Source organism: Trichosurus vulpecula, chromosome 2, assembly GCF_011100635.1.
Source record: "Trichosurus vulpecula isolate mTriVul1 chromosome 2, mTriVul1.pri, whole genome shotgun sequence".
Lineage (NCBI taxonomy): Eukaryota > Metazoa > Chordata > Mammalia > Diprotodontia > Phalangeridae > Trichosurus > Trichosurus vulpecula.
In genome coordinates, this window is record NC_050574.1 from 6,098,150 (window position 1) to 6,242,328 (window position 144,179).

At 41.8% G+C, this 144,179-nt stretch overlaps 2 protein-coding genes across 2 annotated transcripts; both read right to left on the reverse strand.

The window, feature by feature from the left end:
- Positions 1–2,479: 2,479 nt before the first annotated feature.
- LOC118839832 (zinc finger protein 665-like) lies at positions 2,480–31,807 on the reverse strand. Its single transcript, XM_036747344.1, has 5 exons — positions 31,691–31,807; positions 28,977–29,133; positions 22,970–23,096; positions 21,933–22,028; positions 2,480–7,792 (listed from the first exon to the last, which is right to left on the reverse strand). The coding sequence occupies exons 2-5, from the start codon at positions 29,007–29,009 to the stop codon at positions 4,926–4,928; spliced, it is 3,123 nt and encodes a 1,040-aa protein (XP_036603239.1). The 5' UTR covers positions 29,010–29,133; positions 31,691–31,807; the 3' UTR covers positions 2,480–4,925.
- An 18,316-nt stretch (positions 31,808–50,123) lies between these two features.
- LOC118836165 (zinc finger protein 665-like) lies at positions 50,124–120,652 on the reverse strand. The gene is made up of 9 exons (XM_036743528.1): positions 120,534–120,652; positions 118,749–118,774; positions 112,896–112,947; positions 110,533–110,602; positions 107,748–107,874; positions 103,053–103,132; positions 101,690–102,158; positions 50,717–51,388; positions 50,124–50,581 (listed from the first exon to the last, which is right to left on the reverse strand). Exons 1-9 carry the CDS (start codon positions 120,650–120,652, stop codon positions 50,124–50,126), a joined length of 2,073 nt encoding a protein of 690 aa, XP_036599423.1.
- Positions 120,653–144,179: the final 23,527 nt, after the last annotated feature.

A 144,179-nucleotide genomic window follows, 5' to 3' on the forward strand; every position in this document is an offset into this window, starting at 1 on the left:
GGGAGCTCTGGAATTTGACTGTAATATTCCTGGAAGTTTTTGTTTTGGAATCTCTTTCAAGAGGTGATTGGTGGATTCTTTCAATTTCTATTTTACCCTCTGGTTCTAGAATATCACAGCAGTTTTCAGTGATTTGTTCTTGAAAGATGATGTCTACAGTTTTTTCTTTTGATCATGGCTTTCAGGTAGTCCAGTAACTCATCTCTCCTCAATCTATTTTCCAAGTTAAGTTGTTTTTCCAAAGAGTATTTCACATTTTCCCATTATTTTCATTAATTTGATTTTGTTTTATTGCTTCTTATTGTTTCATGGAGTCATCCACTTCCACCTGCCCAAGTCTAATTTTTAAAGATTTTCTTCTGTAAGCTTTTGTATCTCCTTTTCCATCCGGCCAATTTCACTTTTTAAAGAGCTCTTCTGTGAATTTTTTTATGTCTTTCATTGGATGACTGCGCTTAAGGCATTCTTCTCTTCATTAGATTTTTGTGCCTCTTTTACCACACGGTGTGTTCTGTTCTTTGTTATTTTCCTCAGTATTTTTTTTGCACCTCTTTTACCAAGCTGTTGACTATTTTTTATGATTTTCTTGCATCACTATCATTTCTCTGACCAATTTTTCCTCTACCTCCTGTGGAATTTTTAAAAATCCTTTTTAAACTCTTCCAGGAATTTTTTCTTTTGGCCTGAGATCAATTCACATTATTCTTTGATGTAGCAGCTTTGACTTTGTTGTCTTCTTTTGAGTTTGTTTTCGTCTTCCCTTTCACCATAGTAACTTTCTGTGGTCAGGATCTTTTTTTGTTGTTTCCTCATTTCCCCATTTGTTTTGAGGTGTTAAAGCTGCTTGGAGAATTTGGGAGAACTCAGGGTAGGAGCTTAGGAATTTTGATGGCACATCAAATGAATAAACAACAAACATTAAAAAAGAGAAAAGGAGCTCCAGATGAATCCCAAAATTACCTACTCTACAAATGTGAGCCTAAGTATAAATGAAAAAAAACATGGATGTGCAATAAGAAAGGGGGATTCAAAACATACCTAGAAAGAAAAACTAGACCAAGATAAATTATTTGCTTTTCAAACCACTAAGGCAATAGAAGTATACCACACAGAACAACCAAAGACAACAAAAACAACAAAAGAGTAATGATTAAGAGGATTGTTTCTTAATTACATGTGGAGAAAAAGATAAAAGCAAAAGTCAGAAAGAGGTGATAGTGGAAAAAACAGGCTTGAAAGATCATAGATTAATCTTCATACCACCCTCCAGATACTGGTATTTTTTGTGAGACTAAATTACAGAATGGGAAGAGGCTTTAAAAAAAAAGAAAAAAAATTCATAGGAGTATATGATGTACCTTAATCAAGTTAAAGGCTAATAATGAAAGGAAATTTAATCCTGTAGTCTTCCAGGAATCAAAAACCACAGAATAGGTGAAGAGAAGGGAAGCATTGAAAATGAGAAAAAGGAGGAAATCTTGTTTCAATATTTGGATAACTGCAACTATGAAATAAAGCAATATCTTGTAGTGGGAGATTTGGAACTCAAAATGGCTATTCTCTTCAGGGATTTGCTGCTTACAGAGGTCACTGTCTGAGGGGAAGGGAAATCAGAATCTAGCAACTGATACCCAGAAAAGTAGAAGGGTATGGACCCAGATGTCAAAGCAAATGGGAAAAATGAACACAAGGAGGGAAATAGTTAATAATGAGCTGAATAATCAGAGCATAGAAAGATCCCTACAATGGGATGGTATCCTATTAACTACAAGAATCTGTATTTCTGAGAATGAAGAGCAACAGAAAAAGGGAGCCCAAGGACACTATCCTGAAGGCAATAGCAGAATCTCTTTGTAAGAGGAAAGCCAAAATAAATGCTTCAAAATTATTGCCACAAGGAATACAGAGAATAAAGGATTGACTCAGTGTAAACATCATGAATCCAAAAATAAAAGGGTAGTCAAAAACAAAAGAGAAATAAAAGAAATAGAGGGAGACCCTTTTAAAGAAAAGGAACAGAAAATGAAATGAAAAAGTAAAATAACTTCAAGAGGAAGAAAGGGGAATTGCTTTAACAATTGGTGAAAATGAGAGAAAGAAAACCATCTATATTTGACTATTTCGATATTCACAAATGTGAAATAAAATGAATATTTTGTATACACCATGAAAGAGAGGAAGGATTGTACATGAAACAAGTTCTAATATGCATAGTTTGACTTTCTTCCTGGGTAATAAAAAAAATTCAAGATGGCACGTTAAAAACTTTTCATTGCTTCTGTTCTATTTCATGTATTATTACAATCCATCAATTTCCTTCATTATTATTTTGGGATTAAGAGGGTGACAGGAGGGAAATTCTATTCCTAGTCCACCTCCCACTAGCTTCTCCTCCCCAAAACTGAAAAAAAAAAAAAAAGCAACAAAATATTTGTAGTGAAAGCACATGGTCAAGGAAGAGAAATTGCCACACTCCCCATTTCACAAAATATACCTTTTATTGTATATCTTGTATCCATCACCTCTTGGTTAGGAGGCAAGCTGCAGAGATCCTAATAATTTTCTGGCATAGTGGTTGATAATTTCAATAAGAGGTGTGACATTGCCAAGTTGTTGGCCTTCCTGTTGTTACTGTTATCAATTACTTCCTGTAGTCTGCATTAGTCCACGCTAATTTCCTGGTTTTCAGTGAAATTGCCTGTTTTGTGGCATAGTACTCCGTAACATTCATTATTTCTTCAGCTGTTGTCCTATTATGGAAATATCATATCTTACTTTCCAGTTCTTTGACATAACAAAAGGAGCTGGTATCAGTAATTTTGTATACTTGGTTCCTTTTCCTTTAAGGAAATGTACCCTCTGGTAGTATCACTGAGTCAGAGTATACTCAATATTATGATCCTGTGTATGTGGGGGGGGGGGGGGAGCGGGGAAGAACTTAGCTTTATTAGCAGCATAATAATGTGATTATTTTCTCACAGCTCTTTCAACTCTTCTAATTTTTTTCTTTGTCAAATGCCTGGGGGTGAGGTGGAGCCTGAGAATTCATTTAATTGCATTTACCTAATTATTGATTTGGAGAATTCTTGCTGAAGTTTGTTTCAATTATATTCATTTTCTCCCCCAATAATCTGCCCCTCTCTCAGGTGAAAAAAAAAACACATAGCTCTTATCACAAATACACAATCAAGAAAAGCAAATTCCCTGTATCTATGATTCACATTTTATCAGTCTGAAAATCTAATTACTTGTGATCTGCATTATATAGAATTTTTTTTCACAGAAAGTGATAATTTGCAATTCTCCCTTTCAAAACTGCCTGCACAATTTTTTGTCCATGTCTACTGCATCCTTTCTTTATACTCTTGTATATAACCAGCATCTCTTCTTTATATATCTTATACAAGAAGCCCTTGTGAGGGAAACCTGCTATGAATGTTTCCCAGTTAATAGCTTATCTTTAAATTTTAGATGTTTCTAATGTGAAGAAAATTTCCCATTTTATTTTCTATGTTCCTCACTATTCCATGAAGATGAACTCTTCCACTATCCAAAACAGTATCTCTTCATGTATTCACTGGGACCTAATCTTGGTTGATAGTGTGAGAGACTGATACATATCTATTTTCTGCCAGACTAATTTCCAGTGTTTCCAGCATTTTATGATGGTTATTAAGTACTGGCCCTACATTTGAGGTCTTTGGATTGATTAAAGACAAAGGTTACTGTACCCACTTTCTTCTGCATATTACACATCTGATCAGTTTCTCAAGATCCCTATTTTTTAGTAGAATCCAAGTCAGGATTTGAACTTATTTTCCCTGATTCTAAACCCAGCGCCCTATCCATTACAGGTAGTGCCTTCCTCTACTTTGTTCTGAATATCAATTTGAATTTAAAGAAAAATCAGTAAATTGTCCGTGTTTTAGTTTCCTTACTTCACTATAAGCCTTAGGATCCAAAGAATGATTATCACAAAAAAAAAATAGTATTTCCATAGTGATTTAATACTTGCAAAGTATTTAACAAATTTCAAACCTGGGAAATAGGTGCTCTTATTGGCCCCATTCTACAGACAGAAAAAACTCAGGCAGGAACAGGTTTACATGACTTGCCTAGGAACATCCATCCAGTTAGTGCCAGAGACCGAAACTGCATTATTTTCAGGTCTTGTGGCTCCAACCACAGCATTTCATCCACTGAACCACCTAGCTACTTACCACATTACAGAAACAGATGTCCAACAGTTACCAAAATACTTTTATGAGGAATTTTTGTGGCCAGGAACAAAAGCACCAATTAAATGGAGAATGGCTGAAGAAATTATAGCATGTAAATGCCATGAATTTTGAGAAGTAATGACAAACATTAGGATTTCAGAGAAAAATTCATTATAGTGTTTTAGGCAGTGTGAAATCTGGGCTATTTAACGAGGTCTCTTTTGTTGAGAGGTCTAATGAAGTCTGTGCTATACCTAGAGACCTTCCCTTATTAAAAAGATCCAAGTTGTATCTCCAGAATAATTTATCCAATGGTCAAGTATGGGCTCTAGTTAAGCCCTTCCCACAAGTATTGGTTTTATATGCCATCATTCCAGCATCAATATTGTTGCCTACTGGTAACACTCCTCAGAGGAAAACACATTCCCTCTCTGCACACTGTTAAGGCTGCTCTCCATGGAATCCTCTAATATAAAGTAAAAGAGGCACTGTGCCTGAACTGAATCCTTTTGGAGCTGCTCATAAGAATTAATTTTCTAATACTGAACAAGTTCTGAACTCCATTTAACACCTTCCTTTATTAGTAAGTGATAATGTTTTTATATGATATTAATTTTCTGATGAGAAATAAGAAGTGAAGGCTTCAACACACTGATTATGTTCCTAAGATTTCTCTCCACTGTGAATTCTCCTAAGTTAAATAAACTAAGAGTGGTAACTAAAAGCTCTCTCATGTATATGACATGCATTAGGTTTCTCTCCAGTGTGGATCCTCTGATGTGCAGCAAGATTGGAGCTCTGTGTGAAAGTCTTTCCACATTGATTACATTCAAAAGGTTTTTCTCCAGTGTGGATTCTCTGATGTGTGACAAAATTGGCCCTTTGTGTAAAAGCCTTTCCACATTGATTACATTCAAAAGGTTTCTCTCCAGTGTGGATTCGCTGATGTACAGGAAGATAGCTCTTTGTGAAAGCCTTTCCACACTGTTCACATTCATAAGATTTCTCTCCAGTGTGGATTCTCTGATGTTTAGCAAGATTGCCCCTCACTCTGAAAGCCTTTCCACATTGATTACATTTGAAAGGTTTCTCTCTAATATGGGTTCGCTGATGTACAGCAAGATAGCTCTTTCTGAAAGTCTTTCCACACTGATTACATTCAAAAGGTTTCTCTGAACTGTGGATTCTCTGATGTGCAGCAAGATTGCCCTTCAATGAGAAAGCTTTTCCACACTGATTACATCCAAAAGGTTTCTCTCTGGTGTGGATTCTCTGATGTGTGACAAAATTAGCCCTCTGTGTAAAAGCCTTTCCACACTGATTGCATATAAAAGGTTTCTCTCCAGTGTGGATTCTCTGATGTACAGCAAGATAGCTCTTTGTGAAAGCCTTTCCGCATTGTTCACATTCATAAGATTTCTCTACAGTATGGACTCTCTGATGGGCAGCAAGTTGGCAGTTCTTTTTGAAAGTCTTTCCACATTGATTACATTCAAAATGTTTCTCTGCAGTATGTGTTCTCTGATGTGCAGAAAGATTGCCCTTCAATGAGAAAGCTTTTCCACACTGATTACATTCATAAGGCTTCTCTCCAGTGTGGATTCTCTGATGTGCAGCAAGACTGGAGCTCTGTGTGAAAGTCTTTCCACACTGATTACATCCAAAAGGTTTCTCTCTGGTGTGGATTCTCTGATGTGCAACAAGATTGCCCTTCAACAAAAAAGCTCTCCCACATTGATTACATTCAAAAGGTTTCTCTCCAGTGTGGATTCGCTGATGTACAGCAAGATAGCTCTTTGTGAAAGCCTTTCCACATTGTTCACATTCATGAGATTTCTCTACAGTATGGATTCTCTGATGGGCAGCAAGCTGGAAATTCTTTTGGAAAGTCTTTCCACACTGATTACATTCAAAAGATTTCTCTGAACTGTGGATTCTTTGATGTGCAGCAAGATTGCCCTTCAATGAGAAAGCTTTTCCACACTTATTACATTCAAAAGGTTTCTCCCTGGTGTGGATTCTCTGATGTGTGACAAAATTGGCTCTCTGTGTAAAAGACTTTCCACATTGGTTACATTCAAAAGGTTTCTCTCCAGTGTGGATTCTCTGATGTACAGCAAGATAGCTCTTTGTGAAAGCCTTTCCACATTGTTCACATTCATAAGATTTCTCTACAGTATGGACTCTCTGATGGGCAGCAAGTTGGCAGTTCTTTTGGAAAGTCTTTCCACATTGATTACATTCATAAGGTTTCTCCTCAGTGTGGACACTCTGATGTACAGCAAGATGGGAGTTCCCTGAGAAAGCCTTTCCGTGTTGATTACATTCATAGGGTTTCTCCTCAGTGTGGACATTCTGATGTGAAGCAAGACTGCTCCTCACTCTGAAAGCCTTTCCAAATTGATTACATTCAAAATATTTTTCTTCAGTATGGATTCTTTTGTGTCTGGCAAGACTAGAGCTCTTTGTGAAAACCTTTCCACACTGATCACATTCATAAAGTTTCTCTCCAGTATGGATTCTTTGGTGTCTGGCAAGAATGGAATTCTTTGTGAAAACCTTTCCACACTGATCACATTCATAATGTTTCTCTTCAGTGTGGATTCTCTGATGTCTACGAATATTCGAGCTATATCTGAAAGTCTTTCCACATTGATTACATTCAAAAGGTCTCTCTCCAGTGTGGATTCTCTGATGTGTAGCAAAATGGGACCTCTGAGTAAAAGCCTTTCCACATTGATTACATTCAAAAGGTTTCTCTCCAGTGTGGATTCTCTGATGTGCAGTAAGACTGGAGCTTTTTCTGAAAGCCTTTTTACATTGATTACATTCAAAAGGTTTCTCCCCAGTGTGGATTCTCTGATGGCCAATAAGGAGTGATTTGTAGCAGAAACCCTTTCCACATTCATTACATTTGTAAATCTCTCCAGTATGAATATTCTGATGTTTAATAAGATCTGAGTTCCAATCAAACGCCCTCCCACACTGATTACATACATATGTTCTCATTCCAGTATGAAATCTAGGATGGTAAGGAAGAGATGAGTGATGAGATAAGGTTGTTTCACATTCATTATATTTATCGGACTCCTTCATAGTGTGAAGTTTCTGATGAATCACAAGGTTAGAGTTTTGCTTGAAGACCTTTCCACCTTTATTACTTACATAAAGCATTTCTCCACTATTTTTCTGACACCTAATGACATCAGAACTCCAGCTAATGGCCATTTCCTGTTGATTACCTTGATACATTTGCATTTCAGGAGACTTCTTGTGGGGCTGAAAAGGCTCTACTTGTTCAGGAAAGCATTTGCTATATTCACTATCCTGAAGATAGTCATTCACTGAGGTCATCTTCTTACAGTTATTTAGGACGGAAGACTGTCTGACTTTCTTTCCAATTTCATCAACTTCACAGTGACTCTTAGGATTTTTATCCACTTTCATATTAGAGTTGTAGATTTCTCTCAAATTGAAGTCACATGGACCATAATTCATGAATCTTTGCTGGCCAGATTCTTCCATAAAAATTCTGAGTTTTGTATTTCTCTCATTCACTTCAAACTTGGTCTCTACAGCAGAAAAACAAACAATCACATACAATGAAAGACATACATAAATTTATGTTCTTTCCCCTGGTGGCAGAAAATAAACTGATCTCTATGCTATTTCCCCAGTCCAAAAGAAGAGTTTCCAAACTTAAACAGGCAGACTCAATCTTTGGAATGCCTTTTAATCACATCCCCAGATGGTTTATTTTGGAAACAGCTACACATACAATAATACTGGATCCTCACAACAAACCTGTGACATAGGCAGGCCCAGCATTCTCGTTCCCTTTTGTAATTCAGGCTAAGAGCTCATAATGACTGAGTTACCTGGCCACTATCCTCACAGCCAAGACTAAAATTCAAACCTTGTGACTGTGCTCTTTCCAGTCTTTGATGGCCTTTCTCCATTTCACTTTCTATCTTTTCTTCCAGTGACTGCTGTTGCTTATACTTATAATTTTGTCAGTCTCAGGTAATCTCCCTGCTATTTTGTACTGACCAGTTTGGATGCACTATCACATGGTCATTCTTGGTAAATTTCATATACTAAGTTGAGAAAGAGGTTTATTCTTCTTGACTATCACATAGTAATTTTGAGTGTTATATCCAACTTTTCTTTTATATTCAAGTCGAGATGCCATTTGCTGCACATATACTAAATATTAATATAAAATTATTATCATATAAAATGTTTCATACAGTATTATGAACCCAGTTTTCTGTCAGAAAGTAAATAACATGATTCACTATTGGTCATCTGGTACCATGGCCCATTTAGTGGTTCATACAACCTTTGGAAACTAATGATGATTTCCAAAGGGTTTTAGGTAAAAATTCTTTCACGGTACTTTATTTAGTAAAGAATTGCTCAGTTTTATTACCAATATATTTCCCCCCTGCGACAGAGAGTAAGTACATGTTTGACACGTAATAGTTTTCTTTGTGCGGTGATTCTAAATCATCATGAGGAAACAAAAAATGGTGTTCACGTACTGATTCCATCAGACTCTGATCACTGCTAAGTGCAACATATTGTTTTGGTTTCTCGCCCTGCCCTCAAATGGTGTTCTCATTGGCATATACAAGTGCAAATTAATTCCCAGTGGATGATCACAGGTATGCACATAATCTCAATTGCTTTCTTTTCACTGCATCAGAATATCTATCTCAGTCCAAGGTTACCTCGTAATGTTATCTAATCAGTGTTGTAATCATCAAGAAGTTACAAATGTTTGCAGTCTTCCAGTACAGATGGCAAGGTTTTTGAAAAATATGATCAGCAGTCATACACATTACAAGCCATCTTGAATCATCGTGGACCATCACACACATTTTACAGAAACATTCCTTCCATTGCCTCTCATCTCAGTGTGAAGGCTACTTTATGATTTGAACTTATCTTCTGCTCATGGTGCTGTACTTCTATCTACCAAATTTTCAAAGGAACTGGTTGGCAACCCAGGTCAGTCTTTCCATAGAGTTCCTGTGAATGTGTGGCCAGTGTGCCAGTGGTAGCAGGAAGAAAGTAAGTTCTGAATACTTCTTTCTTTACAAAGGTTGTTTGACATAGAAAAATGGCTTATCAAACAAAGCAATACTTGCAACTGAACTTCAAGTACATTTACCATTTAACACATTACTTGTCATTAGCCAATAGAAAAATCAATCTTTTATATAATACGTAACTATTCATTTTCTAGACTGATCTAAAGCCTAAAAAAAATCAATTTCCATCTCTCAACAAGAGAGCTTGTAAAATTCCCCAACCATTTTATTTATCATCCATGTGTGAGGAAACATTTTCATTGCAGTTTGGGTAATAAGTAGACTATTCCACAGACCATCCCCTCTCAGCCTGCCACCCCCACAGCTTTGTGGTCTCTTGGCTAGAGTTGCTTTCAATGCCTCCTTTCATAGCCACAGCAACTTCACTGCCTAGGGCAGAGGACACCTAGTGCAAGTGCCCTTCAGTCCTGCTGTCTCTAGGGAGTTGAATTTACATAATGCAACTTACATAAAGTGAGAACTGCTTGTACAACTGTTACCACATCAGACAGAGTGATGGGCCTAGCAGCCTGCAAGAGCCAAGTTAAAATCCTATCTCAGAAACTTACCAACACTATGTCCCTGGGAATTCACTTAACCTGATGTGATATCAAGTTGGGACCTTTTTTTACTATTTTAGAATGATAAATTAATTAAATGTCTTTGATTGAGCCTCACTAGGTGCAAAGCCCCAGGCCCAAACCCCTACCTACTAGGTACTAAGCCTACGTGGGTGTGAAACCCTCAGGGTCCTAAGGAGAGTTGTTAAGACCAGAGCCAATGGTAGGAGCCTAAGTTCTGTTCTGTCAGATGACAGTCTGATGATGGCTAAAGAGAGTATAAAAAGAGAGAACAGAACTATTTGCTCAGGCTCTCACTCTTGGAGGAGTGGCATGGGACTCTGGGCAGCCGCTGTAAGAGCCTCCTGGCTCACCCAGACGTTGATGGTTTCTTGGTAACTATGACTTGTATTTGGTCTGTTTATAATATATGTTTGTAATTTGTTTATATTTGCTCTGAAGTTCAGGGTGCTGGCTTTTTCCCCTGAACTAAGTAAATGATATCTGTATGTTGGATTGAAATAAGATTGTTAACTCCTTAACGCTAATTTCCTTAGTAAAGGAGATCAAAAGAACCTGTGCTGGCAGTGTTCTTATTGGGCTTGTGTTGGTCTTTCACCCCCTCAGCAACTATTAGCTGAATTGTTGCAACTCCTGACTGCCTGTTTCCTCACTGTAAAAATGGAGATAATAGCAGTATCTACCTCCCAGCACTGTTGTGAAAATCAAATGAGATTATTGCTGTAAATCACTTAGCCCAGTAACAGGCACACAGCAAGCAAACAGAAATGCTAGTTAGAGCTATAGTCATTATTAAATTAATTTCATGTATTAGATTATGTTCAACATTTGCAAAGTTGTAACTTATTTCATTAAAAATGCTCTTCTTATTCAACATTTGTAAGATAAATTTGAAGGGAAGTCTTGTAGTTAACAGTAAGCATGGGGTCTTACTGGATTTTAAAAAAAAAATTGTTACAGAAAGCCCCACAGTAGATTTTCATAATTTTAAGTAGAATAAAATGTTACATTTTATAACAACACAGGGGAGTGAAAGTAATTATTTGGATCTCTGTGGGGTAAAAGTCATCCAAGTTATTATAGTAAGCTCTTCATGTAGAAATTAAAAATATTACAATGTATAGAATATAAATGACTGGGGTCAGGGACGGGAGCTTCACAACAAACTATTTTTGTTCTTGAAACAAGTTTTAAAAATAAAAGGTTTTGGTAGCTAGTGCTCTGGAGTCATGCCTGTTCATTGCATTTATGTGTGTTGCTACAGCATAAACTTTTCTTGTTCTGCTCTTCTCTCTACATTGGTTGAGATAACTCATTACAGGTTTCTCTGACACTATGCCTTTCATCACTTCTTATGGGGTCTGCAAGTGTGGTCCCTTGACTGAATGTTTGTCAACTTGTCACTTGAAGACCAAAAGGGCCACATGTGGCCTTGAGGCAGAAGCCTCCCCAGCCTTGGTCTAGCGCTTATGATTGGGTCAAAGAGCATACAGTAGAGTGAGCTGGAGCCATGGTTCTGAAAGGTATTACAGAATGTCATCCTTTCACTTTAATACTTTGTGAATCTTTTTGTCAAGGGTGTTTGTTTCTTTTACACAAGATGGTGTGGTGTTCTAATGCATTGTAATGACAGTTTAGGTTGGAAGATCTTTCCACCCATTAATAGGTCCATGTGACCTGCTTACATCACAGAAAGCCTAAGTCACATGTGGCAGGAGGAGCTTGCTGACAGAAAAAGGAAAGTGTGTTACAGGAAATGCGGAGAGAGCAATTAGAGTGGGGGACAGAAGACGTGTCCTAACAGTGCTGTGAGTGATTGTTGATGGCAAGATCCCAGCAGGGAGCAGCAAGGTTATAGGATGGCTTGGTTCCCTGCTGTGATGGCCTGTTTTAGATTGCTTATTGTTATAATAAAGTGGACTTACTGGTTCTGGAATTAGCGTGCTGTTTGGATGGATCGGACATATTGGTTTTGGGACCTGGTTCTCTGGTGTCTGAATAAATGGTTTATTTCTACCTTCTATATGGAGAGTCTCTTATATTTTACAATACAAAAGCACATAAGTATAATTTCAATTATTGTCTAAACTGTGATTACTGCTTTGCTAATGCAACTAGGAGGATGGGACTGCAAGGTATAAAATCTCTATTTGGAGGTAGAAGGGCTTTAGAGGAAGAAATGGTTGTCCCAGGATGGGATGAGGTACCTTATTCCTCCCTAGCAATAGAATGAGCTAAAGGAACAGGTCTGAGTGAAAACTGGGAACAGAAGCTACAAAAGGGAGAACCTAGAGATTTAGGGAGATGTTTGCAAGAAATTAAACTTAAGCCAGGGAGATGTGGCCAGAGTGGCCTTTGTTTTGAGTGACTCAGTTTATCTCATTGAGCCTTGCTGGGTGCTGGGTCTGCAGCTTCTCTCCCGGGGCAGGAAGCCCAGAGACCCATGCCGGGGGGCAGAGAACTTTCTGTGTGATGATTCATGGGAGTGGCTGAGGGGAGGTATTGACTCCAGAGCCACGCCCTATTGGGTGTTAACCTAGTTTACACCAGGGGGAGGGGCCAATTCAAGAACCAATCAGCCCTGGTCATTCAGACGGTGCTTGATGATGTCAAAAACTCTATTAAGAGGGGAGAAGACGGCTTGAAGATTCCTTTTTCCTTTTCCGGTTGGCGCAGCAGCGGTGGCAAGCGTGACTCTGGGCCAGCCCGAGCTCTTGGGCTGAACCTAGATGTTGGTAACTATGAATTGCATTGGGTCTGTCTGTTGATATTTGTAATTTGTTTGTATTTTGTTCTGAAGTTCAGGGTTCTGGTTTTGTTTTCCCCCGAACTAAATGAATGTTCTGAACTTCAGGGTGCTGGATTTTTCCCCTGAAGTAAGTGAATGAATCTGTATTTGGTCTGTCTGTTGATGCTTGTCTGTATGCTCCCCTAAACTAACTGAATGCTGAATTAAAGTAAGCTGGTCAACCCCTTCACCGTGCTTTCCTTGTTTAAGCAGATAAAAACCTGTGCTTTCCCGGCGTGCCAGCAGCCTCCTGGGTGCATCTTACGCCCCCACAGAAGCTGCTAGCTGGATTGTTAAAACAGGAGATAATTGCCAATAGCACTCTCTAAGACAGGCTGGATTTTATTCACAGAATACTGTATTATATGTGAAAGAATGGACAGATTGTTAAGAGGGAGAACACAGATGTTACCTAGAATGAGAATATTTCTTTACCGCAGCAAGATAGGGAATCTCAGGTGGCAGAAGAACTGATTATTGTTCAGGAATTGATTGATTTTGCTGTTAATGTGGCTAAAAAAAGAGGAAGCCAAGGTCAAAAGTGCATTTGAGTTCAGCCCAGGTCAAATCTAGCTGCCAGTCTGGTTGCCATGGTGATGGGAAGAGAGTCAGGAGAGAACGATACAATATTAGGAGCTGAGGCATGAAATGACACTTTGTGGCATGATGCTCCTGGGCCAGAGAATACTATCAGACCAGGGTCCTCAGACACCATATACAGCAAAGGAGACAAGAAAAACAAGAAAATAATACAGTATTCAGAGATGTTTTGGAGGAAATCGCAGCTATCTTTAGAAGGTTTACTCAAGGAATGGGAGAATCATTAATATTTTGTATTGTGAGAATCAGTGATGAAGGGGCCACAGGAGTACCTGTGGACAATGTGTTTTGTATAAAATTTATAAGTATTAGTCAGAATTCTTTTGTACAGCAAATTTTTAGGGATTATCATTTGCATGGCATAACAGGATGATTAGTCTGTTAGCTTCAGCAGCTGAAGGATGTAACCAAGAATATCCCACTGATTCTATGTGGCCTGGTGCAGATAGGCCCAGGTATTCACTTAGGAATGTATAAGAAAGTTGAAGGAGGAAGTAATGAAGACTGCTATTATGATGGGAAATGCAGATGCATACTATGATATTCTGCTGGGAGTCTCTCATGGAAATTTAATAGTTAAAACAGTTCCTCCTGATTATAAAGACCTAATTCCAACTCTGTTAATTGGGGAGGTAGGGTACCCTCTTTCAAAGGTGCTAGATAAGATTTCACAGGTAAGTGACTTAGGAGACTAGGGAAAAGATAAATTTCCGAGAGAGAGAGAGAGAGAAGTGAATAGCCAGCAGATTCAATGTCAGAATATAGTGACAAGAAAGGCAATGTTTACTGCTCTATTGACAGGAGGGGTAGATTTTGAAAGAATAGATAGTATTCCAACTAATGAGCTATACAAAATGTACCACGATAAGGGGCTTAATAACAAACAGAAAAGAAAAGCAAAAACTGCCCCTACAAATCCTACAGATCTTGAACCCTTGTATCCAAGTGAGTCATACCTCCAGGGAGACGAGGAAATAGGCCCAGCCCCAGCTCAGATTAAAGAAATACACAGACTGGATTGCAGACCTCATATTAATCTGATTATATACTGGAAAAATGGATCAAATACTATAACTGAGGGAACTGATCAACACTGGGGCAGAGGCCACCTTGATTTATGGAAATCCTGACAAGTTCAGGCATGGAATGCCTATTACCATCACGGGACTAGAAGGGGCTGAAATATCGGCCAGACAAGTCAAACTAATGATGAAAATTGTACAATTGCCTAAGAAAGAATACACCGTGATCATTGTACCCATTCCTGAATACATCATTGAAATAGATATATTGAAAGGTATGACTCTGAATTTATCTGAGGGGAGATACCAATTTGCAGTAAGAAAGATAGGAATTAATACAGTTTTAGTGGGAAAAATAAAAATGGACTCAATCGCTTTACCTAAACCTTCTAAAGTAATTACTATGAAGCAGTATCATGTGCCAGGTGGGCAAGATGAAATTGCCAGTACTGTAAAGGAATATGTTGAGGCAGGAGTGTTAGTCCCTACAACCACCTGTCAAAAATCAGTATGGCCAGTACAAAAATCAGATGGGACATGGAGAATGACAGTGGATTAGACAATTGAATAAAGTGATTTCTCCCTTGTATGCTGCTGTTCCAAATACCGTTACCTCAATAGAAAGGATCCAGAAATATGATGGGACTTAGTACACAGTTACTGATTCGGTCAATGCTTTCTTTATGATCCCAACAGACTCTATTAAAAATGGGACCAAGTAAGTTGCATTAATGCAGCAGGGCCGACAGTATACTTTTACCCAATTGCCACAAGGATATCTGCATAGCTCAACTATTTGTCACAGGATTGTGGCTGAACATTTGAATGAATTAAAGTTACCTGGTGTTCACAGCTTGCCCACTACATAGATGATATTATGATACAGGGAGAAAATGTAAAAGAAGTGGGGAAGAGTTTAAAAAGCAAAGAATAGGAAATTAATCCTGCAAAGATTCAAGGACCAGCTCAAACTGTAAAGTTTTTGGGTATACAGTGGAATAAAGGACTGCAAGAAATTCTCCCACAAGCCCAATAAAAGATTCAATATTTTCCTATCCCTACCAATAAGAGGCCCAAAAGTTTATAAGACTGTTTGGATGTTGCAGACATCACATTCAGCATGTGGGATAGGTTTTGAAACCCTTATATGCTATACAATTGGCTCTGGATTTATGGCCTATGAAAAGTGGCCCAGTGGAGTTACAAGTGAATGTACAAGATAAATAGGCGAACAGGAGTTTATGGCAAAAACAACAAAGCTGAAACGTACCTTTAGGATTTTGGTTCAGGAAATTTCTTTCATCTGGAATTCAACATACACCTTTGAAAAGCAGTTGTTAGTTGCATATTGGGCTTTGGTAGAGACTGAACAACTAACTCTGGGCCATGAAGTGATATTAAGGCCTAGAATCCCAATTATGAGTTGGATAATGAGTACTCCAGCTTGCCACAGAATTGGACATGTGCAAGAGCCTAGCATAATTAAAGGAAAATGGTATATTCAAAATAGGTCAAAAACAGGTAAAAGTGGAGTTTCTGCTCTACTTGAATCTATAACAAGCATAGACATTGAGTTAAATGATAAACCCCCAAACCAAGGCAACAGTTGGTACAGTCCTTGGTGAAATGGAATAATGGATATCCTGGACTAACTGAAGAAGAGAAGAAACATGCATGGTTTACTGATGGGACAGCAAAATACTGGGGCCATAAAAGACAATGGAAAGCAGTAGCCTATAACCCATGTACTAAGCAAACTTTGCAAAGTACTGGGATAGATGGCAGTAGTCAATATGCTGAACTTATGGCAGTATATCAAGCTATCAAAGCAGAATAAGGAGGACAGTATCATATATTCACTGATCCATGGGCAGTAGCTAATGGGTTAGCTACATGGATGGCCATGTGGAAAAATCAAAATTGGGAAATTCATGGTAAACAAGTTTGGGGCAAAGAATTATGGGAAGATGCATGGGACATGTCTTTGGTTACTAATTTGTCAATTTTTCATGTAGAACCTCACGTGACCCTCACTATGCCAGAACGTGAGTACAATGCACATGCTGATCAACTACTACTCAACATATTTTCCCTACTCCGACACGAACTGATGATCTGGTACTAGAAAATGGGTCCACCAAACTGCCAGCCATTTAGGGGTCCAGGCAATGCACTGGTGGGCACAAGATCGAAGTATCTCTCATTCACTGTCAAAACAAGTAGCAGAGGAATGTTACATATGCCAATTGGAAAAGGAACGAACTGTTCCTTGGGTAGTAACTGGAGAGATAACGAGGGGGAAAGTTCCAGCCCATATTTGGCAGATGGATTATACTGGACCACTACCCCAAGATAAAAGATATAAATTTATATGTGCCTGTGTTGACACTCATTCAAGTGTACTAGTGGCTTGTCCTTTTAAGAATGAAATTCAGACAAACACCTGTAAAACTCTAGATATCATAAGTCTATATTATAGAACCCCAATGCAGATTCAAAGTGACAATGGGTCACATTTCAAAGGTAATGAGATGAGATATTGTGTATTGAACAATATAGAGTGGATATATCCTATTCTATATTATCTACAAGCATCTCGGTTGATAGAAAGAATGAATGGATTACTGCAAGAACAGTTAAGAAAGATAAGTTCTAATAATTCGTATCAACATTGGAAAGATTATTTTTTCAATGCTTTATGTAATTTGAATAGACCAGTAGGAGAAAGTAAACCTCTAGCCAGAATGATGACCCCAAATCTGCAAATCAGAAAATAGCAAATACATTAGATCCAAAATATTGGGTATTGGACCGTGAAGGAAGATGTCCCAGTACCACATCCTGGAGTAACTGGTTTGGCAGGATATGATTTACTTTGTTTAGAGGACTTTTGGTTGGATAGAAAAGAGATAAGAAAAATCTGTACTTGGATATGTATTAGAATGCATAAGACTCATTTTGGATGGATATCACCTAAATCAAGATTAGCTGCTCAAGGAATACATGTATTGGCTGGAATGATAGATTCTAATCATCAAGGAGAGCTTATTGTGACATTTCAGAATTTGGGTAAAGAACCCATGCAGTTTTGTAAAAATGATACAACAGTTCAAGTGATTATTCTTCTTTGTGAAACAATACCCCTTGTGAAAACTGACCCTCCTTCCAAAATAATTATCAGAGGAAAAGAAAGGTTTGGTTCAACTGACAGAATAAAATTGGGAGCTAAATTAGGGGCAAAACGGAAGCTGGACGATGTTGCAAAGACTGTAGAAATTATAGCATGGGGAAAAGATAGTACTCTAACTGTTGTTTATCCAGGAGAAAATGATTACCAAATTGTATACTTGACTTACATATTCCATCTTGAATGAAGCTATAATTGTTTCCTTGTTTCTTTTTGGCTTTTGTCTGTTAAATTTGTTTGCTAGATTTGTTTTCTGCAGGCTTAGTACCACCCACCTGCAGATGCCTGATCACTTAAGCCTGATGTCACCCCTGGACTGGTCCATGACTATGATATGTCACTCCTGGACCTGGTGTCAACTGAGTTCCAGATGGCAGCCTGCTAAAAAACTAACCTTCAAATGAGACTTCTGACCTCCTGGAGCAGGGACAGCTCTATGTCCAATTTCAGCAGGAAAAGCTACAGAGGATGAGACTTTCACCTCTTATCCCAAGATTTTGAGCCCCATTTGTTCAAAGGAGTAATGATATTGTTTTATATGCTTATCTTATGTTATCTCTGTTATATTGTTATAAAGTTCTGCTGACACCAGTTATCCCAAAACTCCTACTGACTGCCTCATTGACCAACATAATGGATAAGAAAGTTCTTGGGGCTGAATGTAATGACAATTTAGATTTGAAGACCTTTCCACCCATTAATAGGCCCATGTGACCTGTTTACGTCACAGGAAGCCTAAGTCACATGTGGTGGGAGGAGCTTGTTGAGAGGAAAAGGAAAGTTTATCACAGGAAATGTGGAGAGAGAAGTTAGAGCTGGGGGACAGAACAGACATGTCTGCGAGCGATTGTTGGTGGCAAGGTCCCAGCAGGGGGCAGGAAGGTTATAGGTTGGCTTAGCTCCTTGCTGTGATGTCGTGTTTTAGATTCTTTGCTGTTATGATAAAGAGGACTTACTGGTACTGGAATCTGTTTGCTGCTTGGAAGGTTTTGGGACCTGGTTCTCTGGTGTCTGAATAAATGGTTTACTTCTACCTTCTATATGAAGAGTCTCTTATATTTTGCGATACAGAACCACTTAGGCATAATTACAATTAGCATCTATATTGTGATTACTGCCTTGCTAATACATGCATTCTGCTGCTACCCTCCTGTTACAGGTGAAATTATCCTTCATTTTATTATGAGAATTAATTAGGTTTCCTCCAGGACATCCTCTGATTTTTCCTCTTTGCCCCTGCCTCAACTCTTAGAAACAAAAAGTATGTTGGGGAAGGGAATGGGATCAACAGCAGTAACTGATCACAGAAATGGCATGATCCCCACTCCTCATCCCACCCTGTCTTTCATCCAACCCAATCCCAGATGACTGGCCAGGACTCTATCTTAATCTTAAAAGTTTCTTATCCATTTATGTCCCCTATTTGAAGCTTCTTCTATGGTGCAAAGTTATTTTCTACCATGAGGCAGCCAGGTGGCACAATGGACAGTGCACCATGCCTGGAGTCAGAAAGACTTCAGTTCAAATCCAGACTCACAATTTCTAGCTATCAGTTTCCTTATCTGTAAAAGGAGGACAAAAACAGAACCTACTTTCCATGGTTTTTGTGAAGCTCAAATACTTGTAAATAACTTGGCACTATAAAAATGTTGGAAATCAGCATTATTAGTGGGACTTTGACTATTTCCTCAGCAACTCTACTCTCCTTCCTTCTTAAACTGCTATTCTTCTCTTTCCTTGTATTCACTTAATTCCCTCCTGAACTTGATTCGTTTCCACTGCAAAACAGTCTCTTTTGACTCAACTAAGAGTGAGGCTCACGATCTGTAGCTTCTTCTCAAACCATCTTCATGTCTGTATACTAGACAGTGACCTCCTGGACAGCAGACTATCCTTTTCCTACCTTTGTACCCCAGGGTTACACTGGGCCTGTAACATAGCATACATTCATCAACATACACTGACTGACTGGGCCCACGGTTGATATCAGGTCATGATCACCACCTCATTCCCTGGATGCTGTTCTTGTTCATAGTCTTCAAATGCAAGTTTTCGCTTTAGCCCACTTTCTTATTCCTTATCACCTACAAGGAATTACCTTTGTCTGGTTCTAAACCTGATGGATCCTGACCAGACCAAATGCTGGCAATCACAAAGGCTTCTAAGGTCCTGGAGGGTCTGCTTCTGTGAGATGTCTGGGAGTTGCTACTTCCCAACTGCCTTACTTTAGGGTAGTCACCTCCATATCTTGCCATTTATTTTCTGAGAATAGAGACAAAGATTGGGCCATAGAGAACAGGAACCTTGGGTTGATGACTTGGGCAAACCTAAGCCTTTGATTACTACTTCCAGTAAGGCAGTGGCCTCCATTGCTACCTACATGGAGCTGCATGAAGACAGAGAAAATCATGAAACTGGGCTGTCTATATCCACTCCAAATTCAGGTTCCATGATCTCAGCTGGGTCCTCACTGCCCAGGCAGTCCTTTGAGATGTACCTGTCTCCCTTTCCTACTACCAGCAGCAGCTTTTCCAGATCTGTCCATTTCTCCACTATTCTCTCATTTGATTTACTTCCCCCAATACTCTCAGCTGAACATTTGGTTCATTATTTTATTTTAAAAATTGGAAACTTAGCAAAAGATCTCTTAACTCCTCATCTCACATAAATGAGATGTCTTCTTTTTCTTACATTGTCCTGGTCTTCCATGAAGAAATGGCCATTACGGTACCAAGGCAACCCCATTACATGCATAAATGATCCCAGTCTATCCTATCTTCCAGCCAGCATATTCCTTCCTGTATTATCCCAATTATTTCAGAAAGTTTCAATCTCTCTTTTTACTGGCTTCTTCCCTACTTCCATAAATAAAACAATGTTTCCTTGATCCTGAAAAAATGCCTCACATGGTCCATTCATTCCCATTAGATACCGACCTGCATCCTTCCTTCCTTTCATGGCTACATACCTAGAGAGGGCCATCTACAATTAGTGTTTCACACTCCTTTTGTCTTCTTCTCTTCAAAACTCTCTGCACTCCAGGTTTCAACACTGCTCAACTGAAACTGCCCTCTAAAAAGTTACCAATAATCTTCTAATTGCTAAATCCAATGGGTTTTTTTTTCCTCAATCTTCATCTCTCTTGACCTCTCTGCAGCCTTTAACACAGTCAATTATTCTCTTTTCCTCTCCAGGTTTTGGTGACAATACTTTCTCCTGATTCCCCTCCTACAAGGTCCAAAACTAAACTTGTCACCTTTCCCCAACCCTCTCTGTCTTCTTACTTTCTTATTGCTATCCAGGGCACTACCCTTCAATGATCCAGGCTCATAATCTAAGGATCACCCACTCATCATCATCTCTCACACTCATATCCACCCATATTCAACATGATAGAAAGTCATATTGATTCTGCCTTTGTAAGATCTCCCCCATACATCCCCTTGTCTCCCAGCATTGCCACTTTCTTGGTTCAGTCAGCAATCACCTCACACCTGAGATATTACAGCAATCTTTGGGTTGGCTTCAATGCATCAATTCTCTCCCCTCTACACTCAATTCATCTTCCAAAAAGCATGTCTGATCATGTCACTTCCAACTTCATAAACTGCCTTGACTCCCTATCCCCAGGATCAAATACAGAATCTTCTGCTTGGCTGTCAAAATCTTCTATCATCTGCCCCTCTCCTACATCCCTAGTCTTCTTTCAACTTATTCCCCCCTCCACATGTCCAACAACCAGTGGTTCAGGCCTCCTCTTTGTTCCTTGACCAGGACACTCCAAATCCTGACTCCGTGTTTTCTCTGGCTGCCACTCATTTTTGCTCTGGCTTCCCTGACATCCCACCTAAAACCCTTCACGCTATAATAAGTCTTCTCCAGTCCTTTTTGCTATAGTGGCTTCCCTCTCTTGATCAGCTCCAGTCTATCTCAGATGTAGCGGGTCTGTACAGAGTTGTTTGCATTTTGTCTTGCCACTAGACTGGGAAGTCCTTGAGAGTAGGGCTTGTTTCCTGCCTTTCTTTGTATTCTTGGTGCTTAACACAGGGTCTGGTACACAGTAGGTGCTTAGTACTTATTCACTTAAATAAAACCTAGGAAAGAGTTCATATTGAATTAGACACCCTCAGCCCTTATTGGATGCTTTCAGGAGAGTTCTATGCCCAAAGCTCCAAACAATGACTTCTTAGAGGATTACAGACTTATCACTGGAAGGGAACTGAAAGGCCAAGGAATCTGAGCCCCTCTGCTGCATTATAGAAGAGGAAACTGGGGCTCACAGGTTCAGTTACTTGCCCAGGATCCCACTGCTGAAATGTGCCTAAAAACAAATTCCAAGTCAGGTCTACCTGCTCCCAAGCACAGCACTCCCTTTGTTACAACACAATGATGCATTTTGTGATACCAGCCCTCATATACTCACTTTCATCTCACTCACCTGGCCAGGACTTCCTTAGGCCTTTTTGCTCTAGCATCCCTGGAGCTTCCCCTTGATGAAAAGGGGAGATAAGATCTTTTCTAAGAACTGGAAGACCTGGAAATATAGAATAAAAAAGAGTTAAGAATAGAGAGAAATATATAATTTAGTCCTCTTTAGGGAAAGGAGATGTGCAAGCAAGGACCACAAGGCTCCCAGAACACCTCAAGGATGGTTCCCATGGTATTGAACATTGGGATCTTGGGAGGGGGCACAGATCATGCAGCTTTTTTGGAATCAGAAAATTCCACCTTTATTCACCTTCTTCACAGAAGGATGGACATATTCCATAGCTTCCATTGCCTAGAAATTAGAGGTAGCTCTTACTACAGTGTTAAGAAGTCTGAACCTAAAGTTAAAAAGAAGAGTCCAAACCAGCCTCAGCCACATGGCAGCTGTGTGCTCCTGGAAGGTTATGTAACCTTTGTTTGCCTCAGTTCTATGAACTATGAAATGGGGATTAAAACAGTTCCAAACTCATAGGGCTATTGTGAGGATCAAATGATAATAACCAGTCAGGATTAGGAGCAAGGAGCTACAGACTGATGCCTGTTAATGAGAAGACTGTTCTAAAGTCTAGACCCATCCCAAAGCAGAAGGGGTTGCCTTGAAAGGCAGAGGGTTCCCTTCACGCCCATCATCAAGGAAAAGCTGAATGAGTCATCTTCAGAGACAAAATTCATATCCAATTAGAAGACAGCCTAGATAACCTTTGAGATTAGTTCCAAGTCTAAGATTCTGTAACCCTAGTTTGAGTTTTGTCCTCAAGCTCCCCCAAATAATAAAGAGTCAATTTCAGGAGCAACAAAGGAAAGTCCCAGCCTGCATTAATGTGATTTAAAGACCTTTCATAGGAAAACCAGGCACTAGGAAGACCCTGGACAGACCACCACTTCTGCCTTTTGAGTAACTAATAAAGGTCATACCCTGCAAAACAGGTAAGGAATGAAGACATTCCTTTGATGGCAGATTCAGTTACCTGAGGAAATGCTCCTTACCCAGGGACAGCAGGTTCTGGACATTCTCCAGCATGACCTTCTTGTACAGCTCTTTCTGAGAATGGTCCAAGAGGCCCCACTCCTCCTGGGTGAAGTCTACAGCCACATCCTGGAATGTCACCAACTCCTAAACCATCAAAAGTCATGCAATTTGGAGCTGAAAGAGACTTCAGAATTCATATAGCCCAACCCTCATCAACCTACAGGAGGAAATGGAAGCACAGAAGGGATGTGCCCAAAACTCCTATCATCTTCATGAGTGTCAGAGCCAACACTTGAAACCAGTCAATAACAGCCCAATAAAATGTTTAGAAAAGCATTTTCTATTTTAAGTGAGAATTATGTTGGATTAATAAAAGCTGGAAAAATGAATGTCTTAATACGAAATGCTTCTCCCTATGGAATCAGGGAGAAGGTATGTGCTCTGTCAGTGAGATATGAGAATCTGTGGAGAAAGAAAGGAGGTGGCATGAAATTCCTCATCAGAAATGTTGTAAGTGATATGCTAAGAAAATTCTATGAAGGGTTTATGAGAAGCTGACAAGTACTATGTACTTTAGGGGGAAAAAAACATTACCAGTTATCACTGTTACTCAACAGGAAAGGAAAAAGGAATTATCTACTTAATTTCTTATAAGGCAGAAATAAAGTCTTATCTAGACAAAACCATGAAGAAGTTTCTTGAGAGATATTACTCACAATCTGGACTAAACTGAGTGGTACTGGGACTGTTTCTGGCCAAGTGAAGAATTATCTATAGTTATATTCAGGGCTAAGGATGACACTCGGCCACAGCCAAAACATCTGTCTTTGCTTTATGATTTATTTCACTTACTAAGGGAACATATTTATTCATTTTTAATATTTAGATATATAGGAAGAAGAGTAACTATGATAAAGAAAGAGAGCTTGTTCATTTATTAAAAATGTATTACCTCACTAACTGGGGTTAGAGATTAAACTAGTTTGTAACACACTGACAGCATATTTATGAAAAATAAATTATCTAAACATACCCCTAGAACTCCAGATCATTGGGGATCACAAGTCAAGAGAATGAGTTAAGAGGTAGACTTTTAAATAATACACAAGAGAGAGGCCACATCTACTCTGAAACATGAAATGGATTAGCTAGTTTTCCCACCCGCTACATGTTTGGTCAGTGCACTTGGTATCTGATGCTCTTCCGTTTCTAGGAGAATATGATTCTCTTTTTTCAGAAGTTCTATTTTTTTTCTGATTAATTTATTTTTAGTTTTCAACATTCATTTCCACAATATTTTAAGTTAAAAATTCTCTCCCCATCTTTCCCCTACCCTCCACCCCAAGATATCATGCATTCTGATTATGCCTTTCTCCTGTCTGCCCTCCCTTCTATTACTGCACACCCCTCCTTCCCGGCCCCCATCCTCTTGCTTTCTTGTAGGTCAAGATAGATTTCTATACCCCACTGCCTATATATCTTATTTCCCAGTTGCATGTAAAAACAATTTTTTAACATTTGTTTTTTGGGCTTTGAGTTCCAAATTCTCTCCCTTCTACCCTCCCCACCCACCACTGAGAAGGCAAGCAATTCAATATAGGTTATACATGTGTCATCATGCAAAACACTTCCATAGTAGTCACACTGTGAAAGGCTTAACTATATTTCCCTCTATCCTATCCTGTCCCCCATTCATTCAATTTTCTTTGACTTGTCCCTTTTCAAAAGTGTTTGCTTCTGACTGCCCACTCCCCCAATCTGCCCTCCCTTCTATCATCCCCCACCCCATCCCTTCCCCTCTACTTCCCTCTAGCGCAAGGCTGTCCAAAATGCAGCCTACAGTGTGATTTATGAGGCAGGCCTACAAGCATGAAATTTACATAAATGCTTTAGTAAAGAAAGCCCAGCTACCATAGAGCTGTCACTAAAATGGCAAATCAAAATACAATGCCTATTGTTTCAATAAAAACCTAAGGTTGGACAGCCCTGCTCTAGGTTAAGATACTCAATTGAGTGTGTATCTTATTCCCTCCTTAAGACAAATCCGATGAGAGTAAGGTTCACACACTTTCACGTCCCCCTCTTCCCTTCCATTATAACAGCTTTTCCTTGCCTCTTTTATGTGAGATAATTTATCCCATTCTATCTCTCACTTTCTCCCCTTCCCAATATATTCCTCTCTCACCCCTTAATTTTTTTTTAAGATATGATCCCTTCATATTCAACTCACCCCATACCTTCTGTCTATATATGAATAACCCCTTCAACTACCCTAATATGGAGAAAGGTCTCATGAGTTACAAATATCTTTCCACATAGGAATGCAAACAGTTCAACTTTAATAAGTCCCTTATGATTTCTCTTTACTGTTTACCTTTTCATGCTTCTCTTGATTCTTTTATTGGAAAGTCGAATTTTCTATTCAGCTTTGGCCTTTTCATCAAGAATGCTTGAAAGTACTCTACTTCATTGAATGTCCATTTTTCCCCTTAAGTACTATACTCAGTTTTGCTGGGTAGGTGATTTTTGGTTCTAATCCTAGCTCCTTTGACCTCCAGAATATTATATTCCAAGCCCTTCAATCCCTTAATGTAGAAGCTGCTAGATCTTATGTTATCCTGATTGTGTTTCAACAATACTCAAATTGTTTCTTTCTGGCTGCCTGCAATATCTTCTCCTTGACCTGGGTACTCTGGAATTTGGCTACAATATTCCTAGGAGTTTCCCTTTTGGATCATTTTTGAGAGGCAATCAGTGGATTTTTTTCAATTTCTATTTTACCATGTGTTTCTAGAATATCAGGGAAGTTTTCCTTGATAATTTCTTGAAAGATGACGTCTAAGCTGTTTTTTTGATCATGGCTTTCAGGCAATCCAATAATTTTTAAATTATCTCTCCTGGATCTATTTTCCAGGTCAGTGGTTTTTCCAATGAGATATTTCACACTGTCTTCTATTTTTTCCTCCTTTTGGTTCTTTTTTAATAACATCTTGATTTCTCATAAAGTCATTAGCTTCCATTTGCTCCATTCTAATTTTTGAGGAAATATTTTCTTAGGGAGCTTTTGGACCTCCTTTTCCATTTGGCCAATTCTGTTTTTTAAGGCATTCTCCTTCTCAGCGGCTTTTCGGGGTTCATTCTTCTCCTCAAAGGCTTTTTGGAGTTCTTTTGCCATTTGAGTTAGTCTATTTTTTGAGGTGTTATTTTCTTCCGTATTTTTTGGGTCTCCGCTAGCAAGTTGTTTACTTGTTTTTCATGATTTTCTTGTATCACTCTCATTTTTTCTTCCCTATTTTTCCTCTACTTCTCCTAATTTTCCAAATCCTTTTTGAGCTCTTCCATGGACTTAGACCAATTCATATTTTTCTTGGAGGCTTTTGATGTAGGATCTTTGACTTTATCTTCTTCTGGCTGATCTTGTCACCAAAGTAAAATTCTATAGCCTGAGTTTTTTAATTCTGTCTGCTTATTTCCCCAGCCAATTACTTGACTTTTGAGCTCTTTGTCAAGGTATGACTCTGCTTCTACAGTGGAAAAGTGCTCTGTCCCAAGCTTCAGGGGTTTTGCACTATTTTCTGAGCTACTTCTAGGTACCTGTAAATTTTCAGTTCTTCTGAGGTGGTATGATCCAAGGAGAGGTGTTTACTCTTCTACTGGCCTGTGCTCTGCTCTGTGAGTGACCTCAAACACTTTTTTCTGCCTTGGAACTTCCAGGAGGCCTCCCTCTCCACAGTCCCGACAAGCTCTGCCACACCGGCACTCCTCTCCCCGGGACTGCTACCCAGATCCAAGCAGGGCAAAGCAAGAGAATCCTGCCTCATTGCCAGCAGAGATCTCTGCACTCTTGCTCTGATCAGCCCCTACTGGTGCTGCTGCCTCTGCCTCAACTTCCACTGCCCCAGGGTTGGGGCCTGACCACGTCCTTCTCTCACCCAGGTCCAAGTTTTCCCACTAACCTGCTAAGTTGCCATTGGCATTTATGGGTTGCAAGGTCTAGAAACCACCACAGCAGAGTGAATCAGTGCCTGAGGACTGCTCTGCCAGGTCTGTTTCAGCTAAATCTATGCTGGAAAGACCAACGATGGGCTGAGCTCTAATCCCAGCCAGGTGCAATAGACCCTTCCTGTCAATCTTCCAGGCTGTTTGGGGCTAGACACTTATTTCGCTCTGTCATTTTGTGGGTTCTGTAGATTTAGAATTCTGTTCAGTCATTTTTTACAGGTGTTTGGAGGGATCTGGGGGAAGAGCTCGAGAAAGCCCCTGCTTTTACTCCACCATCTTGGCTCTGCCCCCTGGTTCTATTGTTTTGTAGCAATTCTGTTTCATGTGAATAAAAATCTTTTACTTTTTCATCATTTTGATTCCTTATTTAAAACATGAGTTCTATTCTATTTGTTATGTGTATTTCAGTTTTCAATTCCCTTATTTCTTTTGAGCTTCTGAATGATTTATAATCTTTTCACAATTTCTGAGATTGCCAAGAATTTACAAAACATTACTTTTCACTGAGCCCTCTCCTGAGGTCACAATTCTTCATTGCACTACATTTACTCACTATAGGAAGATACTCCTTTAACTGACTGATAATTAATCTCTAATTGAATCTCTAACTTGCTCCCAACAGAAATAACCCTCTTCCATTCTCTATCCTCCCACATTCATCCTTCACCAACATGGGGTGAGGTCATGAACTCCAAAAGCTTTCATTTAAGGACATATATTTCTCACCTGGTCCCACTACCCTGGGACTTCTGGATCAGTCTTCTATAATCACTACGATGATCTTGCTACAGGTAATCAGACTTGGTAGTAAATCTCATCACTATCCTGTGTGTCTCTGATTAGAGGGTGAGGCCAAGAAGTGCAAACCTCACTGCAAGGAGAGGGCCCAGCTCCCATATCCCCCCATGTCTCACCTCACTACACTGATCCTTCTAACTTCACCATGAGTCAGTATCTGGTGTCTTCTGCCTCCTTCCCCTTATCAACTTCCTTTTGTATATTGCCTCTCCCCAATAAAGTATAAGCTCACTCAGGGCAGGAACCATCTTTCTTTTTTTGTACATACCTGGGAACACAGTAGGAGCTTAATAAACGCCTACTGGGGGAAGCTAGGTGGCGCAGTGAGTAGAAAACCGGCCCTGGAGTTAGAAGAACCTGAGTTCAAATCCGGCCTCAGACACTTGACACATTTACTAGCTGTGTGACCTTGGGCAAGTCATTTAAGCCCAACTGCCACTCCCCCCCCCAAAAAAAACTGTAAAAAAAAAAATAAATGCCTACTAACCACTGACTACTAAAACACTCTGAGCATCTTGCTTCTAGTTTTACTTTAAAAGCCCTCCCTGAACTAAACATCACCTACTTTTTCAGTCTTCTGACACCTTACTTCCCAGTACCTACTCTTGAATCCAATGACACCGGTCTCCTTGTTATGCCAAGAAGAAATTCCATCTCTAACTCTGGGCACTTTCTCTGGCTCTCCAAAGATGGCTGGAATTCTCTGCTTCCTCATTTCCACCTCCTCGGGTCCTTCAAGTCTCAACTAAAATCTTCTCTTCGACAAGAAGCCTTTCCCAAAGCCTCTTCTTTCTGGTGCCTTCATTCTATTCATTCTATCCCACTGACCTGTCTATAGCTTGTCTGTATATATTTGTGGGCCTGTTGTCTTCCCCAATAGACTGTGAGCTTCTGGAGGGCAGACACTGCTGCTTGTCTTTTTTTGCACACCCACCACAAAGCACAGGGCCCAGCACACAGGAGGGATTTCATAAGCGTTTACAGAATCTTGTACAGCAATTGGGCAGCAATTGGTGGGGGGTGGTTAATGCCACTGATACACTTCAAAACAGAGAAGAAGAGAGCAGGGCAGTGTGGTTACTACTGTATTCAATTTTGTATCAATTTTTGTAAAGAAATGACCATAAGTAAAAGAGACGGCCAGCCTCAAAGACAATCCTCCATGTTCATAGAATTGGCCACGTTGGCTGATGCTGGTCAGGTCTGGGGATGGGCTGCACTCACCTGGGCTGGGGGTCTCTGGGTCCCAGAGGCCATTTTCTCTGCCTCCAGGCTCCCTGCTTGGGCCAGGCCTTGATCCTCCACAGGCTGGGCTGGGAAGAAGACAAGGATCACGGAGGGGTAGATGTCTTTCCTTTCTCTTCCTAGGCAGGAGGCTGGCCTACAAGGATTTATAGAGAGTGAGGTCTTCAGAAGATAGATACGAACAGAAAAAAAAGGACGCAGTAGGTAGGGCCAGGCTAGAACAGGCCTGCACAAGATACAGCCCACAGGCTGCCTGCAGCCTACCAAAGGATTTTGGGCTGCCCTCGAAAAATGCAGGATTGCCACTGAGCACTCTCTCCTCTTTGTCACAGGACCTGAGGCAATCAACCATTGCCAGTCTGGCTTTAGTGTAACCTATCTGTGCGCTGAAGTTTAGCCTATTTTAATTTTGGCTCCCATCTATTGCCAAGTTGGGGAGGTCTAGACTAGGAGGTCTCAAAAAAAGACTACTTTCCACCCTCCATAACTCCTTCTCCTATGTCCAACTCCCTTCCCTCATCCTCTTACAGAAACCCAAGATGCAGAAAGGGCTTGGGATCCCAGAAGGGATGAAACCCGTGAGAGCCTCAGTGACTGCTAAGCCAGAGCTCTCCCTCCATGTGAAGTTAAGGGTGAGATACGAAAGGCACTTAATGGCCACCCAAAAGTAAAGGTGTGGATAGGAGCCCAGGACCTTTGGGATGTGACCAGGGAGCTGGGAGGGAAGCCTGCTCCTACAGTACCCAGAGGGCACTCGCCAAGAGGTCTAACAAAGAAACTGAGTCCCAGTCAGCAGGGGCTGGGGGCAGGAAGGGCTCCTGGCTAAGATTTACCTGGGACCTGCTATATTAGGAAGGCAGAATTTATGATTTCAGAGAATCTCATATGTGCCTAAAAGGTCCGGAACCGCAGGATATAAGGAATTCTCTAGGCAGAAGGCAGGAGAACTAAAGCATGTATTTACACTCCACAATAACAAGCCCACAAACCAGGGTCCCCATTTTGATATTTTCATCAAAAGCTTCCAGGCCCAATAAGTCCGCCTCACAAGGGTAACCAGGAGGCCACAGAGAAGCGAGATGGTATAAGGCAAAATCATATACATGCTTCCCCTCTACGGTAAGAAGATTACCCACTAGCCTCCAGTCAGCTCTGCTACCAGCAGCTCAGCTTCGGCTGTAGGCGCCTCTGGCTCCAACCGGAAAAGGAAAGGAGGATCTTCAAGCTGTCCTCTCCCCCTTATAGAGTTTTTGACATCATCAAGCGCCGCCTGAACGACCAGGGCCGATTGGTTCTTGATTTGGCCCCTCCCCCAGCGTAGACCACGTTAACACACTTCCCCTCAGCCAGCGCCACAACTCATCACACAGGAAGCTCTGGTCCTGCCCCGGAAGAGCAAGCCCCAGCGTCCAGGGAAGCTCAACGAGGCAAGCTGAGTCATTCAAAGAAAACAAAGTCCATTCTGGCTACACCTGCACATACAGAGCTGGCTTCCAGAAGGCAGAGATCTCATGTCCAAGGAAAGAGAGAGATCTCAGCTCCAAAGGAAGGAGGGTGAGGGAGCGGGAGAGGGATGTCATGTCCAAGGGAAGGCAGAGTAATCCCCACTCCCAGGAAAGAAAGCTAAGGCCTCTCCCGTCCAAGGGCTCTGGTGTTGAGCCAGCCTGCTCTGGATGGGTCCTCCTACTGCTAAGAGCTACACCCTGCTCCACTTTAGAAGGCATGTGCCTTGAGGACAGAGGGTGACACAGCAGATAAAGTGCCAGGCCAGGAGTGAGGAAGAACCACATTTCCAAATTCAAGTCTGGCTTTAGACCTTTACTAGCTGTGACCCTGGGCAAGTCACTTCACTTTTGCCTCAGTTTCCTCATCTGTAAAATGAGCTGGAGACAGAAATGACAAATCATTCCAGTATCTTTGCCCAGAAAACCCTCAAATGGGGGTCAGAGAGAGCTAGACACGCCTGAAAAACAACTCAAAAACAAACCAAAGTGAGGAGAGTCCATTTCTTTTTCCTGGCCTATGCATCCTTAGTGCTTGGCACAGTGACTGGCACACAGTAGGCACTTCATAAATGCTCAGACTGAGGTCAAAGCCACTCCCTTCGGCCCTCTGGAGGTCAGCAGCCATGTCAAAGTGACTGTATTTCTCTGCCAGTACAAAAGCCTCTCCCCAGGGTCCCTCAGAAAAGGCGTCCTAATGACGTCATCCTGAGCCCTCCCCCTCTCCCAGACTGCAGTGGGGGCCCTGGGGACCCCTCCCCCAGGGGCCACACTGGACAAGCCTGAGGCCCCGGCCCAAGGTCTTCTGACTCCAGCAGGACTTCAGGGCCCTGGGACACCCCAGGACAACACGGGGGGGTGGGGGGCTGCTCCCCCTCCTCTTACGATAAAGAAAGCTGGGGCTGGGGGAGGGGCGGGAAGGGGCTCCCCAAGGAGTGGAATCACCCCAAACGCCCGCCCTGTCCCACCCCAGAAGCAGCTGCTGCGAGGAAGGGGCTCCCCGGAATCCTCGCCCCTCCCCCCAGGCGCACGGGGCGGCCCGGGGCCCAAGGGAGAAGCCCACGCAAACGGGGAGCTCCCCCCGCTGCGGACCCAGCCCCTCCCCCCCACCGCAGCACACGCACTCACGCGCGTGCCATGCCCCCCACTTACGAGCACCCGCCCGCCCGCAGCCCCTCAGCCGGCACTTACACTCAAGCCCCTCCCCAGGGCACACACCCTCAGTCTCTTGCACACGCACCCGCACACTACGCGCCGTGCCCAGGCCTGCCGGGCTCTCGCGCTCACTAACCCGACCTCCGTCCGCGGATGTCTTCCGGCTAGCCCCGGGTGGAGTAGGAGGAGGGGCACCCTCGCTGCGCTGGGAGCTGGAGCCGCGCCTGCGCACTCACTCCCACCGCACCTCCCCCGCCACGTTGGGAGCCCGACCCGCGCCTGCGCACTCACTCCCTCCGCGCCCGGCTCTCTCCCCGCACTCACTGGGCTGCGGGCACCGAACAAAGAGCCGAAGCGACCACAGGGAACCTCTGGAAAAGCTGCGCCTGCGCACCCCAAGAGTCTCAGCAAGCCCTGGGGCTCTGCGAGGTGGTGTTGGGCCGTGGGATGAGGGGCTGAGACTGGGGCCGGGGGACAGCATTGTGTTCCCCCCCATTCTGCTTCCCGTTCTGGGCGGTCCTTATTTAGAGTGTAAGCGCCTGGAGGGGAGAGCCCGTCCTTCTGGGTTTGACTCCCCAGGCCAGTGCATGGCACACAGTAGGTGCCTAATAAGTGCTTCTTGCTCCATTGATCCCCCAAACAACAGTGAGAGGCGCTGCCGTTATTCCATTCTTAAAGATAAGGAAACTGAGGCAGAGGCTAGCAGCTGACCGGCAGAATGCGTAGGATCAGTTCTTTCCTTCTGGGCCCTTGGGAAAATACTCCAGCGACCCCTTTGGGGGAGCAGGGGGACCCTCCCTCCAGGAGGGGAAAACCTGTCCCTACTTGGAGGAGTGTGGTGACTCATGGGACCGAATCAGGGCCTGGAACCTCCAAGATCTGTGTTCAAATGTGGCCTCAGACACACCCTGTGCTCCCTTATTCTGGCTCTCCTGCCCTGACGATTGTCACAACAGGCTCAAATAAGACAATATGTCTGGGGCTCCCTGCCCCCAGCAGACGCTGCATGACCAGCCCCAAGCTCCTTTCCAGGCTTCTCACACCCTCCTCGCTCCTCCTCCTCCTCCTGTCTGACCCAGGAACACTGGCCTCCTGCCTGAGCCTTGACCAAGACCCTTAATCCTCTGACCCTGTGGACGACCTTCACATCTCAGCTAAAATCCCGCCTTCTGAAAACAAGCTTTTTCTGATCCCCAGAACTGCCCAAGCCTTCCCTCCCAGGATGCCCCCATCCATATACTGTACAGGGCTTGTTTGGACTCAGCTGGTGGTGCATTGTCTCCCCATTAGACTGAGCTCCTGGAGCTTAGGGACTGTCATTTTTTCAACCTTCATTTGCATTCCCCAATAGGTGGGGCTCTGCCCAAAGGAAGGTACCTTTCCGTGGCTGAAGGCTGCCTCCTGGATTTGGGGTTTACTGGCTGGATTTCTTTCTCAAAAACCAAGCCTTAAACCCAGTTCACTCTGGAGCTCATAGATTGGACAATAGGTCCCTGCCCTCCCAGCACAGAGTGAATGTAAATACCAAATAGTAACTGCTTCTCTTTTGGCCAGGAACCCTGAGGGTCTTCCTCTCCCAGCTTCATTTTTTTTTTTTGAGTTTTTAATTAAAGGGGCAATCCCTTGACTAACTTAGTGAATAGGCCTTACCACACTCAAAGTGAGAACCTGAAGGGACCTTAGCGGGAAAGGGCCAGGGTCTCCCATTTGTAAGGACAAGCAAAGTGGGACTTTTTACTGTTTTTTTCTTTTGGAGTGAGTCTCAGCACTAAGACAATCAGGTGCCTTTGATTCAGTCTTGCCTTTGTTTATAGGAAGGGCCACACCCTTTTGTTAAATAGGTCAGGAGAGGTGTGAAGCCCTGGGTGGGTGCCCCCCCCAACCTGATGAAAAAGGTTATATATACTCTGATGGCAGCCCTTAATCTGGAACTCTCGGAACTGTGGGAGGAGAGATTTTGCTTTGGGGGCTCACTCCCTGGAAGAGTGTTGTATGATTTGACCAGAAGAGACTCCAAGTAGCCATTGGAGCCCACCCTCCCACACACACACTTTGAATAACCAACATGTTGGTGCTTCTCTCTCTGATAACTATGAATGTAATGTCTTAGACAGACAACTAGAAGCCTGCCTGCTGATTTGTGTTATTTTACTCTGTTTATATAATTTCCGCTTGTAATTTCTGTTTTCGTTTTCTCTGAAGTTCAGGGTGCTAACTTTTTCCCTTGAACTAAGTGAATGATGTATATATGTTTAATTAAAGTGAGATTGTTAACCCCTTAAAGTTGCTTTCCTTTTAGAAGCAGATCAAAGAACTTGTGCTAGCAGCCCTCCTGTGTGCTGGTGTTATTGGTCTTATACAGCCAAAGTAGCAGCAAGTAGTGTTGTTGTGCTATACCATTGCATCCTGGGTCATCTCCAGTCATCCTGATGAACATCCACCCACTGGATCCAGATGGCTCTGGAGGAGAAAGTGAGGCTGGTGACCTTGCAGAGCCCTCCTTCACTCAAATCAAAGTCTACTGCAAGTCTTGTAATCATTTCCCTGATGTCATGGTCTTCTTTGGGATTGAAGGACAAACAAAACAACAATTGATTGGATGTAAGAAATGGTAAATGGGAGGGACTCAGGGAGACCTGGGAAGGCTTGTGTGGCCCGAGGCAGGAGGAAATGAGCAGAACCAGGAGGACAATTTCTGCTCTGCTGACAGCACTGCAAAGGACAACCTACATCTAACAGGATAAAGCTTCCTTGGCTCTCTTGGATTCCAGGTTTGCTGATGCTGGTCAGGTCTGTGGATGCGCTGCACTCACCTGGCATGAGGGTCTCTGGGTGCCAGGGGCCATTCCCTCTGATTCTAGGCTTTGGGTTCTGCAAGCTGACCTGGGGAGGGAGAAGAATCTCAGAGTGGGGGAGACGGTGTCTTTGCCTTGTCTTCCTAGGGTGGATGCATACCTGCCAGGAATGTCAGAGCCTGAGCTCTCAGAAGGATTACAAAGGCCCTACTCTGCCCTCAGGGGAGAGACTCCACCTTAGGAGGAGGGCAGCAGGGAGGGTCAGGCTTGGAAATGATCTTGGTCTGAGCAGGAAGAAGACTTGCCACCCTCTCTAACTCCTTCCCTTTGACCTCATGCCCCTCCCCCATCCTCCTACAGGGAGGCAGAAGGGGCTTGGGATTCCAGATGGGATGAGATCAATCAGACCCTCAATGACTCCAGACCCAGAGGGGTCTGCCCCCAAGTGATACTATGGGTGAGATATGTGGGTCAGGCAACTGGGACCCAATGGTACAACTGGAGATGGCACCCTAAGACCCTTGGGATGTGACAGGGAGTTTGGACAAGTAGCAGGGGCCAGCCCCAGAGCAATTCCCACCCTCTGCCTCCCAGCTCTGACTCACTCCAACTTCCTGCTCTACCCCTTCTCCACCAATACACAAGCTCCTCCCACCACAGGCTCATGTGACTTAGACAGGTCACATGGGACTATTAATGGACAAGAAAGATCTTCCCATTCCCATTAACATAACACATCCTTACAGGCAGCCAGTGTTCCCTCTACTTGCTGGGGCCTTTTTGGTGGGGCTGGGACCTTTCCCATAAGTTCCCCTGTAAGTCCTGCTTCAGGGATGGGTGGGCCAAAAGCTTATTGGATTGTAACTCAGATGGCCATGTGGGCAGGCCTCCTTGACAATGAGGCAGTCAAATGGTCACCCTTGGTACCATGTGCCTTCCCTCAGAGGGCACCATGACCTTCAGACCTAGCACCTGGAGGCAACACTAGCAGTGCCCATGGAGGGTCATCCTCTCTCAGACCATGTGCCCTGGTCTGTGGCTCATGAATCTAAGGGGCAGAGTGGAGGGAGGGCTCCCTGTGGCTGAAGCCTGTGGTTCAGGCCCTGGCCCTCACTCTCCAGGGAGGGAAGGGAACCCTGCCCATTGTTAAACCTCAAAATTTGGTTGAAGGAAACAACAGAGCTAGGTGATAGAAAAATCCATGTTGTTTATTATTTTCCCTTAAAGCATAGTGGGGCTAGCTTACTTGTACGTACAAGGAGTCAGAGTATAAACTCTGGCTGCCTGAACAAAGCAATGAGAAAACTTATATACGTTATTTTAGCAGAGCTAGCAAGCCTGTAAGACCTCATTTTTATGACCCGCATGTATGTTTAACCATGATACAAGAAGAGGATTTTCCTTAATGGAATAGATTGTAAATACAACAAATTAGATAGTTGTCAAAGTGTCAATTGGATTTGCAACCCCAGGATCTCTGTGTTTAATTGGCCATTAACATTCCACAACATAGTATATGCCCATAAAATATTAAGATAAGGAAAAGTCACATAATTCAAGATAGTGTCTGAGGTCAAGGTTTTCACCCTTAATGGCCATGGACAGAGCAAGAAATGCTCCATCTGGATTTGTTGATACAAGATAGAGATATCTCTGAGCTTACTCAGAGAACAAAGAGACTGTTAGGATCAGGCTTTTCTTCTGGTTAAGTAGGTCAGGCCCTGAGTCTTATTGAAATTACAAAAATGATATAAAATAGTATAATATTTTCCACACCATTAAGGTATGACTTCCAGAAGACCTAGTCATAGGCCCTGTCAATACTAATGGATCTAAAAGGAGTTCCCTACCTCTGAGGCATGGCCTGAGACCCTCTACCCATGAGTTCAAGTCTTGAATCAGTGCCAAGCTTCTGAGGATGATCAGGGCACCTGTCTGGTTTTGACCACAGACATCTAAGAGGGGGATGAGTATAGGGTTCCCTCTCACTGAAACAGTGACCCAGCCCAGACGTCTGCCAGCACCCCTAAGGCTCAGCTTTGGTCAGTGGCTCAGGAACCAAAGGGAAGTACCTGGGGTCTACCTTGGCTTATTACTAATCCAGCTGGTTCCGTCTGTTGTGTAGAAAATAACAGCGAGATGAGACCTGGGTTCAAGGTAAATTTAAGTGTGGATTTATTGCTCAAGCGTGCGACTACCTGGAGTATACACTCAAATCAGGCAGCCCCAAACTGAGGGACTACAAGGCTTATAAAGGCCAAAACCACAATTACACAATTAGGGAGGGTCGCTAGCAGAAGCAATGATGTACAGAAGCAGAGATCAGCCATTGGTTGGATCCATAAGCTTAGAGCTAATTTGGGAATATGGAGCAAGGATACAGGGGTGTGACAATCTTGTGACAAGGGGGTCCCTCTTAGGTTGTGATCAGTTTCCCATAACGGAGTGGGGGTACAGGGTGGAATTTCCCAGAAAGTAACCCCTACTTGATTGGCTATGGTCTGAGTGGAGGGACCTAGCTTGGTCAGCAGAATAGTTGCACCATAACCCAGGGCGTGGGGCTATTTGGTAACAGGGGGGTTTCTCCTTAAGATAAACTTATATGCTACCCTGCAACTGATCCTTGCACATAATGCTGATGTAGAGAGAATATACAGAATGCTGAATTAGGAGAAAGGGGGGGTCAGGGGACTAGCCTTGGGCAATCTCACCAGAACTATGCCTTAAGCTGTTTCAAGCCGTTGCAGGGTGTAGGGCAGAGACAAAGACAAGAATATAAAGGGGATTAATGGTGGGCTTCAATTTCGGTGCTACAGTCAGATTCTGTCAGGAAGGGGCAGGTCCAGGAGTCATTATAGGAAGCTTGATTAGTGCATGGCACAGCACTGCCACTTGGTGGGTAGGCTGCTTTGGTCTGCAGGGAGGTGGGGCGCAGCAGCAGCAAAACCTAAATGGAGAAAGGGAAAGAGTTGGGGCAGAGGGTTATGGCAGTTAGATGAGCCCTGTAGGACAAAGGAGAGGCCCTCTGGGCATCAGATGAGAGGGGCAGACCATCCAACAATCACCCACCCAAAATTTGAGGGTGTGTTCATAGTTTTTCTGGAATGATGCCCTCATGATATGGACACATAAGTTGTTGGGTGAAACCCTAATGATGTGGACAGAGAAGGCATTCTTGCTCAACCCTGAAGAGAAGATGGGAGACTCCCTTCTGTCTCCAAAGGGGCACGGCATTCCCTCCAGATATCTGAATTGAGCTAGGTCTTATCTTTAGATTCAGGGTAGGTGAAGTACTTGCCCAATGTTCTAACCTTAGACCATCTTGACAGTGACATCCTTATGCCCAGGGAAAAGCAGGACACTTTATCCAAATGCATTGTCAGGGGAGGCCAAGACACAGAAGACTGCAGCAAGTCAGCTGGCAAAATGCCACAACAAATTAAAATTATCACAAGTGAGTTGAAATATGGGCCTCAAGTGCCAAATTGGAGTTGGAGAAACAAAGGTCCACATGGCAAAATGTTTCCACTACATGGACTCAAACTGGTTTCAGTCTTTCCCATGAGTTCTAAAAAGGCAGGTCCAGCAGCTGTAATTCAAGCAAGCAAACAAGGATGTAGCAAATGCTAGTTGACTTCTTGACCAACTGTGTACCAGGCACTAAGCTAGGACCTGGTGGTGCAATATTGTGAATATGGTTAATGAGAAGGCTGGTGGTATCCTTGAAGGCCACTAGGGGGCACAGTGGACACAGCGGTGTCTCTGGAGTCAGGAAGACTCATCATTCTGAGTTCAAATCTAGCTGCAGACACTCAGCTATGTGACCCTGGCCAAGTCACTTCACCCTGTTTGCCTCAGTTCCTCGTCTGTGAAATGAGCTAGAGAAGGAAATGGCAAACCAATCCAGTATCTGTGCCAAGAAAACCCCAAATGAGGTCATGAAGAGTCAACTGAACAACAACAAACCCTGATAAAAGTGGGAAGGTTTAAAACAGGAGTCATTCAAATCATGGAGGGGACATGGGAAAAGTGAGATATTAATGTACTATTGTTGGAGATGTAAATCGATGAAACCATTCTATAGAGAACTGTGGAACTGTGCCCAAAGAGCTATAAAACCAAGCACACCATTTGACCTAGCTAGGTCTATATCCCAAAAGAGATAAAAGACAAAAAAGAAAATGACATATGTGTACAAAAAAATTCATAGCAGCTCTTTTCTGGGAGTAAAGAATTAGAAATTGAGGGGATGCCCATCAGTTGGGGAATGAGTGAATAAATTGTGGTATTTAATTATGATGGAATACTATTGTCCTATAAGAGATGAGGAGGAGAATGCTCTCAGAAAAACCTGGAAAGCCTTGCATGAACTGATGCAATGTGAAATAAATTGGGTACGAAACAACAGCAACATTGTAAGATGATCAGCTGTGAATGACTTACCCATTCTCAGTAATACAGTGATCCATGACAATTTTGAAGGAATTAGGATGAAAAATGCCGTCCATCCCCAGAGAAAGAACTGATGGTACCTTCTCTCTGATGCACCCCCTAGCTGCCCCTAACAGTCAAGCAGGTCTGGGCCCAGGCTGTAGAGAAGAAAGCGGGGCCTGAAGTGGGAAGGGAATGGCTGAGAGAACCAAGAGAGATGTAGGATGGACATATCCTTGTGGGGAAGAAGATGAGTGTAGCAGGAGCAGAGCCGAAAGAGCAGAGATTCTGCTGAGAATAGTTGGAGTCTCAGAGCAGGCCAAGGGAGGGAGGGAGAGAGGTGGTGGAGCAGTGGGAGAGGGGAGCTCAGAGATGACCACCCTGGTGGAATTGTCTCCCTGGGGAGAAGTTTGGAAGCCTGGGAAGGGAAGGGAGGGGAGTGGAAAAAAGAAGGCATTCCACCAGACTGAGGGGAGGGCAAGGCAGGACTCCTGGATTTGGGAGGGCCCACCCTGAATAGGCTTGCTGGAAGCAAAAGCCCTAGGATTTGAGATCTCTCTGCTTTCTTCTCTTGGACCTGAGATCTCTCTGCCTTCTGGGAGCCAGCTGTGCACATGCAGGTGCCAGGTAGGTCTGAACAAGGGCCCATCCCTGCACCCTGCTTTTGCTGGCTTCCCTTTCCATTGGGCCTCTTCTTCCTCCTCTGACCTCTTGGTGTAAGGTATGATTGAATTTTCTTTCCACAGAGATTATATGAACATATGATCTGAAGCCATACTGGTGATTAATTGTAGGAAATTGATTTTAGAAGCAGTAGAGGATGTTGACCACCTGAAAATCAACAAATCTAAAAGGCAGACTCCTTTTTTTGTTCTAAGAAGGCCGTTTCCTGTATCTCAGAAAGAACTGCCAGGTCAGGTGTCATTCACAAAAGGATGAGACCCATTAAACCTGATGGGGGCCTTAGGTAATGAGACCTTTATTAACATCCTCTGTTAAAATCTCCAATCACGCTTTTGTCAGTTCTCTTCAGCAAATGAGAGGGATCTTTTCTCATGCAATCTGAGGCAGACAAAAGGGGAGGAGACTAGAAGCATTTTAGGCCTTTCCTTTATTTAAGCATAAGGAAAAATGAAGATGAGAAGGGAGGGGGGTATTGCAATGTGGGAATGAGGAGATGTAATCAAGGGGTGGAGTTTGGTGAAAGCTGGCCAATGAGGATCAGGGCACAAAATTCAAATCAGGATGAGTTATAAAAGAGATTTTGTAACTAGCTTAAGAGGGCTTGTGCCAGCTAAGAGGCCAAGTCACTCTGTCAAATAATGACATGAAATCAAAATCTTTTTTTTCTAAATTCACTCATGGCCAGATAAAATTCTTGGTATTTCTAACCTTGATGACTGTCCTCCAGGCTTGCCAAGAGCAGGCCTCCCTCCAAGTCCTGGCTCTGGGGGTTGTCCCTGCTACTTGTCCAGGCTCCCTCCCACAGCCCAAAGGTCCTAGGATGGCATCCCATTTTATCATTGGGTCACAGTGACCTGACTTACATATCTCACCCATAGTATCACTTGAGGGCAGACCCCTTTGGGTCTGGGGTCATTGAGGGTCTGACTGGTCTCATTCCATCTAGGATCCCAAGCCCTTTCTGCCTTCCATATCTCTGCAGGAGGATGGGGGAAGGGCATGAGGTCAAAGGAAAGGAGTTAGAGAGGGTGGCACATCCTCTTCCTACTCAGATCAAGCTCTCTTCCAAGCCTGACCCTCCCTGCTGCCCTCCTCTTGAAGTGGAGTCTCTCCTCTGAGGGCAGAGCAGGGCCTTTGTAACCATTCAGAGAGCTCATGCTCTGTTATTCCAGGCAGGTCAGCATCCACCTAGGAAGAGAAGGAAAAGACAATGTCTCTCCCTCTCTAAGTTTCTTCTCCCTTCCTAGGTCAGCTTGCAGAGACCAAAGACTGTAGAACCAGAGGGAATGGTCCCTGGCACCCAGAGAACCTCATCCCAGGTGAGTGCAGTCCATCCACAAACCTGACCAGCATCAGCAAACCTGGAATCCAAGAGAGCCAAGGAAGCTGATGGGGTGCTTGGGTGCTTGTGCTTGGACCCTAATTCTAACAACCTTTGCATGGCTGCCTGTGTCTGAACCCCAATTCTAAAACCACATCCAGTTCTAAAATCACATTTCTCCATAGCTTCAAAATGCTGTCTCTCTAGTTTCTCTCTAGTTCAAGGGCAGCATGCCCTAGAAGAATACTTATCTCTACTCCTTTCACAGTAGGCAGCTGTGCCTACCTACAGACTGACTCCCTGTGTATTGCTAATTGGCTGTGCAGTGGGACATAACAGTATTTACTGCCTACTGACCTTACTGATATATATCCTAGACATAGTCAAATGTATACCCCCTTACATTAATCTTTTCTAACAAGACATTTCATGGAATCAACCTGGATATTCTCAGTCAGCCCTGATGATTAGTTGACTTAGTGACAGTTCACCCTCAAAACCATACCTCCTCCTATCCCCCCTTGGGCTATTTCCCAGTGAACTCTGGGTAATATGCCTGCACAGTAGATACTAAATGTGCATTTTCCTTTAAGAACTGACCACTCCTTAACCACCCCCTAATCCCACCCCAAAACATCTAATTGACATGTTTCACCCCCAAATCTCGTATAAAAACTTTTCCTGCATCCCTGTTAGGTTGCAGGTTCCCTAAGAACTCTTGCCTGCTGTAAAGTATAACAATAAACTTTTGGCAACTTGACTTAAAAATTGCTTGGGTCCGTGAATTCATTCCAGGCCACCTTGCCCTGAGAACTTTAGTTTTGGGATTCCTGAATCCCTGGGTTTTTCACCCACAACAGAAGCTTTATCCTGTTAGATGTAGGGTGTCCTTTCCACCACTGTCAGGAGAGCAAAAATTGTCTCCTCATTTCCTCCTGCCCCAGGCCACACAAGCCTTCCCAGGTCTCTCTGAATCCCTCTCATTTCCCATTTATTAAGTCAAGTCAATAAGCATTTAGAAAGTGGCTTCTCTGTGCCTAGCACAATGCTTACCTACTGGGGATGCAAAGGAAGTTTTACAAAATAATAGTCCCTGCCCTCCAGGAGCTCACAGTCCAATGGGGAGAAAACATCTTATGTGCTATGTCCAAACAAGCTCTCTCCAGTATGGATGGGAGGCACCCTGAGAGGGAAGGTTCTCGTAGTGTCAGGGTCAAAGAAATGCTTGTTTTCACTTGAGATGTTACCTGAGATACAAAGGAAGCCAGGAGGCCCAGGTTCCGGGAGAGGATATTCCAAGCATGAGAGACAGCCATTGGGAAGGCACAAGGTCAGGGGATAGATGGTCTTGGCCAAAGATTAGCCAGGAGGCCAGTGGGCCTGGGTCAGAGGGAAGAAAAGGACCAAGGTGTAAGAAGACCAGAAAGGGTTAAGAGGCTGGTCATGGTATCTGCTATGTGCCAAGCACCACATAAAATTGAATCCTGTTGTAAGAATTGTCAGGGTCAGTTAGGGACAGCCAGAATAAGGGAGCCCAGGTTACCGACAGACAGTAAATTGTGCTTCATTTGTCCACTCAAGAGTGTGACACACTTCAGGAGTGGGTGATGGACATGTGTGTCTCACAGTTCCACAGAGGACACAGAGACACTCTCCTCCTGAGCTATAGGACCCATCCTTTGGGTAGGATCCCTGAGGTCATGCTTACAAAGAAGTTTTGGGTAAGATCAGGTTAGGGGACACAGAGAGGAAATGGTACATTTTTAGGAAAAGGGAAAAAAATGAATTTGGTGGTAGAGTTAGAAAAGTCGGGTACAAAGGTCTTTAGCATAGCTACTAATGCCAGTCCAAAGAAAACACTATCTGCTTGATTAGGCAGGTAGTTAATCAGCATTTGTTAAGCCCTTTGTGCCTTCTTAGATAGAAAATCAGCAGAGTATGTCATTCCTATAAGTTTTCTCACAGAGATTGGGGGAAGTGAGTTACGGAAGGGGACACTGAGTACATTGATATAAGAACAGCCAATAAAACATCCAATGGATTCAGTCATGTTTCCTAAAAAATTCACATTGAAAAACCATTGTCCACTTGCTCTATCAAAGAGTCAGTGATAAGAACTGGATGTGAATGCCAGAGGTGTGAGTGCTTCCTAGAGTTAGAGGAAGAAAGAGATGGGGAAGGGATGGCATCATGATGGCCAGAGAGCAGCAGTCAGGGGATAAAGGTTGGGCTGGTTGAGAGGCCTCCCCAGTCAGGAGAGCAGGACCTCTGGGTCAGCAACAGAGGGCTGAATGAAGCAGGAATCATGGCATGAAAGTCCCATCAAAGGCTACTTCTCTTCTTTGAAGGCTAGTCACTTAGAGTACAAGTAGGCCATCTGACTTCTCTGACCTCCTGGCTCAGACCTAACTGGCACCTGTAACCCCAGCAGTGGATTTCTAGGAGACAGCTATCTCAACTCAAAGGGTTGGTTGCTCTAACCAGTGGGACTAGCAGGAGGAGGAGTTCAAGGCAGAGCTTGCCTAGAAAGGTAGGCCATGCGCAAAACAGAAGAGGCCCCATGTGCCTTAATGGGCCAAGCTCTTTCTGGGAAGGTCCAAAGGTCCTCTCTGCCTGTGTCCTGAGGTCCCAGGATCATCCTCTTTGTCCCTTCAACGCTCAGGGTCAGAAAGTCAGGCCCCTGCCTTCCTCTCTGCTGCTATTCCTGGTCTCCATCACCTGCAATGCTGTGGCCATGGGAATGACCCCTTTTCTGTCTTGGCCTTCTCCTAGTCCACCAACTTCCACCCCAAGGCTCAAATTCTACCTGGGCTAAAATGCAAAAGATTAGCTTCCCCTGAGAGCCCCTCCTCCCTCATCTGTCCATTAACTCTCATTCTCCCTTCTGCTTCTGAGTAGAAAGACTGCCCCAATAACAGTCAGGCAGTAGACCAACTCAAAGGAGTGGGCCCTATATGGTGACATTTTGGTTGCAAGTGCAACTACTTTTGTCCTAAACTAGATTATAATGCGGTCTCATTTAATGTCACATGTGTTCTCCTCTTGGGATGCTTATGATGATTAGCCCTTTATACGTGGATTATACCTTAATGAAAAATACTCTTAAAATCTGCCATTAAGGCAGTTCATTTAGAAAAATATAAAGATCAGAATTAAGAGCATCATTGAATCAAAACAACTCTGTCCTGGTACCTGAATGCAATCAGTCTACAGTGTCAAATCAATAAATGGATAAAGTGATTTTTCTAGATATGAAAATTCAGAACTGCTTTCAACTGAATTGATTTTATTTGATCCACAATAAGTTTATATTATTTATATTATTATGAATCTAATTATGTTTTGTTGTTGTGATTTTTGTTAATTTGAAAAAAAATACTTCCAAATGGACAAAGGAGACTGTAAATTCTTTCTCTCTGGGCAGGTCTTTGAGGACTCAGTAGGTAGATGCCTTGGGACTTTCTTTTGAGCAAGGTCATGAAATCTTACCAGCCTTGGGATGAAGTTGCCTAAAGAAGGTAAAGAAGTGGTTTGGGAAAATTATAAAATTCCTCCTGAAATATCGCATGACGTTTACATGTTTGAGACGATCAGTCACAACACACCATATCTTGATTCAGAATGGGATCCCTTCCTTGAATACAGCTGATATTGTCAGATGTAGGAATGCAGAAAATAAGAGAGTGGCTCCAGTTCCCATGATTTGGGGGACTGACTCATGGTAAGTCAACAAGCCTTGATTATGTGCCAGCCACTCTGCTAAGTGCTGGGGGTACCAAGCAAAGTTAACAGCCCCTCTCCCCAAGGAGCTCACTTTCCAATGGCTTTAGTCAAGTCAACAAGTCAATGAGGTTTTATTAAGTATCTACTCTCGTCCAGGCAACTCATAGGCTCTTGGGATTCCAAGAATAGAAAAAGAAAACAGGAGATAATTTGTAAATAACTACAACATACATACATACACACACATACATACATACATATACATACATACATATCTACTTCCATGATCAGAAGCTAGGAGGTGCAGTGGATAGAGTTCTGGCCCTGGATTCAGGAAAAGCTGTGTTCACATCTGACCTTAGACACTTCCTGGAGAGCTGGTCTCAGTTTTCTCTACTGTAAAATGGTGCCAGTAGGACCTACGTAACAGAGTTAGTGTGAGGATCAGATGACATAATGTTTGTAAAGCGCTTGTGCCTGTCACACAGTAGGCGCATTGTATAAGGTAAATTTCAAGAAATCAAAGACAGAAAGTGAACCAAGAAGGGCTTTTTGCAGAAGATGGATGGTCAAGAATATTGAATGGAGTAGATGTTAGTTAGGAGGAGGAATAAGAAAAGACTGTCCGACTTGGTGATTAAAGCAAGAATACTAACTTGGGAGGGAGCACTTTCAGGAAGTGGCGGAGCACTAGGCTTGGAATCAGGAGGACTCATCTTCGTGAGTTCAGATTTGGCTTCAGACCCTTATTAGCTGTGTGATCTTGAGACACAAGTCACCTAACTCTGTTTACCTCAGTTCATCCTGTCTAAAATGACCAAAAGCAGGAAATGGGAAACCACTCCTGGATCTTTGCTCAGAAAACCTGAAATGGGATCTAGAAGAGTCTGACACAACTGAAACAACTGAATAATAACAAAGGAATGAATGAAAGAAGAAAGTAGAAATTTCAACCAGATGTTTTGAGGAGGTTGACTGAGAAAATGAGGTGAGATAGAATGATTGTTCAAAAGATGGTGAGGGTTTAGGGAAGGTTTTCTTAAAGATGGGCATGTTTGAAGTCAGTAGGAAAGGTACTAGCTGATAGAGAAAGATTAAAAATATGAGAGAACTGGGTGTGGGCAATGATTGAGTGTGCTAACTGATGGGGAGGATAGGTTGTAGCTGGGGATCAAATGTAAATATACATGGTTGGCCACTGCAAAAAGAAGGCTCCCACTTTCTTAGAGAATGGAGGAAAGAAGACACTGTAAGATCATACGAAGAGGTTCGGAGAAGGAGAGAATGCAAGCAGTTATTCACTTTATACTTATTAAGTGACTCTTATGTGCCAGGCACTGTGCTTAGTAGGCACCATGCAGAAAGGCTAATAGCAGTGTCTGCCCCCATGGAGCTCACAATTGGATGTCGTTTGTAGAATGAAGGCAGTAGAGTGAAGAGAACCTGGAAAACAGAAGGTGGGATTTTTGTTGGGACTTGAAGGGCTTCAGGAGGCCCAAATGAAGAGACAGAGGATTCCAGCCATTGTGGAGAGACAGAGAAAGTGTCAAGAGCCTAGAGATAGAGTGTGTTCTTCCTGGTATATAAAGGAAGTCAGTATCATTGGATCAGGGGAGGTAGCAGGAAATAAGGTGGAAGAAGACTGCAGAAGTAAGTGATGTCTATTTCACGATGGGCCTTTAAAGCAAAATAAAAAGCAAGATACTCAAATAAAAGTGTTTGGATAGTCAGTCATCAATAAGTGTTCATTGAAGACCTTCTTTATGCTAAGGCATGGGGATTAAAATAGAAAAGAAAAAAGACTGTCCTGTCCCCACAGAGTTTACACTTTCAAGGGGAAGACAACATACAAAAAGAAGATATTTGGGGGCAGCAAGGTGGCAAAGTGAATAGAACACCGGCCCTGGAGTCAGGAGGACCTGAGTTCAAATGTGGCCTCAAGACACTTGACACACTAGCTGTGTGACCCTGGGCAAGTCGCTTAACCCCAGTTGCCCTCCCTTCCCCCCTCCAAAACAAAACAAAAAACAAACAAAAAAATAAAATAAAAAAAGAAGAGACTTGGGGTTAAAGACTCTAGACCCTGGGACAGCTTGGCAAAGTCAGTGAGAAGTTCCAAAGTAGTGCGGCCAGGTACAAAATATGGAGATGTGTGAGCTGACCTTCTTCTTATGTGGAACGTTTGAGTACATGAGCTCATCGATGGCGGGAAAGAGAGAATATGGGAGGATGGAGAAGGAAAGAGTTATGGAAGTGCTTCTGTTAAGAGCAAGTTAGGGAATCAACAGATGAATTATCAATGAACGAAAGTGTGGTCTTCCTAAAGTGATTGTTCATATTATGAATAAATATAATGCAATATAGAATCATGACTCACAATACCAAATGAAAAGGAAAATTTTGTAAATTCTTGGGAATCTAAAAAAATCAGGAACAGTCTACTAAATTCTTTAATTGCTCAAAAATTCAGTAATAGAAATAAAGGAAGCTAAAAGCAAAGTATAGATTATAAATAGAAGATAAATAAGATGTTTTCAAGAATGGTATAGGCCAGTGACTCTGAGGGCCCAGCCCCGCCCACCTAGATAATCAGTAGGCCTTTCACCGTCATTCTCATACCCACCCCAAACCCCTATTACACCTGGGCCAGTCTAGGCTATTTACCACTATTAATCCCATCCAATTTTTTTCACTGTTCCTTTTCTGTCTGTAAGTATCAATCTTTAATCCCCATTTAGGGGCCCATTCACTGGGAATCCAGCCCTCTTCTATACCCATTACAGTAAGTCTGCTGCTTGGATTGAAAGAAGTGCTTGAAATCTTTCTAGGCAGACTTGTCCTGTACACGGACGTTCAGGGCTCCCAGCAACCCTAAACCACATCATACATACATATACATGTATGTATTCCTTATTTTGGCTTCATTTTCGTCTCCAATTCACCTAAGGTTGATAAAAACCAACTGCAGTACCCCACACTCCAGCTCAGTAATTGATTCAACCATTGTGCCCCTCCCTGCCCACCACTCCACACTGCAAGGTAAGGCACAGGAGGGCAGGGACTACCTTGAATTTTGAGGGGATGCTAATGTATTGAGGAATGGCTGAAGAAGTTGTGGTATAGGAATGTAATGGAATACTACTGTTCCATAATAAATGATGAGCAGGCAGATTTCAGAAAGACCTGGAAGGACTTGCATGAACTGATGCTGAATAAAGTAAGCAGAACTGGGAGATCATTGTATACAGTAATAGCAGCATGGTACACTGACCAGCTTTGTTAGACTTAGCTGTTCTCAGCAATGCAATGATCCAAGACAATTTCGAAGGAGTCCTGATGGAAAATGCTGTCCACATCCAGAGAAAGAAGTAGGGATTAAAAATTCCATGTTCAATGGGCTACTTCAGGGTACTTCAGGTTCTTGCTCTGGGACTCATCCCTCATAGAGCTGTCTTTCTTGCCCATACCCACCATCGTAACCTGATGTCTGGGGTGCCCAATAATGGGGGGGGGGGAAGACAACCCAAAAGGCACCACCCCTTGCAAAGCCAGCTTTACACATTCTGGAGCATTTGTCAACAATGAGGGAAGCAATCATCCTCCAGGGTGACTAGATTTGCAACCAAAGCTAGTTGGAAGTATGGAGAACTATTTCCTCAGCTATAAAATAGAAACAGTGGTACCCAAGAAAATAAATGTAACAGTAGTTATAAAAGGCTAAAATATTATATGTAGGGTTTTCATTATGATACTGATAAAACAGATCTGAAGGCCCAAGTACAGCACAACAATTTATTGTTAATAGGGGGCTGAACTTAAATGGTTACTGGCATTTAAAGCATATACAGGAGTCTCCCATGTCCTCAATCCCATTATGGGTTGACGAAGTTTTCTCCTATCATATTAATACCCACTTAAAAAAATATAAATAGCAATTGTTTCTGTCTTGGCCAGAAATCCTGAGGATCTTCCTCATGCAGGACACTGTTTGTGTTGTTTTGTTTTAATTTTTAATTTTTGCTAGGTAAATAGGCCATTCTCTGCCTCAATTCTTATTAAGCCTTAAATCACAGAATGGGCCTTGCCTCAGTCAAACAGAGACTTGCAAAAGGCCTTAGCTTGAAATGGGAAAAGTCCCCAATGCATCCTGGGCCATCTTCAGTTCTTCTGATCTACATTTTGCCACTGGACGCAGATGACTCAGGAGAAATCGAGGGTGGTGATTTGGCACAGCCCTGCCTCACTTAAACCCAATAGACTTGCATGTCATGGCATCACCTCCCAGATACCATATATGATTACTAAAATGTCAAGGGAGATAGGGTGACTGATTTTCTTTGTAACAGCTTTTATTTTTATTTTTAGTTTACAACATTCAGTTCCATAGGTTTTTGGGTTCTGAAATTTCTCCCCTTTCCTCTCCCACCTTACTCCCCCAAGACAGCATGTAATCCAATGTAGGTTCTATATTCACCTTCACAATGAACTTATTTACATAATAGTCCAGTTGTAAAGAATTATAACCAAAAATGAATTCTAGTGAACTGTTTTTCTCTTCTCTTATAACTGAAAAAAACCTCTTAAGGCAGGTTACCTTTGATCTGGAGGCTGTTAGACCTTAAATGTATCTATTATAGAATGAGACAAAACATTTGAAAAATAATGAAGCATATTTAGTTTTAATGCAGAAACTAATAATAACAGTAAGTGACTAACTGTGGGGAGAAAAGCATAGCAAAATCCTTTGAAGAAATCTTTGTCTGTGAGGTTCCTTTGGACTTCTGACAACCTGTGAACGGACCTCCCCAGCCCTGCTGACAATGTTTGGTGACTCTGTAAGGCTGCAGTCTGAGGCACTAGGACCCTGCTAACCAAAGTAAGGAAACTTATGGGTTAAACTTTAAATAATGAGTGATAAGAATAACCCGGCATTATTTAGAAAATAATCAATTATTTTAATAATTAGCACATAGGAAAGTTACATTTTTGAACCAGCTATTCACTGGGTATACACTAGTGCTCACTGTATTCATGTAAGATTCCAAAATATACTGATTGTCCTCCTTATCCAACATTCCACCAGCTTTCCACTCCATCATTTCCTGTGCTAGTTGTTCCCTTCTACTTATTCAGTGAATTAAAGATTTTTAATTTCTGTTGGCAAGCTGTCCTTTGAAGCCCACCAAATGTACTCCCCCTTCCTCTAGCCCACCTACAGACCAGACCAAGTCTGGAATTCTAAAACCTATCAAAAACTTATTTGAATATAATTGAGAACACATGTGCATGTGCTGAATTTTGCCACCAACAGTTGTTGAATATTGAATGTAAGGAAAAGTTAATGAATACTGCATGAATTTGAACCACCACTGCTAAGGATTATTGGCACATGAACACAGTAACTTATGTCCTGGCCTCACATACAAGGAATGAAGTTCCTAGAGGTTCTCCCCAGTGTGAATTACGTGATGTAAACGAGGATGGAGGTGAGTTTGAAAGCCTTTCTACATTGATTTTATCCATAAGGCTTCTCTCGGCCATGGAGTTTCTGATGTTTAGCAAGATTGGAGCTCTGTGTGAAAGTCTTTCCACATTCATTGCATTCATAGGGTTTCTCTCCAGTGTGGATTCTCTGATGTTTAGCAAGAGTGGAGTTCTGTGTGAAAGTCTTTCCACATTGATTACATTCATAGGGTTTCTCTCCAGTGTGGATTCTCTGATGTGCAGTAAGATGGGAGCTTTCTGTGAAAGCCTTTCCACACTGATTACATCCATAAGGCTTCTCCCTAGTGTGGATTCTCTGATGTGAAGCAAGATTGCCCCTTTGTGTGAAAGCCTTTCCACAATGATTACATTCAAAAGGTTTCTCTCCAGTGTGGATTTTTTGATGTGCAACTAGATAGGACCTCTGTTTGAAAGCCTTTCCACACTGATTACATACATAAGGTTTCTCTCCAGTGTGGATTTTCTGATGTTTATCACGACTGGAGCTCATTCTGAAAGTCTTTCCACATTGATTGCATTCATAAGGTCTCTCTCCAGTGTGAATTCTCTGAGCTACCCAGTGCTTATATTCATCAGGCTCCTTTCTAATGGGAATTTGCTGATGTACAACAAGAGTGGAGTTCTGTGTGAAAGTCTTTCCACACTGATTACATTGATAAGGCTTCTCTCCATGGTGGATTTTCTGATGTGTGGTAAGATTGCACCTGTGTGTGAAAGCCTTTCCACACTGATTACATACATAAGGTTTCTCTCCAGTGTGGATTCTCTGATGTGCAGCAAGATGGGAGCTGTCTGTGAAAGCCTTTCCACACTGATTACATCCATAAGCCTTTTCCCTAGTGTGGATTTTCTGATGTGCAGCAAGATTGCCCCTTTGTATGAAAGGCTTTCCACACTGATTACATTCATAAGGCCTCTCCCCAGTGTGGATTTTCTGATGTGTAGTAAGGTTGCTCCTGTGTGTGAAAGCCTTTCCACATTGATTACATACATAAGGTTTCTCTCCAGTGTGGATTCTCTGATGTGCAGTAAGATGGGAGCTTTCTGTGAAAGCCTTTCCACACTGATTACATCCATAAGGCTTCTCCCTAGTGTGGATTCTCTGATGTGAAGCAAGATTGCCCCTTTGTGTGAAAGCCTTTCCACAATGATTACATTCAAAAGGTTTCTCTCCAGTGTGGATTTTTTGATGTGCAACTAGATAGGACCTCTGTTTGAAAGCCTTTCCACACTGATTACATACATAAGGTTTCTCTCCAGTGTGGATTTTCTGATGTTTATCACGACTGGAGCTCATTCTGAAAGTCTTTCCACATTGATTGCATTCATAAGGTCTCTCTCCAGTGTGAATTCTCTGAGCTACCCAGTGCTTATATTCATCAGGCTCCTTTCTAATGGGAATTCGCTGATGAGTAATGAACTTAGAGTTGTGACTCATGGCCTTCCCACCTTTATTACTTACACAAAGCATTTCTCCAGTATCACCTTTCTGATGTTTCTTGATGTCTGAACTCCAGCTCACAGCCATCTCCCACTGATTACCTGGACACATTTGAATTCCAGGAGCCTTCTCCAGGGACTGAAAAAACTCTACATGTTCAGTAAAGCATTTCCTATATTCAATATCTGGAGGACAGTCATTTCCTGATGTCATTTTCTTACCTTCATTTGGGATAGAAGACTGTCTGAATCTCTTTCTAATTTCATCCAATTCACAGTCACTCTCTGGGTTTTTATCTACTTTGAGAATAAAGTCATGAATTTCTCTAAAACTGAAGTCCCAGGGAGCATCACTCATGAATCTTTGCCAGTCACATTCTTCTAGCTTTCTAGGCATCTCATTTACTTCATACTTGGTCTCTCCATCTGAAGAGAAAAAAACAAACAAATATATAGAGAGAAAATGATATACACACATCAAAATATGTAATAGCGATGGTTACTGAATGCAGCTCATGACCTCATCGACATCCTAAAGGTAATAAAACTTCATGGATGTACTCTTGGAGCAAACAATGGCATTAAATAGACTGTGTCACTGTAAGGAGAAGAGACAGAATGGATATGAGAGTGACAAATGAGTTGTGTACCACACAGTGCTGGACTCACAAGAGACTAAACATTCATATTCAACAAAATCTGCAGCCTCAAGTCAAGTGACCAGAAGAAATAACGTGAACAGGTCTCCATGGGAGAACAATTTGTTGCTAACTTGGAGAGAAGGCTGAGCCAAAACAGGTTTTCAATATTCCAGCAGGAAATGAGTGACTGGCTTTTAAAGATTAACTCATCTGGACCAGAAGACTCATAAATATCTAAACCTGTTTCTATGAAAATCATGGGGAAATTCAGAAGATACTAAATAAAAAATGAAAACTCAACAGGGGGACCAATAGGTTACTTCATCCACCCTGAAGAAAGCCATATTTAACTCCACCAAATCCAAAGCATTTTATGATGCCCTGAAGAGGCTGTAGGATTTGTCCTTCATTCTCAAAGAGGACCAGGGCTTCAGGAAGATGATGCCATGACTTGCTTTTAAGTTGGATTTAAGTGAAAGAGAGGAGCGCAAAATCACCAACCTCACTTTCTCCTCCACAGCCCTCCGGGTTCAGTGGTCAGATATAGATCAGGATAACTGGAGATGGCCCAGGAGGCAGTGAGACACCTTGGCCTTTTAAAGCTAAGGTCTTTCCCACTTCTCACTTTCACTGAGGCAATGGCAATTCAGTGATTAGGCTCTTTTAAGAAGTGGGTCAAAGGATGGCCCCTTTAATAAAAAAGAAAAATCAATCTTTGATATGGGAAGACCCTCAGAGTCACTGGCCTAAGGAGAAACAATTGTCATCTACATTCATTCTGAGCCAGCAGGACCATCCTCCCACCCCACATTGGGTTTGAGGTTGTGTGGTTGTGGTTTCTCCTTTGCTCTCCGGAAGAACCATGACATTAGGAAGATGATGTGATGACTTGCGATTGAATTGGATATAAGAGAGGGAAGGCTATACCAAGTCACCAGCCTAATTTTCTCTTCCCAGCCCCTGAAAACTATTTATGAGCCAAGGAACTATCCACCTAGGGAGCATCTCAGTGCTAATAGAGCCACATTGATTAGTGATAAGAACATGATCCTGGAGAGCTGGGCTGAACACTTCCATAGTATTCTCAGGAGACCATTCTCAACCCCTGCTGCAGCTCCTGTCCATTTACTGCAGGTTGTACTCAATCCCTCTCAAGCCATTCACCCATTGATGGGCATCCCCACAAGTTAGTCCTTGCTACCAAAAGGAGATCTACTACAAGTATTTTCAAACATTTTTTTTCTGTTTTCCTTAATCATCTTGCAAAGCAGACCTAAGAATAGTATGACAGGATCAAGGGGTAGGCACCTCTTAATTCTTTGGGCATAATTACAGGTTGTTCTGGAAAACTGATGGATCAGGTCACAGTTCCACCAATAGTGAATTAGTGTCCCAGATTTTTCATATCCCCTCCAACATTTGTCCCTTTCCCCTTCTATCATTGTAGCAGGAATAAGATGATATCTCAAGGTAGTTTTAATTACTATTTCTGTAAGAAGTAATGATTTTAAGAATTTTCTTGTATGATTGATTCATTCATCAGAATATAGTTTTCATTTATTCATCAGAAACTGCCTGCTCCTAGCTTTTGACCAGTTATGGTTGGGAAATGACTTATATTCTTTCACATTTGACCAAGTTCTTTAATTATTTGAGATATAAGACATTTGTCTGAGATACTGTCTGTAATCACTCCCCCCGAATTTTCTGCTTCCCTTCTGATCTTGGCTACACTGCTTTCATTTCTCCAAAACCTTTGTAATTTAATGTAATTGAAAATCATTCATTTTGTGCCTCACCGTGCTATCTTTTGTTTATGCATAAATTATTCACCTCTGCATAAGTCTGATTGGCAATATGTTCCATCATGCTCTTCTAATTTCCTATGATGTCTCCTTTTTATTTTGGTCATGTATCCATTTGGACCTTATTTTGGTAAATGGAGTATATTAGTCTCTGTCCAATTTCTGATAGACTACTGCCCAGCTTTCCCCACAATTTTCACCAAATCAGGAATTCTTACCACAAAAACTTGTCAACATTTTCCAAACCCAGTTATTCTGTTCTACTCATCTACCTTTCTATCTCTTAGCTCTCTCCAGATTGCTTTTTTATTATCATTAGTTTTCTTTTCATTTTCTCTATTTCATTTTTAATTCATGGAATAAAATAAGCATTCCCATAACACGGTGTAATTAAAAAAGATGATTGCACATGAAATACCAAATCAATTGCGACTCAACAATTTCCTATTCATTTTAAGTAGATGATAAAGTTATCATGTAAATTTCTTTTTTTCCCTTTCCTCCTCCCTTTGCCATAGAGATGGCTACCATCAGATACAAATATGTGTGTGTGCGCAAAATCATTCCAAATATACTTCTATTTATCTGTTGTTTCTCTAGAGCCTGAAAGCATCTACCCTTGTATGTCCTTTCTATTTTGGGGTGTTTATAATACTCAAAATGGCTTATTCAACTCAACTTTGTTGTTAAAAATATTTCTCTGGGGCAGCAAAACAGAGCAGTGAGTAGAGTGTCAGCCCTGGAGTCAGCAAGACCTGAGTTAAAATCTGGCCTCAAACACTTGACACACTTACTAGCTGTGTGATCTTGGGCCCTGCCTTCGCCTTTCCAAAAATAAAGAAATACATAAAAATTTAAAAAAATAAAAATAAAAATATTTTGCTGTTACTGTATATAACATTCTCTTGGTGCTGCTCCTTTCCCTCTTCATTATTTTGTGCAAGTTTATCCATGTTTTCTTTTTTTTTCAAATCATTAATCTCATTATTCTCAGCAGTACTTCATCATAATCACGGATTCCAACTTGTTCAGTCATTTCTTAATTGAAGGTTATCCAGTTCTTTGACACCATAAAAAGAGCTGCTAGAAATATTTTAGAATACACAGGATTTTTGGCTTTTTCCCTAATCATCCTTGGAGGTACACCTACTGGTGGTATTGCTGAATCAAGAAGTATTGGTTGTTTAATAAGTTTTTAGGCATAATTCCATATTTCTCTCCAAAATGGGTGGATTAGTTCACAATTCCACCAAAATGCATTAGTTTCTCAACCTTTTCCACATCCCCTCCAACATTTGTCTCATTCCCTTTCAATAATTGTAACCAGTCTGATAGGTGTAAAATGATATCTCAAGACTGTTTTGATTTGTATTTCTCTACTCAATAAAACTTTGGATTATTTTATTTTCATATGACTATGAATTGTTTGGATTTCTCCAGTGGAAACCTACCTGTCCATACACTTTGACCATTTCTCAATTGGAGAATGACTCAAATTGTCACAGATTTTACAAAGATCTTTGTAAGTTTATATATTTGAGACCTGAGAACTTTATGTGAGATATTGCAAAGAAAATCACCCCTTCCCCTCAAATTTCTATTTTCCTTCTTATCTTACATACATTTCTTTTGTTTAAAAAAAAAACCCTTTTTTTAATTTAATGTAATCAAAATTATCCATCTCACACCTCATTTTCTTCTATGTATCTTGTTTATTCATAAATTGCTCACCTGTCCATAGGTCTCTTAAGGAAGGGGCACACTTTAAGACCTAGATCAAGGGCTGTGTGTGTCCTCAAGGCCACAGATTCCACATACCTCATCTAGACTTATTTTAAATAGAGTACCCTTTAGTATCTCTTCTTTCAGGGTTTCCTGGGTCACATATAAGAATGCTGGTGATTTATGTGACTTTACATTATATCCTGCTACTTTACTAAAACAATTGTTTCAATAAACTTCTTAGTTGAGTCTTTGGGATTTTCCATGGATATCGTCATATCATCCACAAAAAGAGATGTTTTTATTACCTCATTCCCTAGCTTGATTGCTTCTACTCTTTTTTTCCTCTTATTGCTATTCTAGGATTTCCCATACAATACTGTATAATATTGGTGACAACGGCCATTTTTGCTGGCCATCGGATCTTACTGGGAAGGTTGCTCACTTCTCCCCATTACAACTAACTCTTGCTGACAGTTTTTAGGTAAGTCGCTTTTTATCAATTTAAGGAAAAATCCATTTTCCCTTTATTTTCAGGTGTTCTCAATAGAAATGAGTATTCTATTTTATCCAAAGCTTATTGTTCAGCTACTGATGTAGTCATATGATTTTGGTTATTTTTTGTTATTGACCTAGTAGATCATGTCTATAATTTTCCTTAGGCTAAACCATCCATGCATTCCTGGTATAAATCCCAACTGGTCACAATGTACCATCTTTGCAACACATTGTTGGAATCTCCTACCTAGTATTTTATTTAGGATTTTGGCATCCATAGACATTAATTAAACTAGTCTATGATGTTCTCTTTTTTATTTTTCCTAATTTCAATATCAGCATCATATTTGTTTCATAAAAGGACTTTGGTACTTCCCCTTCTTTGTCTATTTTTTTCCCAATCACTCATTTAGTACTGGAATTGGCTGACCTTTACATGTTTGGTAGAATTCCCCTTCAAATCCATCTGGTCCTGCTGCTTTATTCTTAGGAAGCTCATTTGTGGCCAGTTCAGTTTCTTTTTTTAAGACAAGATGATTTCAGTATTCTATGGGTTTTTTTTTCCTGTAATCCCCTGAGAATAATGTTCCAGCACTACCTGCCCTCCACTCCCATCTGCTTCCTCTGTCTCACTTCTTCCTTTCAGGACTTATTAGCATGTAATAACCTCTCCATTTCACTCTCCCTATCCAATTTTATTTTTTAGAATCAACCCATCATACTCAGCTCAGCTTAAGCTTTTCTTTCAAACTACCCCAGTAATGATGATATTCTTAAGGGCACTGATAACATCTTCCTTTATAAAAAGTAAACAGTTTGACCTCATTGAGCCCCTTATAACTGGTCTTTAATTTTTACCTTATATTTCTCCTGGATCATCCATGTCCAATTTGCCATTGAATCCTGCTCTTTTTCTCATAAATACCTGAATATCTTTCAGTTCATTAAACGTCCTTTTTTTTTCCATTCAGGATTATGCTCAGCTTTGCTGAGTGACTTCTTTTTGTTCAAACACAGCTCCCTTGCTCTATGAAATATAATGTCCCAAGCCCTATAGTCCTTTAATGTAGAAACTGCTAGGTCTTGTGTTATCTGATTCTAGCTCTACAGTATTTACATCTTTTTCTTGTTGCTTCTAGTATTTCCTATTTAATTTGGGAGCTTTGAAGTTTGGCTATAATGTTACTGTAAGTTTTCATTTTGTTGTCACTTTCAGGGCCAATTTTGTGTCTAGACCCTTAATTGGATCATACCTTTCAGGTAGTATAACAACTCTAACTTGTGTCTCCTTGATCTATTCTCTATATCATTTGTTTTTCTAATGATTCTTTTCACATTCACTTCTACGTTTTCATTCTTTTAGTGTTTAATATTTCTTAGTGTCTTATCATGTTCCAGCTTCATCTCACCCAATTCTATATTTTAAGAAGTTATTTTCCTTCTTAAGTTTTTGGACCTGTTTTTCTAATTAGTTGACTTTCTTTACATAATTTTCTTGATTTCCTGGACTGCTATTGTTTTTCCCCCTAATTTTTCTCAGTCCCTCATTTAATTTTTGAAATCCTTTTTAAGTTCTTCCAAGAACTCTTTTTGGGCCTGTGTCCACTTGAAATTTCTCTTTGAAGTAGGAGTGTTTTTTTTTTTAACTCCAGTTTCTTCCTCTGAAAAGGAACCCAGATCTTTATCTCCAGCCAACAGAATGATGTAAGTCATTTAACTTGAAAATGCTGAAAGCCAAGACCAAAGTGGACAGCAGATTGTGCTGTCATGTCAGCTTCTAAGGCTGAGATGGGACAGAGTATGAATCAATTCTGGGCTGCTTGTACAAACTTTGGCCTGGCAATGAACACCAAGAAAAGAGAGGAAATGGTCCTTACCTAGGGACTTCAGATTCTGGATATTCTCTACCATGACCTCCTTGTACAGCTCTTTCTGAGAATGGTCCAAGAGGCTCCACTCCTCCTCAGTGAAGTCTACAACCACATCCTTGAATGTCACCAACTCCTAAACCATCAAAAACATATGATTTAGAGCTGAGAGACTCCAGATTTGATCCAGTTCAACCTTCATCAACTTAGAAGAGGAAACTGAAGCCCAGAGAAGGGATTTGCCTAAAACTCATATAACCTTTATGAGTGTCAGAACCAGCACTTGAAACAGTCATTAAGAAACCAATGGATTATGGAGGAAAGCATTTTACATTTGAAGTGAGAATCATGTTGTAGTAACAAAAGCTGGAAAAATGTCCTACTATTACATGCTCCCTGAATAGAATTAGGGAAAGTGAATAAAATTAAGGAAAGCATATGTGTTCTGTCAGTGGGATCAAAGGTTCTGTAGAGAAAGAGACAAGGTCATCTGAAATTCCTCCTCACCAGAAGAGTCATCAGTGACATATTGAGAAAATTCAAAGAAGACATTGTGAAAAGCTGGTAAGTTCGGGGCATTCAGCAGTGATACTGATGAAAGAACAAAGAAAAAGGAAAGATCTAGTAAATTTCCTTAGGGTTGGAAATAAAGTCTTAATTAGATGAAAGTATGAAAAGGATTCTAAAAAGACATCATTCACAATGTGGCCTCAGCTGAGTGGAATGAGCCTGTTTCCAGCCAAGTGAAGAGTTCTCTATTCTTATACTGAGGGGTTCAGATGACACTGGCTATGATGTGTCATGGGCAAAAGCACCTGTGACCCTTGCTTTGTGATTGCTTGCAGTTGTTCAAGGAATATATTCATTCATTGTATTATTTAATCATAGAGAAACGAAAGTAAACGTGAGGAATGGAGGGTTCCTTGATTCAGTACAAATGTAATGTTTTGTGAGCTGGGGTTGGAGATTGAGCTAATGCATAAGAGCTAGAACTCAAGAACACTGGTGATCAGGAATGAAGAGGCAGACTGATGGATATCATAAAAGAGAGGGGGGACATGTGTAATCCTTTGATACTTGGGAGGGCTCATCTATTTATCCAACCTGCTACATGTAGAACACATGTTCAGCCAATGCACTTGGCATTCAATGCTCTTGTGTTTCATTTTCTTCCATCTCCAGAAGAAGGATGAGTCACTTTTTCAGTTTTTTTTTTATTTTAGAGCAATTCTCTTTCAAAGTGTCTTTTCACTTTGTCATTTAGATTCTATTTAAAATATCTCATTTATGTTATATTTATAATTTCAATTTTACTTTTAGCTTCCTTTATTTCTATTATCAAATCTCTCAGCAAATAAAGAATTTATTAGACTTTTCTTGATTATTTTTGGTTCCCAATTATTTCCAAAATTTTCCTTTTGACTTGGTGTTGAGTCATGACCCTTCACTGCACTGAATTTACTCATAGCACTGATGCTCTAATGGCTGTTCTTATATCCATGTGCTGAGTGTCCCCTTCAGTACCTTCCTTCCCCCATCTCTTTGAGAAAACTCATAGACTTACTTCCTGTGCAGTTTTTTGTCTTAGAAGGCACAAAGGGCTTAGCAAATGGTGATTAACTACCTGAGTAATCAAGCAGACAGTGTTTTCTTTGGACTGGCATAAGTAGTTATGCTAAAGGCCTTTGTACCAGGCTTTTCCAACCCTACCTCTAAATTCACATTTTTTTTCCTTTTCCTAACAATATTTCTCTTCTTCTCTGTATCTCCTGATCTAATCTTACCCAAAACTTCTTCCTAAGCTTGCTTATGCTAATCCTAGCCAAAGGATGGGTCCAATACCCCAGGGGGAGAGTGTCTCTGTGTCCTCTGTGGAACGGTGAGAGTTTACTTACACATGTCCATCACCTTCTCCTGGAGCATCAGGCTCTTGAGGGGATAAATGAAGCACAGTTCACTGTCTGGCTGTATCCTGCACTCCCTTATTCTGGCTATCCCCAGCTGACCCTGACAATTCTCACAACAGGATTAAAGGAAACAATATCTATGTGCTTCACATAGAAGACACCATATCTTAACCCTTTTCAGTCTTAACCTCTTACCCTTTCCAGTCTTCTTACACCTTGGTTCTTTTCTTCCCTCTGACCCAGGGACCCTGTCCTCCTGGCTGATCCTTGACCAAGACCCTCCATCCCCTGACCCTGTGCTTTCCCAATGGCTGTTTCTCATGCTTGGAATGTCCTCCCCCTGCACCGGGGCCTTCTGGCTTCCTTTGTATCTCAGGTAACACCTGAAAATGAGCTTTTCCTGGTCCCTGACACTGACAGAGCCTTGCCTCCCAGTTTGCCTCCCATCCATACTGTATAGAGCTTGTTTAGAGACAGCTGCAGACTGACATGTTCTCTCCCCATTGGAGTGTAAGCCATGGAGGGTAGGGACTGTTTTTTCTCAACCTTCCTTTGCACCCCCAGTAGGTTAGCAGAGTGCTTGGCACAGAAGCCACTTTCTAAATGCTTATTGACTTGACCTAAGAAATGGGGAATGAGAGGAACTCAGAGAGACCTGGGAAGGCTTGTGTGGCCTGAAGGAGAAGCAGAACCAGGAGGACAATTTCCGCTCTGCTGAGAGCACTGCAAAGGAATACCTACATCTAACAGGACAAAGTTTCCTTGGCTTTCTTGGACTCCAGGTTTGCTGATGATGGTCAGGACTGTGGATGGACTGTACTCACCTGGGATAAGGGTCTCTGGGTGCCAGGGGCCATTTCCTCTGGTTCTAGGCCTTGGGCTCTACAAGCTGACTTGGGGAGAGGGAAGAATCTCAGAATGGAAGAGACGTTGTCTTTACCTCCTCTTCCTAGGGTGGATGCTGACCTGTCAGCAATGACAGAGGGTGAGATCTCAAGAGGATTACAAAGGCCCTGGGGTTAGCCTTCAGGGCTAACCTTCAGGACTCCACCTCAGGAGGAGGGTAGCAGGGAGGATTACCATTGGAAGTGAGCTTGGTCTGTAAAGGAAGAGGACTTGCCACCCTCTCTGTTTCCCTTGGACCTCATGCTCCTCTCCCATCCTTCTAGAGGGAGCCAAGAGGCAGAAGGGACTTCAGATCCCATATGGGATGACACCAATCACAGGCTCAATGACCCCAGATGCAGAGCTCTGCCTGCACCTCATACTTTGGGTGAGATATGTAGATCAGATCACTGGGACCCAATGATAAAACTGGGGATGGCACCATAAGACCTTTAGGATGTGACAGGGAGCCTGGACAAGTAGCAGGGGCAACCCCCAGAGCCAGGACTTGGAGGGAAGCCTGCTCTTGGCAAGCCTGGAGGACAGTTAACAAGAGGTTAGTGGGGGAATTCGAGGTCCAATGGAAAGGGCAGACAGCAGAAGTGGGGGTGTGGGGAGGGGCCCTTTTTCAGACCTACCTGGCAGCTGCATCTGCAGAGCTTGCTCCCAGAAAGCAGAGAGGTCAGCACTGAGGGAAGAAGGCAGAGAGGTCACAGATCCTAGGGCTTTTACTTCCAGGTAGCTTATTCTGGGTGGGCCCTCCCTATCTCAGGAGCCCTGGCCTCCCTCCCATCCTCTCCCCTCCCCTTCCCACCCAGGCTTCCAATCTTCCCCCCAGGGACACAACCCACTAAGCTAGTCATCTCTGAGCTCCCCTCCCCACCTGCTCCACCCCTCTCTCCCTCCCTCCCTTACCCAGCTCTGAGACTTCAGCCCTACTCGGTAGAATCTCCTGGTCTCCCAGCTCTCCCCCTGCTGCCCCTTCTTCCCCACAAGGATATGCCCATCCTATATCCATCTAGTTTCTCCCACCCAGTCCCCTCCCCTGATTCCCTCCTCCCTCAGGCCCCTTTTTTTGCAACCTGGGCCCAGACCTGCCCATCCCCACCGAACTCTCCTCCAAACTGAAGACATTTGCCACCTTGGTCCATCTCCATTCTTGACCTTCCATACCCCAATGCAAACACTGAGGTGATGTTTCCCCCTTTCTAGATTTTATGTCCTTGTTCCTATTTTCTATGAGATGTTCTCTCACTGGAAGACATCAGGATCCTAATGAGGAGCTGAGGCCAGGACAGCAGGAGACCTGGTCCCAGGGCATATGTTAGAGCTGACATTATAACTTTTCTCTACTGATAAAAACCTTCACATTTGCCTCTATGACAAGGGGTTTGGCTGGTACCTGATTAAGCAACTGAAACCCATCCCTGGGAGGTCCCACTATTTCCCTTTTCACCCTCAAAACCCAGGTTCTAATGGGAAGGGGAGAGGTGCAGAAAGCAGGAAGTGTTGGTCCTGGGACACAAAGATGTCAGGAAATTAGGAGGGAGGCCACAGAAGGACTGGGGTGAGACTGCTGGTGGGGGGTGAGGGGGGTGGCGGGGAGTGCCATAATCCAGCAATGAATGATCCTTAATGATCCCTCTGGCATTTTTTTTTTCTTTTACAAAAGACAGTTCCCATTCTTCAGGACCTTTTCTAGTTCCAGGGAGTGGTGGGCAGGGAGGGGCTATATGGCTGTGCTTGGGAATAGATTGATACTCAAAAACCTGGTACTGCAGCAGAGTAGGTATTAATCTTGGTATCTGTTAGCTGAATTGGAAAGGAGAGGGAAAGTTTGGGGATGAAAATGAAGGCACAAGAAGGAAGAGAGACAGAGAAAAATATAGAAATATAAACTGTATAGCCCTCCCCAAACTTTTTGGAAATCTCCCCACTCCCCCCAGAAAGGCCTAAGATGAGGATGAGAAAGAAAGCCTAGAAACTGCCTCAGATCTCATAGATTAAGATATAATTGTGGTGTGGGTGTGGTTGAATGTACTTACATTAAAACACTCAGGCACTCTTCCAACACAACCAAGAAGTACCCTTTGAATGAACTGCGCTTCAGTCATAAATTGAGTTTCTAATTGGTTTGCACTGTTACAGATCCCTTCTCTATTGGTTTCTTTCTTTGGATTTCCAACTTGGCCAGAATTATTAACCCAAGAAGGACACCACATCCTCTGAAGCTTTGAGACTTTGCACACAAACTGTGACACTCCCTTGACCCCGCCCCCCCTTTGGCTAATCAAATTATGCATCAGAAAAAAAAGGTCAGTGGCTAGAACACAAAATCCAGACAATGCTAATGGCATATAGTCTGCTTTACATAAAACAAATTAACACAGGCAATAAGCCTCAGGACACACAATCTTTTCCCACTGGTCTGAGCTCCCTTCTCACAGGACATCACAGTCAGCTGATCAAAGCTGGGACAAGGACCTCTGGCACATGCACAGATAACCTGAGGAGCAGAATGGCTTGGATTCAGGTCACAGTTGTGTGGGACAAGTGAAGACCTCTCATAAAAGGGAACAAATTAAATAAATAGAAATAAGTAGGATAGTGAGTCCCATTTCTCTACTTAGATATTTTCCCCTCCACAAGCCTAGCTAGTGACCATAAGGCCCCCGAGGTTAAGAACAGGTCCTGTGTATTTACCTAATGGCGAGAGGCCCGAAAGAAAGAAGGGTTGAGGTGAATAAGTCAGCAACCATAAAATTCTCTGAGGATAAGGATAAGACACAGGATACTCATCCCCTGTACATTGACCCCAAGATAAGAGAACCTCCGTTTGGGGAAGAATGGATGAAAAGCCGAAAAGCCAGGTGCAATATAGATGTGCAAGATTAGTTAGGTATAAGAATGATAGGAGGCAAGGTGTAAGGATACTGGGGATATCCGCCATAGCCACAGATGTGAAGATGAGGTAACTAACAACTAATTCCTGCCTGTCACCGATAACCGAACTGTTTGTTTAATCGTCATTGTCATTGTTATTAAGACAGATTTACTACCTTGAGATTGATAGTAGAATGAAACAAGAATGATGGGAAGTTTATGACTGTCACCTGCTTGTAAAAAAATAACCATACTGTTTGTTCCTTGCCATTGTCCCTGGGTAGATTTATCGCGTCTAGATTGTACCCTCAAAGCTTACGTCTGCAAGCTGAGAGGAAGGAGGTTGGGAGGGGGAATTGCGGTTAGGGACCTATATAAACACCCCAATTTTCTGTGTCCAGTGCGCTCTGACACTGAGAGGACCCCCAGTCCTCTCGATGTCCGGGTTGCCCTTTCCTGCAGGATCGTAATAAATTTTCCTTTCTACTTTCACCTTGAGATGCCTCTGTTGTTAATTTTTGGATTCGTAAAATCCATCCCACACACAGTCAAAGTGTGTGTGTGTGTGTGTGTGTGTGTGTGTGTGTGTGTGTGTGTGTGTGTGTGTGTTGGGGGAGGGGCAGTGAGGACAGGTACGGTTTTCTGCCTCTCCCAGGATCTCTATTTCTTTTTCTGGCTGGACACTTGAAGTTGGTAAACAGTGCCATGGAGCAAGGACTGGTCCAACACACTTGCATGGCATCCTTACATACAGCTAGTGCTGCCTCTCCTTGTTGGGAGCTTTTTGGTGGGGCTGAGATAACACATTCCTGTTTGACCTTTCCCATAACCTCCACTGTAGGTCTGCTTCAGGGATGACTCACCCTCTGAGGTCTGCTCCAGGTCTAATAATTCTGATTCTATGGCAGTAATAACGCATGTTTTGGTTGGGTCACTCAGTGGTCTGACTCTTCATGACCCCACGGACACAGTTCATGGGATTTTCTCAGCAAAGATACTGGAGTAGTTTGTCATTTTCTTCTCCAGGGTGGCCCCATTTTACAGATTGGAAAAGAGGCAAACAGGATGAAGTGACTTGTCCAGGATCACACAGCTAGGTAGTATCTGAGGCTGGATTTGAACTCAGGTCTTCCTGACTCAAGGGCTAACACTGTTTACACTACACAACCTAGCTGCCCCTGACAGCCAAGCATTTTAAGGATCATTGCACAGAGTCATCAGAGAGAAGAAAGAAGCTACCCCAGATGGCAATCCTTAGAACTTTTGGAGCATTTCTCAGGTAATTCAGACTAGACCACAACTGCCCTCCATGTTTTCTGGTGGGAGTTTCTCAAACTCTCACGTGTCCAGTGGGAAGACTTTCTCATCTCTATCAATAGAGTAGATCCCCAATTAGGATAAGCCAGGTCAAGTTCTGTCCCCTCCAACCTCATTTAAACCAGGCACACTATTGCACAGAATTCCTAGGAATATTTGTCTGATGAGAATGGGGGAGGGGGGTGCTAAAGAAACTTCTATGAACTGGGTTCATTTCCTTGCTCTGCAGAAGCTCCTGATTACAACCAATATAAGGGTCTAGAAAGTTCTGTCCATCTTGGCCATTAAAACTTCACAAATGGTTCCCCTCCCACCTTCCCAGTCTGCTTCCTACTCCCCCAAAACCCCCTGCCACGCATCCAGCAAGAGTGGCTGATTTCTGCTGCTCATTCATCACCCTCCTCTCCCTGTTCTGGGGAAAATGGAAGCTTTTTGAGGGCAGGGACTTTTGGGCTTTTTGCAGTGTGTGTGTGTGTGTGTGTGTGTGTGTGTGTGTGTGTTTATGAGAGAGACAGAGACAGAGAGTTATCATCTGGGTCTGACACCCTGTGGCAGTCTGGGAAAGATTGTAAAGCAAATGCTTATAAATCCTAGCTGTGTGACTCTATACAAGTCACTAGACCTGTTTCTCTCAATTATAAAGTGGGCAGAATAATGGCACCTCCCTCCAAAGGCTCCTCTGAGGACTCCTTTGGCCAACTGCTTGGCAGTGCCAGGCACATGGTGTGATATAAATGCCAGCTTTCATTTTTTTTATTTCTCTCCAGGGGTTTCTTAGAACCTCTGGGCTGAGGAATTCCCCAACACCAGACACTGCTTCTCATTTGCACCCCAGGGCACTGTTTGGAACACACAGATGAGGAAACTGAGTCTAAGAGATCAAGTGACCTGACACAGCTGATGGGTATCTAAGGCAGGGTTTGAACTCACATCTAGCTACCTGAGGGCAGCACTACCCACTGCACGACCCAGCTGCTTCCCTTCATGGAGATGACTGAGAGTTAGCTACAAAAAAGCAGGCCCAGAACTGAGGGACAGTCATCCCCTGGGGGACCGAGGTGGGCAGACCAGAGGAAGGACTTTAAGAGGTAGCCACAGATTCCTGGCTCTGGGGACCCCAGACCCTGCCCACTGGGCACTTAGAAGTTGACAGTCATTTCAGATGCTGTGAACCCCCAATAAGATCCAAAGCCTGAACTAGTCAATCAGACTGCTTTGCTTTGCTCCCAAAATGCCTTTTCCTGTGTCAGCAATTTCAAAGACCAGATAAGGTTCATAAGGAGTGTTCTTCCTGTGGGTAACCACTAAATGATAGGCTACAATACAGGGACTTCTCTTATCTTGAAATCCTAGAGGCATATGCTTATGCTGGAGAAATGAGGCAGTCTTGGGATCCTAATTTCTAACTGACACTACTTTGTCCAGTGTGTTGTCTTATTGGATTTAAGTCTTATTCAGCTAGGAATCTTCCTTTCACACTATATGGAGGCCATAAATTGGAGTTGAGATTGTTCTAAAGCAAATTTAAACCTTCTCATTCTTTTATCAGTCAGAAATTTCCTATGATTCCATGATCATGTGTCTCCTACCTTTGGGGAATAAATAAGATAAATATATACCGCCTAGCCTGTTTGCCTCTTTTGACCACTTTCAAGTCCACAAAGTAAAGCTGAGCTGGGGCAGAGAGGGGTCACAGCCCCAAGGCTCCTAGGTTCTTGGATGAAGGAGGAACCTTAGAGATCACCAACTTCCATGCCCCCTCAGCCAATAAGGCTGAACAGGCCAATCCATCAATAAGCATCTATTAGTGGTGCAGTGGACCCAGTGCTTGCTCTGGAGTCAGGAAGACCTAAGTTCATATTGCAACCTCTGACACTAGCTGCATGACCCTGGGCAAGTCACTTAACTCTATTTGCCTCTGTTACCTCATCTGTAAAAAGGACCTGGAGGAAATGGCAATTCACTCTAGTATTTTTTCCAAGAAGACTCAAAAGAAGGACCAACGAGTCAGATATGACTGAAAACCTTTAAACCTGCAACAAAATAAGCATCTATTATGTGCCATGCACTGTGCTAAGGCCAACACAGTTCTTGGAACAGTCTTTGAAAATGGGCCAGTGCTAGAGGGAGAGAAGGAGGGTATTTTATGTTTGTTCATTTAGAGATTCTAGGAGAGAATGACTAGGAGGCCAGAGCCTGACCCAGAAAGTAGGGCAGAGCACAGAGGAGTGGGGAATGAAAAACCCCCACAGGAATCTAATGAGCCTGGGGAAATTGGAGCAGAGGAGAAAGTTGGTGGTTGCATGAGGATTCATTCAGTTCCCCAAAGTGTGTTTGAAGGATTCTCCCAATTGAGCTTGGGCCCCAGCATGGGCTGGGGTGCTGTCCAAGGTAGGAGAGCAGCAGGGAACCAAGAAACTGAGGGACAGAGATGGTTTCACAGGCTGGAGTCCACTATTCAAGTGGCCAACTCTCCAAGGACCGTGGGTGGAGCCAGGAGGGGCCTCAGAGCTGTAGGCTCTCATTTTGCCTGAAGGAACAAGGCTCAGAGTAGTCAATGACTTGCCCAGGATCACAGGGGCATTAAAGAACAGCCTGGATTCCAGCCTGGGTCACAGAGTTACACTAGTAGGGAATTCTAAGATCATTTTGTGACCTCCTTCCTACTCTCACCTCACATGAGTGTTTTTTTTTCCTAAGCTGATCTCCAGATCACAGGAATGCACATGTATCTGAAATCAGAAAAGGGCTTAGTTCAAGGTCACCACGTCCAGTCCCCTCATTTTACAGAGGAGAACACTGAGGGTCAGGGACTTGGCAGCCAATGTTAAGTGGGGAGGGCCTGGAGTCAGTTAGACCTGAGAGAATCTTCCCTCTGACATGCCCTAGCTAAGACTCTGGAAAAGTCACTGCACCTCTCAGTCACTGTCTAGAGTCTGGTGGTGGGACCTGGTATTAACCTGAGAGTTTGTTTAAAGGAGGTAAACAGAGCTAGGTGATAGAAAATTTCATGTTACTTATTCATTTATTCCCTTAAGCCAGCTGATACATACATGCATGTATGGAGCTAGACAAATTCTGACTGCTCAACAAAAGAATGGGAAAGCTTAAATATATTTTAGAACAGTCACAATTCAGCATACCTGCGTTACTCAATTTTATGATCCCCGTGTATGTGTAATGTTAAACCTGAAAATTTGGTTGAAGGAAACAACAGAGCTAGGTGATTGAAAAATCCATGTTGTTTATTATTTTCCCTTAAAGCATAGCGGAGCTAGCTTACTTGTACGTACAAGGAGTCAGAGCATAGGCATTGGCTGCTGAACAAAGGAATGAGAAAACTTATATACGTTATTTTAGCAGAGCTAGCAAGCCTGTATTACCTCACATTAATAGCCCCCATGTATGTTTAACCATGATACAAGAAGAGGATTTTCCTTAATTGAATAGAGTTGTAAAGGATGTTGACAAAAGTCAGTCGAAACTACAACCCAGCGTCTCTGTGTCTCATTACATTCCATAACATAGTATATACCTGTAGAATATTAAGCAAGGTAATCTCTCTTGGGGTTAGGGTAATGTCCTTAATGATCCGGCCTTGTTGACAGAGGTAAGGGCATTGCCTGAGCAAACTTTTAGAGAGAACAAAGAAGCCCAGGTCCTGGATCTTCACTATAGATATGCATGCCTTCAGCTGCTTCCAACCCTTAATTCCATTCTCCTGGTTCTTGGACTCTGACCTCATCTTGCCCCCCCTTAGACTCCTCCTCAAGACCCTCCCTGAACCCTTCCTCTAGTCACCCTGGACCACCCCTCAATCCCTCCTACTAGCTTTGTGTATATAATCTCCATCTTGCCTCCATGAAGGTGCTCAGATTCAATCTAGCTCAGTAGTTTGAATCTGGCCAGCTTGTGAAAACAGGTGTCACAAATGGTGGGATTTCTTAAGACAGCCCATTATGGTTGTAAGAAATGGGAGGAGGAGTTTTGTTTCCACAGAACTAAAGGTGTGGAGACCAGGCCTCAAGGTCGGTCAGGTGAGAGGTCAGAGGCTTGTACGCATGTGCATACTTTTTGAGAAGGCAATCTAGGGAATTAGAGAGGCCAAAACCACTTGAACCTGTTCAAGCTTATCTAGGGTCTGGTCTTGGTCAAGAATCCAGGCCTACTGATTTGCAGATGTTAAAGAGGGAAAGTAGGAGAAGTAAAAGAATATAGTTTAATCCTAAACTAAGACAAGGAAAATCTAGTTAACTTCACTTTTGCTTCTGTATCCTTATTATCCTATTTATACAAACTGCATAACCTAGGAAAACTATGTAAAAAACAAAGACTGTAAACTAACCATGACTCTAGCAGGAGTGGAGGAATGGTTACCCCTGCTCCTGCAGCTGTACCAGTGTGAGTGTTCCCGTGAGCACTACACCTGCTCTCTCAGGGAGTATGATAAAATGCCTTCCTCTGCCCACTCTGGTCCTGAGTTCTTTGGGTGAGAATGGGCAAATCACATGGATTTTCCTAGGGCCAAGTGAAGGGAAGCAACAGGCAGCGGAAGCTCGCCAGGCTTACTCCTGGATCTTGTCTTGGGGTGTCCTGTGATCCCCACTGCGGTGTTAAGAGGGCTACCACTCTGGATTCCCTTGGGGAACCTTGTGGTCTGCACGGCCTTCTTAAGGGGACATCACTTGGGACTTCCAGCCCTGTCTCGGGAGCCTTGTGATCTTACCGCAGTCCTAAGGGGCCATCACTTGGGTCTTCCTTAGGTTCTGACCCCTAGGAGGCCCTGTGATCCCCACAGATTAAGGGATGCCTACCACTTGGTCTTCCTCTGGGAGTCCTGTGGTCTGTACAGCCTTCCCTAGGGATTATCACAGGGTTCTTCCTCAGGACTTTGGCCCTGCCTAGGAATTCCAGTGATCCCCAAAACCACGTTTCTCACATGGTGAATTCCTAATAAACTTTCTCTTTTCTATTGGCTGAGAAGGCTTGAGAATTCTTTCGGCCGGACCCGGTGTGTAGGTAGTTTGGGGTCTCGAGTACCCCTAGAAATCTATGGTTCCCCTAACAATCATCATTTTTACCATTAACCTCTTCACCATTACCCAGCCAGGGTTAGTTAAATGACCTTGGTTCAGTGCTATTGTCCCTGTCCAAATAATGCACAGATGCCACCAAGCAAAAACTCCTCCTTCCTTTTTGCTGGGGAATCTGATCTCAGTTTCAGTTCACCCCCCTCAGATCACAACTCCCCAGAGATCTTAGTTATCCTTCTCTCCTTAAGAGGAGACAAAGACCTGCAGCCTGCCTAATATCCCTCCTCATTCTAGTCCAGCCTCAAAGTCATTTTCCTAAAGCGCAGGTCTGACCATGTCAACCCCCTCTCCCACTCAATAAACTCTAGTGGCTCCCTATTGCTTCCAGAAGCAAATACAAAGTGCTCTGCTTGGCATCCAAAGCCCTGCCTAATTTAGCCCTCTGCTGCCTTTCCAGCCTTCTCACACCTTTCTCCCCCACATGTACTCTTCAGTCTGGTGACACTGGTCTCCTGCAGGTTTCACTCACAAGACCCTCCAGCTCTCAGACCCTACAGCTTTCAGCTCCCAGTATTTTCTCTGGCCTTCCCCCAAGCCTGGGACACTCTCCCTCCTCTACTCTAACCACTCATCTTTCTGGCTCCCTTTAAGTCCCAGCTAAAATCCCCCCTTTTACAGGAAGTTTTTCCAATCCTTCTTCATTCCACTGGCTTGTTATTTCCTATTTATCCTCTAAATATCTCACCTTATAAGCATTTAAATGTTGTCTGCCCCATGTGACTGTGAGTTGCCTGAGGGCAGGGGCTGTCCTTTGTCTCTTTTTGTATCCCTGGTGGCACATTGTTATAGGTCAGTCCAGTTTGATCTCCCTTCCCCTGTGGACCACAGCTCTCCAATATTGTCCACCCGGTTTTCTTGGCAACTATTGTGGGGTAGTTTGCCATTTCCTTCTCCAATGGATTAAGGCCAAGAGAGTTAAGTGACATACCTAGGGTAACACGGCTAGTAAGGATGGGGAAGGACAGAGATGGCCAAGAGCTTCAAGTAAGAACAAGTTAGGGATTCCAGAGATGAATTATTAATAAAGCAAAGCATAGTCTTCCTCTAGTGATGGTTCATCCTATGAATAAATCCAATGCTATGAAGGATCATGACTCAGAACACCAAGTGAAAAGGGAAATTTTGTAAATTCTTGGGAATCCTAAAAAATCAGGCAAAGTCTAATACATTCTTTCATTGCTCAGAAGTTCAACAATAGAAAAATGAAAACTAAAACAAAATACAAATAAATAAAATACAGATTACAAATAGAAGATAAATCAGATATCATCAAAGTGACAAAAGAGTGAAAAGAGCTTTTTACCTACATGAAAGTGAGTTGCTCTAAAATAATAGAACTTCTAAAAAAGTGAATCCTGTCATTGTGCCAGAAATGGAAGAAGATGAATTGGAAGGGCATTGAATGCCAGGTGCATTGGCTGAACATGTATTCTCCATGTACCACACTGGAGAAATAGATGAGCCTGCCCAAGTATGAAAGGCTTTACAGAGGGCACCATTCTCTTGTATCATATCCATCCCTCTGCCTCTTGACACCTGATTGCCAAAGTTCTCAAGTTCTATCTGAATATTGAAATAATTTAATTTGTTCATAAAGTGTCTCCTTTCTCTTCTGATAATCCCCTGAGAATAAGGTTCTAGCACTACCAGCCCTCCACCCCCACCTGCTTCCTCTGTATCACTTCTGCCTTTCAGGATTCACTTGGATGTGATAATTCCTCCATTTTACCTCTCCTTACCCAATTTTATTTTTTTGGATCCCCATCATACTCAAGTCAGCCCAAGCTTTCCCTTCAAACTACCCAAGTAATGATGACATTCTTAAGAGGACTGATTACATTTTCACATATTAAAAGTGAACAGTTTGACCAATTGAGTCCTTTATAACTGGTCTTACTAGTTTTAAACCTTGTTTCTCCTGGATCTTCTATGGCCAATTTTCCACTGGCTTCTGGACTTTTTGTCAGAAATACCTGAATGTCCTTCAATTCATTTTATATGTCCATTTTTTTTACACTCAGGATTATACTCAGTTTTGCTAGGTAAGTTATTTTTGGTCAAACACCAGTTCCCTTGCTCTATGAAATATAATGTCCCAAGACCTGATATCTTTTCATATAGAAGCTGCTAAATCTTGGGTTCTCCTGTTTGTAGCTTCACAGTATTAAAATTACTTTTCTTTTCCTGTTGCTTCTAGTATGTTCTCCTCAACCTGGGAGCTTTGAAACTTGGCTATGAGACTCCTATAAGTTTTCATCTTGGTATCTCTTTCAGGGAGTGAACAGTCATTTTTTTTCTATTTGTACTTTACCCTCTTTCAGCCATTTGACATTCCTCTTTAAGATGGAAATGGCTTTCTTAACCTCACCTTCTTCCCCTGAGAATGAGCCCAGATTGTCTCAATCCCAACAGTAGATACCTATGGTTGGGTTCTTCTTTTTTTTTTTGTATTTTAAGCCACTTATTTTTATCAGGTTCTAGTCTTGAGGTGTGGGGAATGATACCCAGGGCAGCAGGGCCTTCTTAATATTATTTTCAGAGCTGTGTCTGAAGGCCCAACCTTGACCATTTCCTCTCTAACCCTGAGTCATGGCCAGGGCCCCCAGCCATACTATCAGAGCAAATGTTGCTATTCCCTCCAGTCTGCAATGGTAAACCTCAACTCACTCCTGTACCCAAGAACTATAACCAGGGACTCTGTTCTCCTACACATGCCTACAGTTAGCAAGGTACCCACCCCTCTACTACAGAACACACTAGCCCATTCCTGCTCAGTCATAGCCTGGGTCGATGGCTGGTCAGTACAACTGGGCCTGGTGTCCAGTCACTCCCAAAGGTCCTTCAATCCTGCCCCTCAGTTGTCTGATTCCAGACCACCCACACTATCACTGAGGTGAAACCTCTTGAAGCTGAGGCCAACCCAGCTGCCCCAGAGCTTGCTGCTTCTTGATTTAGCAGAGTCTGTCTCTACATGTTTGCATTTCAGTTGGTCCAAATCTCTGTCCTGGGAGGTCAGATTCTTCCCAAGGTCCTGTCAGGTTGTCATAAGAGGATAACTTCTGGATTTTTCACCATTTCTGCTGCTCAAAATTCACTTTGAGGCAACTTCTTTCTTTTGGGGGGAGATTCTTGGGGAGCCAAGCACTTCCTATCTTGTTCTTCCATCTTCCCAGAATCCCCTCTCATTCTTTTTAGCATGATATGTTCAATGACCTTGTCAGACATCTAGTCCAAGGAGGAATATGTCATTTGGGTCAGCTACCTGACTGATGGCAAATTATTTCACTTCAAAAGGCTACAAGCCAAGGCTAAAATGGATAGAGAGTTGGTACAGGAAGATGACTGTGCACTCAATGAAGCTTCTGAGGGTGAGATACAACAGATTGATTCTCTGCTGCTTCTACTACTTTTGGCCTAATAATTAACACCAAGGAAAGGAAGGAATTGGTCCTTACCCAGGGACAGCAGGTTCTGGACATTCTCCAGCATGACCTCCTTGTAAAGCTCTTCCTAACAATGGTCCAAGAGGCACCACTCCTCTTCAGTGAAGTCTACAACCACATCCTTGAATGTCACCAACTCCTAAAACCATCAAAAGTCACAAGATTTAGGCTGGAAGAGACTCCAGAATTCATTGAGTCCACCCCTCATCAACTAAGAAGAGAAACTGTAGCCCAGAGAAGGGATTTGTCTAAAACTCATATAACTTTGTGAGTGTCAGAGCCAACACTTGAAACTAGTCATTAAGAGCTCACTGGAATATGGAGAAAAGCATTTTGCATTTGAATGAGAATCATGTTGAAGTTATAAAAGCTGAAAAAATCTTTTATTATACAACGCTTGTCCCAATGGAATTAGGGAGACTTTATGTGCTCCATCAGCAAGGTACAAGAATCTGTCCAGGAGAAAGAAGGTGTTTCAACAATCTGGCTATCAGCTTCTGTGGGGGTGTAAGATCCACCCACAGCCAGCACCCAGAAAGCTGCCGGCACGCTGGGAAAGCACAGGTTCTTTTGATCTGCCTTAATAAGGAAAGCAAAGTTAAAGGGGTTGACAAGTTTACTTTAATTCAGCACACAGACAGCATTCACTTAGTTCAGGGGAAAAAGCCAGCACCCTAAACTTCAGAACAAAATACAAACAAATTACAAACATCAACAGACAGACCCAATACAATTCATAGTTACCAACATCTAGGTTCAGCCTGGGAGCTCAGAACAAGGGCTGGCCCAGAGTCACGCACCACCACTGCTTTGGCAAAGAGCTCCAAGGAACAAACAAACAACCCCTGGTTTTTATATCTTTTTCACACGCGACTCACCCACGTGACCTAGAATCGTCACAGAGAGGCAGACTTAAACCCACGTGGTCTAAAAGCCTCTGCTTTCCCAGACATGTAAACTAGGCCCTCCAAGGAGTTAGCCCCACCTTGGGCCCCACCTTAGTTGCCAATCCACACCCACTAAGGTTTTACACCTAATAGGGGTTTGGGCCTGGGGCTTAGCACCTAGTAAGACTCAATCAAAGACATTGAATTAATCAAAGGAAACAAAGGCCAAACTCTTCAAGGGCACTTGTTGAACTAAGTGCTAAGGAGCCCATTTTGATTACCAACACAGAAGGCCATGTAAAATTCCTCTCCACCAGTACATTTAATATTTAATTAGAGAGAAATAAGAGTAACTGTGGGGGAAGGAAGGTTCCATCGTTCAGTAAAATGTAATATTTGATCAACTGGGGTCAGAGATTAAGCAAATACATAAAAATTGACAGTTTATTTAAGAAAAATAACTTGTGTAAAGACAGTGCTAGAACTCTTTAACATTGGGGATAAGGAGTCAAGAGGCATATGGTATAATAGAGGATAACATACAAGAGAGTGGCCCCACCTGCAAATCCTGTGATACTTTGGGTGGGTCATCTATTTTTCTAGCCTCCTACATATAGAACACATGTTTAGCCAATGCACTCAGTATTTCTTGAGACATCTTATTTATCTTCTGTTTATACTCTATATTCTACTTTTAGCTTCCTTTATTTCTACTATTGAACTTTTGAGCAATTAAAGATTTATTAGACTTTTCCTGATTTTTTTAGTTTCCTAAGAATTTACAAAATTATACTTTTCACTTGGTGTTCTGAGTCATGATCTTTCTTTGTATTCAGTTTATTCACAGGATGAACAATCAGAAGAGGAAAGCCATGCTTTTATTCATTGATAATTCATCTATTCAATCCTTAACTTTTTATCAGAAGCACTTCTACTTCTCTTTCCTTCTCCATCCTCCCACATTCTCTCTTCCCCACCATGCAGTGAGCTCATGTACTCTAACCCTGTATATAAGAAGAGTGTCATCTTACACATCTCAATATTTGCATCTGGCTGCCCTACTTTGGAACTTCTCACTGACTTTGCAACCATGTCCCAAAGTCTGCTGTCTTTTCCCCCAATCTCTTCCTTTGGTTGGTTGTCCTCACCTTGAAAGTGTGAATTCCATGAGGACTGGAGAGTCTTTCTTCTTTTCTATTTGAATCTCCACACCTTAACACAGTACCTGGCACAGAGAAGGTGCTTTTAATAAATGCTTACTGACACTGTCACTGCAGTATAGTTTTTTTTTTTTTTTTTTTGCTTTAAAAGCCCATCATGACCTAGACATCCACAATTTTTTCAGTGTTTTCGTACCTTACTTCCTGCCAAGTTCTTTTCAATCTCCTTGATACACCAGGAAGAAGATGCTCCACCTCTAGGATGTTAAGCATTTTCTCTGGCTCTCCACAATGGCTGGAATTCTCTGCCTTCTCATTTAGGCCTCCTGGATCCCTTCAACTGTCAACTAAAAGCCCACCTTCTACAGGAAGCCTTTGGCAGCTCCTCTTCATTCTGGTGCCCTGCTTTTAATCATATCCCACTGACCTGTGTTTAGCATGTTTGTATCTATTTGTATTCTTCCCATCACCTTCCTTAGACTGTGAGCTCCCTGGGGGCACACACTGCCTCTTTTTGCATGGTGCCTACTAAGCACAGTGTCTGGCATATAGTAGGCATGTAATAAGTGTAGAGTGAATAACTGCTTGCAATTTCTCCTCAGAACCTCTTCATGTGAACTTACAGTGCCTTCTTTCCTCCATTTTCTAAGCAAATAGAAGCCTGGTTTTTGCAAAGGCCAACCAGATACATCACCATTAGATCCCTGCCCCATCCTATCCTCCCCACCAGTTAGCACAGTCATTCCCTACACTGAGTTCCCTCACATTTTTAACCTTTCTCTATCAGCTGGTCCCTTTCCTACTGACTTCAAACATGTCCATCTCCCCCTTCTTTAAGGAAACCTTCCCTAAACCCTCACCACCCTTTGAACAATCATTCTATCCCACCTCCTTTTCTCAGCCAAACTCCTTGAACATCTGGCTGAACTTTCTACTTTCCTCTCTTACTCATTCTTAGTTGTTATTCAGTTGTTTCAGTTGTGTCTGACTCTTCTAGATCCCATCTGAGGTTTTCTGAGCAAAGATCCAGGAGTGGTTTCCCATTTCCTGCTTATGCTAATTTTAAACATGATGAACTGAGGCAAACAGAGTTGAGTGACTTAAGTGACTCAGGAGCTAACAGCTAGTAAGTGTATGATGCCAGACTTGAACTCATGAAGATGAGTCTTTCTGATTCCAAGCCTAGTGCCCTACCACTGGGCCATCTTGCTGTCACCCCCTCACTCCTTTATCCTTTACAACTTGGCTTTAATCTTTCTTTTCCTGAAATTGCTCTCTCCCAAGTTAGCATTGAGGCTTTAATTGCCAAATCTGATGGTTTTTTCTCAGTCCCCTTCCTAACTGACCTAAACACCATGCAATATCCTTGACCATCCATCTTCTACAAGGAGCCCATCTTGCTCCACTTTCTGTCTTTGATTTCTTGAAATTTACCTTACACAATGTGCATACGATGTGCCAGGCACAAGCACTTTTCAAAAATTATCTCATCTGATCCTTACACTAACTCTGTTATGTAGGTTCTACCGCCACCATTATACAGTAGAGAAAACTGAGACCAGCTCTCCAGGAAGTGTCTGAGGTCAGATGTGAACTCAGCTTTTCCTGAATCCAGGTCCAGATCTCAATCCATTGTAACTCCTAACTTGTGATCACGGAAGTAGATATGTATGTATGTATGTATGTATGCAAGTTAATAGTTATTTGCAAATTGTTCCCTGCTTTCCTTTTTCATTCTTGGAACTCCAAGAGCCTATTAGTTGCTTGGATCACATGAGGTGCTTAATAAAAGCCTAGTGACTTGTTGACCTGACTCAAGCCATTGGAAAGTGAGCTCCTCGGGGAATCTTGCTTTGTACCTCCAGCACTTAGCAGAGTGGCTGGCACATAATCAATGCTTGCTGACTTACCATGAGTGAGTCCCCCAAATCATGGGGCCTGGAGCCATTCTCTTATTTTTTGCATTCCAACATCTGACATAACACCTGTATTCAAGGATGGGGTCACATTCTGAATCAAAGTTGGAGTCTGTTGAGACTGATGATCTCAAACATGTAAACACCATGTGATAATTGAGGGGGAATCCTGTAATTTTTCTAAATGACTTCACTGCTTTCTTAGGCAACTTCATCCCAAGGCTGGTAAGATTTCATGACCTTGCTCAAATGAAAGTCCCAAGGCATCTACCTGCTGAGTGCCAAAAGACCTGCCCAGATACAGAGGATTTACAGGCTCCTTTGTCCATTTGGAATTACTTTTACAAATTAACAAAAATCACAACAACAAAACAAAATTAGACTCATAATAACATAACCTTATTGTTCAAAGAAAATCAATTCAGTTGAAAGTATTTGTTAATTTCTTGCCTAGAAAATTACATTATCCATTTATTGATTTGACACTCTAGACTGATTGCATCCAGATACCAGGACAGAGTCATTTTCACCCAATGACGCTCTTAATTCTCTTCATAATTTCTAAACAAACTGTTTCAATTTTAAGAGTATTTTTCATTCACATACAATCCACCTGTAAAGGGTTAAACATCACAAGCATCCCAAGAGGAGGACACATGTGATATTAAATGAGACCATATTATAATCTAGTTTAGGACAAAAGGAGTTCCATTTGCAACCAAAATGTCACCATATAGGGCCCACTCCTTTGAGTTGGTCTACTGCCTGACTGTTATTGGGGCAGTCTTTCTACTCAGAAGCAGAAGGGAGAATGAGAGTTAAGGAGGAGTTTAATGGGACTGGGGTGAGATCATACTCCAGGAATCAAGAAAATGGATTAAGGGTGGGAAGTAGCTGAAGGCTACCTGGAGATAACAGACCATGTAGAACTAAGCTAGTTTAAGGGTAACAGATTTGACAAGATCAAGGGCCATCTCTGATGGCCAATAAGAAGTGATCTGTATTTTATAAAATTGAATTTTGAAAACAAAAACAAATGAAAAAACAAAATAAAGTGGGGGAAAATAAGGGATTTGTAGCAGAGGACCTTCCCACATTTGTGACTTCCCAGTATAAATCCTCTGAGCTGCATCGAGATCTGAGTTCTAACCAAAGGCCTTCCCAGACAGAACACATGTATATCTTTTCATTCCAGGGTGAAATTGGGCTGGCAAGGAAGAGATGAGTGATGGGATGAGGCTGTGTCCCATTCATTATATTCCTCAGACTCCTTTCTGATGGGTAAAGAGCTTAGTGTTCCTGACTCAAGGCCTTCCCACCTTTATTCCTTACACAAAGCATTTCTCCAGTATCACTTCTCTGATGTCTAATGAGATCTGAACTCCAGCTCAAAGCCATTTCCCATTGATTACCTGGAGATATTTGCATTTGAGGAGGCTTCCCCTGGGACTGAAGAAGCTCTACAAGTTCAATAGGTCATTTCCTATATTCACTATCATGAACACAGTCATTTCCCAAGGTCATTTTCTTACACTGATTTAGCACAGAACACTGTCTGAATGTCTTTCCAATTTCATCCAATTCACAGTCACTCTATGGATTTTTATCTACTTTGATAATAAAGTCGTGACTTTCTCTCAAACTGAAGTCCCAGGGAGCATCACCCATGAATCTTTGCTGGTCACATTCTTCCACAAAAGTGCCCAGCTTTCTAGTCATCTCATTTACTTCAAACTTGGTGTCTCCATCTGAAGAAAACAATCATGATAGGTGTAAAATGATATACCAAGTGTGTTTTAATCTGCATTTCTCTCCTCAATAATGATTTAGAGTATTTTTTTCATATGACTATAAACTGTTCAGATTTCTCCAGTGGAAAACTGCCTGTCCATATCCTTTGACCATTCCTCAGTCAGGGAATGACTCACATTCTTATAGATTTTACAAAGATCTTTGTCTATTTTACAAAATTGAGATATGAGAACTTTACCTGAGAAACTGTACATAAAAAATAATCCCGATCCCCACTGGCCACACACACACATACTTTTCTGCTTTCCTTCTGATCTTGGTTACACTGCCTTTATTATTACAAAACTTTCAATTTTAGCGTAATCCAAATTATCCACTTCACACCTCCCTCTCTTTCTTATCTCTTATTTATTCATGAATTGTTTTCTCGTCCATAAGTGCAACAGCCACTATGTTCCATGTCCTTCAAATTGTCTTGTAATAGCTCTCGTCTAGGTCACATATCCATTTTGACTTTGTCTTCATAAAGTGCAAAATATTTGTCTATGCTGAATTTCTGCCATACTTATTTCCAGTTTTCCAAAATAATTATTTCTTTTTTGTTGTTTATTTGTATTTTGTTTTGTTTTGGTTTTTTGGGGGAGGGGGAAAGGCAGGACAGTTGAGGTTAAGCGACTTGCCCAAGGTCACACAGCTAGTAACTGTGTCAAGTGCCTGAGGCTGGATTTGAACTCAGGTCCACCTGACTCCTTGGCCAGTGCTCTACTCACTGTGCTACCTAGCTGCTGCTCTTACTATCTCTTCTTGAATGATTTTGTTGGTGATATGTAGAAATACTGACAATTTATGTGAATTTGAATTCATTATATCCTTCTACTTTGCTAAAGTTGTTGCTTCAACTAACTTTCTCATTGAGTCTTTTGGATTTTCCAAAGATATCATCCACAAGAAGAGATATTTTTGTTATCTGCTTCCCTAGTCTGATTCCTTCTATTTCTTTTCCTTCTTTTACTGCTAATCTAGAATTTCCGATACAACATCAAGTAGTACTGGTGACAGTGGCCATCCCCGCTGACCATCAGATCTTACTGGGAATGTTGCCAGCTTAGCCCCTTTACAGGTAACTCTTGCTGACACTTTATGGAAGTACTTTTTATCAATTTAAGGAAAAATCCGTTTTCCCTATACTTTCAAGTGTTTCTTTTTTTTTTTTTTTTGAGATTTTTTATTTTTAGTGGAATATTTATAGTGGCTCTTTTTGTAGTAGCAAAGAATTGGAAATCAAGGGGATGCCCATCAATTGAGGAATGGCTAAACAAATTGTAGTAGATGAAGGTAATGGAATACTATTGTGCTATAAGAAATGAGGAGCAGATGGACTTCATAAGAACCTGGACTGACTTATATGAACTGATGCTGAGTGAGGCGAGGAGAACCAGGAGAACATTGCACACAATTACAAACACATTGTGAGATGACTAACTTTGACAGACTTGGCTCTTCTCAGCAATGCAAGGTTCTAAGACAACTCCAAAAGACCCATGATGGGAAAAGCTGTTCACAACCAGAGAAAGAATTCTGGAGTCTGAATGCAGATTGAAGCAAACTATTTGCTCTTTTCTTTCCCTGTTTCTTATTTCTCATGGTTCATTCCACTGGTTATAATTCTTCTTTACAACATGAGTAATGTGAAAATATGTTTAATGTGAAGGTATATGTAGAATCTATGTTGGATTGCATGTGCTGTTGGGGGGAAGCTGAGGGGGAGAGAAAATTTGAAACTCAAAAGCTTGTGGAACTGAACGTTGTAAACTAAAAATAAATAAACTTAAAAGAAAAAATGTATTTTCTTTTAAAAACAGCAAAGAAAAGGTGCTTTTCATGGAAAAAAAGTTCTTTTTGAAGTGTGTGTTTTTTTTAACTTTACTTTCTGCCTCTGAGTAGGATCCCATATTTTTATCTCCAGCTACCTGATTTGACGGTAAATTATTTTACTTGAAAAGGCTGAAAGCCAAGACTAAAGTGGCCGGAAAGTTGGTGCAGGTAGATGAGTTAGGTACTCAATGAAGCTTGTGAGCCTGAGATGAAACAGAATATGGATCCATTCTCTGCAACTTGTGTTAATTCTGGCCTGACCATTGACACCAAGCAAAGAGAGAAAATGGTCCTTATCAAAAGACAGCAGATTCTGGATATTCTCCAGCATGACCTCCTTTTACGGCTCTTTCTGACATTGGTCCAAGAGGCACTAATCCTCCTTAGTGAAGTCCACAATCACATCCTTGAATGTTACCAACTCTTAAACCATCAAAAGTCACATGATTTAGAGCTGAAAGACTCCAGCATTCATCTAGACCAACTCACATGAACTTAGAAGAGGAAACTGAGGAACAGAAAGGGGATTTGCCTAAAAGTCATACAATCTTTAAGAGTGTTAGAGCCAGCACTTGAAGCTAGTCATTAAGAGCACAATGGACTATTGAGAAAAAACATTTTATATTTGAAGTGAAAAACATGTTGGAGTAATGAAAACTGGAAAAATTTCTTACTCTAAAATGATTTTCAAAGTGGAATTAGGGAGAAGGTATGTGTTCTGTCAGTGAGGTATAAGAATCTGTGGAGAAAGAAAGTGATGTGAAATTCCTTTCCACCAGAAGTGTCCTAAATGATGAATTAAGAAAGTTCTACAAAGAATTTCTGAGAACCTGGTGAGTACTGTGTATTCTTTTTTTAGGGGGGAGGAGAATTGAACAGTGATCATTGAGGAAAGAACAAAGAAAATGGAGAGATCTAGTAAATTTCCTAAAACTCTGAAATAAAGTCTTAAGTAGATGAAAGTATCAGAAGAATTCAAAAGAGGTATTAATCACAATCTGGCCTCCAATAAGTGGTATGAGACTGCTTCCAGGCAAGAGAAAAAATTTTCTCAATCTTATACTGAGGTGTTGAGATGACACTGGGTGTGTGTCCTGGTCAGAAACATCTACTGTCATTGCTTTATGATTGCTTACCATTGTTCATGGAATATATTCATTCACTCATATTTAACCATAGAGAACAAAGGCATTTCAGTGGGGAAGGGAGGGTTCCTTCATTCAGTAAAAGTGTAATGTTTCATGAACTGCGGTTGGAGATTGCTTAATGCATGAGAAAGACACTGACATTATTTATAAAAAAAAAATTATGTCAACATGCTGCTAGAACTCTAGAACATTGAGGATCAGGAATCAAGAAAATGAGTCAAGAGGCAGACTGATGGATATCATACAAGAGAGTGGTGACATCTGTAAATCCTTTGATAGTTGGGAGGGCTCATCTATTTATTTAACCTGCTGTATGCAGAAAATTTTTGAGTCAATGCTTTTGGCATTTGGTGCTCTTTCATTTGATTTTCTTCTACTTCTAGCAGAATGATATGACTCATTTTTTTCAGAAGTTCAATTATTTTAGAACAGTTCTCTTTTATGTAGATAAAAATCTCTTCACTGTTTTGTCATTTTCTTCTTCATTTAAAACATCTGATTTATATACCATTTGTAATCTGTATTTTACTTTGACTTCCTTTTTGTATAGAACTTCTGAGCAATTAAAAATTTATTAGATTTTTCCTGATTTTTTTAAATTCCCAAGAATTTACAAAAATTCCCTTGTCTCTTTGTGTTCTGAATCATGATTCGTTCATTGCATCATAGTATGAACAACCACTATAGGAAGGGCGTGCTTTTCTTCATTTCTAATTAATCTCTTGAATCCCTAACTAGTTCTTATCAGAAGCTCTTCCACATCTCTTCCCTTCTCCATCCTCCCACATTGGGAATCTTGTCTTTGCAAAGACCAACCAACCACCTATATGGCCATTTGATCCTACCCCATCCTAATCCTCCCCAACAGCTTGCACTCAATCGTTCTCCACACATAGTTCCCTCACATTTTTAACCTTTCTCTCTAAGATGGTCCCTCTCCTACTGACTTTAAACAACCATCTCCCCCAGATTCAAGGAAACCTTCCCTAATCCCTACCACCATTGAGCAATCATTCTTTCTCACCTTCTTTTCTCAGCCAAACTCCTTAAAACACCTGGATGAACTTTCAACTTTCTTCTCTCACTCACTCCTTAGTTCTTAATGAGTTTTTTTTCACAAAGTGTCTGACTCATCTAGTCCCGATTTGAGTTTTTTTGGGGAAAGATACTGCAGTGGTTTGCCATTTCCTGCTTATTTTAGAGATGATTAACTGAGGCAAACAGACTTAAATGCCTTAAGTGACTCAGGATCACACAGCCAGTTAAGTGTCTGAGACCAGATTTGAACTTATGAAGATTAGTCTTCCTGATTCCAAGCCCAATGCACTGGGGACCCTTGCTGCGCCCCACTCCTTAAGAGTTTGCACCTTGGCTTTCATCCTTCTATTCCTGAAAGTGCTCTGTAGAGTCACCATCGATGCTTTAATTGGCTAATCTGGTGATCTTTTCTCAGTCCTGACCCTAAATGACCCCTCAGCTTCATTCAACATGCTTGACCTTGATGTTCTTCATCTTCTACAAGAAGCCTTTCTTGGGCCACTTTCTCTTTTTGATTTCCTGAAATTTACCTTATACGAGGTGCCAAGCACAAGGACTTTACAAGCATGACCTCATCTGAGCCTCACACTAACTCTGTTAGGTGGGTCCTACTGCCACCTTTTTACAATAGGGAAAACTGAGACCAACTCCCTAGGAAGTGTCTAAGGCCATATTTGAGCATAGGTTGTCCTAAACCCAGGAACAGAACTCTACCCACTGTACCTCTTAGCTTCTGGTATTCAAAGTATGTAGGTGTGTGTGTGTGTGTGTATGTGTGTGTGTATATATATATATATATGTATGTATGTATGTATGTATGTATGTATGTATGTAAGCATGTTTTTACTTCTTTGCCAATTCTCTCCTGTTTTCCTTTTCCATTCCCAAAAGCCTAAGTGTTGCTTGGGCCATACTAGATGCCTAATGAAAGCTCATTGATATGTTGATGCGACTAAAGCCATTGGAAAGTGAGCTCCTTGGGGGGAGGGGCTGCTCACCTTGCTTTGGACCCCCAATATTTAGGCACAGTGCCAGGCACACAATTAATGCTTCCTGAATTACCACCAGTGAGTCCTCAGATCATGAGCATTGGAACCATTCTCTTCTTTTCTGCATTCCAAGACGGGCAGTATCAGTATTATTCAAGGAATTGATCCCATTTAGAATCAAGGCTGGCAGCTGTCCAGAGTAACTTGGCTCAAATGTATAAATGCCATAGAGGATTTTCCAGGTGGCATTCTATGCTTTTCCTAAACCACTTCAAAGACTTTATTGGATTGCTTGGGCCCTTGTGGCCAGCAAATTCCCTCTAGACAGAGGAAGTTCTATTTAGGAAAGACATCCTGGCAAGGAAAAAGAAAAATCAGTCAGGGCAAAACAAAGTAAATTAAGATTGAAAATAGGGGACGCCATAAAGGAAGTATGTGGCTTTCATCAGTGCAGAGGAAGAATATCATGAGATGGACAGGCAGCCCCTTCTTTGGGGTCCCTGTCTATTCCCCTTATTTTGCAAACTTGCCAGATCCCCAGAAACCATCTGGTGGGCAAGGTCATCAGCCCCAGAAGAAAAAGAATTTGTTTGGTTTATGGAATTCCTTAACAACGAGCTTGGCTTACTGAGAAAAGGCAAGCCTTTGTATGGTAAGTGAAATCTCTTCTGTATATAAGTCATGGTAAATTTTTATTGCTTATTACAACTCCATAAAAGTAAAAACAATTGTATCTAGCCCTAAGCTGTGCTTGGTGAGACTTGCCATTTGAGGTGAAAGCCCTTGGGACTGCAACTAATTTTGAGTTTGAATTTAGAGACAGTTGTCTTCATTAAATCAGTATCTGAGAGTAATGCCACAAGCTACTGAGAGGGAATGTTGATTGTGTTACAGGTGGAGGTTGGCTTCTGGAAAGAGCCAAGAGGACATTCTTAGCCTCAGTCTAAGATGGGACCCTCCTGACTCAGTTTCCCCATTGTCTTCCTTTGAAAAGGAATGTTTCCCACCTGGCTATTCCTGAATCTGGCTATGAGATGGAATTAAAGTGACTTATCTGAATTCAAACAGAGCTAAGGATGTTTTATCCTGTCAGGTCTGGCATGTCCCTGCTTTTTCCTTTTATAGCAAATTTCAGTAATTAGAGCAAGTGGTCAGTAAAAGATATGGGTAAAATGCAGGTATTTTGCTGTTTTCAATCTGAATGTTTAGTCATTCCATATTCAAACAATTGGGTAAATTAGTAAATGGGCTTGTCATCTGCCTGCCTGCAGAGTCAAGGGAAAAGAAATTTGTGAAACAAAGGGACAGGGATAATGTGTTTTTTTTCTGTTTGTCAAATCTTTATTGGGTAAGTGGGGAAGATTGGCAGGGTCCAGTCTGGTCCTTCTTGGCAGAAGCCTTCCTCGTGGCAGCTTGGATGTTGCTGAGCTCCTCTCTCTTCCTCTTGGCCCAGAGGTGGGTGCCCACCCTTTATTTGATTAACTTAAGGGCTCCATTACTCTTGGAGATCTTTAACAATCCCATAGCCAGCCTCTCATAAGGGCCAAATCCACACACCTCCCAGATCATATATCCCACAAACTTGGCCTGTTTGGTCAAGCACCCATGGCAGCAGCAGCGTGGCCACTTGAAAACGTTGTTGGTAACTTTGTGGCCCTTGTTGAGGCACAGGGCCATGGGGTATGGAACGGCCATGGCTGTGGCACTTCTATAGCCCCTATGGCAGCACAAGGGAGGGGAGCGCATTCAAACACAATGTTAATCATTATCCCATACACTAAGGCAGGAACAATGAAATGTGTGTTAGATCTGAGCTAGTCAGCCTAAAATTATGTTCCTTTCTACAGCTAAATAATTTAGTGAAGGGGTACTTGGCCTACTCATGTGCCTGTTACTAGATATATGTGATAGATATACTAGATATCTGGGGCCCTGCATATTCAACTTGCCTGTCAGATTTGTGTCTCCCAGAATACAGGCCAATTCACCTACAGTTGGCAGCAAAAAGTGGATACCAGATACCCATACTCACCCATCATCCCCTGGATGTGACCTTAGTTCCAGTCAACCTCCTCCTCAGGACCTATCCAGGCAGGGACAGCTCTACACCCCTTTTCAGCCTGAAGAAGCTACAGAATCTGAGATCTTTGTCCCTTTTCCCAAATGAGTTTGGTCCCCAGCTCTTTGAGGGTGGAATAATGGAACCCACGTTACAGGTAGACAATAAACTGGCTCATTTGTCCACTTGAGAGTATGACACAGTACAAGAGTGCGTAAGAGACATGTGTGTCTCACAGTTCCACAGAGGACACAGAGACACTCTCCTCCTGAGCTACATGAACCAACCATTGGGTAAGATCCTTTCTAGGGAGGCTTACAAAGAAGTTTTTGGTAAGATCAAGTATGGAGACAGAGAGAGGAAAAGGTACATTTTTAGCAAAAGGAAAAACAAAATGTGAATTTAGAGTTAGGTCTTTTAGAAAAGTCTTACAACAGTCTGAAGAAAACTATCTGTTTTATTAGACAGGTAGTTAATCATCATTTGCTAAGCCCTTTGTGCCTCCTTAGACAAAATAACTGGAGAGGAAGTAAGCCTACGAGTTTTCTCAAAGAGATGGGGGAAGGGACACTGTTGCTATACGGAAGCTTCAATGACAAGCGTTGGGGGATCTGAGTGCCAGTGGTGTGAGTGTGCTCCCCAAGATGGCCATAGGGGATAAGAGTTGGACTGGTTGAGAGTTCTCTCCAATAAGGAGAGCAGGGCCTCTGGCAGGGCTCTAGAGAGCTGAGTGAAGCAGGAGTCATCACATGATGGTGACATCAAAGACCACTTCTTCTTAGAAGGCTAGTCAGTTACAATGCAGGTGGGCCATCTGACCGCTCTGCCCTCCTGGCTCAGACCTGCCAGGGAACTTCAAGCCTAGCACTGGATTTCTAGGTGACAATTATCTCAAAATGAAAAGGGCTGCTTCTCATGAAAAGGTAAACAGGAAAGAGAAATCATAAGGGACTTATTAAAGTTGAAATGTCTACATTCCTACATGGAAAGGTGATATTTGTAACTCATGAGACTTCTCTCAGAATTAGGTTAGTTGAAGGGAATATACACATGTATAGACAGAAGGCACTGGGTGAGTGGAATATGAAGAGATGATATCTAAAAAATAAAATTAATGGGTGAGAGAGGAATGTACTGGGAGAAAGAGAAAGGAAGAGGTAGAATGGGGTAAATTATCTCATATAAAAGAGGTATTGGAGCGAAAGGTGGGATAGGTGAGAGTGAATGAGTGAGCCTTACTCTCTTCAGATTTGGCTTCAGGAGGACTCAATTAAATGTGGAAATCTATCTTTCCCTACAGGAAAATAGGGGGGAGGGGATAAGAGAGAAGGAGTGGGTGATAGAAGGGAGGGCAGACTGGCAAAGGAGTGATCAGAATGCATGTCATCTTGGGGTTGGATGAGGGAAGAGAGGGGGTGAAAATTTGGAACTCAATAGCCTCTGGAAATGAATGTTGAAAACTAAAAATAAATTAATTAAAATTAAAAAAAAATTAAACGTCTCCCTTCATCCCAAAAAAGAAAAAGACTGCTTCTTTCAGCCATGGGGTCTGCCAGGAAAAGGAGAAATTGCCTAGTAAAGTAGGTCATATAGAAAGCAGAAGAAACCTCATGAGTCTCAATGGGTCCAGCCCTTTTTGGGAGGGTCCAAGAAGCTCTCTCTGCCTGGGTCCTGGAGCCCCAGGATCATCGTCTTCATTCACATTCATGACCAGAAACCCCATGACCCCTCTTCTGGTTTGACCTTCGCCTAGTACACCAATTTCTTTCCCAGGAATCAAAATCTACCTTGGCCAAAAGGCAAAAGACTGTTCCCCCTCAGAGTGCCTCTTCCCTCATCTGTCCATCCCCTCCCACTCTATCTCCTTCATCCTATTGTAGGACTCAGACCCTTCTCCTGAGTAGAAAGACTGCCACAACGAACCTTTGGCCGTAGACTAACCCAAAGGAGTGAACCCTATATTTTGAGATCCTGGCAGCAAATGCTTCAGGAAAATTGAGATTTTTTATGGCACCATTTGTAGCAGTAAATCCAGGTTCAATAGCACTGAGTTTGTTCTAAACTAGCTTATAATTGGGTCTGATTTAAAGTCCCCTGTGTTCTCCTATTAGGATGATTGTGATGTTTGACCCTCTATATGTGGATCATACCTCAAAGATAAATACTTTCAAATTTTGCCATTGAGGCGATATTTAGAAATTATAAAGAGAAGAATTAAGAGCATCTTTGGATCAAATGACTCTGTCCTGGTATCTGAATGCAATCAGTCTAGAGTATCAAGCTGGTGAATGAATAGAGTGACTTTTTGTGAGATAATTCAGAAGTGCATCCAGCTGAATTGATGTCATTTGATTGGCAAGCAGTTTATTCTACTTCTAATGCTTCTTCTATTGTGATAGGGTATGAGGTAAAAATATTTAGAAACTTATGGATGCAGTTGGGTATATTTTGCTTTAAAATCAATTAAAATAATAATAACTTTCATTTTGGGAAAAGGAGACTGCAAATTCTCTTTATCTGGGAAGTTCTTTAAGGACTCAGCAGGTAGGGACCTTGGGGCTTTCTTCTGAGCAAGGCCATAAAATCTTATCAGCCTTGGAAAGATGCTGCCTAAAGAATGTTATGAAGTGGTTTAGGAAAAGTATGACATTCCACTTGAAGATCATGCTTGGCTTGTACATGTTTGAACAAAATTGGAAGCCAGGAGGTACAGTGGGTAGAGTTCTTGGCCTGGAGAATGGAAAACCTGGAGAGTTAGTGGCAGCTAGACCTACATAAATATTAGTGTTAGGATCAGATAAGATAATATTTGTAAAGTGCTTGTGCCTGGCACATAGTAGGCGTTTAAGAAATGTTTTGTTTCCTTTTATTTTTATCAAGGCAATTGAATTTAAGTGACTTGCCCAGCATCACACAGCTAGTAAGTTTCAAGTGTCTGAGGCCAGATTTGAACACAGGTCCTGCAGACTCCAAGGATGATGCTCTCTTCACTGCACCACCTACCTGCCCCTCTTTGTTTCCTATGTACAAAGTATGTACAAGGTATATTTCAGGAAATCAAAGGGAGAAAGTGAACTAAGAAAGTCTTCTTGCAGAAGAAGGGTGATCATGACTATTGAATGATGCAGAGAGGTCAGTTAGGATGAGGTCAGAGAAAAGACCAACACATGGACAATTAAAGAGTTCAATGATACATTGGAGACAGCACTTTCAGGAGAGGGAAGAGGAAAGCCAGTTTGTAAATTATTAAGGAGTAAGTGGGGGCCAGAAAAGTGGCCCAATGGAGAGAGCCCTGGGCATGGAGTCAGGAAGACTCATCTTCATAATTCCAAATCTGGCCACAGACGCTCACTAGCTGTGAGATCCCGAGCAAGTTATTTGACTTTGTTGGCCTCAGTTTCCTCATCTGTAAAACAAGTTGGAAAAGGAAATGGCAAACCACTGCAGTGTCTTTGTCAGGAAAACCTCAAACGGGATCTCAAAGAGTCACACACAAATGAAAATGGAGGAAGGAAGCCTCTAAGATTACATGAAGAGGTTTTGAGAAGGGGAGAATGTAAACAGTTTTTCAGTGAAGAGTCGTTAAATGCCTGCTATGTCTGCTCTCAGGGAGCTCACTGTCTGATGGGGGTGACAGCAACCACAGAAATATGTACACACAAGCTATACAATGTTGTGCCAGATATAATTAAAAGAAGAAAGGTATTAGAATGAAGAGGAGGTGAGAAAAGCTTCCTGTAGTATAGCAGGGAAGGACCCCAGGAGGCCTAAATGAGGAAGCAGAGGATTCCAGCCATTCTGCGGAGCCAGAGAAAATGCCCTTGGCCTTGAGATGGAGTGACTCCTTCCTGGCATAGCAAGGATGCCACTGTCATTGGATTAAAGAGTAGGTAACAGGAAGTAAGGCATAATAAGACTGAAAAAGGAGGAGATGTGTGGATCATGGTGAGCTGTTAAAGCAAAATTAAAAGCAACATCCTCAGAGCAGAGTGTTTGGGGTGATCAGCCTTCAATAAGCATTTCTTAAGCACTTTCTGTGTGCCTGGCACTGTGTTAAGGCTGAGGATTCAAATGGAAAAGAAGACTGTCTGGTCTCTATTAAGTTTACACTTTCAAGGGGAAGACACCACACCAAAGGAAGAGATTAGGGACAAAAGACACCAGGCTGTGGAACATGATGGCAAAGTCATTGAGAAGTTCCAAAGTAGTGCAGCCAGGTGCAATTGTGATGTGTGAGCTGATCCTCTCCTTGGGTGGAGGGTCAGAGGACCCCATGGTGGGGAAGAGAGAATGTGGGAGGATGGGGAAGGAAAGAGATGTGAAAGAGCTTCTGTTAAGAACAAGATAGCAATAGACTACAGTCATCCCTTCTATGTCACGCCTTTCTCCATCACATTTTCAATACGTAGCAGGTTGGCAGAAGAACTTAAAAGCAAATTTTGGGGGAGTGTTGAGGAAACCACAGATGATACCCAAAGGCCAGCCAAGGACACAGAGCCCACGACCAGACAATTATCCAAGTTTTACAATAAGGCACTGTGAACACCCCAGAAAGAAAATGAACAAATTCAGGCTTTTTCTCTGGTATGAAGGGAAGGCCAACATATTTTAGTCAGATATTCCAGAAGAAGCAGATGCCACACCCCTGGCCTCTGTGATACGGAAGGGATAACTGTAATTATAAATCAGTGAAAGAATGGCCTTCATAAAGCGAATCATGCTATGAATAAATACAGTGTAATAAAGAACAGTTTAATGGACCTAGTGAAAAAGAAAATTGTTAATAGTCTTAGAAACTAGGGAAAAACTAATAAATTCTTTAATTGCTCAGAAGTTCAGTAAGAGAAATAAAGGAAATTAAAAGTGAAACATAGATTATAAATAAAACATAAATCCAACCTTTTAAAAAAGAAGTCAGAATGACAAGGAAGTGAAAAGAGATTTTTATCTGCAAGAAAGGGAATTGCTCCAAAATAACAGAACTTCTAAAAAAGTTAATCTTCTCATTCTGCAGGGAAATGGACCTTAAATGCCTAGTACTTTGGCCAAATAAGTATTCTCTTTGTATCAGGTTTGAAAACTAGATGACCCCTCCCAAGGATCAAAGGATTTGCAGACATGGCCAATCTCTTGATTCTGACTCTTGATTCTTGATCCCAATCTTCTAGAATGCTAGTAGCATGTTTAAATAACTATTTTTCAGAAATAACATATCAGTATCTTTGTTTAGCATTAATCTCTAATCTCCAAACCAAATTGTTAAAAAATAATAATTTTTAATGAATGAACACTCTTATTCCTCTATAATTAAATATTAAAATGAATGCTATGTGGGGATTAAAAATTGCCCCACCTATAATAAAAGAAACTGAGGCAGAGTTCTGAGCCAATAGCCTACTCTATTGAAGTGGACCTCAGATCTTCATCACTAACAGAGATGCCTCCTTCCTCCAGGGCCTTGGTTTCATAATGCTTGATACTCAGATAATGTAGGTAGAAAAACCAAAAGTATAGTCTTATTGGTGGATGAACCTCACCCTTTACCCTCCAGGAGGATCTACACAAAATCCAGAATCCTATGGGATAACAAAGGAGCTAATGAGCAGATGTTGAGAGAACTTTCTTGACTTCTCAGGAGGTCCAGATAAGCACACCCTTGGGCTGGTAGGTAAGCAGGTTACAGGCCAACAATCAGGGTGACTCATTGGCCAAGTACTCATGGTCATCTCCCCATGTTGGGCAATATAGGTATGAAAAGGGACAGAGAGGCAATAAAAATACATGGGGGACTTTCCATGTAATTAAGTCACCTCCAAAAATGGGTACACGTCCTGTGATGGGACGCTCATAGGAGCTTTCTATGATTCCTCAAACAAACTCACAATCTGCAGTTCACACCACTGGGGCTCAATATACAGAACTGATAATCACCACCCCTGTGGAATCATAGCAAAATGATGAATACTGATTGGAATGAAATAGGAGTCCAGGACAATAGGGGTCCAATGAATCATCTGTCACAGAACATATTTCATTAACAAGTGCAAACAATCATAAAGCAATGGCAGCAGATGCTTTTTACCATGGCCCATCATGTCCAGTGTCACCTCAACCCTTCAGTGTAAGACTAGAGAACTCTTCTTCATTTGGCTGGAAACAGTCTCATTCCACTCAGATGAGGCCAGCTTTAGAATCTTTTAGAATCTTTCAAATCCTTTTTCATATTTTCATCTAGTTAAAAATTGATTTCCAACTCCAAGGAAATTTACTAGGTCACTCCTTTTTCTTTGTGCTTTCCTCAGTTGTCACTGCAATTTTTCCCTCAAGAATACACAGTACTTAGGAGCTTCTCTTGCCAAAAGAGGCCAACAACAGTGTCTGCCCTCAAGGAGCTTCCAGTCTAATGGCAGAGACAACAAACACACAAATAGGCACAAATAAGCTATAAACAGCTTTGCACAAACACTTCATAGAATTTTCTCAATATGTCAATTAGGACATTCAGGTGGGGAGAAATTTTGCGACACTTTCTCTCTTTTTCTACAGATTCTCATACCTTAGTGACAGAACACATACCTTCTCCCTAATTCCATTGAGAGAAGCTTTGTAGAGTAAGCTATTTTCCCAACTTCTATAGTTTCAATGTAATTCTTGTTTCAAATGTAAAGTGCTTTTCTCAAGATTCCATTGGGCTCTTAATGACTGGTTTCAAGTGTTGGCTTTATACTCATTAAGGTTATATGAATTTTAGGCAAATCCCTTCTCTCGGCTTCAGTTTCCTCCTCTTAGTTAATGAGGTTGGGACTAGAATTCTTGAGTCTCCTTCAGCTTTAAATCATGTGACTTTTGATAGTTTAGGAGTCGATGACATTCAAAAATGTGGTTGTGGACTTCACTGAGGAGGACCATTCTCAGAAAGAGCTATACAAGGATGTCATGCTGGAAAATGTGCAGAACCTACTGTCCCTAGGTAAGCATCATTTCCTCTCTTTTCTTGCTCCAGTGTTCACCAAGGATGGCCACTGTCACCATTATTATTCAATATTGTGTTGGAAAGACTAGCAATAGCAATAAGAGGAGAAAAAGAAATAGGATTAATTAGAAAAGAAAATGAGGTAATAAAACCAACTTCATTTTAAACAAATTATCAGGATATGAAGTAAACCAATGTAAATCAACAGGATTCCTATATATTACTGAAACAGTAAGGCAATAAACACAATATCAGTGATAGTCATGAATATGCCTATGTAGTTCTATATTGCAAGGTATGAGAGACATTCCATAAAGAAAGTAAAAGAAGTATAACATTTACTCAGGCAACAGAAAATCATATCCCATAAGCAAATGTTCAGCTCCCACAGCCAGTCAGCCCACTTTATCACAAGAGCAAGGAACTTAAAACACCATATAACAGACTGGAGCCTGGCCATCCCAAAACCTCTCTGACTCCCAACTGGGACCTCCCCAAAATAAACTCACAGTACAGCTAAGTCAGCCTGTTCAGTTAGCTCACCCAGCGACCTCCCAGGACGGCATACTGGCTGAATTTCTCTTCTGCTCCTGGTTGGTTTGGTCTGGTACCCTTCTGTGTGCCTGGTGCTCCTACCCCGCTTAGTCTACTAGTGGCTTCTAACTCTCTCAAATCCACTTAGATTCACTTTTTTAGACACAACTGACAGAATTTGTGAGAGAGCTCTAGTAGTTCCATCCTTTTACAGCGCCATCTTATCATCTTGCTTTCTTACTGAGCCCAGAATCCTGAATCTCTTAGCTTTCTTTGCACTTAACTTTTGGTGGAGTTAAACACTGGCTTTTTAGAAATAGATGAAGTGACATACTTGTAAATTGTGTGGAGTTCTTATTTTTTATTTAGCACCTTTTGAATTTCCCCATCACTTTCATGAAACCAGTTTGGAAATAGATAAATGTTCTGGCCCAGATGAGTCAATGTGGTTCTGTACAGCAATCTCTGAAAGCTGACCGATTCTTTTCTCCTCAAATGTTGCAAACCCTGTGTGGGCATCATAGCAGCTCTTTGTGCATCGGCCAAGAATTGGAAATTGAGGAGATGCCCATCAATGGTGGAATAGCTGAAGAAGCTGTTGCATATGAATGTAATGGAATGCTATTGGTCCATAAGAAATGATGAGCATACAGATTTCAGAAAAACCTGGAAAGACTTACATGAACTGATGTTGAGTGAAATGAGCAGTACTAGAACATTGTGCACAAATAACAATAACATTGTGTGATAATCAACTCTGATAGAAAATCCCAAAAATGCTAACCAAATCCAGAGAAAGAGCTATGGAGTCTCAATGCAAATAGAAGTATGCTATTTTCATTTATTTTGTTTTTTGGTTTTTCTCTCTCATGCTTTTTCCCCTTTTATTCTGATCCTGCTTTGAAAACATAACCTATGTGGAATTATGTTTTACATGATTGTACAAGTGTAACCTATATCAGATTGCTTGCTATCTTGTGGAGGGGTTGGGAAGAGCAAGAGAGAGAAAAATTGGGGTTCAAAATCTTACAAAAATGAATGCTGTAAACTATCTTTGCATGTAATTGGAAAAAAATACTATAAAGTAAAAAAAGAAGAAGAGTATTTCTATGAAGTTTTATTGCATTTAGGTTGGCCATGAGGAAAAGAGCTGCTTAAGTCGAAAGTAATCGTTCTATTGCATATACTTATGTGTGTATATCTTTCTGTGTACATACGTTTGATTGTTTTCTTCAAATGTAGAGACCTAGTTCGAGGTAAATCAGATAGCCAGAAAGCTGCAAATTTTTTCTGGAAGAACATAACCTGCAAAGATTTACGAGTGATGGTCCCTGGAACTTGAAGTTCAGAGAAATCCATGACTCTATGAAGGTAGATAAAAATCCAAAGAGTGACTGGGAATTTGATGAAATTGGAAAGAGATTCAAACTGTCTTCTATCCTAAATCATCATTCGGAAATGACGTCAGGGAATGACTCTGTTCAGTACAGTGAATATAGCAAGTGCTTTATTGAAGAGGTAGAGCTTTTTCAGTCCCAGGAGAAGGCTCCTGAAAGATAAATGTATCCAGGTAATCAATGGGGAATGGCCTTCAGATGGAGGTCAGACCTCATTAGACATGAGAAAAGTGATACTGGAGAAATGTTTTGTGTTAGTAATAAAGGTGAGAAGGCCTTAAATCAGAACTCTAAGCTCATTACTCATCAGCAAATTCCCATAAGAAAGAGTTTGATAAATATAATGTCTCTGAAGCAACCTCATGCCATCACTCACTCCTTCCTTACCAAGCTAGATTTCACCCTGGAATGAAAAGATATGCATGTCCTCAGTGTGGAAAGGCCTTTGGTTGGAACTCAGATCTTGATGGATCTCAGAAAATTCATACTGGGGAGAAGTTTTATAAAGGTGACGAATGTGAGAAGGCTTTCTACTACAGATCACTACTTATGGGCCATCATAGAATCCACAATGTAAAGAAAAATTTTGAATGTAATCAATGTGGAAAGACTTTCAGTTTCAGCTCCAGTCTTGCTGCCCATCAGAGAATTCACAGTGGAGAGAAACCTTTTCAATGTAATTATGTGGAAAGACTTTCACACAGAGCTCTAATCTTGCTGCACATCACAGAATTGACACTGGAGAGAAGTCTCATGGACATAATCAATGTGGAAAGGCATTCATATTTCCCTGCACTCTTGTTGTACACCAGAGAATCCACACAGAGGAGAAATTTTATTAATGTGGTCAATGTGGAAAGGTTTTTAGATTCAGCTCCATTCTTGCTAAACATCAAAGAATTCACACTGGAGAGAAACCTTTTGCATGTAGCCAATGTGGAAAGACTTTCAGATACAGCTCAGGTCTTGCTTTACCTCAGAGAATCCACACTGGGGAGAAGCTTTATGGATGTAATCAATGTGAAAAGACTTTCAGATAGAGCTCCAGTCTTGCTTTACATAAGAGAATCCACACTGGAGTGAAACTTTCTGAATGTAATCAATGTGGAAACCCTTTCAGATAGAGCTCCAGTCATGTTTTACATCAGAGAATTCACACTTGGGAGAATTCCTAGGAATGTAATCAATGTTGAAAAGCTTCCAGACGGAGCTCCATTATTGCTGCACATCAAAATGGCCACGCTGAACAGAAACCTTAGGAATATAATCAATGTGGAATGATTCACACTGAGCACCAACTTTACTAAACATGAGAGAATCCACACTGAAGACCAACCTCATGAGTGTCATTAATGTGACGGACTTTTATTTACTATTATGAGTGTATTTAAGAGAAAGGATTCCACACTTGAGGAAAACTATGAATATAATCAAGGTGGTGATGCCTTCAGGCAACAAAAAAAAATGCTTTCCCCTCTAACCCTATCATGTTTTGTAACTGCCATTTAGAAAACTGGGTTATTTTCACCTAAGCCTATAGTTCAGAGAAAGTTGCAAGCTAAAAGAATTTGCCTCTAAGATATGAAAATTGTAAGATTGTTAAGTAAGTCCTGAAACATTAAACTGATAATGGATTACTATGTGTGTGGAAAGGAAGGAAAGGTGAAAGTCTTATCCAGACTAGTTCTGCCCATTCAGAGCAGTCCTCAGGGCTAGTGAAATGCCACAGTTCAAAGCAGTTCTAAGGACAGATGAGGTGGATAGGAACCCCAGTCTCTGTGATTCCTGTCAATCCCCCTTATTTTATAAACTTCAAAAGGGCTTGTTTGTGTGACAGATGGATAAAAGTTAGGAAAAGTTAAGTTTCCACAGAAGAATTAATTAAGTTCTACAGAATAAGCAATAGAGTTGTGCAGAATAATTGTCAGTTTGAACAAAGAAGGAGTGAAAATTAACCAGGATGAGGGTCCCCAGCCAATGGGAATAGAGTTTGTGGTTTGCAGAAACGACAGAACCAGGATGTTAGGAAAACTGGTCTAAACTGTCCAGATAAAGGTCAGGGTTGAAGAGAAAATTGTCAAATGGCTACCAGGCATGCTTAATTGGCTAATTGAATTTTACCTCACACACCCCTAGGGAGGAGTTTTCTGCCACTTTTGAACATGGGACTTATGTTGGAGAGGGGGGAACATACCAAGGACTTTCATGTTATAGATGTATAGAGAAGATTGTGACCCAGAAGGGAGTGGACCAATCTGCTCTTTGAGGGGAGGTATTGAATTGAAGGGGGATCAATCTGTGCTAGTTCAAGTCTATAAAACTTCTGTTCCCTTTGGATTCATTGCTTCCTCTTCCAACAAAGGGTGAAGCCTGCTTCTGCCTGAAATGCAGGTTTGCATCCTCTTGTGTGGAATGAGTGAAGACCTCTCATAAAAAGGGGACAAATTAAATAAATAGGAATAAGTAAGATAGTAAGGCCTCTCATGAAATCCAAACTTCAGCTTTCTACTTAAGTTTTTCTGCTTGTACAAGTTAGTGACTGTGGGAAGACAAGTTAGTGACTGTAAGGCCCCTGAGGTTAAGAATAGGACACAGGATGCTTACATCCTGTGTATTTACCTAATGGCAAGAGGCCTGAAAGAAAGAAGGGTTGAGGTGAATAAGTCAGCAACCATAAAATCCTCTGAGAATAAGGATAGGACACAGGATGCTCACCTCCTGTGTATTGACCCCAGGATAAGAGATCCCCAGCTTGGGAGAAGAATGGATGAAAAGCCGGAAAGCCAGGTGCAATGTAGACATGCAAGACCAGTTAGGTATGAATGGGGGGAGACAAGGTGTAAGGATGCTGGGGATATCTGTCACAGATGTAAGGGTGATGGGAGGCATCCATTGCAGAAGCAAGGGTGGTGGGAAAGGCTAGTATGCCACATATGTGAAGATGAGGTAACCAACAACTGGCTTCTGCCTGTCACAGATAACCAAACCATTTGTTCATTGTCATTGTCATTAAGATAGATTTATCATTCATTGATGGGAGAATGGGATAAGAATGGTGGGAGGGTTATGTCCATCACCTGCTTGTCAAAAATAACCATACTATTTGTTCTTTGCCATTGTCACCGGGTAGATTTATCGCATCCAGATTGTACCCTCAAAGCTTATGTCTTCAAGCTAAGTGTCCAGTGTGCTCTGACACTGAGAGGTGTCTGGAGTTGCCCTTTCCTGCAGGATTGTAATAAATTTTCCTTTCTACTTTCACCTTGAGATGCCTCTGTTTTTAATTCTTTGGGTTCATAAATTCATACCACACACTCTGGTCTCTTTCTTAAAGTTTCCTTGATACTTAGATTTCATTGTCAAGTGACTGCATTTCTAACATTTGGGTTATGGAGTTGCTAAACGATGAACTTGGCTTAATGAGAATTTGCAACTATATAGAAATGATCTCTAATGATTAGCTTTTACACCAGGACAAATTTAAATTGCAGATGAGTCTTGGTAAACTTTTCCGCAATCTGTGATTAGTGAAACTTGCTGTTTGAGGTCAAAGTTCACATGACCATAACTGATTTTGTCTTAATAATCCATCCATGACCAATAACCAATTGTCCACCATCAGAGAGAAATGCCACAAGCTACTCAGAGAGAATGGGATACAGGTGCAGGTGTGTATCTGGTAGAGCTGAGAGGGCAATTTTAACCTCAGTCTAAGATGGGATCCTCCCGAATCAGTTTCCCCATTGTGTTAGTTTGAAAAGAAATGTTACCCACCTGGCTATTCCTGAGTCTGGCTATGAGGTGGGAATGATATGGCATTGTTGGCATACTTGGCATAGTATTGTCCCTGCTTTATCTTTTGAAAGCAAATTTCTATAATCAGAGCAAATGGTCAACAAAAGATGTGAGCACAAAGGAAGTATGTGAGATCCTGCTGTTTTGACTTGAATATGTGTAGACATTCCAAATCCCAAACAGTTGGGTAAATTAATACTTGGAGTGCTCATCTGCTTGTGGGCATAGTCCTGTGAATTATTATCGCAGAGCCTGATGCTGGGATGATAAAATATGTTTGAGATCTGAGCTATTCAGCCTAAAATTATATTCAGTTCTACATCCTAAACAACTTAGTAATTGGGTATTGTTATTAATTACTGAAATTAAATCAGAAACATCTTCAGTTTGGTTTGGGGAAGAGAGTTTCAGTGCAATCAATTTTGTTAGAGGGAGGTAACCTGCAGAAAAATGTATATTTTCATAATTTATTGTTAATAGCAGGGCTGAACTTAAAAGGTTACTGGCATTTAAAGTATACCCAGGAGTCTCCCATGTCTTCAATCCCCATCTGGGTTGAAGAATTTTTCTTCTATCATATTAATACCTACTTTTAAAAAAATGCAATAACACTTGGTTCTGTCTTGACCAAAAATCCTGAGGGTCTTCCTCAACCAGAACACTGTTTGTTCGTTTTTTAATTTGCAATTTTTGTTTGGTAAAGAGGCCATCCTCTGCCTCAATTCTTATTAAGCCTTGAATCAATGAATGGGCCTTGCTTAAGTCAAACAGAGAGTTGCAAAAGACCTTAGCTTGAAATGGCCAAAGTCCCCAGTGCATCCTGGGCCATCTTCAGTTGTCCTGATCTACATCTCACCCCTGGACCCAGATGACTCAGGAGGAGAAAATGAGGCCGGTGATTTGGCACTGCCCTGCCTCACTTAAATCTAATAGACCTGCATATTATGGCATCACCTCCCTGATACCATGGTTCTCTTCTAGAACACAGGGCAAACCACAAGAAGCAAGTTGAAACCCTTGAGAGAGAGAGGAGGTGGTATGTCACCTAGAGGCAGGGGGAGGCAAGTGCAAGCTTGGTGGAAGACCTCACAGCTCTCTGAAATGCTTTGGGAGAAAAGCCAGGCCTGTGGTAAATCCTGAAGAAATGAACTACTGCTATTTCTTTAACTGACTGTACTTACTCCACACTGAATACTGGGTTTTTGATGCCGTCATATATGATTACTAAAATGTCGAGAGAGATAGGATGGCTGATTTTCCCTGTAACAGCTTTTATTTATATTTTTAGTTTACAACATTCAATTTCATAGGTTTTGGGGTTCTGAAATTTCTCTCCTTCCCTCTCCTCTCTCCTCCCCACCCAAGACAGCATGTAATCCAATGTAGGTTCTACATTCACTTTCGCAATGAACTTATTTACATAACAGTCCAGTTGTAAAGAATTATAACCAAAAATGCATTCCACTGAATTGTAACTGAAAAAAGAACTGCTAAGGCAGGTTACCTTTGATCTGGATGTTGTCAGACCTTAAAGGTATCTATTATAGAATGAGACAAAATATTTGAAAAATAATGAAGCATATTTTGTTTTAATGCAGAAACTAATGATAACTGTAAGTGACTAACTCTTGGGAAAAAAGCATAGCAAAATCCTCTGAAGAAATCTTTGTCGGTGAGGTTCCTTTGGACTTCTGACTTAACCTGTCAACAGATCTCCCCAGCCCTGCTGACAGTGTTCAGGGACTCTTTAAGGCTGCAATCTAAGGCACTAGGACCTCTGCTATCCAAAGTAAGGAAACTTATAGGTTAAACTTTAAATAATGAGTGATAATAATAACCCGGCATCATTTAGAAAATAATCAAATTATATTATTTTAGTAATAAGCACATAGTAAAATTACATTTTTGAACCAGCTATTCACTGGCTATACACTAGTGCTCACTGTATTCATGTAAGATTCCAGAATGTACTGTTTGTGCTGATTGTCCCCCTTATCCAACATTCCACCAGCTTTCATCCCCATCATTTCCTGTGCTAGTTGTTCCCTTCTACTTATTCAGTGAATTAAAGATTTTTAATTCCTATTGGCAAGCTGTCCTTTGAAGCCCACCTTTCCTCTGGACTAACTACAGACCAGGCCAAGTCTGGAATTCTAAAACCTGTCAAACACTTATTTGGATATAACTGAGAACACACGTGCATGTGCTGAATTTTGCCACCAACAGTTGTTGAATATTGATTGTATGAAAACTTAATGAATACTGCATGAATTGGAACCAACACTGTTAAGGACTATTGACACATAAACATAGTAACTATGTCCTGCCCTCACATACGACAAATGAAGTTCCTAGAGTTTCTTCCCAGTGTGAATTATCTGACGTAAAGCAAGGATTAAGGTGAGTTTGAAAGCCTTTCCACATTGATTTTATCCATAAGTCTTCTCTAGATCATGGACTTTCTGATGTCTAGCAAGATTGGATCTCTGTATGAAAGCCTTTCCACATTGATTACATACACAAGGTTTCTCTCCAGTGTGGATTCTTTGATGTACAGTAAGAGTGGATCTCTGTGTGAAAGCTTTTCCACACTGATGACACTCATGAAGTTTCTCTCCAGTGTGGATTCTCTGATGTGCAGTAAGACTTGAGATCTGTGTGAAAGCCTTTCCACACTGATTACATTCATATGGTCTCTCTCCAGTGTGGATTCTCTGATGTGCAGCAAGATGGGAGCTCTCTGTGAAAGTTTTTCCACATTGACTACATCCATAAGACTTCTCCGTAGTGTGGATTTTCTGATGTGCAGCAAGATTTCCCCTTTGTGTGAAAGCCTTTCCACACTGATTACATTCATAAGGCCTCTCCCCAGTGTGGATTTTCTGATGTGCAACAAGAGTGGAGTTCTTTGTGAAAGCCTTTCCACACTGACTGCATTCATAAGGTCTCTCTCCAGTGTGGATTTTTTTATGTACACCAAGATAGGACCTCTGTTTGAAAGCCTTTCCACACTGATTACATTCATAAGGTCTCTCTCCAGTATGGATTTTCTGATGGTCATCACGACTGGAGCTTACTCTGAATGTCTTTCCACATTGATTACATTCATAAGGTTTCTCTCCAGTGTGTATTCTCTGATGTACAGTAAGAGTGGATCTCTGTGTGAAAGCTTTTCCACACTGATGACACTCATGAAGTTTCTCTCCAGTGTGGATTCTCTGATGTGCAGTAAGACTTGAGATCTGTGTGAAAGCCTTTCCACACTGATTACATTCATATGGTCTCTCTCCAGTGTGGATTCTCTGATGTGCAGTAAGACTTGAGATCTGTGTGAAAGCCTTTCCACACTGATTACATTCATAAGGTTTCTCTCCACTGTGGACTCTCTGATGTGTGGCGAGATGGGAGCTCTTTATGAAAGCTTTTCCACACTGATTACATTCATAAGGCTTCTCTCCACAGTGGATTCTTTGAGCTTCCCACTTGTTATATTCATCAGGCTGCTTGCTAACGGGAATTTGCTCATGAATAATGTGTTCAGAGTTCTGACTGAAGGTCTTCCCACCTTTATTACTTACACAAAGCATTTTTCCAGTATCACTTTTCTGATGTTTATTGATGTCTGAACTCCAGTTCACAGCCATCTCCAACTGATTACCTGGACACATTTGCATTCCAGGAGCCTTCTCCATGGACTGAAAAAACTTTCCATGTTCTCTAAAGCATTTGCTATATTCAATGTGTGAACGACAGTCATTTCCTGAGGTCATTTTCTTACAGTGATTTAGGATAGAAGACAGTCTGAACCTCTTTCCAATTTCATCCAATTCATAGTCACTCTTTGGGTTTTTATCTGTCTTCAAAATAAAGTCACAAATTTCTCTCAAACTCGAGTCCCAGGAAGCATCACTCACGAATCTTCGTAGGTTACATTCTTCCTCAAAAGGGCCAAGCTTTCTAGGCATGTCATTTACTTCAAACTTGGTCTCTCCATCTGAAGAAAACAAACAATCAAACATATAGACAGAAAATGATATACACACATCAAAATATGTAATAGCAATGGTTACTGAAGATTTATGCAGCTCATGACCTTTTCATCACCATTCTAAAGGCAATAAAACTTCATGGATGTACTCTTGGAGCAAACACTGGCATTAAATAGACCGTGTCACTGTAAGGAGAAGAGACAGACTGGATGTGAGAGTGATGAAGGAGATGTGGACCACACAGTGCTGGACCCATCAGAGACTAAACATTCATAGTCAACAAAAGCAGCAGCCCCAAGTCAAGTGACCAGAAGAAATAATGTCAACGGGAGAACAATTTCTTGCTAACTTCGAGAGAAGGCTGAGCCAAAAGAGGGCCTTCAATATTCCAGCAGGAAAGGAGTGGCCAGCTTTTAAAGATTTCTTGTACAGTACCGTATTAACTCATCTGGGCCAGAACACTCATAAATGTCTAAACTGGTTTCGATGAAAATCATGGGGAAATTCAGAAGGTACTAAATAAAAAATGAAAACTCAACGGGGGCACTAGTAGGTTACCTCATCCACCCTAAAGAAAGCCATATTTAAATCCACCCAATTGAAAGTATTTTATGATGTCCTGAAGGCTGCGTGGGTTGTCCTTCATTCTCAAAGAGGACCAGGACTTCAGGAAGATGATGCCATGACTTGCACTGAAATTGGATTTAAGTGAAAGAGAGGTGTGCAAAGTCACCATCCTCACTTTCTCCTCCAGAGCCTTCTGGGCTCGGTGGTTGGATATAGATCAGGATAACTAGAGATGGCCCAGGATACAGTGGGACACCTTGGCCTTTTAAAGCTAAGGTCTTTCCAACTTCTCCCTTTGACTGAGGTAATGCCAATTCAGTGAATAGGCCTTCTAAGAAGTGGGTCAAAGGATGGCCCCTTTAGTGAAAAAAAAATCAAATTTTGATGGGAAGACCCTCAGAGTCACTGGTCTAAGGAGAAACAATGGTTATTTACATTCACTCTGAGCCAGCAGGACCATCCCCCCACACCACATTGGGTCTGAGGTTGTGTGGTTGTGGTTTGTCCTTTACTCTCAGGAAGATGATGCCATGACTTGCAATTGAATTGTATATAAGTGAGGGAAGGCTATGCCAAGTCAGCAGCCTAATTTTCTCCTCCAGAGCCCTCTGGGTCCACTGGCCAGATAGAGATCTGAACAGCTGGAGATGGCCCAGCCCCTGAAAGCTATTTATGAGCCAAGGAACTATCTACCTAAGGGGCATCTCAGTGCTAATAGAGCCACATTATATTAGTGATAAGGACATGATCCTGGAGAGCTGGGCTGAACACTCCCATAGTATTCTCAGGAGACCATTCTCAACCACTACTGAAGCTCCTGTCCATTCACCTCAGGTTGTACTCAATCCCTCTCAATCCATTCACCGATTCATGGGCATCCCCACAAGTTACAATCCTTGCTACCAAAAAGAGATCGACTATAAGTATTTTAAAATATTTTTTTCTGTTTTCCTTAATCATCTTGCAAAGCAGACCTAAGAATAGTACGACAGGATCAAGGGGTAGGCACCATTGAACTCTTTGGGTATAATTACAGGTTGTTCTGCAAACCTGACGGATCAGGTCACAGTTCTGCCAACAGCAAATTAGCGTCCCAGATTTTCCACATCCCCTCCAAATTTGTCCCTTTCTGCTTCTTTCATTATAATCTGAGAGGTATAAGATGATATCTCAAGGTAGCTTAATTAGCATTTCTGTAAGAAGTAAAGATTTTAAGAATTTTCTCGTATGATTTTGATTTATTCATCAGAAACTACCTGTTCCTAGCCTTTGACTCTTTAGGGTTGGTGAATGACTTACATTCTTTCACATTTGACCAAGTTCTTTAATTATTTGAGATGTAAGACCTTTATCTGAGACACTGTCTATAATTTTCTCCCCAATTTTCTCCTTCCCTTCTGATCTTGGCTACACTGCTCTTATTTGTCCAAAACCTTTGTAATTTAATGTAATTGAAAATCATTCATTTTGCACCTCACCATGGTATCTCTAGTTTATGCATAAATTGTTGAATTCTCCATAAGTCTGACTGGTAATGTGTTCCATCATGCTCTTTTAATTTCCTATGATGTCTTCTTTTTATCTAGGTCATGTATCCATTTGCACCTTATTTTGGTAAATGGAGTATATTAGTCTCTGTCCAGTTTCTGATATACTACTTCCCAGTTTTCCCCATAATTTTTGCCAAATCAGGAATTCTTATCACAAAAACTTGTCAGCATTTTCCAAATCCAAAGTTATTCTGTTCTGCTCATCTACCTTTCTATCTCTTACTCACTCCAGATACCTTTTTTTATTATTATCATTAGTTTTGTTTTTATTTTCTCTTTTTTATTTTTAATTCACTGAATAAAATAAGCATTTCCATAACATGGTACAATAAAAAAAGATGATTGCACATGAAGTAGCGAATCAACTATACCTCAACGATTTCCTATTCACTTTAAGTAGGTAATAAAGTTACCATGTAAATTTCTTTTTTTTTCCTTCCCTCCTCCCTTTGCCATAGAGATGGCTACCACCAGATACAAGCATATGTGTGTGTGTGTGTGCATACACATAAATCATTCCGAATATACTTCTATTTATCTGTTGTTTTTCTAGAGTCTGAAAGCATCTACCCTCATATGTCCTTTCTATTTTGGGGTATTTATAATAGTCAGAATGACTTATTCAACTCAACTTTGTTGTTAAAAATATTTTTCTGGGGCAGCTAGATGGAGCAGTGAGTAGAGCATCAGCCCTGGAGTCAGGAAGACCTGAGTTCAAATTTGACCTCAGACACTTGACACACTTACTAGCTCTATGACCTTTGGCAAGTCACAACCCCAATTGCCCTGCCTTCACCCCTCCACAAATAAATAAATACATAAAAATTGAAAAAAATAAATATAAATAAAAATATTTTGTTGTTATTTTATATAACATTCTCTTGGTACTGCTCCTTTCCCTCTTCATTATTTTGTGCAAGTTTATCCATGTTTTTTTTTCTAAAATCATCAATGTCATCATTGTCAGCAGGACTTCTTCATAATCATGGATCCCAACTTGTTCAGTCATTCGCGAAGGTTATCTAGTTCTTTGCCACCATAAATAGAGCCGCTATTAATATTTTAGAATATATAGCATTTTTGCCTTTTTCCCTAATCATCTTTGGATATATAACTACTGGTGGTATTGCTGAGTCAAGAGGTATTGGCGGTTTAATAAGTCTTTGGGCATAATTTCGGATTGTTCCCCAAAATGGGTGGATTAGTTCACAATTCCACCAACAATGAATTAGTATCTCAATTTTTCCACATCCCCTCCAACATTTGTCTCCTTCCCTTTCTATCATTTTAACCAATCTGATAGGTATAAAAGGATATCTCAAGGTTGTTTAAATTTGCATTTCTCTACTCAATAAAGCATTATTTTTTTCATATGTCTATGAATTGCTTGGATTTCTCCACCGGAAAACTGCCTGTACATATACTTTGACCATTTCTCAATTGAAGAATGACTCAAATTCTCATAGATTTCACAAAGATCTTTGTAGATTTTGTATATTTGAGACCTGAGAATTTTATCTGAGAAATTGCAGAGAAAATCACCCTTCCCCTCAATTTTCTATTTTCCTTCTTATTTTATGTGCATTGCTTTTATTTGTAAAAAAAAAATCGCAACTTCCTTGCTCTATGAAATATAATGTATAAGCCCTATAGTCTTTTAATGTAGAAGCTGCTAGGTCTTGTGTTATGTTATTCTAGCTCCACAGAATTTACATCCTGTTTTTTTTGTTGCTTCTAGTATTTCTAGTATTGGGAGCTTTGAAACTTGGCTATAATGTTACTCTAAGTTTGCATTTTGTTATCACTTTCAGAGGCAATTTTCCTTAATGTCTCTGAGTATTGTATCTAGACCCTTAATTGGATCATACCTTTTAAGTAGCAACAATTCTTAACTTGTGTCTCCTTGATCTATTCTCCATCTCATTTGTTTTTCTAATGAGTCTTTTCACATTCACTTCTACTTTTCCATTCTTTTAGTGTTTAGTATTTCTTGGTGTCTTATCATGTCATTAGCTTCTTCTCACCCAGTTCTATATTTTAAGAAGTTACTTTCCTTCTTAAGTTTTTGGATGTTTTTCTAATTAGTTGACTTTCTTTTCATAATTTTCTTGATTTTCTGTTCTGCTGCTGTTCCTTCCCTCTAATTTTTCCTCAGTCCCTCATTTGATTTTTGAAATCCTTTTTAAGTTCTTCCAAGAACTCTTTTTGGGCTTGTGTCCATTTGAAATTTCTCTTTGAAGTGGGGGTGGTATTAACTCCAGTTTCTTCCCCTAAAAAGGACCCCAGATATTCATCTCCAGCTACCTGAATGATGTAAGTTATTTAACTTGAAAATGCTGAAAGCCAAGACCAAAGTGGATGGAGAGTTGGTGCACACAGAAGATTGTGCTGTCATGTCAGCTGCTGAGGCTGAGATGGGACAGAGTATGAATCAATTCTCTGCTGCTTGTGCAAATGTTGGCCTGACAATTAACACCAAGAAAGGAGAAGAAATGGTCCTTACCCAGGGACAGCAGGTTCTGGATATTCTCCAGCATGACCTCTATGCACAGCTTTTTCTGAGAATGGTCCAAGAGGCACCACTCCTCCTCGGTGAAGTCCACAATCACATCCTTGAATGTCACCAACTCCTAAACCATCAAAATCACATGATTTAGAGCTGAAAGAGACTCCAGAATTCATCTAGTATAACCTTCACTAACTTATAAGAGGAAACTGAAGCTCAGAAAAAGGATGTGTTTAAAACTCATATATCGTTTATGAGTGTCAGAGCCAGCACTTGAAATCGGTCATTAAGAGCCCAGTGGAATATGGAAGAAAGCAATATACATTTGAAGTAAGAATAATGTTGGAGTAATAAAAGACGAAAAAATATCCTACTATTAAAGGTTTCTCCTAATAGAATTAGGGGAAAGGTATGTGTTCTGTCAGTGAGATCTAAGCATCTGTGGAGAAAGAGACCAGGTCATCTGAAATTCCTCCCCACCAGAAGAGTCATCATATACATATTAAAAAAAACTGAAATAAGACATTGTGAAAAGCTGCTAAGTACTGTGTATTCTTTGAATATTGGGGGCATTGAACAGTGGTACTGAGGAAAGGACAAAGAAAAAGGAAAGATCTAGTAAATTTCCTTAGAGTCAGAAATAAAGTCTTAATTAGATGAAAGTATGAAAAGGATTCTAAAGAGACATTACTCACAATGTGGCCTCAACTGAGTGGAATGAGGCTGTTTCCAGCCAAGTGAAGAAGAGTTCTCTATTCTTATACTGAGGGGTTCAGATGACACTGGCTATGATGTGTCATGGGCAAAAGCATCTGGGGCCCTTGCTTTATGATTGCTTGCAGTTGCTCAAGGAATATATTTATTCATTGTGTTATTTAATCATAGAGAAATGAAAGTATGTGAGGAAAGGAGGGTTCCTTGATTCAGTAAAAATATAATGTTTTATGAGCTGTGGCTGGAGACTGAGCTAATGCATTAAGAGAGACACTGACACCATTTGTAAAAAATAAATTATTTCGATATGCAGCTAGAACTCAAGAGCATTGGTGATCAGGAATGAAGAGGCAGACTGATGGATATCATACAAGACATTGGAGACATCTGTAATCCTTTGATACATGGTGGGGCTCATCTACTGATCCAACCTGCTACATGGAGAACACATTCAGTCAATGCACTTGGCATTCTATGCTCTTTCATTTCACTTTCTTCCATTTCTAGCAGAAGGATGAGTCACTTTTTCAGTTTTTCATTTATTTTAGAACAATTCTCTTTCATGGTGGTAAAAATCTCTTCATTTTTATATCATTTTGATTCTATTTAAAGCATCTTGCTTATCTTATATTTATATTCTTGATTTTACTTTCAGTTTCCTTTATTTCTATTATCAAACCTCTGAGCAAATAAAGAATTTATTAGACTTTTCCTGATTTTTTTAAGTTCCCAAAAATCTACAAAATTTTCCTTTTTATTTGGTGTTCTGAGTCATGACTCTTCACAGCATTGAATTTACTTACAGCACTGATGCTCTAATGGCTGTTCTTGTATCAATGTACTGAATGTCCCCTTTAGTACCTTTCTTCCCCCATCTCTTTGGGAAAACTCATAGGCTTACTTCCTGTGTAGTTACTTTGTCTTAGAAGGCACAAAGTGCTTAGCAAATGGTGATTAACTACCTGAGTAATCAAGCAGACAGTGCTTTCTTTGGACTGGCATAAGTAGTTATGCTAAAGGCCTTTGTACCAGACTTTTCTAACTCTACCTCTAAATTCACATTTTTTTCCTTTTCCTAAAATGTTTCTTTTCTTCTCTGTATCACCTGACATAATCTTACCCAAAACTTCTTTGTAAGCTTGCTTACGCTGATCCTACCCAAAGGATGGCTCCAATACCCCAGGGGGAGAGTGTCTCTGTGTCCTCTGTGGAACTGTGAGAGTTTACTTACACACGTCCATCACCTACTCCTGGATAGTCACCCTCTTGAGGGGATAAATGAAGCACAGTTTACTGTCTGGCTGTATCCTGCACTCCCTTATTCTGGCTGTCCCTCGCTGAGCCTGACAATTCTCACAACAGGATTAAATGAAATAATATCTAAGTGCTTCCTGGCACATAGCAGATGCCCTATCTTAACCCTTTCCAGTCTTCTTACACCTTGGTCCTTTTCTTCCCTCTGACCCAGGAGACACTGGCCTCCCAGCTGATCCTTGAACAAGACCATCCATTCCCTGACCCTGTGCCTTCCCAATGGCTATCTCTCATGTTTGGAATGTCCTCCCCCTGCACCTGGGCCTCCTGGCTTCCTTTGTAGCTCAGGTAACATGTCACCTGAAAACAAGATTTCCTGGTCCCTGGCACTGACAGAGCCTTGCCTCCCAGTTTGCCTCCCATCCATACTGTATAGAGCTTGTTTAGAGACAGCTGCAGACTGACACATTCTCTCCCCATCGGAGTGTAAGCTCATGGAGGGCAAGGACTGTTTTTTTTTTTCAACATTCTTTTGCATCCCCACTAGTTTAGCACAGTTCTTGGCACTGAGGGGCCACTTTCTAAATGCTTATTGACTTGACCTAAGAAATGGGGAATGAGAGAAACTCAGAAAGACTTGGGAAAGCTTGTATGGCCCAAGGGAGGAGGAAATGAGCAGAACCAGGAGAACAATTTCTGCTCTGCTGACAGCATTGTAAAGGACAGGCTACATGAAACAGGATAAAGCTTCCTTGGCTCTCTTGGATTCCAGGTTTGCTGATGCTGGTCAGGCCTGTGGATGGACTGTACTCACCTGGAATGAGGGTCTCTGTGTGCCAGGGGCCATTCCCTTGGGTTCTAAGCTTTGGGCTCTACAAGTTGACCTGGAGAGAGGGAACAATCTCAGAATGGAAGAGACATTGTCTTTGCCTTCTCTTCCTAGGGTGAATGCTGACCTGCCAGGAATGACAGACAGTGAGCTCCCAGAAGGGTTACAAAGGGCCTGATCAGCCTTCAGGGGAGTGACTCCACTTTAAGAGGAGGGGCCCAGAGAGGGTCAGGCTCAGAAGTGAGTTTGGTCTGAGGAGGACGAGGACTTGCCACCCTCTCTAACTCCTTCCCTTTGACCTCATGCCCCTCCCCTATCCTCCTGCAGAGACCTGAGAGGCAGAAGGGACTTTGGATTCCATATGGGATGACACCAGTCAGTCTCAGCGACCCCAGATGCAGAGCTCTACCTGCACCTCATACTTTGGGTGACACAGGTAGGTCCAGTCATTGTGACCCAATGGTAAAACTGGGGATGGCACCATAGGACATTTAGGATGTGACCGTGAGCCTGGACAAGTAGTAGGGATAACTCCCAGAGCCATGGCTTGGAGGGAAGCCTGCTCTTGGCAAGCCTGGAGGACAGTTAACATGGGGTCAGAGGGGGAATTTGAAGCTCGATGGAAAGGGCAGACAGCAGAAGTGGGGATGTGGGGAGGGGCAATTGTTCAGACATACCTGGCAGCTGCATGTGCAGAGCTGTTTCCAACAAAGGAGAGCAATATCAGCACTGAGGGAAGAAGGCAGAGAGATCACAGATCCTAGGGTTTTCACTACTAGGTAGCCTACTCTGGCTGGACCCTCCCCCCACACACACACCCCATGGGCCCTCCTTATCCCAACAGTCCTACCCTGCTCTGCCCTTCTCTAACCTCCCCTTTCCTCTCAGGCTTCCAATCTTCACCCCAGGGCCAGCACCCACCAGGCTAGTCATCTCTGAGCTTCCCTCCCCCACTGCTCCACCCCTCTCTCCCTCCCTCCCTTACCCAACACTGAGACTCCAACTCTTCTCCTCAGAATCTCCTGGTCTCCCAGCTCTGCCCCTGCTGCCCCTTCTTCCCCACAAGGATATGCCCAGCCTACATCCATCTAGGTTCTCCCACCCAACCCCCTCCCATGATTCCCTCCCCCCTCAGACTTCCCCCTTCTTCTCTGAAACTTGGACCCAGACCCGCCCACTGCCACTGAACTCTCCTCCAAACTGAAGACAGTTACCACCTTGACCCATCTCCATTCTTGACCTTCCATACCCCAATCCTAACACTGAGGTGATGTTTCCCCCTTTCTCGATTTCATTGCCTTGTTCCTACTTTCCATGGATGTTCTCTTCCTGGAAGACCTCAGGATCCTAATGAGGAGATGGGGTCAGGACAGCAGGAGACCTGGTCCCAGGGCATATGTTAGAAACTTTATCTACTGATACAAACCTACACATCTGCCTCTGTGACTAGGGGCTTGGCTGGTACCTGATTAAGCACCTGAAATCCATCCCTGGGAGGTCCCACTATTTCCCTTTTCACCCCTCAAAACCCAGGTTCTAATGGTATATCAGTAAGGCAGAATTCATGACTTCAAAGACAGCCATGGATATGCCTGAATAGTCCAGAATTGCAGGATATAAGGAATTCTCTGAGTAGAAAGCAGAGGAGTTAAAGCATTTATTGAAACTCAAAAGTAGCAGACCCACGGACCAGTGTCCCCAATTCGACATCCTGGCAAGAGCCTTCCAAAACCAGTATGCCCATCTCACAACAGTGACCAGGAGGCCACAGAAAAGCATTATGGCAGCAAGCCAAGCCATACTGATGCTTCTCCCCCAATGCTAGGGCCCTCCAGCAAGAAGATCACCCACTGGCCTCAAGCCCCTGCTCAGCCTACTCCAGTCTCCACCAGGGTCAGTCCTGCCTTTCTGTAGCTCCTGCCACCGTTGCTGCCACTTCTGCCGCAATCTCCAAGCTGTGCTCCAGCTAGCTGACTGCTTTCTGTCTCCTTCGGCTCTCAATAGGCTCTCACCAACTGCCTCCCCAACTGCCTCTTAGCTCTGCTCCAACGGTTCATGAAGCTCCTCCCACCACAAGCTTCCATTGGCTCTGGTCCTAGCCACTCCCCCCAGGAACTTGAGAGCTCCGCCCCCAAAGCCCACTCAAATGGGGCGGGGTGGGGGGGGGTGGGGGGGGGTGGAACTCTTCCCATTCAGGGGCAACCCCCAGAGCCAGGACTTGGAGGGAGACCTGCTCTTGGCAAGCCTGGCAGACAGTTAATAAGAGGTCAGAGGGGGAATTTGAGGCTCAATGGAAAGGGCAGTCAGCAGAAGTGGGGATGTGGGGAGGGGCAATTGTTCAGACATACCTGGCAGCTGCATGTGCAGAGCTGTTTCCAACAAAGGAGAGCAATATCAGCACTGAGGGAAAAAGGCAGAGAGATCAGAGATCTTAGGGCTTTCACTTTGAAGGTAGCCTATAATGGGTGGGCCCTCCTCCCCACCCCTCCATGTGCCTTCCCTATCCCAACAGTCCTGCCAATGTGCCTTCCCTATCCCAACAGCCCTGCCGTGACCTCCCCACCTCTCCTCTCCCCTTCCCTCTCTGGCTTCCAATTTTCCCCCCAGGGCCACCACCCACCAGGCTAGTCATCTCTGAGCTCCCCTCCCCCACTGCTCCACCCCTCTCTCTCTCTCTCTCTCCCTCCCTCCCTTACCCAGCTCTGAGACTCCAACTCTACTTAGCAGAATTTCCTGGTCTCCCAGCTCTGCCTCTGATCTGCCCCTGCTGCCCCTTCTTCCCCACAACAGTATGCCCATCCTCCATCCATCTAGGTTCTCCCACCCATTCCTCTCCCCTGATTCCCTCATCTCTCAGGCCTCCCCTTCTTCTCTGCAACCTGAGCCCAGACCTTCCCATCGCCACTGAACTCTCCTCCAAACTGAAGATATTTACCATCTTGGCCCATCTCCATTCTTGACCTTCCATACCCCAATCCTAACACTGAGTTGATATTTGCCCCTTTCTAGGTTTTATTTCCTTGTTCCTATTTTCTATGAGATGTTCTCTCACTGGAAGACCTCAGGATCCTAATGAGGAGCTGAGGCCAGAACAGCAGGAGACCTGATCCCAGTGCACATGTTACAGCTCAAGTTATAAAGTTTATCCACTGATATAAACCTTCACATTTGCCTCTATGACTAGGGGTTTGACTGTTACCTGATTAAGCACCTGAAATCCAACCCTGTGTACGGGACAGAATTTTTAAATAATAGGAGAGACATCTTTAGGAGGAACAAAGTAAAATTTATTCTACAAACCTTGTAAGATTTGGGCACACCTCCATAATGGAGGAGGCGAGGTAAAAGGGAACCTGCCTTAATTTATAGTCTTAATGAAAAAGATTCCCACCCACCTCTATCCCTTCTCACCATTGGCTGGAGGGTGAGCTTACAGTCTAGGTGAGAAAACTACGCAGAGGACCAAGGTTGATCCGGTTTGTTCAGGTTTTTCCCTATCAGAACGCAACTGCCAGGGTGGCATCTGAAAGTCTAGGAGAAGAGATGGGGTGGGGGGAAGGAGAGACCCTTCCTAGACCAGAGAACAAATAGCTCACAGGAAGTTCGTTATCTTCTAACATCTGAGAGAGAGGGAGAGAAGGGCATGCCTTCCAAAATTACAAGGCCAAATCCCAAAACCTCTCCACTAGACACACCCTGTGAAGTCTTCACAATTATCCATCCCATGCACCTGGGAGGTCCCACTATTTCCCTTTTCACCCCTCAAAACCCAGGTTCTAATGCTGAGAGGTGCAGAAAGCAGGAAGTGTTGGTCCTGGGGCACAAAGAAGTCTGGAAATTAGGAGGGAGGCCAGGGAAGGACTGATGTGGGATTGCTGGTGGAGGTGGGGGGAGCTCCATAAATCAGCACTGAAACCTTAATGATCCTTTTGGCATTTTTTTTTACAAGAGTAAAGCCAGTTCCCACCCTTCAGTACCTTTTCTATTGCCAAGGAGTGGTGGGCAGGGAGGGGCTCTATGGCAGTGCTGGGGAATGGGGCCTTAGGGCTAGATTGACCCTCAAAAACCTGGTACTGCAGCAGAGTAGGCATTGATTTTGGAATCTGTTAGATGAACTGGAAAGGAGAGGGAAAGTTTGGGGGTAAAAATGAAGCCAGAAAAAAGAAGAGAGACTGAGAAAAATATAGAGATATATACTGTAGACCCCTCCCCAAAGCATTTTGAAACCAAAGGCCTAAAATCAGGATGGGAGGCAAAGCCTAGAAACTGCCTCAGATCTGATAGATTAAGATAGAATTGTGGTGTGGGTGTGACTGACCGTGCTTACATTAAATACACTCAAGTACTCTTCCAACACCACCGTGTAAGTACCCTTTCAATGGACTGCCCTTCAGTCATAAATTGAGTTTCTAATTGGTTTGCACCCTGGCAAATCCCTCTTCCCTTCTCTTTTAGTTTCGTTCTTTGGATTCCCAACTTGGCCAGAATTAGGAACCCAAGAAGGTCACCATATCCTCTGAAGCTTTGAGACTTTGCACACAAACAGTGACACTCCCTTGACCCCCTGCTTCCTCTGGCTAATCAAATCATACATCAGAAAAAAGGCCAGTGGCTAGAATGCAAAGTCCAATGAGAATGGCATATAGCGTACCTTACATTAAACAAAGTAACACAGGCAATAAGTCTCCTGACACACAATGGTCTGAACTTGCTTCTCACAGGACATCATAGTCAGCTGATCAAGGCTGAGACCAGGACCTCTGGCACATGCACAGATAACCTGAGGAGCAGAATGGCTTGGTTTCAGGTAACAGCCAAAGCAGCGTGTGTGTGTGTGTGTGTGTGTGTGTGTGTGTGTGTGTGTGTGTGTCTTGGGGGAGGGGTGGTAAAGACAGGTAGGGCTCTCTGCCTCTCCCAGGATCTCTGTCTCATTTTCTGACTGGACACTTGAAGTTGGTAAACAGTGCCATGGAGCAAGGACTGGTCCAACACACTTGCATGGCATCCTTACATACAGCTAGTGCTGCCTCTTCTTGTTGGGAGCTTTTTGGTGGGGCTGAGATAACACATTCCTGTTTGACCTTTCCCATAATCTCCACCCTAGGTCTGCTTCAGGGATGACTCAGCCTCTGTCTGAGGTCTGCTCCAGCTCTAATAATTCTGATTCTATGGCAGTAATAACGCATGTTTTGGTTGGGTCACTCAGTGGTCTGACTCTTCATGACCCCACGGACACAGTTCATGGGATTTTCTCAGCAAAGATACTGGAGTAGTTTGTCATTTTCTTCCCTAGTGTGTTCCCCATTTTACAGATGAGGAAAAGAGGCAAACAGGATGAAGTGACTTGTCCAGGGTCACACGGCTAGCTACTGTCTGAGGCTGGATTTGAACTCAGGTCTCCTTGACTCCAGAGCTAACACTCTTTACACTACACCCCCTAGCTGCCCCAACAGCAAAGCATTTTAAGGATAATTGCACAAAGTCATCAGAGAGAAGAGAGAAGCTACCCCAGATAGCAATCCTTAGAACTTTTGGAGCATTTCTCAGGTAATTCAGACTAGACCACAACTGTCCTCCATGTTTTCTTGTGGGAGTGAAGAGGTTTGGAGTTGACGGTTGCTCGACACCCCAAAGTACCAACACACCGGGTCCTGCCAAAAGAATTAGACTCAAGCCTTTTCAGTCAAGGGAAAAGACAAAGTTTATTAAGGGTTTGCCATAATGGGTTGTCTTAAGAAATCCCACCCTTTGTAACGCCTGTTTTCACAAACAGGCCAGATTTAATCTACTGAGCCAGATTGAATCCGAGTGCCTTTGTGGAGGCAAGATGGAGATTATATACACAAAGATTGAGGGGTGGTCAAGGGGTGACTAGAGGAGGGGTTTAAGGAGGAACTTGAGGAGGAGTCTAAGGAGGAGACTCCTAAGGAGACATCCTAAGGAGGATGGGACTGAGCTGAAGTCAGACTCCAGGGTGGGAAATAGCTGAAGGCTACATGGAGATGACAGACAATAGAGGGGCTAGGGTAACAGAGCTAGGGTATAGATATTTTGACCAGAATTAAGTATAGTAAACAGCTGGACAATAGAGCGCTAGACTAGACAGAGACTTGGACCTAATGATAATGCAAGGCCCATGGCCTTAGGGAAAGGCAAGATCCAGTTGGAAGACTCAAGGAAAGTTCAAGGGGGGCTCCCAGAGACTGTACTCCAGGTTCAAGGGGGTTCCCAGAGACTGTGCCCTCATCATTCTCCCCTGAAACAAATAGGACCCAAATTCTTTTGGGGTCCAAGGGGATTCCCACAGTCTAAACCCCATCATTTCCCCCTCAAACAAATGGGACCCAAATTCTTTTGGGGTCAGGGACAAAGCTCTCAGCTTCTGAAATTGCTTCCTGCTGGGAAGAGGTATAGAGCTATCCCTGTCTGGATGGGTCCAGTTCAAGGGGTACATAGTCCGAGCAGTCATCTGGAAGTTGATGGCTTGGAGCCTGCAGAAGACAAATCTGGCAAAGAGGTTAAGCAAACAACCAAATAGACAGTATAGGAGTATAGAGAAAGGACAATTTCCCTGGAGGGAATTAAAGATGACTATTTCATACCTAGCTCCCCTAACCACTTGTTCTGTGTACCCCACTGCTTCAGGGTCCAGAAGTGTGTAGCACAGCCAAATTAGGTCAGGTGTGTGTAAGAGCAAGGCTTGATATTTGGTGCGCCTGTGGTTAGCCAGGCACTGGTGGCCCTCTGCTTCCAGGGTACTCTGAACTCCATAGGGAGTCAGAACTTCTAAAGGCTGGTAAACTGGAGGTTTAGGAGCTTCCTCAATTAGAGTGTCTGTAGCAGCCAGCCATGGAGTCTAATTGTTTTGGAAAACAGGCAAGTGGCTTGGGGTCAGGTCCTAAGGACTGGATTAGGATTCCCAAAGCCTGTCCTCTCCTTTCAGCAACATACTGAGTGAAAGGTTTTTCTAAATTACGTAAGGCTAATGCTGGAGTGGTGGTCACTTTAGTTTTCAAAATCTCAAAAGCTTTAGCCTGGTGCAGGCCCCACTCTAGAGGGAGTGAGTCAGGGCCTTGAGTGGAGTCATAAAGAGGTTTAGCAATGAGACCAAAATTAGGAATCCAGAATCTACAAAATCCAGTCATGCCTAGAAAAGTTTGGAGTTGTTTCTTAGTGGCTGGAATAGGAATAGACAGTATTGTCCTCTTCCTCTCCGAGGTCAAGGATTGAGAGGTAGACATTAGTTCATGGCCCAGATACTTTACAGATTGGCATGCTATCTGGACTTTGTTCAAGGAGACCCCTATAGCCTCAAGTACCCAAGAAGTTCAGGATTTCTGGCGCCACAGACAAAGAAGCCTCCCAGGTGGAGCTACAAATAAGATTATCATCCACATACTGAATTAAGCTACTGTCAGCTAATTTCAGATCCCTTAAATCTTTTCCCAAAGCCTGGCCAAATAAATGAGTGCTATCTCAAAACCCTTGGGTCAAAACTGTACATGTTAGCTGACATGAACTTGATTCCCCTAGAAGTATCCATTAAAAGACAAAAATAAATTGTGAGTCTGCGTGCAGAGGTATACAGAAAAAGGCATCTTTGAGGTACAGGGTGGAAACCATTGGGTACCCCAATATGGGTTGGGAAAATGCATAGGAATAACAGCTTCATTAACAGCCCTGAAATCTACAATCATTCAGTACTCTCCATTAGGCTTCCTTATGGGAAAGATTGGAATGTGGCAAGGAGATTGACAAGGGACAAGGATTTTATGCTTAGGGAATCTTTCAATTAATGGCTGCAGTCCTTCCCAAGCCTGAGGCTTAACTGGACATTGACAGGGATTGGGGAACACATTAGACTCTCTGAGGCGACTAAGGGCTGGGGTGGCATGAATAGCTTTCCCAGGAATTCCCTGATCCCAAACAATTGGCTTGACTGTCTCCCACACTTCTGGGGGAGGTGGTCTAGTGAGCAGAGGGAAAAGGGAACTGGGAGGTTTAACTAGAGAAAATTGGCTCCCCAACTTCACCATCAGGTCCCTTCCCAACAAGGGGGGTGGGCCAGAGGAGGGTGGAAGGAAGGAGTGTTCAAACAACAGATCCTTAATGCTCATGACCTGATGGGTCGAGGGGAGCATAGGGCCAGAGCAATTAGTTAAAACAAGAGAACATAGCCATGATAAAGTGGGTAACCTTACCTTCAGCCTTGATTTCACCCAGGGCTCTGCGAGAGAGGTGGAGAAAGTGGGAGCACTGCCAAGCCCCAGGCTTTCCCCTCCTTCCCCTCCTTCTGAGTCTTCAGAAGACTGGAGGACAGGGTACTGGGAGGAGGCTCTACCACTTTTCCAACCTCGGGGATAATCATTCCTCCAATGTCCCTCCTGGTTACATGCTGGGCATGGTCCTGGAGGCATAGATCCTGGAGGCTTCCTCCGGGGGGCCACCCTAGAGGGGCACTCCTTGGACCAGTGACCCTCCTTGTGGCATCGAAAGCAGGTTTCCCCACAGCCCAAACTGCCAGGCTTCCTCCAAGGGGGCCCCCTGGAGGGGCACTCCTTGGGTCTTTTTCTGGCCATGGCAGCAGCCAAGAATAGAGAATGTTCTCTGTCTCTAGCCCTTTCCCTGCATTTTCTTTCCTCTGCTGCAACCAGGTCTCTATTGTTGAAAACTCCAAAGGCCGTCTCTAGTAATTGGACCTGAGGTATTTGGGGTCCCATTGCCAATTTCTGCAGCTTCCTCCTAATATCTGGGGCAGACTGATTAATGAAATACATGCTAATGATTGCCATCCCTTCTATAGAATCAGGATCCAAATTTGTATACTTTTTAATAGCTTCTACTAGCTGGTTTTGGAAAAGGGCAGGGTTTTCCTTTTCTCCCTGAGTAATTTCCCTAATTTTTTGAAAATTTATCTGCTTTTGAAATGCAGTTCTTAGGCCTTCTAACAGGCAAATTACCATATGGTCTCTCTTTTCTCTATCCTTACTCTTGATAATTCCATCCTGGGTCACTAGTGGGAACAGCAGCTGTTCCTGGGGGGTATTTTATGGGGTTATCGCTAGCCAAACAATCCCAAAATTGTTGGGCTTGTTCCCAGATCTTCCTTTTCTCCTCAGTGGTACAACTGATAGAGAAGAGGATGTGCAATTCACCCCAAGAAAGCTCAAATTGTAGGGACAGATCCCTAAAACCCTCAGTAAACTTGGTGGAGTCTTCTGAGTATCTCCCCAGCTTCTCTTTAACCTGAATCATCTCTGAAATGGAGAATATAGCATGTACTCTGATTGTCCCCATAGAGGAGGCAGGCACTTCCCTCAGGGGAAAAAGCCTTGAAGGAGCTGTGGAGACTGAGGATTGGGGAGGGGTATAGGAAGTCCCACTTCTCGTGAGGTAGGGACTGGGCAGTGCTGGCTGAACTAGATTAGACTGCAAGGCCAGGGGATCAGGCTGATAAGGGAGAAAATCAGTTGATACCTGAGGAGGGGTAGAAGTCAGAGGGGAAGATACCCCAGAGACCCAAGTGGGTACCACCTCAAAGAGAGGGGCTAGGGGAGGAGATATTGCAATGGGGGCAGGGCCCAAGGCTGGAACCTGAATAGGGGTCCCTTCAGGGGAAGGGGCCACAGAGGGAGGCACCTCAACAAGATCCTTGGCTGGTACTGGAGCAGGGGTTGCCAAGCGGGGAGGGGCTGAAGCCCTGGGGGCCATATAAAAGGGGTCATCCAAAATGTCCTGTTAACCCCCATTGCCCCTTTGTGGGGCAGTTCTAGCTACAAACATCCTACAACCTTTTCTGAGGACAGGGTTCTTTTTAAGTTCTTTAGAGAAATTGAATTGAGTTGAAGGAACTGAAAAGGATTGACCCATTTTGGGCATTTGGGCTGGAAGTCTCTTCCTCCATAGTAAAGGAGAAGTTAGGAGTAAGTGCAGAGAGACAAACAAAATAAATCAAGACAAAAAAAAAAAAACCCATGAGAACATACCTGCTGGAGTTTCCCAATTCCCTAGTGTGAAGAGAATTGAAATAATCTGGCACATGCTTCTGGATGGGGCATCTGTCCGTCCATGTCCTCCGTGCTTCAGAAGCCATGCCTAGGTCCATGGCCTCCAATATAGCCACTGGACCTAGAACCACCTGAGAGCATCAGGCTGAGTACAACAAGACCGCCTCCTAGCTGTCTGACCTACTGGGACCTGCTGAGGTCAGGCCCGAAAAGCACCTCCAAAATACTTGGAGAGCTTTCAACTGACTGAATGAGAACGGATTTACAGAAGGTGGAGAAGGGAGAGAAGGGGGTGGGAAAAGGAGAGACAATCCAGTACTGGAACTTGTTCTTTTACTTTTTCTGAGGTAAATAAAGGTTAATTGACTGGGTCAAGACCATACATACTGTCTGAGGCCATATTTGAACTCAGATCCTTGTGGCTCTAAGCCACTGCTTGCCCACCGCACTACCCAGCTGCCTCACAAAGAGGCTGGTGCTTTCTGGTTAAAAATTAACCTGTGAAAAGGAGGAAAGAGAATAGCTTAGGGATGAGAAGGTTAAGGTAAGTGTTTTTACAGATGGGGGAGATGTGGGCATTTCATATTTTGAGTTAGTACTTCAGCAGATTGAGTGCTAAAAATCACTATTTTGAGTTTTCTGCCAGAGACATTGGAGAGGTTTGGCATTTTCTGCTCCAGCTCATTTTGCAGATGAGGAAACTGAGGTAAACGGGGTTAAGTGACTTGCCCAGGGCTGCACAACCAGGAAGTGGTCTGCCACTAGATTTGAACTCAGGAAGGTGAGTCTTCCACACCAGGGGCTCTATCCATTTCTCCATCAACTTGCCCAGCTGAAAAGGAGACCTGAGTTCAAATTGCACCAAGACATTGTTATGTTCATTCAGAGCAAGTGACATGACACTCTATAATAATATGGCCTTTGTATGGGACAGAATTTTCAAATAATAGGAGAGACATCTTTAGGAAAACCAAAGTGAATTTTACAAACCCTTCAAGAGTTGGGCACACCTCCATAATGGAGGAGGCCAGGTAAAAGGGAACACTGCCTTAATTTATACTCTTAATGAAAAGATTCCTGCCCAGCTCTATCCTTTCTCACCATTGGCTGGGAGGTGGGCTTACAATCTAGGCAAAAAACTAGACAGAGGACTGGGGGACTAAGGTTGATCCAGTTGGTTCAGATTTCCCCTATCTAGAACTCAACTGCCAGGGGTGGGGGTGGAGTGGGGGGTGGAATCTGAAAGTCTAGGAGAAGAAATGAGGAAGGGGTGGGGAGAGAGACCTTCCTGGAGCAAAGAACAAACAGCTCACCGGTAGTTCATTATCTTTCTATTTGGTGCTAACATGGGAGAGAGGGGGGAAGGGCATGCCCATAGCTCCAGGCCCTGACCTTACAGAGTCACCACAAGGCCAAATCCCAAGCCTCTCCTACTCCCTCAGACATTCCTTATTTCATAAATATGAGAAGAGTGTACCCCTGTATTTTCACCTTGTGAAGTCTTCGCAATTTATTCTTCCCATTCACCTTTGTCACAGAAACCAAGGCTTTTAAAAACCTTATGCCCAGTATAAACAGGATATATCATATAATCTAACTCCCTAATTACGCTAATTAGAAAATGAGACCATAAGATAGAATACAAGTGCACTGCAGACCTCTTCATCCTTCTATTATTCCCCCTTCCAGGCACAGGCTCCACTCACTGGCCTTTCTGCCCCTTCCCTCAGACAAGCAGAAATCCCCAAGCTCTGCTCCCTCCAGCCTGGAAGGCTCTCCCCTCCTCCCCTCAGCATCAGAATCCTTCAAGATGTCACTCAAATCCTCCTTTCTGCAGGCCTGCCCTGGATTCTTCCTCTCAGAGATTACCTTCAATGTGTCTCCTCTCTTTATAGGTTTCATCTATGGAATTCTTCACTTGCTATGAATGGAGGACCATTATCAAAGTCAGGAAGACCAGGGTCCAAGCCCTGCCTCAGACCTGGCCGGCAGACATACCTTCAACAATTCACTGAAAAGAGATTAATGATCTGGAATATTTCCAAGATCCAGGCCAGCTCTGGTATTCAGAGATCAGGGATCATCCACCAGGAGACAGGGCACTCCACCCCCAGAGACCTCCAAGTATTCATAGACTATCTGGCAACCTCCATGTCATTCCAGGAGAAGATAAACTCCCCCAAAGCCAAGGACTGTTTTTGTTTTTCTCTCTCCGGGAATTAACTGGCAGAGACCAGAACTCTGTAAGAGACTTGGAATGAGGAAGAGATCTGTGGGGCTATAGACCACACACAAAAGGAAAAACTCAGGTCTGGGGAAGTAGGGTGTTACACCAGAAGCGAGTGAGACACTCCACAGAGTATAAGTTTTAAATGGAGAATTTATTAGCCAGCGGCCAGTGGGGCTGCAACCCAAATCAATGGTCCCGTTTTGAAGCGAAAGGGTAGTTTATATAGAGAATACAGGGTTCAGTGGTTAATTATCTCTTGAAATGTCATTTTGCAGACTCAGCAAGCCTGTGTTACTTCACTTTTTATGACCATGGTACAATAAGAGGAACCTCCTGAATAGATTGTAAATACAACATATCAGATAGCTGACAAAGGGTCAACTGAAATTACAGCCCAGGATCCCTGTGTCCATCTTGCCATAACTCCCACAACAAGGAAGGCTCAAGATAAGGCAGAAGTCATATAATTCAAGATAATGTCTAGGGCCGAGGCTTTCATCCTTAATGGCCTTGGACAGACCAAAGGATGCTCCGGCTCAGTCTGTTGACATTAGATAGAGACATCTCTGAGCCCACTCAGTTAGACAAAGGAAGATCGTTAGGCTTTTCCTGGTAATTAGCTTACATTCCTTGGAAAAGTCTTAGGGGCCCAAGACACTCCTCGAAGGGCAGGAACTCAGTCTGGTTTTTTCTTATGCAGACTGGGGTTTGCAGTTAGGGGCTGGGGGCAGGGTTTTTTCTAGCAATAGCTGGCTACTCAAGTATCACAAGGGGGGACTAGAGGAGAGATTGAGACTTGAGCCAGAAAAATTCTGGGGAGAATCATTAGCATTCTCTTGCCTCAGCAGATCCCCAGCAAAGACTAGAAGAGAAAACGCAGGCCTCATTTGTATTTTACAAAAGAGACATGAGGGGATCTGGGCTTTCAAGACTTGGAAGAACTAGGGAGAACCTTAGGGGGAGTTCAAGGAATACCTGGAGTGGGGTGGGGGGAGTCTCAATGGCAGAAGCTCCAAGACCCTCCTGGTCTATCCAAGATTAAGAGAAGGGGAGAGGAGAGAAAGGGAGTTGGGTGAGGGGGGGGCAGGAAGGAAGGGCCAGAAAAATGAGAGAGGGGAAAGGGGAATTCCAGAATCTGGGAGGGGGGGAATGAAGCAATAATAAATGCTAATCCAAGTGAATGGAGGAAGGGTCAGAGGTGGGAGAAGGGGCCATAACCCAACCCCCACACTCCCATTCCCTCTGCAGTCAGGGGTTCAGCTATAAAAGGGAGTTGGATTTTCAGGAAAGATTTTCCAAAGGGCAGCACCTGTAATCTGGTGGGCTAATGGGGGCAGATCTGCACTCTGATCCTAGAGTCCATAGCACTTACTGGAAATCCTAGCATATATTAATGAAGAGCTGAATAAATGACTTTTCATTCATTCATTTGCTGGGAGAGGTAAGAGGAATTGAGAAACAAGTTCCAGGTTCCCCATCATTGAAGAGGTAGTCACAGATTACCTGGCTCAGGGGACCCCAGTCCCTGCTGTGTGGCACAGATTTACGAATTAAAGAATTAAAGCAGAGGTGTCTCAAGGTGAAAGTAGAAAGGAAATTTTATTACTATCCCACAGGAAAGGTCAACTCAGGCACTAAGAGCACGAAGGGTCCTCTCAGTGTCAGAGTACGCAGAAAATTCAGATGTTTTTATAGGTCCCTAACCGCAATTCCCCCTCCCAACCTCCTCCCTCTCAGCTTAAAGATGCAAGCTTTGAGGGTACAATCTGTACGCAATAAATCTACCAGGTGACAATGGCAAAGAACAAATGGTATGGTTGTTTTTGACAAGCCGGTGGCGCACCATTCTTACGTCTTAAGTGATAAATCTACCTCAATGACAATGACAATGAACAAATGGTTTGGTTATCTGTGACAAGCAGAAGCCAGCTGTTGGTTACTTCATCTTCACATCTGTGGCAAACTAGCCTTTCCCAGCACCCTTGCTTCTGTAACAGATGCCGTCCATCACCCTTACATCTGTGACGGATGTCCCCCAGCACACTTACATTTGTCTCCCATCATTCTTACACCTAACTGGTCTTTCTGACCAGGTCCTACATGGCTACATTGCACCTGGCTTTCTGGCTTTTCATCTATTTCTCTTCTGGGAGCCCCTTGCCCTTAGGTAAATACCCTATTTTTATTCTCAGGGGATCCTATGGTTACTAACTTGTCTTCCCAAGGTCACTAACTTGTGTTACAGAAAAACTTAAGTAGAGAGATGAAGTTCAGATTTCATGAGAGGCCTTACTATCTTACTTATTCCTATTTATTCAATTTGTCCTTTTTAGGAGAAGTCTTCACTCGTTTCCACTCACTGCCTACTGGGCATTTAGAAGTAAAGCTGAGCTGGGGCAGAAAGGGCTTACAGCCCCAGGGCTCCTAGGTTCTTAGATGAAGGAGGAACCTTAGAGATCACCAACTTCCATGCCCCCCTCAGCCAGTAAGGCTGAAAAGGCCAAGCAATCAATAAACATCAATTAAGCAGTGCCTGGTCTGGAGTCAGACTTCAGTTCTTAGACATTAGCTCTGTGACCCTGGGTAACTCACTTAAACTTATTTGCCAAAGATTCCTCATTTGTAAAAAGGAGGTGGAGATGGCAAAACTCTAGTATTTTTTCCAAGAATTTCCCAAAAGAAGTCCCAAAGAGTCAGACTGTCAACCTGAGTTTGGTTAAAGGAGGCAAACAGACTAGGTGAAATAAAAATTAGTATAGATTTATTCACTTGGAGTTAGTGGATACATGATCAGGGAACCAGAAGCAAGCTTCTGATTAACTTGAACAAGAGAGAGAGAAGGTATAAGTAACAATTCAGAGCTGCAGTTTATGATCTCCATATCAAAGAAAGGAAGTTCTTAGGTACAAGGTAATTGACAATGTAGGGCCACCTAGAGATACAAATGATTCTAGCCCACAGCCCTAGTTGCAGGCTTTCTGTAACTACAGGCAGTAAAGATACTCCTGGTCTTTGAAGTTGCTGAGGCAGGAAAAGGGGATTTTTGGAACAAAGCAAAAGCAGTTTGGATTATTCGGATTCAAATAATCTGAAAGGTTTGACATTTCCTCCTTTTCATCAAAGGTGAGCTGAGGCAACACCTATTAAACCAAGAGAGGTATGACTTTTCTTCAGGGAATGGGAAAGGAAGTTCTAAAAATTCTTCCTTTGTTGACCAGGGAGACGAGCTAATCTCTGTGTCTGGAGTGAGCCCCACAGACAGAGGGAAAACAACCACGGACAGTGTTATTTTGTTAACTAAGGTGGTGGAACATCTGTTGGCCAGTCAGCCCTAGTAGAACCCTTAGTAACAGGAGAAAATAATAATGCAATTGTCCCTTTAAGATTCGAGAGTCTCTTCCCATACAGCTGTCTGGCAGGGGGCATCATCAATGAAGTCCTCTGGTCCTTGGCAATTGCTCCAGTCATCTCTCCAGCACAGCACCTCAGCATTTTCTATTTTTTTCTTTTCTTTTTGTAGGAACCAGCTTTCTTTCCATTGTCCTACAAAAGCTACCTTAGCACAGTTTTAAGTTACCATTTCTAATCCTAATACCTTAATCATTTTTAAAATTCAAAATTGGAACCTTGACCAGTTGTCATGTTTAAGAAAGTCACATCAGAACCCAGTTTCTTATACTTTATGTTAACCCATTATTAATTTTCCCACCATGAGGGTAGGATTTCACTACAGAATTAACAACAGGCTCCAGTACATATATAAATACATTAAATAATCAATTTTTAAACACAGTACATATAACTTCTTAATCTTTTAGTCATGCCATGTCTCTTTGATGGCATTTACAAAATAAACCACAACCCATTCTTCTTTTAACATTATTAATTGTAACAAAGCTTTAGATGGGCATGATATTAACAAAATAATATTCTCACAAGTCCTTGACCTAATTGTCTTCATACCATTATCAAGAACTGAAGGACCTTAAATTATATAGGAACACTAGTTCCAGTCCTATGGTAACCTAAGATGTTTCATAATCAATTATTTTACTATATTTGTTCTCACATTGCTTAAGGAACATCCTTAAGGCTAGTTTTAAATAGCTTGCATGTATTTCAAAAATTGGACCATATAAATATGATAGGTAAAATGTTTCTGATTTAATTCCAGCAATCAATTGCACAATTTGTATTAATACCCAACTGTTCCTATATCACTTTGAAACATTTAAGGACCTTTCTGCACGTAGATGCAAAGTAACTTTAAATCCCAGCCTTAGTCTATAGGATAATGATTCAACCTTACATTTGTGTCTTTATTTCACAGACTTCCTTTTCCTTTGTCCAAATTATCCCCATTAATCTTTAGAAACAATATTGTCTTTCATATGACTATACAAGAGTACCAATTTACCCAATCATTTGATTATTCCCAGATAATTCTGTTTTCCATTCTTGAAACTTCAGAAAATTTCAGTTTATAATCTGCTGTTTCTATCCCTACCTAAGTCTTGTACCTGGTACGAGAATCTTTTAAAATGTGAAAGTCCAACCATAAATGAACTCATCTACCTTTTAAAATTATCAGAGAAATACTTTAATGAAGGACAAATAATTTTACTTTTACCACCATCTTATACAATTTTTGTGCAAAAATCCAAATTTAAGATCTATTTACCAAAGCATAATAAATTTTTGGAAACCAATCATATACATCTGTAAATAATTTCTTAGAGGAATCAATCTGATCCTGTTACTCTTCTCAAAATTTTGCTTTTCCTATTGAATTAGACATCTATCACATTACCTCTTTGTCTTATCACTTTGTATAATCATTTCCTCCTTTTGGAGGATGTTATCTCTATAGTATATTTTTATTTTTATTTGACCATGAACATAGGTCAAATTCTAAGCTATTCATTCCTGCATCCTATTATAATAACTCAGAGATATTCCAATATCCATCTATTACCTAATAGATTTAGCATCGTGCTTACAAAACTTGTTGATAATATAAATTTGCTATGAAAGAAAAGAGGGACAATGTCATATATCCTAACAGAAGGAGAGAACTTCCTTAGCTCTGTTTGATTCCAGGCATGAGTCATATCTGACAGCCAATCATATAGTCACTAGATGCTGAAAGCAGGCCTTAGGAGTAATTAGGTGGGGGAATTTTCCTTTTCAGAAAGGAAATAGTGGAATTTGGGAAACAGAGTCAGAAAGATCCTACCTAGGCAGTGTCAAGGTCGTCTTCAAAACTTTTTCCCAGGCACAGACATCCACCTTTAAAGTTCTCAGCCAGCAGTATATGCCATTCTACTATTGGCTTTATGACACCTATCAGAGCTTAAAACACAGTAAATCATAGTCCCATAAAGTCTTAAATAGCGAATAAATATCCAGGCAAATAGCAAATAGTTAGGACTGTCCCAAATTTCATTGAGCATCAATTCAAATCAAGTTTCACAATTTTTCTGTCTTCTAAAATGCTACCTAAGATTCTCTCAACATAACAACAATGTAGAGGGCAAGAAGGGCTTGGATGACTTCCATTTATCCCAACCTGCCTATCTGCCTTAAACAAAAGAGTTTCCCGATTTTGATCTCACTACATATCTTTGTTTCTCAACCCTTTTTTATTCTTCCCCAATTACGCTCATTCTGGAGAAAAGAGACACTTCAGACATTGAATCTCTTACATATGCTTAGGCCATGGAATAATTACAAATTCAGAGTAGGCCTTCTAAAATTACACGAGATTTTTTTTTCTCAAAACATCCCTTCTAAAAGTATTTTCCCTTCTTTAAAAATAATTTAAAATTTTATCCTGATGTTGAAAGGAATAGTCACTGAACTTTTATGAAGAAAACTATTTGGAAAGTTTTAAAATGATATACATCTCTTTCTTCCTCCTTAAAGCAAAACCTTTAAACATTGGAATTCATTAAACTAAGTTGGTTTAAAATGTCCTCATTCTCAAGTATTATACAGAATTCCTAGATATTACAAGGTTCTTTTGTCAAAAAGGTGTTGTAATATAGAGGACACTTAGTTTCTATAAATTACATACCCAGTTAAATTAATCTTATCACAATAACAAGGTTTACCAGACTTTCAAAAACTTTCTCCATAGGAATTCCTCTACACTAAAACTTTATACAAGATTGATAAGAATTCAGTTAACAACCTCAATTTCTTAATTAAGTACAATTCTTAATCTAATAACATCTAGATTATAAGAAGAATTATTCTCCTAACAACATAGGTAATGCAATGTTAATCAAGTTACATCATACAAGAAAATTTAGAAATATAAGCACACCACAACCAATTATCATGTATTTAAAACTTGCAAATTGAATTTGGATTCATAATCACTAGTGGTAACATTTTAATTTCTAAGGCCCAATACTCCTAGCATTGTAAAAGAAAAGATTATTATCTATAAAATCGCATTGTTTTTAGCAGTTTACATTGTATCCTGAATTGACAGGGATTACAAGAAGACCCAACAAGGCCTTTGTATAAATACTTTATAACAAAAACAATTTTAACTGAACTTCCATTTAAATAAAGAAAAAACTTGGAAGTCATAATTTCTTAGGTTACAGCAATTGTCTGACTTCTTACCCTAACACGATTCTAACAAAATTTAGACTATAGAAATGTAATGATGCCCCAAACATTATTATGTATGTAAAATTTGAACTACTCATTTTCAGTCTAGGTAAATGCATTTCTAAACCAAATATGACAGTTTAAAATCATCAAATTTTCATCACATCCTTTAAAAGAACCCAATTCACATATATTAAAATCAGATTAAAATCACATAGTGGTCTGCTCAATTTTCACAATCTAAGAGAATTTTAGAAATACAATATAATTTTAGAAATATAGAAACAATAAATTTCAGATGACATCAATTGCATTTCCAGATTATCACATATAGGAAATTTTTCAACTTACTACTTTTGGTATTCAAAAACCACTTCAAAAGTTACCAATTACATTAAATTGGAGAGAGATAATAATAATATTGTATCTAATATATACCAGATGTTAAGCACTTTTACAATCATTATATCATTTTTATCCCATAACAACAATCATTATCATTTTCCCTTTACAAATCAGGAAACGGGTCAAACAGAGATAAAATACAGTCTTACAACTGGAACAGAGAAGTGTGAAGTTTGGCTAAAGCAGAAGCTGGTATCCCAGTGGTGATAATTCTGGGAGGCAGAGCTTAGGAAATGCTAACGACAGGCCCAATCCATCCACCTTTCCCTTCCCCCAACAACTGCAGAATTTACTGAGCCTGGGGCAGTCTGCAGCTGCCTGGACAGAACAGGTGAAATGTATAAGACCTGGGTGACATTTTCAAGCTTTGCCAAAAAGGATGGGCTACAAAGTGCCCAAGTGGCACAAAGCCACCAGCAGTCTGCAAATTTCTGAGCCTCCCCTCCTTTTGCCAGGTGGGGAAGGGTGATTTAAATTTTCCCTACAATTTTTACCTTGGGATGAGAGGAATTACAAAAACCCTTATAGATGTTAAAAATTCCCACACTGAGACATCCTCTTAACGCTGGGGAGGGAGAGGGGAATGCTAAGTGATCAGGACTGGGAGGAGGTGTTTTAGTGCCAGTGAGAGTTCCTGGAGTGATCTATAGTCTCAGGAGTTCACTCTCCCAAAATTCCAACTAATCAGTTTCCAAACTTTTTAATGATTAAATCCCAGAATGTGCTAAAAAGGTTTAGCTCTATTTCCACTGTAATTCCAGGTTGACCAGACCAGAAACCACAAGGAGAAGAGTCTTTGTTTCCCTAGTTGCAGCCCCCCCCAAAATCTCTGGCTGCCTGTGTTAAAAACCTCACAAGGTCAACTCATTTCACAGCACACACATACTAACACACATAGTGACAGACAAATTGACAATTTAACAGAACAAATACAGACTGAGCTCACAACTTAATGACAAAGAGAGGGAATTTGAGGCTTTCATGAATTGGCTATTAACACCCCTATGGTCTTTGGGGGAAGCCTTGATGTCCCTGATGTTTCTGCCTCTCCATAACCTATATCCAGAGTGTAGTCCTTCTCAAAAACAAAAAGGGAAGGGGACTTGGAAAGGGGAGAGGGAAAGGAGGGAACTGCAGCAGCAGTCCTTAGTCTAGGGCAGGTAAGGGAAAGGTGAGGAGTGAGGATGTTTATCCTCCCCCGAATCAGAGCCTTTAAGAGTACAGGAGACAGGAAGGAGGTGAGGAATAGGGCAGAAAGAATAGAGGACAGCTAGAGCTGGAGCTGTTGGAAAAGAGGGAGAGCGAGGTCGAGGGAATTAGCAGCTTTGCAAGCTTTAAGGGAACAGGCTTTTGCCTTTCGTTCTTGCTCAGCCATCTCAGCAAACCCAAGGTGAAAAACATTCCCATCTCATTTTCAAAGATGGATCTACAGAGAGAAACGAATTAATCCACAGGGATTTATTGGTCCCTGCCCTCAAAGCTAGCTGAAAGGGAATTTTCAGACTTCAACCAAATTTGTGGGAGTCCTTTTAGGAGGCTGGAGATAGGGATAACTTGCCCCCACCTTGTCAAGGCCAAAATTCTAGAGCATTGGCAAGGTTGGGCTTCAGTTCTTTGTCCTGGTACACCATTTCCATCTGAGTCATGGCACCATAACTGTCAACCTGAGAGTTTGGTTAAAGTAGGCAAACAGACTAGATGAAATAAAAATTAGTATAGATTTATTCCCTTGGAGTTAGCGGATACATGATCATGGAACCAGAAGCAAGCATCTGAATAACTTGAACAAGAGAGAGAGAAGGTTTAAGTAACAATTCAGAGCTGCATCTTATGATCTCCATCTTAAAGAAAGGTAGTTCTTAGGTACAAGATAATTGACAATATAGGGTCACTTAGAGATGCAAATGTTTCTAGCCCACAGCTCTGGCTGCAGACTTTCTGTCACCACAGACAATAAAGATACTCCTGGTCTTTGAAGTTGCTGAGGCAGGAGCTTCATTCACTTTTTAGAATCACATCATACTCAGGTCTACCTAATTACTAATAACAATCTTAGGCATATGTTTTACATTTCCTATGTGAAGAGGAAACAGTCTCTTCTTTTTGAGTCCCCTGTAATTAGTCTTTTATGTGAACCTTACATTACTCTTGGATGTTTTATGTCACATCTTCTATTAAGTTCAGGTTTTTTTTTATTACAATGAAATATTGAAAGTCTGGCAATTCATTAAATATCCTTTCTATTTTCATCCAGGATTATGCTTAACTTTGCCGTGTATGGTATTTCTGGCCACAACCCCAGCTCTTTTGCTTTTCAATATATAGTGTTCTAAGACTTGCAGTGTTTTAGTGTCACTGCTGCTAGGTCTTGTGTGATTCTAATTATGGCTCTTCCCCATTTGAATGGCTTTTTTCCCTTGTTGCTTGTAATATTTTCTCCTTCAGCTGGGGGTTTCAGAACCTGACTAAGATATTCCTGTATGTTCTCCTGATAGGATCGATTTCAGGTTGTGATTGGTGGATTTTTTTCTATTTATACTTTCTCGCCTTGTCCTAGTGCTTCAGGATAATTGTCTTGGATTGTTTCTTGTACTGCTTTATCAAGATTCTCTTTTTTTTTTTTGATGATAGCTTTCAGGAAGTCCAATTATTCTGATGCTTTTTCTCCTAGACCTGTTCTGCAGATCAGTTGTTTTTCTTATGAGATGTTTCACATTCTCTCCTATTTTTTCACTCTTTATATTTTGTTTTATTATTTCTTGGTCTCCTACAACTTTGCTGCCTTCCCTTTGCCCAATCCTAATTTTCAGGAATCATTTTCTTCCTTAAGATTCTGGATCTCCTTTTCTAGCTGGTTGACATTTTAAAGTAATCTTTAGGAACCGGGGAAAAAGCCTGGCGTGCGGTGAATACTGTAGAAATGAACTATTGTTGCCTCTTTAATTGACTGAAGTTACAACACACTAAGTATTGGATTTTCAATATATTTATATATGATCACAAAAATGTCAAGGGGGATAGCGTGACTGATTTTGACTGTAACATCTTTGGAAAATGAATTATATTGAACTGTTTTTTTTCTTGTCATAACTTTAAAAAAAGCTGTTAAGGCAGGTAACTTTTGATCTCAATGCTGTGAGATCATAAATGTATTTATACAGAATGGGTCAAAATGTTTGAAAAGTTAATAATGGGGTATATTTTGTTTTAATTAAGAAGCTAATGATAAAGATACATGACTAACTTTGGGAAAAAGCATAGAAAAATCCTTTGAAAAGGTCTTTGTCTGTGAGGTTCCTATGGACTTCTTATTTAAGCTGTTAAAAGATCTCCCCAGCCCTGCTGACAGTGTTCAGTTCAAGGCACTAGGACTTCTCCCAACCAAAGTAAGGAAACTTATGGATTAAACTTTAAATAGTAAGTGAGTTTCATCTACCGTCGTTTAGAAAATCATGAAATTCTATGTGTTAACAATTAGCACGTAGTAAAGTTACATTTTTTTTCAACCAACTCTTCACTGGGTATAAACTTGTCCTCAGTGTATTCATGTAAGACTCCAGAATGTACTATTTGTGTTGATTGTCCACCTTATACCAGATTCTACCAGTTTGTCTCCTCAACATTTTCTGTGGTAGTTGCTCCTTTTTCCTTATTCAGTGAATTAAAGCTTTTTTAACTCCTATTGGCAAGCTGTCCTCTGAAGCCCACCAAATGTACTCCCCCTTTCTCTATCCTACCTACAGACCAGACCAAGTGGGGAGGTTGAAGACAGATCAAATACTTATTTAGATATAATTTAGAACATATATGTGATGAGGTTTAGACTGTGGGATTCCCCTTGAACTCCCCTTGAATCTTCCCATGAGATGATGCATTTGCCTGAGGCCATAAGCCTTTCATTATTGCTAGGCCCAAATCTCAGGCTAGGTTACTCTAACCTAGCCTATCCCTCCATTATCTGACTAGTTTCCGCCCTTGATCCTATTAGAGTGTCTATGCCCAAATCTGTTACCCTTAAACTAGCCTAGGCCTACAAGGTCTGTTTCCTCCAGGTAGCCTTCAGCTCCTTCCCACCCTTAATCCATTCTCTTGGTTCCTAGAGTCTGACTTCACCCCAGTCCCATCAAACTTCTCCTTAGACTCCTTCTCAAGACCCTCCCTAAACCCCTCCTCTAGTCACCCCAGGACCACCCTAGGTCCCTCCCACAATTTTTTGTATATAAGTTTCATCTGGAATCTGGCCTGCACTTGAAAACTATCATCACAAATGGTGAGAGTTCTAAAGACAACCCAATACGGTGAATCTGTAATAAACTTTGTTTTTCTTTTCTGTGAGAAGGCTTGAGTCGAAATCATTTGAGCAGGACCTGGCATATTGGTATTTGGGGTCTCAAGCACCCCTTAAAGCATATGGTTCCCTGACCACTTCATATGCATGTGGTGAATTTTGCCTTCTGACAGGTATATTTAATGTATGGAAAGGTTAATGAATACTGCATGAATTATGCACTAACATTGTCGAAGATTACTGTCACAGGAACACAATAACTATATCCTGCCCTCACATATGATAAGCAAAGTTCCTATGGTTTCTCCCCAGTGTGAGTTCTCTGATGTAAAGCAAGCCTTGAGCTGAATCTGAAAACCTTTGGTTACATCCGTAAGTGCTTCTCTAGACTGTGGAGTTTCAGATGAGCCACAAGACTGCTCCAATGTTGGAAAGGCTCTTTCCTGTTGAAAAGGTCTCTCTCCAGTGTGGATGATCTGATGAGCAGTAAGACTGGAGCTCAGTATGAAAGCTTTTATACATGAATAAGGTTCCTCTCCAGCGTAGATTCTCTGATGTGCATCAAGTTCCCAGCTTCTTTTAAAGCCTTTCTGTTGAGGTTTTAGAGTGCTCAGGACCCCAAAACACTGACATGCTGCATGCTGCTTGAATGAACTCAACCGAAGCCTTCTCTTCTGCAACCTATTCAATTAAGAAAATTTCTTTCTCATACTATTGTTAAACATATGTGGAGACCATAAATTTAAGTGACATAGACATCCTCAGTTTGGAAGAAAGATAGAATGGGGTAAATTATCTCACATAAAAGTGGCAAGAAAAAGTAGTTCTGTAGGAAGGGAAGAGGGGGCAGGTGATGGGGAATGAGTGAATCTTGCTCTCATTGGATTTGACTTGAGGAGGGAATAACATACACACTCAATTGGGTATCTTATCCCACAGGAAAGAAGGAGAAAGGGGATAAGAAAGGGGGGGTGACAGAAGGGAGGGCAGATTGGGGAAGAAGGTAATCAAAGCAAACACTTTTGAAAAGGGACAGGGTCAAGAGAGAAAAGTGAATAAAGGGGGACAGGATAGGAGGGAGCAAAATATAGTTAGTCTTTCACAACATGAGTATTGTTTTTGGAGGGACTTGGCGGGGAGCTCACGCTAGTCCCTGCTTTCCAGCCACCATCTTGGCTCCACCCCCAACGTGAGTATTGTTGAAGGGTTTTACATAATGATACATGTGTGGCCTATGTGGAATTGCTTGCCTTCTTAGGGAGGGTGGGTAGGGAGGGAAGAGGGGAGAGAATTTGGAACTCAAAGTTTTAAAAGCATATGTTCAAAAAAAAGTTGTTTTGCATGGAACTGGGAAATAATATATACATGCAATGGGGCATAGAAATCTATCTTGCCTTACAAGAAAGTAAGGGAAAAGGGGATGGGGGGGTGGAGTGGGGAGACAGAAGGGAGGGCTGACTGGATAATTGGACAATCAGAATATATGCCATCTTGGAGTGGGGTGGGGGAGGGTGGAAATGGGGAGAAAATTTGTAATTCAAAATCTCTTGGAAATCAATGCTGAAAACTAAAAATATTAAATAAATAATAATAATAAAAGAAGACAAGACAAATAGAAAAGAAAAGAAGAGTGATACTAGAGAAATGCTTTCTGTTAGTAATAAAGGTGAGAAGACCTTGAATCAGAATTCTACGCTCATTGCTCACCAGCAAATTCCCATAAGAAAGGAGGTTGATGAATATAATGTCTCAGACAACCTCATGCCCTCACACTTTCTTTCCTTACCAAGATAGATTTCACCTTGGAGTGAAAAGATATGCATGTCCTCAGTGTGGGAAGGCCTTTGGTTGGAACTCAGGTCTTGATAGGTCACAGAAAATTCATACTGGGGAAAAGTTTTATAAAGGTGATGAATGTGGGAAGGCTTTCTACTACAGATCACTACTTATTGGCCATCATAGAATCCACAATGGAGAGAAACCTTTTGAATGCAATCATTTTGGAAAGACTTTCAGTTTCAGCTCCAGTCTTGCTGCACATCAGAGAATTCACACTGGAGAGAAGCCTTATGGATGTAATCAATGTGGAAAGGCATTCATATTTCCCTACACTCTTGTTCCACATCAGAGAATCCACACTAATGAGAAATCTTATGAATGTAATCAAAGTGGTAAGCCTTTTAGATTCTGCTCCATTCTTGCTAAACATCAGAGAATTCACACTGGAGAGAAATCTTTTGCATGTAGCCAATGTGGAAAGACTTTCAGATACTGCTCAGGTCTTGCTTTACCTCAGAGAATCCACACTGAAGAGAAGATTTATGGATGTAATCAATGTGGAAAACCTTTCAGATATAGCTCCAGTCTTGCTTTACATCAGAGAATTCACACTTGGGAGAATTCCTAGGAATGTAATCAAAGTTGAAACTCTTTCAGACTGAGCTCCATTATTGCTGGACATTAAAATGGACACACTGAACAGAAACCTTATGAATATAATCAAAGTGGAATGATTCACAATGAGTTCCAACTTTACTAAACATCAGAGAATCCACACTGAAGACCAACCTCATGAGTGTCATTAATGTGACAGAGCTTTTATTTACTATTATTACCATATTTAACAGAAAGGGTTCCACACTTGATAAAAACTATATAATCAAGGTGATGCCTTCAGGCAACCAAAAAAAAATGGTTTCCCTGCCAGCCCTGTCATATTTTGTAACTGTCATTTAGAAAACTGGGCTATTTTCACCTTAGTCTATAGTTAAGAAGAAGTTTCAAGCTAAAGGAATTTGCCTCTAACTCAGGAAAATTGTAAGATTGTTAACTGAGTCCTAAAACTTAAAACTGGTAATGGATTACTATGTGTGTGGAAAGGAAGGGAAGGTGAAAGTCTTATCCAAACTGGTTCTGCCCGTTCAGAGCAGTCCTCAGGGCTATTGAATAGGCACAGCCCACAGCAGTTCTAAGGATAAACTGGGTGGCTAGGAAGCCCAGTCTCTTGGGTCCCTGTCAATCCCCTTTGTTTTCTAAACTTCAAAAGGGGTTGTTTGTGTGAGAGATGGAAAAGTTGGGAAAATTAAGTTTCCACAAAAGAGTTAATTAAGTTCTATAGAATAAGCAATTGAGTTATGCAGAACGATTGTCAGTTTGAACAAAGAAGGAGTAAAAACTAACCAAGATGTGGGTCCCCAGCCAATGGGAATAGAGTTTGTGGTTTTGTAGAAACCTCAGAACCAGGATGTTAGGAAAACTGGTCTAAACTGGCCAGATAACTGTCAGGGTGGAAGAGAAAACTGGGTCAAATGGCTACCAGGCATGCTTAATTGGCTAATTGAATATTACCTCACACACCCCTAGGGAGGAGTTTTCCACCATTTTTGAAGATGGGAAGTATGTTGGGGGGGGGGGGGGAGGAACAACACACCAAGTACTTTCATGGTAGGGGTGTATAGGGAAGATTGTGACCCAGAAGAGAGTAGACCAATCTGCTCTCTGAGGGCAGGTACTGAATTGTGTGGCATCAGTCTGTGTTGGTTTAACTCCATAAAACTGCTGTTCCCTTTGGATTCACGGCTTCCTCTTCCAACAAAGAGTGAAGACTGCTTCCAGCCACAAATGCAGGTTTGCATCCTCTGGTCTCTTTCTTTATTAAGATTTTTTTATTTTTAGTTTACAACACTCAGTTCTGCATGAACCAGGGTTCCAAATTTCCTTCCCCCCCTTCCCCACTTCCTCCCCAAAATGGCATAGAATCTGATATATCTTCTACATATTACACTTCAAACTTATTTACACAATATTCAAGTTGTAAAGAAGAATTATTACCAATGGAATGAATCATGAGAAACAATAAACAAAAAACCAAGACCAAAACCAAAATAGAGGAAAAAAAGGAAAAAAAAAAAAAGGCAAACAAACAGTTTGCCTCAATCTGAATTCAGTCTCCATAGTTGTTTCTTTGGATGTTGTATTAGGAGGGCAGAGTTTATAATCTCAAAGAGGATCATATATATGTCTGAAAGGTTCGGAACCGCCGGATATAAGAAATTCTCAAAGTAGGAGGCAGAAGAATCAAAGCATGTATTTAGGCTCCACAGTAACCAACCCATGAACCAGCATCCCCATTTTGACATATTGATCAAAAGCTTCCAGGCCCAATAAGTCCACCTCACAAGAGTAACCAGGAGGCCACAGAGAAGCATGATGGTGTAAAGCAAAATCATATATATGCTTCCCCTCTATGGTAAAAAGATTACCCACTGGCCTCAAGTCCTTGTTCAGCTTCCTCCCGTAGGTCAGCTCTGCTACCGGCAGCTCCTGCTTCAGCTTTGGCTGTGGCTGTGGCTGTGGCTGTGGCTGTGGCTGTGGCTGTAGCAGCCTCTGGCTCCAACGGAAGCTGTTTTTAACCATCCGGCTTCTGCGGGGGTGTAAGGTATGCCGGGGAAAGCACAGGTTCTTTCAATCTGCTTAAGCAAGGTGAAGGGGTTGACTGAGAAAGCACAGGTTCTTTCCATCAGCTTAAGCAAGGAAAGCAAGGTGAAGGGGCCGACAAGCTTACTCCAGTCCAACATACAGACAGCATTCAGTTCAGGGGAAAAAGCCAAACTAGTCAAGGGCACTTGTTGACTAAGTGCTAAGGAGCCCATTTTTGGTTGCCAACACAGATGTAGATATCTTTCTCCCTCATGAGTCCTTTGGAGTTGTCTTTGAACCTTGTACTGCTGAAAAGAGCTAAGTCTATCAAGGTTAGTCATCAAAGAATTCATATATCTGTGGCTGTGTATAATGTTCTCCTAGTTCTGCTCCGCTCACTCAGCATTAGTTCATGTAAGTCATTCCAGGTTGTAATGAAGTCCATCTTCTCCTCATTTCTTAAAACACAATAGTATTCCATCACATTAATATACCACAACTTATATCTTATAACTTAAAATTATATCGTGTAGGTTTTTCCAGGTTATTAGGAAGTCCATATCTTCCCCATTTCTTATAGCATAATAGTATTCCATCACATTCATGTACCACAAATTGTTCAGCCATTCCCCAATTGATGGGCAACCCCCCCCCCCCGCCTTGATTTCCAATTCTTTGTTACTACAAAAAGAGCCGCTATAAATATTTTTGTACACATGGGTCCTTTTCCCATTTGCGTGATCCCTTTGGGATTTGGAAGTGGTATTGCTGGGTCAAAGGGTATGAACATTTTTATAGCCCTTTGGGCATAGTTCCAAATTGCTCTCCAGAATGGCTGGATCAGTTCACAACTCCACCAGCAATGTAACAGTGTTCCAATTTTCCCACATCCTCTCCAGCTATTATCATTTTTCCTGTTTTGTCATTTTTAGCCCATCTGACAGGAGAGATGTGGTCCCTAGGAGTTGTTTTGATTTGCATTTCTCTAATCAGTGGTGATTTAGGGTTTAATTTCTTCCTCTGAAAACTGCCCGTTCATATCCGTTGACCATTTCTCTATTGGAGAATGACTTGTATTCTTATAAATTTGGCTCAGTTCCCTGTATATTTTAGAGATGAGGTCTTTATCAGAGACACTGGTTGTAAAGATTTTTTCCCAGTTTTCTGCTTCTCTCCTAATCTTTGTTACATTGGCTTTTTTATCCAAAAACTTTTAAATTTAACATAATGAAAATTACCCATTTTGCATTTTGTAATGATCTCTATTTCTTGCTGTGTCATGAATTCTTTTCTTTCCCATAAATCTGATAGGTAAACTACTCCTTGCTCTCCCAAACTGCTTTTAGTATCAGCCTTTATTCCTAAATCATGAAGCCATTTTGACTTTATTTTGGTATACGGTGTAAGATATTGGTCTATGCCCAGTTTCTGCCCTACCAGTTTCCAATTTTCCCAGCAGTTTTTGTGAAATAGTGAATTCTTAACCCAGAAGCTGGATTCTTTGGGTTTATCAAAGAGTAGATTGCTATAGTCATTGACTACTGTGTCTTGTGTACCTAACCTATTCCACTAATGTACTACTCTGTTTCTTAGCCAGTACCAAGTAGTTTTGATGACTGCTGCTTTATAGTACAGTTTAATATCTGGTATGGCTAGGCCACCTTCCCTAGCATTTCTTTTCATTAATTCCCTAGATATTCTGGACCTCTTCTACTTCCAGGTGAATTTTGTTATTATTTTATCCAGTTCTGTAAAATAATTTTTGGTAGTTCAATTGCTATCCATGAGAAGCTCTTAAGTCATACAATAGAACAACTCTGGAATCCAGTCTTTGGGGATTGTGACTGCTTCCCAGTTCTATGACAGGAACAGGTTCTGCAATCCTGGATTTGCTTTATTCAGGTCCATGGGCAGAAGGATGACAGTGCTTCTGAGACTTCTCAAGGCTTCATTGATCAATTCAAGCAGCATTGTGAGTCTGACTCACAAGCTGGAAAAGGCAGCTCTTGAGAAAATCAAATTATTAGTATTTTCATTACATGTATCATATTGGTTAATATGAAAATTATGAATGCTTTCCTTAGAGGGGATGAGTGAGATAGATACTTCCCATGGACCATCCAGGCTGTCTTGGGCTGGAGACTTGTTTCCCTCTGTTAGTTAGTAAGTTCTGTAGCTCTAGAATTTGTTTAGAGTCATTTTTACAGGTGTTTGGTGGGATTTGGGGGAGAGCTTAAGCAAGTCCTGGTTTTAAACTGCCATCTTGGCTCTGCCCCCATTCTTCAGTTGGAAATTGTAGGAATACCAATAAGAGAAGAAAAGGAAATAGAGGAATCAGAATAGAGAATGAGGCAACAAAGTTATCTCTTTTTGCAGATGACATGATGATAAACTTGGAAAATCCTAAAGACTCAGCTAAAAAGTTAACTGAAACAATGGTTTTAGCAAAGTAGCAGGATATAAAGTATACCCACATAAATGCAAATTAAAACAACCTTGACACCATCTTGTACTTATAGGTTAAGCTAAAATGATAGGATAGAAGAAGAAAGTGACAAATGTTGGAGGGGATGTGGAAAATTTCAGACACTAATTCACTGGTGGTGGAATTGTGAATTGATCCAACTATTTTCAAGAGCAATCTAGAATCAGGCCCCAAACCACGAATATATACTTTTTGTGCAGCAATACCACTATTAGGTCTGTTTCTCAAGATGATTAAGGAAAAAAGAAAAGAATGTATATGTTTTAAACTACTTGTAGTAACTCTTTTTGGTGACAACTCAGAATTATGGTGATTCCCATCAATTGCAGAATGGCTAGAGAGGGATGGAGTCCAACCTGAGGGAAATGGTCACAGGCTGAAGATGGTCTGTTGAGAAACATGTGGATGTGTTCAGCCCATGTCTCCAGGATCATGTCCTTATCACTTATCAATGTGGCTCTATCAGCACTGAGTAGTATTGATGCACCATAGGTCTTTTTCCCATTCATAGGCTTTAGGGCTTTGGATTGTTACCATTGGTCTTTTTACTGAGCCAAGAATCCTGCTTCTCTATAACCTTTGCTTTCACTTAACTTTTGGTGAAGTTAAACAGTGCCTTCTTAGAGATAGAGGAAGTAACCTACTGTTAGGCCTCGTGGAGTTATCATTTTTCATTTAATAACTTCTGAAGTACCACATCATTGTCATCAAACTGATTTAGATGTTTCCTAGTGTTCTTGCCCAGATGATCTAATGTGGTGCTGTACAGTAAATCTCTAAAAGCTGCTCACTCTTTTCCTCCCGGAATATTACAAATTGTGTAGGCTCACCTTTCCTTCCCCTTAGCCAGAACCTGTTCTCCCAAGGAGAGTCACTCTAAGCTGTTGACATTAAGTTTCTTATCGGCATCTTGTCTTGGGTTTGCTGCTTTGGTTGAATGTAAATGTTTAGGCCCTGATGAGTACAGCTTCTCACCATCAAAGTTTACCTCTCTTTGGACAGAAGGAAAGGGACAGGCCTCCCTCAATCAAATCAAAGTCGACTGCAAGTAATGTCATCATTTTCATGATGTCATGGTCCTCTTCAAAAGCGAAGGATGAACACAACCTGCAAGTAGTCTGAGCTGCCTGAATCAGGACCCAGTCTGTGGGGAAACTCAGTTTGACCTCTCCCTTTAGTGTTTACAAACAGGAAGAATGTTCCTGATCAGCCTCATCTGGTCATAAAGCTTCTGATACAGGAAAGGGCATTTTTAAAGCAAAGCAAAGCATGTCCAGCTTATTAGTTCAGGTTTTGGCCTTTATTGGCATTCAAATGATCGGAAATGATTATCAAGAGGGAGAGCTTTTTCAGTCCCAGGAGAAGATTCCTGGAATGCAAATGTTTCCAGGTAGTCAATGGGAAATGGCCTTGAGCCAGAGTTCAGATGTCATTAGACATGAGAAAAGTGATGTTGGAGAAATGCTTTGTGTAAATAATAAAGGAGGGAAAGCCTAAGCTCATTGCTCATCAGCAAAGTTCCATTAGAAAGGAGTCTGTTGAATATAATGAATGGGAAGCAACCCCATCAAATCATTTATCTCTTTCTTGCCAGCCTAGATTTCATTCTGGGATGAAAAGATATGCATATCCTCAGTGTGGGAAGGCCTTTGGCTGGGATTCAGATCTTGATAGTGCTCAGAAGATTCATACTGGGGAGAAGTTTTATAAATGTAATAAATGTGAAAAGACTTTCTAGTACAGTTCACACTTTATTAGCCATCAAAGAATCCAAACTGGAGAAAAACTTTTTGAATGTAATCAGTGTGGAAAAGCTTTCAGATTGAGCTCCAGTCTTTCCAAACATAAGAGAATCCACACTGGAAAAAAAGCCTTATGAATGTAATCAGTGTAGAAAGGCTTTTAGACAACATCCCCAACTTGCTATACATCATAAAATCCACACTAGAGAGAAACAGTTTGTTGCTAACTTGACAGAACGCAGAGTCAAAACAAGCTCGTTAACATTTAAGCAGGAAATGAGTGGCCAGCTTTCAGAGATCTGTTGTGCGGCCCCACATTAGCTCATCTGGGCCAGAGCACTTGTAAACATCCAAAGTGGTTTGCTTGATGAAAATGATGGGGAGATTCAGAAGGTGCTAAAGAAAAAATGAGAACTCTACAGGCCTACCAGTAGGTTACTTCATCCATCTTCAAGAAGGCTGTGTTTAACTCCAGCAAAAGCTAAATGCAAGGAAAGCTTAGAGAGATTCAGGATTCTTGGTTCAGTAAGAAGGCAGATGAAAATAAGTTTTGTGCTGATAGTAACAATGCAAAATACTTTTATCATGCCCTGAAGGCTCTGTATGGGCCAAAGACCTATGGTGCATCTCAACTACTCAGTGCTGATGGAGCAACATTGATTAGTGATAAGGATATGATCCTGGAGAGTTGGGCTCAACACTTCATAGCATTCTCAAGAGAGTGCCCTCACCCACTGCTGATGCTACTGACCATTTAACTCAGTCTATCCTCAGTCCCTCTCAAACCATTCCCCAATTGATGGACATCCCTGCAATTTACAATTCTTGCCACCAAAAAGCGAGCTGCTACAAGTATTTTAAAATATATAATTTTTTTTCCTGTTTTCCTTAATTATCTTGGGAAAAACATCTAATAGTAGTATAACTGGATCAAAGGGTAGACAATTTGTCCCAAATGATAAATGATATTTGTAACTCATGAGACCTTTCTCAGTATTAGGGTAGTTGAAGGGAATATATATATATATATATATGTATATATATATATGTATATATATATACATATATATATATATATACATAGACAGAGGGCACAGGGTGAGTTGAATATGAAAGGATATCTAAAAAATAAAATTAAGGGGTGAGAGAGGAATATATTGGGAGAAGGAGAAAGGGAATGATAGAATGGGGTAAATTATCTCACATAAAAGTGGCAAGAAAAGGCTGCTGTAATGGAAGGGAACAGGGGCTAGGTGAAAGGGAATGAGTGAATCTCGCTCCCATCGAATTTGTCTTAAGGAGGAAATAACATACATACTCAATTGGGTATTTTACCCTACAGGAAAGTAGGGAGGAAGGGGATAAGGAGGGGGGTGATAGAAGGGAGGGCAGATTGGGGAAGAAGGTAATCAAAAGCAAACACTTTTTAAAA

Coding starts and splice junctions, on each gene's coding strand:
- LOC118836165 (XM_036743528.1), bottom strand. CDS start 120,652: ATGGACCTAGGCATGGCTTCTGAAGCACGGAGGACATGGACGGACAGA. Junction 118,775..120,533: donor GAATTGGGAAACTCCAGCAG/GTATGTTCTCAT, acceptor CCTCTCTCGCAG/AGCCCTGGGTGAAATCAAGG. Junction 50,582..50,716: donor GAACTCCACTCTTGTTGTAC/ATCAGCAAATTC, acceptor GTCGTGATAAAC/ATCAGAAAATCCACACTGGA.
- LOC118839832 (XM_036747344.1), bottom strand. CDS start 29,009: ATGGCCTCTGGGACCCAGAGACCCCCAGCCCAG. Junction 23,097..28,976: donor CCCAGAGACCCCCAGCCCAG/GTGAGTGCAGCC, acceptor TTGATGGTTTAG/GAGTTGGTGACATTCCAGGA. Junction 7,793..21,932: donor CCTAAGGAAGTCCTGGCCAG/GTGAGTGAGATG, acceptor TTTCTGCTGTAG/AGACCAAGTTTGAAGTGAAT.